Source organism: Mauremys mutica, chromosome 12 (genome assembly GCF_020497125.1).
Source record: "Mauremys mutica isolate MM-2020 ecotype Southern chromosome 12, ASM2049712v1, whole genome shotgun sequence".
NCBI classification, from domain to species: Eukaryota; Metazoa; Chordata; order Testudines; family Geoemydidae; genus Mauremys; species Mauremys mutica.
The window spans coordinates 21,248,004-21,365,483 of NC_059083.1; the positions used below are offsets into that span (position 1 = coordinate 21,248,004).

Consider the following 117,480-nt stretch of genomic DNA (forward strand, 5'->3'; position numbering starts at 1 on the left):
ACGGAGAACGGGATCCCTCAGCCAGGTCCATTCTGGGGCCTAGCAAGCCAGACAACCCCGTCTGCCCTCACTTCAGGTCCCCAGTTCCAAACTGAAACCCCCTCCAGCTCCTCCTTTCTGGCCTTTGTCTCTTTCCCAGGCCAGGAGGTCATCTGATCTCTTTGTTCACCTTTAGCTATCCTTGCAAGGAGGGAAGGGCCCCAGCCATTTGTTGCCAGGATAGAGAGGGTCAGCCATTTATGCACACTGGAGACTTAAAATGCATAGGGGAAACTGAGGCGCCCACACAGTATTCAGAGGAAACATTAAGAACAGACCCACTTCGTCACATAATTCAATGCAACAGCTGGAAAAAGACAGATTCAGCATCCCATGACTGCCCAGCCTTCCCAAGGGAGACAAGGTGGGTGAGGTGATGTCTCTTATTGGACCTGCTTCTGTTGGTGAGAGAAACAAGATTTTGAACTCTTGAATATCCTGGGACCAAGATGGCTACAACAACACTGCAAATGGCCTTCCCAACGCTAGTCACGAGTTTCAGAGCCTCCGATCTAGCCTGCTGTGTACCATTATATAGCTGCTTCTTTCTCATTCTTATTCTCCATTTACTCCTTATGTCTATCTCTGTAAAGTCAATAGCTCAGTCCAGATCTGAGTCATTTTATTCACTGCATTACATAAAAATTATTCACAGTGAGAAAAACTTGATTAAGCTTGGAAGGATTAGATTTTTAATTGGTAAATGTCAGTAAACGTCGAGTTCACCCTATACACACAAACCGATGAAAAAAACAATCGAAATTTACAGATAGGAAAAGTAAGAAAACTGCTGCTGGAGAACATCTTAGCGTTTGATTTAAGGATATTTCCATTGTATAGTTTGATGTGTGATGCTGACAGCTTGTGTTGTAACGGTTATAAAGCTTTAACTTTTTGAATAGCATGTCTGCTGTCATGAAATAATTATTGTCTGACACCCCATAGAATTTTCCACAACTGTGAAAATTTAAAATCAATAAAAATAGAAAAAATGCTTTAAATTAAACATTGATATTATCCATCAAAATTATTTAAAAAAATGAATTTTGCCAAGCTTAATTATTATGGACTGGCAGCAGTTTAATGAGGCTATTCGCAATCTGAAACTTCCTGTTGAGAGAGACTTTGTACAGAGAGGATGAAAATCCTTTCTTCACAATCTTGACATAAGACTTTACAAACCCTAAGGCCCCGTCAGTTGGGCTCACTGTAGTCTGACACCAGTGCACTCACTTCATCTGTCTCAGGTCATCTGTACACAATGGTGACCCCTGAGAGCAATGCAGATGCACAGGGACAGGACATGTGATTAAAGGTGGTATTGTAACACATATGCACAAAGGGGCAGAGTTAAGGTTATACACTGAGCCTTAACACTTTCATTTCCTGAGTTTTGAGCATTTAGCTATGCAATCTTACCGGGATGGAGGGGAAGCATTTCATTACTAAAAATGTCCAGCTTGTTTTTTACTGTAATTGTTATTCACTGTTGCCTTATTAATTATATCCAAGTGTCCCCTACAGTTTTGTTTAATTTGACATGGTTAATAGGACACTAGCTAGTTTACACCGCAGAGTGCCTCTATGACATAGCCTTTTGGATATCTGGAAGTAGTTTGGAATAAGTGTTGCAGATGAGCTAAGCATAAGACTCTAGTTTGAAACTCTATCCGTCAGTAGTGCTGGGTGAATGATTGATTTTTCCATTCGGCCAGCAAATCGAAAAATCAGGGGGAATATTTGGTTTGGTTCAGAAAATCTTTGGAATGTGTACACAAAGTGGAGAAGCTCATTTCAGACCAGCAAACTTCATGGGTGGGTGTGTTAACCTTTAGCTCACTTGTCACTTACATATTCATTGAGCCAGAGAAAGCGAATGATTTAAATGATTAAAGCACTCATGCAGGAGGTAGGAGATATGCCTTGAGATCCCTCCTCGGAATCAGGCAAAGAGCAGATTGAATGCACAGCTCCTACCACCCAGATGAGTGCCAATGATCATCCCATTCCCCAGGCTGTGGAGTCCTTCTCTCTGGCCCAATGAATATGTAAGGGGACTGTTGCCCCCTTACTAACATTCAGTGGGGGTGTTTTGGCTGCTAGCTCCCAGCACTAAAAGGGGAGGGATCGATGGCAAATCAGGACCCTGAGACTGACAGTCCCCAGGAACAATGGCAAGAGGCCAATGCTCCAGGTCAGCCTGATTGACAGGGCAGGCCGGCTAATCAGGGAGACGGAAGGCCAGTGTGGGTCCCGTCCTCCATGTGTGAGCAGGAATGTGCCTGGGTCAGACGGAGTGGGGCCGAGCTAAGGAGGAAGCAGGGGCCCAAGCTGAGCTGGAGAACAGAGCCAGGCCAGATCCAGAGGGGCCAGAGCTGCAGCCAGAGAGCCAGAGGCAAAGCGCAGAGAGAGCAGATCCTGTGCTGGGAGCGGAGCTGCAGCCAGAGAGCCAGAGGCACAGCCCAGGGAGAGCAGATCCTGTGCTGGGAGCGGAGCTGCAGCCAGAGAGCCAGAGGCACAGCCCAGGGAGAGCAGATCCTGTGCTGGGAGCGGAGCTGCAGCCAGAGAGCCAGAGGCCCAGCCCAGAGAGAGCAGATCCTGTGCTGGGAGTGGAGCTGCAGCCAGAGAGCCAGAGGCACATCCCAGGGAGAGCAGATCCTGTGCTGGGAGCGGAGCTGCAGCCAGAGAGCCAGAGGCACAACCCAGGGAGAGCAGATCCTGTGCTGGGAGCGGAGCTGCAGCCAGAGAGCCAGAGGCACAGCGCAGAGAGAGCAGACCCCGTGCTGGGAGTGGAGCTGCAGCCAGAGAGCCAGAGGCAAAGCGCAGAGAGAGCAGATCCTGTGCTGGGAGCAGAGCTGCAGCCAGAGAGCCAGAGGCACATCCCAGGGAGAGCAGATCCTGTGCTGGGAGCAGAGCTGCAGCCACAGAGCCAGAGGCACAGCCCAGGGGAGCAGATCCTGTGCTGGGAGCAGAGCTGCAGCCAGAGAGCCAGAGTGTGGTGAGCAACTGGGGCCAGCCAAGGGGGGAACCTTGGTAAAAGGGCCCAGCGCAGAAAGACGCTCCAGCCAAGGGTCCATGCAGGCCAGGCTGGGAGGGGGATCTTAACCTGCCGGGAGGCTGGCACTGGGAAGAAGGATCCCACCACCCAAAGCCCGGAGGTGTGTGGTCACCACCATTTCAAGTGTCCCACCCACAGCATCCCTGCAGCACAGCCAGGGCCTGAGAAGGAGGCCTGGGGCCTACAAGGAACAGACTGCAAAGTGCCTTGATGTCCAGAGACACTGTTTGTAATGTTCCCTGCCGCAGAGCAGGGTGATGTGTTTCCCTGTAACCGTTCCCATTTATTTTTATTCTTTTCTTTAAATTGATTGTTAAGTAAACAACTTGTATTTGCTTTAAATTGTCTGGAATAATCAGTGGGTCAGGGAGGTGCCCAGTGCAGAGAGGGTACCCCGGAGTGGGGACACCTTAGCCCCTGTCCTAGGTGGCCACAGCAGGGTTGGGGGTTGAGCCCCCCAGGAATCCTGGGCCCAGTCTTGTTGGGGCTACGAGAACTCTGCCAAACAGGAGAGTCCTCAAGGGCAGCGAGGCCTCTGGGTAAAGGAAGTGGGAGCGAGGACTCAGATCCTTTTGCTAGCCCACTTCACCGGGGTAGCACAGAAGCCAGGAAAGTTCCCCACAATAGCGGGACCATTGCCCCGCTTACAAATAGTTAAGTTTTTCTATGACATGGAAGAGCTTCAGCAGGAGAAATCAGGAGTCTGGTGGGGGGAAGATTTGAATTCAAGTCCCTGCTTCAGAGTTGGGATTTAACCATGGTTTCCCCCACCTCACAGCCAAGTGTCCCAACCACAGGGTTAAAGACACAGATATACAGATGCATTCTTGGTGGCGCTGGAAAAAATTTTCCCTGGCTGAACCCAATCAAGTCAAAATCATAAATAGTTTCAGGGTAACAAACTGCACCACTTTTGGCAACTCTCCCGATTTTGTCACGAGTCTCATGATAATAATTGTTTTCCTTCAAGCCCCAGCTCCTGGAGTCAAGTGGGTATGTGATGATTTCAGCCTTCACTCTTAAAGAAAAAATAAGTTTCTAGCTCTTATGGCTGCATAGAAAGCTTCAAAATGTGACCCTGGTGCACCCTAAATGCTCAAAAAGCAGAAGACGAATAAAAAGAACACCAAAGCCATTATTTTTACCTAATCTCATGATTTTAAAGCCAATCTCATGATTTCTGGTGAGTCTGACTCACCATTTTTGAACATTTGGCATTGGCAATACTGCCATGGTTTTCCAGATGACTGTCCCCCTTTCAGGAGTCTGATTTGTCTTACATCCCCCCAAGTTTCACCTCACTTAAAAACTACTGGCTTACAAAATCAGACATAAAAATACAAAAGTGTCACAGCAATACTGTTACAGAAATAAATTGCTTACATTCTCATTTTACCATCTAATTATAGAATAAATCAATTGGGATATAAATATTGTATATACACTTCAGCAGATAGTATAGAGAGCAGTATAAACAAGCCATTATATGAAATTTTAGCTTGTACTGACTTCGCCTGTTGTAAAATGAGCAAAACGCTAGATGAGTTGATGTACCTCCAGAAGACCCCTGTGTTCCCCTAGGGGTACCCCACGTGCCCCTGATGGAGAACCACTGGGTTCGATGCTGGCTGGGTCTCTCGCCTGCTCTCGGAACCAGTGGGCACAGCTGGTTCTGGGAAAGGGGAGTACCAATGAGCCAGCAGGTTGATCATACATTATTTCAGTACTTTATACACCTTCTACTGTCCTTTTCTAGAGCTGTACAGCGCTGCTGCGGGAGTATTCCCGCGGGAGTGCTTTGAAGTGCGAGTGTGGTTGTGGCGCCAGTGCTGGGAGTGAGCTTTCCCAGCGCTGCAGGTACTCCACCTCCCCGAGGGGATTAGCTTACAGCACTGGGAGCCGCGCTATTTACACTGGTGCTTTGCAGCTGTAACTTGCTGCGCTCAGGAGGGTGTTTTTTCACACCCCTGAGCAAGAAAGTTGTGGCGCTGTAAAGCGCCAGTGTAGCCAAACCCCTAGTCTTTTCCTTCCAACCCAGTGCTCAGGCAAAACCCTTGTCACCCAAGTTGAACTCTGCAGGCTGGGGAGTGATCGAGCTATCAGGGATCGATTTATCGCGTCTAGTGTAGACGCGGATAAATCGATCCCCGAACGCTCTGTCGTGGACTGCCCCGGAACTGCCCCCAGCGAGAGGCGGAAGTGGAAGCTGCGTGTCTTAGATTGACACCCGCCCGGCCCCATGTAGCGCAGGGCTGAGAGTGTCAGAAACGTGACCAGGGAGGCGGCGTCTCTCCCGAGAAGCCTAAACCGAAAGCGTCTCGCCCGGCCGGCCCGGCCATGGCATGGCTGCGGCTCAGGACGCCCTGGAAGGTCTCCGGGCTCAATGTATTTGCTCGCTCTGCGGGGATTATTTAAACAACCCGGTGATCATCCACTGCGGGCACAACTTCTGCCGGGGCTGCATCACGCGGTGCTGGGAGCAATTCCGGGACCGCTTCCCCTGCCCGCTGTGCCGGGCGGAGAGTCCCGAGATCCGGCTGCGGCCCAACAGGCAGCTGAGAAACGCGGCGGATTTACTCATCGAGCAGCGGAGTGTCCAGCCGCGGGGAAGCTGGGCAGGTGACAGGCTGTGCGAGCTGCACGGGGAGCGTTTGAACCTGTTTTGTGTAGAGGATCACACGCCGATCTGCGTGATTTGCAGAGCGTCCCGGGCGCACGGGTCTCACCCCGCGGTGCCCATCGAGGAGGCATCGCAGGGTTTCCAGGTAGGAAATTCTGCAAATGTTGGTTTCACATCATGGAAATCAGGGACGGAGAAGATCCCGCTCCCCCGCCCACTCCCACCGTCTCCCCAAGCCAAACAACGGTCATTTAGAGTCACCCCACAGTTCGGGTGACTGTATTTCCCAAAGAGAAAAAGGGGCCCCCCAGCTGGTCCCCCGAACCCGCTCCTTCTCCCGCCCCCCCCCCCCCGCGTGAGGCTGCTGGCCCATGGCTAGACCCCCGCCCCTGTAATCTCTGAAAAACCACGTTTTGTTCTAATTTGCTACTCTAGGGTGGCACTGAGCAATGACGTATGCTCAGTAACATCTGCTGAAGCCCCTGCCCTTAAAAAAGGGGCAAAGCTGGCAATCAGAGCGGGGGATGGGGGGCGGCCAGGGTCTGAGCAGGGGGTGGAAACTGACTGGTGGGGGGAGGGTGTCAAGCAGCTGGAGGCGGGGGCAGGATAGGGGCTGAAGGGCAGAATCAGGAAGGAGCCAGAGTTAAGCCCAGGGGTGAGGCGCTGCCAGAGGGTGACAAAGGGCAAACCCCTGGCACAGGCAGGGGCAGAGGGGGTAACAGTTACCCCAGTGCACTGAGACACCCGTGTTTGCAAAACTAGGGAGGGGGGGCAGAAGGGCTTTTTTATTTCCTCTCTGACAGGACAGTGCCTCTCAGCACGGGCTTCTCTGGGCTGGGTTATTAAAGGCGCAGGCATCCCAATGCCTAGTCACCACAGCTCCTCTCTGTCTGATGTAAGCTACTGAGGTGCTGCAGGAGACTTGATTCAGTGAAACATTTTACATCTTCCCACATCGGAAACAAAGCCTCCCTTGTCACTGTGGCTGCTGCTGGAATTCCCTCTTAGCCCTGCATCCTTTACCTTTGTTATTGTGCAGATGTGTGTCATTGTGCTATTAAATTTATACTGTAATAATAAATACTCACTGGAAATATGTATAAGTAAGTACAGTAATTCCTCCCTTGACTTTGTAGTTACATTCCTGAAAAATACTACTTTAAGTGGAAGGATGTTAAGCAAATCCAATTTCCCCGTAAGAATTAATGTAAATGCAGGGGTTAGGTTCTAGGGAGACAAAAAACTATATGTTATATAGATATACACACACAGTGTACATTTTAAACAAACAATTTAATAGTGTTCACAGCTATGATGATTGTGAAGCTTGGTTGAGGTGAAGTTAAAGGGTGGAAGAGGGTGGGATATTTCCCAGGGAATGCCTTGCTGCTAAATGATGAACTAGCACTCGGCTGAGCCATTGTTGTTAATGTAGCCTCTCACACAAGGCAGCACGAACAGGAGGGAGGTGAGACAGCATAGCAGACAGACACACACCTTGGGTGTGGGGGAGAGAGAGAGAGATACACACTGCCCCTTTAAGTAAGCTGACCCACTCTAAGTGCATTGTCTTTTTAAGGGGTCAGGAAGTTGAGACAGCAGCTGCTGCCCCAAGATCTCTCTGTCTCTCCATCTGTGCCCCCTCCAGGGGCGGCTCTAGGCACCAGCAAAACAAGCTGGTGCCTAGGGCGGCAAAATATAGGGGGCGGCAAAAGGCTGGGGAGCAGCCCGTCCCCTGCAGCCGGGCAGGGCCGCGCTACCGGCTCCGCTTGGGGGGAGAGGGATGGCCCCTTACCGGTAGCGCGGCCCCGCCTGGCTGCAGAAGACGGGCCGCTCCTCCTCCGCTTGTTCCCCAGGGCCTAAACAGCCCGGCAGCAGCTTGGCTGGGGGGGGGGGGGGGGGGGCGGGGCTGAGCCCCGCCCCGCTCAGAGCCACGTGGTCAGGGGGCGGGGCTACAAGCTCCGGGCCGAGGGGAGGCAGCTGAGCTCAGCCTGGAGCTTGCGGCCCCGCCCCCTCCCCACGTGGCTCTGAGCGGGGAAGAGCTCAGCCCCCTCCGGAGCCATGCGGCTGCTGCGCGGTGAGCAGCCGGGGGGTGGCTAAGGGGCAGGGAGTCCCGGGGACACTCAGGGGGCAGGGAGGGGGCACAGGTTCTGTGGGGGGGGGCGGTCAGGGGCCAGGGAAGGGGGGTTGGATTGGGGGGGTCTCAGGGAGGTGTTTGTCAGGCACCCCCTGACCCCATTACCCCCCAGGCCCAGCCCTGACCCCCAGCTCTGAGCCCAGCCCCTCTGATCCAGACACCCCCCCACCCCATTCCCCCCACAGCCCTGACTCCCAGCTCCGAGTCCAGCCCCTCTGATCCAGACACCCCCCTCACCCCATTCCCTTCACAGCCCTGACCCCCAGCTCCAAGCCCAGCCCCGAGCCTAGCCCCTCTGATCCGGACTCCTCCCTGACCCCATTCCCCCCACAGCCCTGACCCCCAGCTCCGAGCCCAGCCCCTCTGAGCTGGGCACCCCCCTCACCCCATTCCCCCCACAGCTCTGACCCCCAGCTCCGAGCCCAGCCCTTCTGATCCGGACTCCTCCCTGACCCCATTCCCCCCACAGCCCTGACCCCCAGCTCTGAGCCCAGCCCCTCTGAGCTGGGCACCCCCGACCCCATCCCCCAGTACCCTGACCCCCAGCTCTGAGCCCAGCCCCTCTGAGCTGGGCACCCCCCTGACCCCATTCCCCCCACAGCCCTGACCCCCAGCTCTGAGCCCAGCCCCTCTGATCCAGACACCCCCCTCACCCCATTCCCCCCACAGCCCTGACCCCCAGCTCCGAGCCCAGCCCCTCTGATCCGGACACCCCCCTCACCCCATTCCCCCCACAGCCCTGACCCCCAGCTCCGAGCCCAGCCCTTCTGATCCGGACACCTCCCTGACCCCATTCCCCCCACAGCCCTGACCCCCAGCTCTGAGCCCAGCCCCTCTGATCCGGGCATCCCCGACCCCATCCCCCACTGCCCTGACCCCCAGCTCTGAGCCCAGCTGCTCTGAGGCGAGCCCCTCTGAGCCAGACAACCTCTGACCCCATCTCCTCACAGTCCTGAGCCCAGCCCCTGTGAGCCGGGCACCCCCCAGAGCCCAGCTCCCCACCCAGCCCTGGGCAACAGCAGCACCACCTCCAGGCAGTGACAGCCCATTGGCACCAACCATCACCCAGCAACAGCCCATTATGTAATTGCAAATGTAGACAGACCAGTAAAGCATTTAATGTTTTTAAATAATGTATTTGGTGTATTTTCAAATTATTACAAATTAATTTTCACTAGTTATTTTTTACATTTCCAAATACATGTTACTATAGTATTGCAGCTTTTTTTTATGAAAGGGGCCCCCAAAATTGCTTTGCCCTGAATCCTCTGGGCGGCCCTACCCAGTGTGTGTGAGGAGCCGGGGAGGGAGGGAAACAGGGTCCCCTGGAGCCGAGCCCGGGCTGCGATGGCGGCGAGGGGCTCCTGGAGTGTGTGAGGAGGTGAGCGGCCGGCTGGGTTCGTCGGTGCTGAGCAGGTAGCCCCGCAGCCGGAGATCCTCGCCTTCCCTCCTGCCGGGGCTGGGCCAGGGCACCGTGAGGCTGAAGAGCAGCAGGTCCAGGGGGCTCTCCAGGTCCTCGGCCGCCAGCATGTTGAGGGTGAGGGCGGTGAGCGCGAACTGATCCACCTTGGCCACCAGCAGTGCTGCGAAGCCCAGGGAGGGGGCCGTGTTCTTTGCGCCACCCCGTAGCCGTGCCGCCACCTGGAAGTACTCCCGCTCCGCACCGCCCAGCAGCTCCACCCGCATGGGGACAGAGTCGCAGCTGGGCCAGGGCTCGGCTGCAGTGTGCTGGTAGCGGATCCCACATTTGGGGGGGAGCCCAGTGCTGGGGCAACAGGGGGTGTGAGTGGGGGGTACTGGTGGGCGGGGGGGGGCTCATGTCTGGGGGTGGGCAGCCAAAATTTTTTTTGCTTGGGGCAGCAAAAAACCTAGAGCCGGCCCTGGCCCCCTCCCTTCTCTATATGGAGAAGGGGTAAGTAGGGTGCAGGAGCAGGGGGGAGGGGGACACCCTGACATTAGCAACCGAAACTAAACCCGTTTTTCTTTTGTTAGGAACAAATTCAGAGACATTTGGAGAGTTTGAAAAAAGAGAGAGACGAGATTCTGTCGTGTAAATCGAGTGGGGAAAATACAAGCCAGGAACTACTGGTAGGTGCTGTTCTTACTCAGAGGCAAATGTGCACTGGGACGTTATTGATACTCTGCTTAGTCTAACGGAAGAAGAACAGTGAGCAACATCTTCCCTTCCATGAAAGATTATTGCTTATTTATTCTCCTTGTAAAGAAAAACTGTTCTGCTATAATTCAATATAAACAGGAAAATGGAGCATTAAGGAAAGAGGTTTAATAATCCAAATATTTCCATTGATAATGTGAATGTAACTTGTCTAGCTAACAGTAGTTTCTCCTTTAGTCTTTCAGCTAGAGCTGGTCGAAATTCAAGCAGAAAAATGTCCTGTAGGAAAATGGGATTTAGTAGAAAAAAACTTTTTTTCCATGGGAAAATGTCTTTTGCAAATAAAGTTTTTTGACAGGAAATTTCAGAATGAACAAAAATGTCTATTTTCATTTCAAACTGAAGGTTTCATTTTGGGTTTTACAAAGCTGAATTTTTTTTGTAAATTTCAAATGTTTTTTATCCCTTTTGCCACTTATACAATAACATGAGTAGTTTCCAGTTTTTTTCTCCCAGATTTTCCTTTTTGCCAATTTTTCTAAAATGGGAGAACTTTTGAAGAGTTCCAGAGAGAATGGAATAAAAGGAACAGTGGGGTGGTGGAGGAAATGAACATTATTTTCCTACATTTAGAAAAAAGGGGAAATCTGAATTTTTTTCAAGTTATTTCATGATATTTTTCAAACAAATTAAAAGTCCCATTTTGAACACTGAAAAATGGAAACAACTTTGAAATTTCAAATTTTTTTGCAAATTCTCCCCCATTCTTTGGCTTTACTTTCAACAGGTATAACTGTTAGCATATAATCCTGTTTGTTAACCTGAGATCAAATTTTGGGTTTGACTTTTGATGCTCTGACATCCTTACTAATATGTGTGAAGAACAAAGACACGGTGTGCTGCTTCTGCCTGGCCAGATGGGTTTGTTAGAAAAAGTAAAGTGACTTTTTAAAACTATATTTGTGGATAATCTAAGCACTATACCCAGATGTACAGACACTCTTTCCCCAACCTATGTATTATATAAGTGTTTTTAACATGACCTTTAATAATTTTTGTATATATGAGGACACACATTGGATGGCTGCCTGGCTCCTCTCTCAAGCCAAGGTCAAGCAACCAGTTAGGAGGAGCAAAGGAGAATGCGGGGAGACATAAGAAACACTAAAAGCCAAAGAAAAGTCTGGCCTTGGCCAGGACACAACCTCACTCCTCACCCCTCCTGTGGGATACAGAGGAGGTGGGATGAGGCCCCCAGACTCCCGACCCTCCAGAACGGAACAGGATCCTAAGTTGTAAGGGGTGTGACTAGGGGTGCGCACTGCAGGTATATTTGGACCTGCTAAGAAGGAGGGAACGGGGACACAGGCAAGGCTCTGTGGTGTCGGAGCTGGGAAGGGGGTGTAACGATGCTGGTTCTGGCGGGACCCAACTGAGAGTGACAATTCAGGACAAATTGTTTAGAGCAGGGCAATTACAGCCCAAGGCTGGGGTTTTTCCACCTCTAAGGCACCAAACCAGCCAGCCAGAGAGGACTTCGGTTTCACCGCACTGGCTAACCACAAATTACACAGGCAATTCCCTTAGACACTCCAGTCTCCCAGTATCACCACCAGTGCCACTCGTCCTGGGGATGAACGGTTATGAAAACCAACACCCCAATAAAAGAAAACGGTTCTCACGATCCTAAAGGACCAAGCCCCAGCCCCAGGTCAATATACAAATCAGACCTTACCCACAAATCACGCTGTTGCCAATCTAAAGGTTTATTCATAAAAGGAAAAAGATAGGAGAGCTAGAATTGATTACATGGAATCAATTACATACAGTGATAGTAAAGTTCTTGGTTCAGGCTTGTAGCAGTGATGGAACAAACTGCAGGTTCAAATCAAGTCTCTGGAACATCCCCAGCTGGGATGGGTCATTTAGTCCTTTGTGAGAGCTTCTGTTTGTAGCAAAGTCCCTCCAGAGGCAAGAAGCAGGACTGAAGACCAGATGGAGGAGCTGCAGCAGCTTTTTGTAGTCTCTCTTGCCATGTGGTCTCTGCTTTCTTTGTCCCAAGGACAAGCTGTCCATCCCATGGCCTGGAAAAACCGCAGAGTTCTGTCCATAGGCAGGTCCCTGCCTGCCTTGCTGAGTCACAAGGCGTGTCTGCCTTCCCTCCATGGGTCAGTTGTACAGCTGATGGTCCTTAAAGGGCCATCAAGCAGGCTAGGCAGAGCTGACACCAAGTTGTCTGGGGTGTCACCCAGAAGCAGAGCATAAGTTTGAAATACAGACAGTACAGATCCAATATTCATAACTTCAACTACAAACCGATACACACATACAGCCAGCATAATCCTAACCAGCAAACCAGAACCGTGTCTTAAACACCTTTGTACAAGATTTGGTGCCACTACAGGACTTTGGTTGCAACAATGATCTATACGGTTATAGATTCTGTCAATAATGTCACAGGGGGCCGCGGGGTGGAGGCTCTGCGGCGTCTGGGCAGGGGGCCGCGGGGTGAAGGCTCTGCTGGCGTGTAGCGCTCTGGATATTCTTGCTTGGAACTAACCCCAGCAAACATCGCATTGCCTGCGCTTTGGACTTTTGGTCTCCTGTTTTCTGTCTGCGTGAGACGAACCAGGGGAGGGTTAACGGAAAGCCCTCGAACAATAACCACAACAGAATAGTGAGGGCAGCCGCTATAGAAATCTGCTGCCCCGGAGAAGGCTGGTCACTTAATACCTCACCAAACCCTACTGAAGTCATTGATTGTTGTCATAAACAGTTAGTTAAGGGTTAAGGTTTTTGTCTACCTGTAAAGGGTTAACAAGCAGTACCTGTAGACACCTGACCAGAGGACCAATGAGGGACAAGATATTTTCAAATCCCTGTGGAGGTTGTTTTTTTCCCCAGTTCTTTGTTTTCTTAGAGAGTCTCTCTTGGGTATTAAGAGAGTCCAGACATCTTAATCAAGTCCTCCCAGGTTTCTGCAACAAATTCTTCTATTCAAGCTAGTGAGTATTAGCAAGGAACTAGTATTCTTATACTTTTATTTCTGTATTTGCAATTCTGTGTTTTGCTATAGAATTTCTTTAAGTCTGTACTGATATTGCTTTTACTGAGAAAGGGGGAGGGAGAATTCTCTCCAGAGATTGATAAGTTTAGACCCTGTATTGTTCCATCTTGGTTACAGAGACAGTGACTTTTCTTTTTTATTCTTTAATAAATTCTTTTCTATTAAGGACTTGGTTGGTCTTTCCTTGGGTGGATTCTCAGGGAAAGAGGAGGGGGAGGTATCCCTCTGTAGTTAGATCCCGGTGTCTCTCCTAGGAAAAGGGATGGGGGAGGAAGCAGGGGGGAATGGTTTATTTCTCCTGGGTATAAGAACTCCATGGATTTGGGGCTCTTGGGATCCCCTAGGATTTTGGGGAAGGATTGTGTCCCAATCCACGTAATTGATTGGGTGGTGGCAGGCTTACTAGATCTAAACTAGGATTTTAGTTTAGAGGGAAACTAGTGCAGGTCCCCACATTGGAACCCAACAGCTCTAAGTGGGGGTGAGACCTATGACATGGTGGCAGCGGTCTTCCGGACCCAGAGAGAGAGGCACGGCTTTTCTACCAAAGGCACTCTGAGGCAGTTTCAGGGTTAGAAGGATTTTCAGTTTTTTGCAGGGCTTTCTGTTACAAAGCCCTCCTGCTGAGAGGTGCTTCCTTCCATTGTGATACGAGGTACCACTCAGGATTCCCTAGGTGGGGGGGAAAGTGCTCGTCAGAGCTGATTCCCGTCCAGCGGGAAAAACAGGTTTGGGGGGGGAAAGAGGAAACCTCAAGCCAGATTTTTTTTTTCCTGGGTCTTTTGAAATGCTCAGGAGGCAGGAGAACACAGATCCCTGAGGGAAATAGACCAGACTTTTCTCGCAGGTATTGTTAGCAGCAGCCTTTCAGCTGGGCTACTGAGTACAGCAGCTCAGGGAGAGGGAGGGACAGAGAATTTTTTTTTTTGCTCCTCTTTCTCAGTACAAAGCAGTACATTCGCAGACCACAATTTGCAATACAAGGGATTGATTTCTCTTTCTTTAGTCAGTGATAGGCAGGGTTAGGGACTGTCAAGCAACATAGACAGTTCACTGACTGCAGAGGGGTGTGGCCAACACCAAAAGGCACACAAACATGAGTCACAGTGAAACAGTTGATAAACTCGACTTGGCCAGGCTGGAGTCTGAAGAAAAAGACAAAGAACATCAAAGAAGGATAGAAATACTTACTGCAGAAATGGCCAGGGACAAAGCTAACCACAAGAGGGAGCTGGAGATACTTCAAGCCAGAGAGGCTGACCACAAGAGACAAATGGAGTTAAAAGACAAAGACCTGGAATTAGCAAAGACTAAGCAGCAGGATCCAACTAATCCAACCCCTCTTCCAACTACTGATCAACCTTCTCGGGAAAAAATGTCCCGCCTACAGGACAGGTGATGACGTTGAGGCCTTCTTAGAAAACTTTGAAAGGGTCTGCATTGGGTACAAGATCCCTGAAGACCAATTCATGGTAGAGCTGAGGTCACAGCTCTGCGGAGAATTATTACTGGTGGCAACTGAAATGCCTAGGGACAAAATGAACGACTATAGACTGTTTCTAACCAAGGCCAGATACAGAATGGGCATAACCCCTGATCACGCCCGTCAGCGTTTCAGAGCCCAGAAATGGAAACCAGAGGTGTCATTTCCAAAACACGCCTCCTACCTTGAAAAGCATTATTTTTCCTGGTTATCAGGAGCCAATGTTAAATCCATAGACGACCTAAACCTCCTGATAATGATGGAGCAGTTCTTGGATGGTGTTCCTGAGGACATTACACGCTACATACAAGATGGAAAACCAAAAAATCTCACCGAGGCAGGGGAGATTGGAGCCAAATGGATGGCAGTTACAGAGAACAAGAAAACTACTGTCAAGGGGAGCGAATCCCACAGGGTACACACCGACACTAAACCCTACCATCGAGGACCAATCAAGCCCACACCTACAACCCAAGGACAGCCACAACCTACTTCTTCTTCTACCTCACCAGTCTCCAGTATTCCTCATCGGCCCAGTGACCCGTCAACTGGGCGATGTTTTAAATGTAATGAACTGGGGCATATCAAAGCCAAATGCCCAAAGAACCTAACCCGAGTGCAACTCCTTGCACCTTCACACCAGAGAAACCCAGACCTAGATGTCTCTCAAATACCCTCCCACCGTAGGGAAACTTTGAGAGTGGACGGAAAGGAGGTTATCGCATGGAGAGACACTGGAGCACGTGTCAGCTATCCACCGAGCCTTCGTGGACCCAAAATTCATCAACCCAGAGGTCAAAATAAAAATTTCTCCATTCCTGTCAGAATCGGTAAGCTTACCTACAGCTGAATTGCCTGTCCAGTACAAGGGCTGGTCAGGAAAGTGGACTTTTGCTGTCTATGACAATTATTCTATCCCCATGCTACTAGGGGAAGACGTGGCCACCCATGTTGAGCACCCCAACACAATGGGTGTGGTTACTCGCAGCCAAGCCAGACGAGCTGCTGGACCCAACCCTGTTCCTGAGCCATCCACCAAGACCCCGTCTGTGTTACCAGAGACCCAGACAGAGGTGGTGGAACCGGATCCCATGCCAACAACTACAACAGCCATAGTACATCCAGTCCCAGGACCGGAACTGGAAGAGTAACCAGCGGCAGAATCAGCGCCAGCGCTTGCAACTCCACCTCCAGAGGACACCAACGAGCCTGAACTGGCAGAAACAGCAGACAACCCTACCCAAGAGGCTCAGCCAGAGCCTGAAATATCACCTTGTGCACCAGCGGAGAGCGGTTCACAGTCAACAGAAACAACCTCTTCACCTACATCGCTTCCTGAGGGATCAAGCCCAAGTCCACAGTCTATGGAGGAACTGGTGTCTCCAGCCTCAAGGGAACAGTTCCAGACTGAACAGGAAGCAGATGACAGCCTTAAGAAAGCTTGGGCGGCGGCACGGAGCAACCCACCGCCTCTCAGCTCTTCTAACCGATCCCGGTTTGTTGTAGAACAAGGACTTTTATATAAAGAACTTCTTTCTGGTGGACACCAGGAAGGCTGGCATCCTCAGAAACGGTTGGTGGTTCCAACTAAGTACCGGGAAAAGCTCTTAAGCTTAGCCCATGATCATCCCAGTGGCCATTCTGGGGTGAACCGAAGCAAAGACAGGTTGGGAAGGTCCTTCGACTGGGAGGGGATGGGCAAGGACGTTGCCAAGTATGTCCGGTCTTGTGAGGTGTGCCAAAAGGTGGGAAAGCCTCAAGACCAGGTCAAGGCCCCTCTCCAGCCACTTCCCATAATTGAGGTCCCATTTCAGCGAGTAGCTGTGGATATTATGGGTCCTTTCCCAAAGAAGACCCCCAGAGGAAAGCAGTACATACTGACTTTCGTGGACTTTGCTACCAGATGGCCGGAAGCAGTAGCTCTAGGCAACACCAGGGCTAAAACTGTGTGCCAGGCCTTAACTGACATTTTTACCAGGGTGGGTTGGCCCTCCGACATTCTTACAGATTCTGGAACAAATTTCCTGTCAGGGACCATGAAAGACCTGTGGGAAGCTCATGGGGTGCATCACTTGGTTGCCACCCCATACCACCACCAAACCAATGGCCTGGTGGAGAGGTTTAATGGGACTTTGGGGGCCATGATCCGTAAATTCGTAAATGAACACTCCAATAATTGGGATCTAGTGTTGCAGCAGTTGCTGTTTGCCTACAGGGCTGTACCACATCCCAGTTTAGGATTCTCACCATTTGAGCTTGTGTATGGCCATGAGGTTAAGGGGCCATTACAGTTGGTGAAGCAACAATGGGAGGGGTTTATGCCTTCTCCAGGAACTAACATTCTGGACTTTGTTAGCAACCTACAAAACACCCTCCGACACTCTTTGACCCTTGCTAAAGAAAACCTAAAGGATGCTCAAGCAGAGCAAAAGGTCTGGTATGATAGACATACCAGAGAGCGGTCCTTCAGGATAGGAGACCAGGTCATGGTCTTGAAGGCGCTACAGGCCCATAAGATGGAAGCGTCATGGGAAGGACCATTCACGGTCCAGGAGCGCCTGGGAGCTGTTAACTACCTCATTGCATTTCCTAATTCCTCCTTAAAACCTAACGTGTACCATGTTAACTCTTTAAAGCCCTTTTACCCCAGAGAATTCCAGGTCTGTCAGTTTACAGCCCAGAGAGGAGATGACGCTGAGTGGCCTGAAGGTGTCTACTACGAAAAAGAAAACGAAATGGTGGTGTGGAAGAGGTGACCCTCTCCACAACCCTGGGACGTCTACAGCGGCAACAGATCAAGGAGCTGTGCACTCTCTTTGGCCCTTTGTTCTCAGCCAACCCAGGACGGACTGAGCAAACGTACCACACCATTGACACAGGTAATGCTCACCCGATTAGAACCCCACCCTACCGGGTGTCACCTCATGCCCAAGTTGCTATAAAACGGGAGATTGACAACATGCTGGAGATGGGTATCATCTGCCCTTCTACCAGTGCATGGGCATCTCCAGTGGTTCTAGTTCCCAAACCAGATGGGGAAATACGCTTTTGCGTGGACTACCGAAAGCTTAATGCGGTAACCCGCCCTGACAACTACCCAATGCCGCGCACCGATGAGCTCTTGGAAAAATTGGGACGTGCCCAGTTCATCTCCACAATAGATTTAACCAAGGGGTACTGGCAAGTACCACTAGATGAACCCGCCAAGGAAAAATCTGCCTTCATCACCCATGCAGGGGTGTATGAATTTAATGTGCTTCCGTTCGGACTGCGGAATGCACCCGCCACCTTCCAAAGGCTGGTAGATGGTCTACTAGCAGGATTGGGAGACTGTGCAGTTGCCGACCTCGATGATGTGGCCATTTTTTCGGATTCATGGCCCGAACACCTGGAACACCTGGAAACGGTCTTTAAGCGCATCAGGCAGGCAGGACTAACTGTTAAGGCCAAAAAGTGTCAAATAGGCCAAAACAGAGTGACCTACCTAGGGTACCAGGTGGGTCGAGGGACCATTAACCCCCTACAGGCCAAGGTGGAGGCTATCCAAAACTGGCCTGTCCCACGGTCAAAGAAACAGGTCCAATCCTTCTTAGGCTTGGCCGGATATTACAGGCGATTTGTACCACACTACAGCCAAATCGCTGCCCCACTAACTGATCTAACCAGAAAAACCCAGCCAAATGCAGTTAAGTGGACTGATGAGTGTCAGAAAGCCTTTACCCAGCTTAAGGCGACACTCATGTCTGACCCTGTGTTAAGGGCCCCGGACTTTGACAAACCCTTCCTAGTAACCACCGATGCATCTGAACGTGGGGTAGGAGCAGTTCTAATGCAGGAAGGACGGGATCACAACTTCCATCCTGTTGTGTTTCTCAGCAAGAAACTGTCTGAGAGGGAAAGCCACTGGTCCATCAGTGAAAAAGAATGTTACGCCATTGTGTATGACCTGGAAAAGCTACGACCATACGTTTGGGGACGGCGGTTCCAGCTACAAACTGACCATGCTGCGCTAAAGTGGCTTCATACTAACAAGGGAAACAACAAGAAACTTCTCCGCTGGAGCTTAGCTCTCCAAGACTTTGACTTTGAAATTCAACACATTTCAGGAGCTTCCAACAAAGTTGCTGATGCACTCTCTCGTGAAAGTTTCCCAGAATCAAGTAGTTAAAAAGTGTTCTTCGCATGTTTACATGCTTAGTAGTATATGTAATACTACCTGTGTTTCAGTAATCTGTTTATTTTACAGTTCTAGGAGGAAATCACCACCAGTGGTTCCCACTGTTGGTGATTTGGGGAGCGTGTCATAAACAGTTAGTTAAGGGTTAAGGTTTTTGTCTACCTGTAAAGGGTTAACAAGCAGTACCTGTGGACACCTGACCAGAGGACCAATCAGGGACAAGATATTTTCAAATCCCTATGGAGGTTTTTTTTTTTTTTCCCAGTTCTTTGTTTTCTTAGAGAGTCTCTCTTGGGTATTAAGAGAGTCCAGACATCTTAATCAAGTCCTCCCAGGTTTCTGCAACAAATTCTTCTATTCAAGCTAGTGAGTATTAGCAAGGAACTAGTATTCTTATACTTTTATTTCTGTATTTGCAATTCTGTGTTTTGCTATAGAATTTCTTTAAGTCTGTACTGTGATTGCTTTTACTGAGAAAGGGGGAGGGAGAATTCTCTCCAGAGATTGATAAGTTTAGACCCTGTATTGTTCCATCTTGGTTACAGAGACAGTGACTTTTCTTTTTTATTCTTTAATAAATTCTTTTCTATTAAGGACTTGGTTGGTCTTTCCTTGGGTGGATTCTCAGGGAAAGAGGAGGGGGAGGTATCCCTCTGTAGTTAGATCCCGGTGTCTCTCCTAGGAAAAGGGAGGGGGGAGGAAGCAGGGGGGAATGGTTTATTTCTCCTGGGTGTAAGAACTCCATGGAGTTTGGGGCTCTTGGGATCCCCTAGGATTTTGGGGAAGGATTGTGTCCCAATCCACGTAATTGATTGGGTGGTGGCAGGCTTACTAGATCTAAACTAGGATTTTAGTTTAGAGGGAAACCAGTGCAGGTCCCCACATTGGAACCCAACAGCTCTAAGTGGGGGTGAGACCTATGACAATTGTGGTGAGCTTTGGAACAGGCCCTAGCGATATCGCTGCTGGACATTGCCGTGAAGAAGATCTGGGTTCTAAATATGATGTAAGTTTCTTGCTCCTGGGGTATCAGGAGCTAGAGAACTCCAGAAAGAGCATGAATTGATGGGCTTCTGTCCAGGTCACACGCACGTTTCTAAGTGCCCTGCAAACTCAGATCTGAACCTGCAAATAGGTGTCCTGCCAGCCACCCAGTTTGTGCTCAGAATCCCTGTGTGGATAAAATTGGAGATTTATGATGTGACCAAATGTTTGTATCCTAAACTGTGCATTCACAACTCCTCAGAGCAATTGGTGGGGCTCTGATTTTTAAAGCCTGTTTTAGAAACACGGCCCTGTTCATCTAGGTGTATTTTGTGGAGAGCCTCTGTTCCCCAGTTCAAGTCGAGCACTTCTGAGTTTGAGTTCTACTGTTTGCTCCCCAGAAGTAATTCTGGCCTGTCCAGTTCTGGATCCCACACCTGCTGTCCTTCCTGTTATTTAAAGGATCTGGTTTTCTAGATGCCATTGATAAACGAATATCCTAATAATAATACAAGATAGGATTCTTGAAAATCATTAGGAAATCATCTGTCTACTGAGAATAGAATTTGTTCTCCATAAAATATCAGGAGTTAAATTCTACGGGGTTGCAATGACATACCCCGCGTGCATACATGAGGCTTTATAAAATGTCCCATAACTCACTCGTGTTCCTGTTCTTGACCTGAGCTTTCTCTGTTTCTATCTCTTCATTTCAGAAACAGCTCGAAACTGGGAGGCAAAAGATTGTGGCTGAATTTCAGCAACTGCGCCAGTTTCTGGAGGAACAAGAGCGACTCCTGCTGACCCAGCTGGAAGAGCTGAATAAGGAAATCGAAAAGATGGGGGCTGAGTATGTTGCCAAACTATCTGAGGAACTGTCCTCTTTCAGTTCCCTGATCAGTGAGATGGAGGAGAAGCGCCAGCAGCCAGCGAGTGAATTCCTGCAGGTGAGACGGTGTTAGAAACACCCCAGAACCTTTCACAGGGCAAGAAAGTCTCCTAGCCCTTCACTTTTGGAGTGTAGGAGTGAAAGGTCAGAACATAATAAAGTACAATATTGCTAAAGTACAATTTTTTTTTCCTTAAGGGCTTAATAAAATGTCCAGTAAAGTCAGTGGAAATATACTTCCTGAGTAGAATGAGCATTGGATCGAGCCTAAATGAAAATAAATTCTTCTTTTGAATTCTAGTTGGAGAAGACTCCTCCAAAAATGGCCAACTCCAAATTCTGTTCTCCCTGTCTCATAATGCGAGAACAAGGGACATTCAATATAATTAGCAGCAAAGAGTCCTGTGGTACCTTATAGACTAACACGCTCATGCTCCACTACGTCTGTTAGTCTATAAGGTGCCACAGGACTCTTTGCTGCTTTTACAGATCCAGACTAACACGGCTACCCCTCTGATACTCAATAAAATTAGAAGGTGACAAATTCAAAACTGATCCAACTAACACTTTTTCACACATCACGTAGTTAGATTGTGGAACTCATTGCCACTGGATGTCATTGAGACTAAGCATTTAGCAAAACTCAAAAAGTGATCAGACATTGATATGGATCCAGAGTGATATTAAACCTCATTCATCACAAGACTGAGCCCTCTGATTCCATGTGCCAGGTGGTTATTCAGATGCCGTTACACAAAGAGCCCGTGTGCCTCCTTATACAAAGTTCCTGGGCCCAGATCCTGCAGTCAGAGCACTTCTTCAAAAGAGCAAAGGCAGCACATTGAATGTTTTTGTTTATGTTAATAAATAAATATTTTTACTTTGAACTTCAAACTGTGAAGACAAAGCGAGTCCCCTCCAGAGCAGGAGGGATCCTTAGTGTGAGAGCTGGGACTGAATTTCCTTTTCTCTCTCCCCTCTAGGACATCAAAGGCACCTTGAGCAGGTAGGTGGCTCCTTCTTCTCACTCTCCCTTTCACTTCCCAGGGCAGGGAAGGGATTTTAAACCTGAGATGCGGCTCCCCATGGTCCAGCAGTGCAGAGTGTGGGGCTGGTTCCCAATCTCCCGCCGTTAAATTTAATCTCAGGGCTGTTGTCATTTTGACTAGACTCCAGAATAGAGCAGCCTGAGAAAAGAGTGATTGACCTACAGACAATGTATTGATTTGTAGTGTAGCTGGTGGATTAGAGACCTCAGGAGATCAGGGATGGAGAACGAGTTTTTCTTTTCTAAGTCATAGCCTCCAAACTCCACCTAGGTTGGTAGGGATGGAAAGTTGGTGCCATCTGATCAGGACTGGCTCTAGGCACCAGCAAAGCAAGCACCTGCTTGGGGTGGCACATTTCCAGGGGCGGCATTGTACTGTTGTACCGCTACGACCCAGGAGGAGCTGGATGGGAGGAGCTGGGCTCAGGCCCAGCAGCAGGAAGTGACTCGCAGCCGCTGCGGTGACTCTGGCTCCCAGGCTCCTGGCAAGATCCCCGGGGGACGGCTGGTGCTGGGAGCCCGGAGCCCTGGCTGCAGCCGGGAGAGGGGAATCTCCAGCAGGGCCCTTCCCGGTGCTCCCCAGGAGCCTCTCCCAGGGCAGAGCCCCCAGCCCGGCCAGGGCCCCTTCCCGGCCAGCCCCTGCCCTGCCCCGGGGGGCCCTGCTGAGAGAGGGGGAGAGACACACACACACACACACACACACACACACACACACACACACACCCCGCCAGGGAACGGTATCCGTCCCCCCTCCAGGCCAGCCCCTGCCCCAGGGGGGCCCTGTTTGGAGGGAGGGAGGGACACACACACACACATGCACACACGCCAGGGAATGGTGTCCATCCCCCCTCCCCCCACTCACCCCCGGGCTGCAGGGGGAGGTTTGGCCCCAGGCTCCTCCCGGCAGAGCTGGCTGCGATTCCCGCCCGGTGCCTGGGAAAGCTTCCGCCAGCTCCGGGTGTGTGCGGGGCAGGGGGAGCCAGCCTGGGCCGTGCAGCCCCAAACACGCAGGAGACAGACCCCCAAATCATGAGTGTGTCTGAAAATAATAAATTGGGGGGGGGGTGTGTGTGTGTGCGCGCGCATGTGTGTGCGTGCTGGATATTTGCCTTGTAGCTTCTGAGCCCTTAGGTGGAAGCCTCCACCTACCTCCAAAGCTTCATTGACTATTTGTGGTTAAAGAATTCCCCTCTGGCTGCTGGGTGGGGCAGCCCCTCGCCCCCTCCTGCCCCATGGACTGGGGGAGCTGCCCTTGTATCTCTCCCTCTCATTCTACTCGATTCCTACTGTTTCTCTCCCTTCCCCAGCCAGTCTGCTCTTGCTCTCAGCCTCCCCTCATCCCCTCCTTTCCTTCGTGGTGCCCCCCCCCCACTCAGTTTCCCTGTTCCCATCCACCCCATAAATTTCCTATCATTTCCCTACATTGCCTCATTCTCCCTTCAGCATCCCCTTCACCCCCTCCTACATTGCTGTCCCCCCCCCCGTATCTTCACCCCCCCCTCCCCCCGCCATGGCTATGGTTATGTTCTGCATAACTTTGCTGGTCAAATTCTGTTTTCATTTTTTATTTTATTTTAAACAGTCAAAAAGCAAAACAAAAAAAACATTGCACAGGGCAAACATATAAAAGCCACAAAAAAAAAGGGGCAGGGGGTTTGCTTGGGGCGGTATCTGATGATTGTTCAATGAGCTGTTTATTAATTGTTTCTGATTATGCAGTGAGCTCTAGCCGTGTGCTGGGCGTGGCAGGAGATATGACGGAAGAGACGTTCCCTGCTCTGAGGAGTTTATAACGTGCTGTTATCAGTAGCGCTATGGCCGTGCCTGGAGGCTTAAGCCAAAACCAGGGCCCAGCGTGCCGGGTGCTGCACAGACAGAGACAGTCCCTGCCCCAGGGAGGTTACAGTCTAAATAGACACAAGAGACACAGGGTGGAGGGAGGGAGGATTAAAATCAATTGAAGGGAACATTCAATGGAGACAAAGTGCTGCGCGTTGGAAGGAAAAATCAAACCTACAACTAGGAAATGGGGAATCCCTGGGGAGGCAGCAGGACTGCGGGAAAAGCTCTGGGGGTGGCAGTGGGTCACACAGTGAAGGAGGCGGCAGGGTGATGCTCTTGTGAAAAAGGGAGATGTCACTGTGGGATGCTGTCCCAGGTGCTGTATTCACTGCAGGTGCTGCCCCCTCCTGGCTGCTCTGGGGATTAGCTCTTCCAGGGCCAACCCCTCCCCTGCTGTCTCTCTCCCCCCCCTTCCCCCTTGTGTCTCTCTCACTCTGCAGCCTCCTCTCTCCCCCCAGGAGCTGCAGCTTCCTCTGCGTGACTCAGCCCCCAGCCAGGTCACTGAACGGTTCCCCTGCTGGGGGGCAGAGTCTCGCTGGCCCCACTGCCCAGGCAATGCCGCTCCAGCCGGGGCTGGGTGGGGAACTCGAGCCGCCCACTGCTCCAGGCTCCAGCCCAGGGACCCTGCCACATGCAGGCACCGTCTGCTCCCTCCCTGGGCTGCTCCCCCGTACCCTCCCACAGGCCTTAGTCTGCCCCCTGCTCTCTGACGGGGGTTAGACCAGGTGACCCTGGCAGCCCCCTCTGGCCCTGTGAGTCTAACACTCCCTCCCCCAGGGCCCGGCTCCCAGCAGGCTGTTCTCTGCCTGGGTCCCTCCTGCCCTTTCGAGTGCACAGGGGGGGCTGCAGACTCCTCACTGCAGCCATTTCTGCTGCCACCTGCCTGGCTTTGCACTAGCCCAGCCCCCCCCTGCTCAGCTGAGCTCCATCGTCCAACCAGGGGTCACTGCTCTGGCCGAAACCCCCCATGTGTGGCCTGTCTCCCAAATCTCCTCGTTCTCTGCTTCCTTCACCCTTTCCGGGGCTGATGTGGGGTGAGCACCCAGCACAGGTGTGTTAACAGGAGTGTCAGTGTCAGACACAGGAGGACGTTGTTCCCCCCTTCTCGCCACGGGGAGGCCTCAGCTGGGATCCTGTGTCCAGTTCTGGGCACCGCCCTGTGAGAAGGACGTGGAGAAACTGGAGAGAGTTCAGAGCAGAGCAACAGAAGTGATCCGAGGTTTAGACTGGACGAGCTGTGAGGAAGGTAGAAATAAATGGGTGTGTTCAGGCTAGAGAAGAGGAGACTGAGGCAGGGCCTGATAACAGTCTCCAGATCTGCCTGAGGCTGCTCTGCAGCGAGCGGTGACCAGTTGTTCTTCACGTCCCCTGAGGGCAGAACAAGGAGGAATCAGTTTAATTTGCCACAAGGGAGATTTACATCAGTGCGACGGGTTCCCGGGGTGCAGCCTGGATTGTGGCACTGCTGAGCCCTCCAGATCCCCAGCCTGGGCTGCCTCTCGCCCCGTGATGCTGATGTCGAGCTACAAGCCTGACAGGCCCTGCGCTGACACAGACACCTGCGGGCAGGGACCCGCCCGGCTGTGTTACATGGCTCATCCCCCAGCCATTGACGAACCAGCAATAGAAGGTGCCAGCCAGTTCCCCCCAGCTCCAGCCCTGCCCCCCAGAACGGCACCGACTCCCACTGCTCCCGACTCCCTGGGCAGGGCCGGTTCATTCAGTCGTTTGCCGTCCCCCAGTGCGGGGGGGACACACACTGGCCTTGTAAGCTGAGAACCCCGGAGCTAGTGGAGTGACCATCGTATGTATCCAAAGAGCTAAATAAGAACATAAATTATCTTTGAAATCGGACAGTGGGTCTCACTCCAGGTCCTGGTACGATGGGCATCTACATCACCACAAGGATTGTCCCTAATTATCTCCCTTCAGTGGTGTACGGGATACGTCAGGGGATCCTGCTCAGCCACACTCACAGTACAAGACCAAGGGGACGTTCAGTGCAGCTGAAAGGCAACTAGTGTAAAGCTGAGAAAAGGAAACGCCTTTTTTTTTAAACACAATTATTAACCCGTGGAACTCACTGCCACATGGTGTTACTGAGTTTCATAAATGCATAAAGTTGAAGGCCAGAAAGGACCGTGAGATCCTCACATTTGACCTCCTGTCTATCACCGCACAGGCACTGACTTTCTCATTCCCCTGGGGGTGTTCGACCCCCGCTCTGCCCTGGGCCCTGCCCCCACTCCACCCCTTCCCCCAAAGCCCCACCCCACCTCTTCCTGTCCTGCCCAGCCTCTTCCCGCCCTTACTTCACCCTCCCCCCCCCTGCACCTCCTGCCCGTTGCTGACCAGCTGATCCCCGGTGGGCGGGAGGCACTGGGGGGTTGGGGGAAGAGCTGATCTGTGGGGCTGCTGGTGGGTGCTGAGCACCCACTTTTTTTTTTCTGGAGTTGGTGCCTCTGTATCACAGGTCCTTAAATTTCACCCAGTTATTCCTGTGTGAATTTGACTAAATCCTAATGTGCGACTGAAGCACCTTCCAGAAAGCCGGTCAGCCTAGATTTAAAGACATCAACAGACAGTAACACCTGAGGCTGCCTAGAAGTGGGGGGGCTACCGGTGCCCAAACCATGGCCCCACCCCTGCTCCGCCTCTTCCCCCGAAACCCCACCCCCTGCTCGCTCCTCTCTGCCCCCTCCCCCATCACTCACTTTTCAGGCAGGTACCCAGGCAGAGAGCAGAGCTCTCCCACTTTTCAAAGGGATGGGGCCACGGCCCCCCTGTTCTGGTGCCCATCCAGAGATGGAGAATCCACCACTTCCCTGGGCAGTTTCTGCCAATGGTTAATGCACCCGCACTGCTAACAATGTCTGTCTGATTCCCATGGGCATTTCTCTGCCTTCAGCTTCCAGCCATTGGTCCTTGTTCTGCCTTTGTTTGCTAAACTGAGGAGCCCTTTGGTGCCAAGTCTGTTCTCCCCATGACGGTGTTTGTACCCCACACTCAAGCGCCAGGGTTCTCTCAGTGTGAGGCATTTTCACCAGCCCTTAAATCAGTTTTGTGGGTCTTCTCTGCACCGGCTCCACTTTTTCAATGTCCATTTTAAAATTTCCTCTCCTGGAATTGACACCTCCTCATCTGTTATTGGGAGTGGAGCACATCCACCCTGATCGAATTGGCCCTGTCAACACTGGTTCTCCACTTGTGAGCAGGGCCGGCTCCAGACCCCAGCGCACCAAGCGCACGCTTGGGGCGGCATTTTGCCGGGAGGGCGGCAGGCGGCTCTGGCGGACCTCGCGCAGGCATGACTGTGGAGGGTCCACTGGTCCCGCAGCTCCGTTGGACCTCCTGCAGAAATGCCTGCGGAGGGTCTGCTGGTCCCGTGGGTCCGGTGGAGCATCCGCAGGCGTGCCTGCGGGAGGTCCCCCAGAACCGCGGGACCAGCGACCGCCAGAGTGCCCCGCACAGTGCGCCGCCCTGCTTGGGGCGATGGAATTCCTTGAGCCGCCCCTGCTTGTGAGGTAACTCCCTTCTCTTCATGTGCCAGTGTATTTATGCCCACAGCAGCTGTAACTTTCACTCCATGCATCTGAAGAAGTGAGGTTTTTACCCACGAAAGCTTATGCTCAAATAAATCTGTTAGTCTTTAAGGTGCCACCGGACTCCTTGTCATTTTAAAATTGGGACACCAGAACTGGGTGCAGTTTTCCCGTATCGGTCTCACCAGAGTGAAGGGGAAGCTTATTGGACCTATTCCTGGGGCAATAGAGAATTTAATCCTCCAGAGTCTGCTGAGCTACAGCCATTCGCTAGAGTAAAATACATGTTAGGAAAACACAAACATGAACGAACTCCACAGCGAGTAACACTGAGTTGTTCTTCAGATGCGAGAGGGAGAAGTTTCAGAACCCAGGGGCCTTTTCTTCTGAACTGAAATGGAGAATCTGGGAATCTTCTCAAAGAAATGCATCTCTGGAGACCATAATGAAGAAATTCAAAGGTAATAAACAGTCACCTGAGGAATTTTCTCACCTATGTTACACTGATAATAGAGCTGGGGCAATCTCTTTGGGACAGTAATTGTGCATGGAGATCTTCAACTAATCATTTGGAAGCTATGAATTCCCTACCCAGCTCTCAGTACAGCCCACGCACACCGGGTTAGGGGTCCTAAATTCAGACTCCTTGGGAGTTTCCTTTCTTAGCAGCTATGAACATTAACCTGAGCTTGAGCTTCCTGCTGAATTCACTGTTTCTGGAGTATGTTTGTTTGGATTGTTTGTCTGCAAGGCCTCCAGTGTCACCACAGTCCCTCTCTTGCTTCAGAGCAGGGCTGGGGAACCTTTTTTCTATCACGGACCATTGACCCACAGAAAAAAATCAATCACAGGCCACTCACCCACGGGGAGGCGGGGGGCATGGAGGCTCTGGGCTTCCCCCCGCAGCAGGCAGACCCGGCACTCACGGCTCCAGTCCCGCAGGTTGTGGCGCTGGAACAATTTTGACAGTAGAGGCGCTGAAAGCCAGTGATCCCCAAAGTTTTTACTGGCACCCCCCTTACCCCTGTCTGTGCCCTGGAAGGGGGGGTGAGATGTTGGGGGAGATGTCTGGAAGGGGGGCAAGATGTCGACAGGGGTAAGGGGGCTGAGGCTGGGACCACAGCTGGGGGCGGGAGCAGAGTCCCTGGTGCAGGGCCAGCTGACGGGACCCCACGTGCGGTGCCAGGGGCAGAGCCCCGGGCAGGGGTCCAGCAGCCAGCTGGGACCCTGGGCGTGGGGCCACGGCTGGGACCCTGCACAAAACCTGGGGGGTGTTGCAGAACCTGCCGCACTCTTAGTTCCTGCAACTCTGCGTGGGGTGGGGGGGGCTGCGGGCCAGATGAAATTTAGCAACAGGCCGGATCTGGCCCACGAGCCGTAGGTTCCCCACCCCTGCTTTAGAGATTCTCCACCTTTTATCCTCCTGAGCTGGAGAGAATGAAATCACCAGTTTTACTAAGTACTAATGGTACAGGGGCAGATTTAAAGCTGATCGAATGCTAATCAGTGACACAGTGTCTGTGTGTTGGTCTGTCTGTGAATGACGTGTTGGTTTCAGAGGAATTAAACACCTGTGACTGGCCCGTGTCCGCTGACTCCGGCTCAGGAGGTTCAGGGTTGGGGTGGAGCCTGGGCTCTGTGACTCTCTCCCGTCACAGGGTCCCACAGCCCAGGCCTCTGCCCAAGCCCCAGCATCTACCCCGCAATGAAACAGCCCCAGTGCCTGAGCCCTGCGAGCCCAAGTCAGCTGTCATGGGCCAGCCACAGGTGTGTAATTGCTGGTAAAACATCTCTGGTCTGTCGTGTAACCTTAGGTTGTGTCCTTAGTTTTTAATGTTTGGGGTTATTTTATAGTGACGTGTGTAACGGTTTGTATTGGTCTGAATTGCACTTAACCTCCTTCACTAGAACTTCATAAAGTTCGTTTTCTTTTCATTTTGCTTTTGTGTTAGAACATTAACAATGTGAATTTATCCCTAAACACGACAACCTGACATTTCGTCTTTCACCCATTTCTTCCTCTAGACTCACTCTCGTCCAGACAGCGGTTGGACAAAGGTAAATTTCTGGGATCAAAGGGGGAGTGAAAACTTTCCTATGAATTATGGTGGCTCATTGGCAGCACCGTAGTTCAGGTTTTGTTTCAATTTTGCATTTGACAGGAGCTGAGCAACATATTCCTGGTGGCTGCCCAGATCTTTCCTAAAAACAGAAAAGTCGATTCTTTTCTCTCTTAGAATGTAGAATTAAGCCTCACTCATGATCTCGCGATAGAACTCTCAGCTGTAGCTCATAAAAAATCCCCATATTTGAGAGCTCTAAAAACGAGGCTGAATTTCACTTAGAAATCCTGTCAGTGCCCTGGGGGGGGGGGGGCGGCTGGGGCTCCCGCTGTCACCACCCCAGTGCGGCTGCTCCCCTGCCAGCCTGGGAAGTGGAAGGGGGGCCCCCACTGTAGCCCCCAGGCCTAGGGAGGGTGAAGAACCCCAGGAGGAGCAGAGGTGGGGCCGTGAGGCTTTATTATGGCCTGGGGGCTGCAGGGAGCCTGAAGTGATTGGGGGGCTGATGGGCTGGGGGGGGCTGTATTGCTGGTGGGGTCTGAGCAGAGGGTGAGTGCTGGGAGGGTGAACTGAGGGTGGTGGGGTAGGGGCACTGAACTGATGGGGGGGATGATGGGGCTGGGGGACTGAATTGAGGGGGTTGGATGGGGACAGAGCTGATGGGGGCTGGGGACAGGATTAATTGCTGGGCAGGAGATGGGCAGATGGGGGGTGAGAGCTCCTGCAGCAGGAGCCAGAATCCCCTTCTCCAGGACAGGCGGGAGAGTGGGCAGCACTGACTGTCACATGCACAACCCTGGGGAGGGGCCAGGGGAGTTCAAAAATCAAGAGACTGAGCTAAAAACCACAACAGAATCCTTTAAAATGTCCTGATTGTTGGGCCAGTCTCATGAGATTTGATCCCTTGAAGTCAGCAATACTGCACTAGCCATTGCGTAGCCGTGGGGCCAGCAGTGAGGGGTTTGGAAAGTTCCCGATAGAGCAGCACAAGCCGAGCAGCCGTTCAGTGAGTGTGCGGTGTCCTCACCCACCCGCAGCTACACACAGTCATGGGGGGCCGGTGGGGTCTCTATGAAAGCAGGTTTCTAGTGCTCAGCTGGCTGATCGCTAGGCGGGAGGGGGCTCTGCAAGGAGACGGGCTGTGACGAGTTGCATCATTGGACAGGGGGACGTTGGATTCCCTGTAGCTGCTGGGAGGCCTCACACTCTGGCTGCTCTCTGCTTCACAGCCCTGAGGCCCCTGGAGCGAGGGGCCAGGCAGACTGAAGGAAGGACAAAGGTGGCTTAAACCAGCTCCCTCTGACCCCCCTCGTCTCCCCCCCAGCACAAGGATGGAATCACTGAGACTCAGACTCGGGGTCTGGGGCCTGGCTCAGCCGAGCTGATCCTTTCGCTCTGTCCCTGAACTGGCTCTGTCAGGGTGTGAATCCCCCCCGCCCAGGGCTGAGATCTCAGCGCTGCTCCCCAGGCAGAGCTGGGTAAATCCGGGACGGGGGAGGTTGCCTGGTTCACTGCCCAGCTGGGGCAGGTTCTGTCACTGACACGATCAGACCCTGCCCCAGGGCTGAGCTCTGCCCCTCACGCTCTGATTCTCTCTCTGCAGCGAACGTGACTCTGGATCCAGACACGGCCCATCCCCAACTCATCCTGTCTGCGGGTCGGAGAAGTGTGAGATGGGGACGCACACGGCAGGATCTGCCTGACAACCCTGAGAGATTTGACACTGAGCCCTGTGTGCTGGGCTGTGAGGGATTCACCTTGGGCTGACACTACTGGGAGGTGGAGGTGGAGGTGGAGGAGGAGGGGGGAGTCTGTGATGTGGGGGTGGCCAGAGAGTCTGTGAGGAGGAAGGGAGGGATCAGCTGTAACCCTGAGCAGGGGGTCTGGGCTGTGGAGAGCTGGGAGGATCAGTACGAGGCTCTCACGTCCCCTGGGCAGATCATCCCCTTCCCCCCGAGCCGGGGACCCCGCAGGATCCGGGTGTATCTGGACTATGAACGGGGGCAGGTGGCGTTTTTCGATGCTGGTACCGGGGACCCGATCTTCACTTTCCCGCCGGCCTCTTTCGCCGGGGAGAGAATCCGCCCGTTCTTCCGGGTTAGCACCACTCGTCACCCGTTGAAGTGGTTTATTGCTGCTCTGCACCCTGGTATTAGTGCGCGGCTCACACTGTGTCCCTGAGGTGCCCTCTCTGTGCCCACGAAACAGGCTCCTCTAGCCCCCCCACTCGATCTCTATGACCCTGGAGGACTCAGCCGCCGCCCCCACCCCCCTGTTGCCGGCCCAGAGGGCCCGAGGAGCGGCAACAGCGGGGTTCGTTGCCCAGTGTGCGTCGCACTAATTAACACACCAGGGTGGAGAAGCAAACTAAGTTTATTTGAGCCTAAATAAGGTGCAAGGGAGAAATAACAATCTCAAATCCTGCACACCCCCCTTGCTATTCCCCCTTCCTCCCTCCCCCTTGCAACAGTTACACTAAACACTATATTGTAGCTTGTTAGAACTGTTCTCATTCGCATGTTTATCTATGGCCTTCACAGCACAGACGCAGGCAGACTTCCCTCCCCCTTCTCCTCCGTCTTACTGCCGCTTTTTGCTGTTTCGAGCTGTACTGCAGCTGCAAGCTGAGACAGCTGACAGTGACACATTTTGCTTGCTGTTTGTTAGTATTTTACGCTGGTTAAAGTTCACAGCATGGAAGAACTTTGGTTCACTCAGGCCCAGAGTCACAACTTTGGTTCACTTAGGCCTACGGACACCAACACCCCCCAGGGCTGAAGGGGGGTGACGCTCTCCCCGTAGCTCTGTGGCTGTGGAGGTCTGTGGGAGGCTCTAGGCTGGGTCTCTATGCTCCTGGGAGGCCAACTCTGTGTGCAGTGGGGGGGGGGTCCCACCAAGGAAGGAGGGAGCCCCCTGTGGGAGGGACCCAGCCAAGTGCCAGGGAGAGACCCCTCAACTGGGGGGGGGAGCCTGGCTGAAGGAGGGGGGAGGGGAGAGCGGGGGGGGCCTGGCGGGAGAGGGTGGGGGGGGAACAGGGGGGCAGGCCTGGCTGAAGGGGCTGGGCAGGGTCTGGAGGGGACAGGCCAGAGGGCAAACCAGGCGCCAGGTGGGAGAGGTTCCCAGGAGACCAGGGGCAGGTGTCGCAGGGGAAGCAGAGCTGGGCAGGGAGGACCCAGCTGCACAGACAACGTCCTGCCCCTTGGCTTGGGGCGCACAGAGGCTGGGGACCCGTCGGGCCCCCCAGGGTTCCCCCAATCAGAGCCCAGGACTGGAGTCCTCTGCTCCCCTCCAGCGGCTCTTCCAGCTGCGTTAGCAGGACACTGGGTGGGGGGTTCGGACTGACGAGCTCCTAAGCGCCCGGGGGGCAGCGTTTGAGTCTCGCCAACTGTTGAGAACAGGCCACTTCCACCTTAATTGAATTGGCTCATTAGCACTGACCCCCCACTCGATCCGGCAGCTCCCCTCTGTTCACGTGCCGTGTGTTTATACCTCCCCCCTGTATGTTCCACTCCCTGCAGCCGATGAAGGGGGTTTAGCCCACGAAAGCTTCTGCCCAATAAACGTGTTGGTCTCTAAGGTGCCACAAGGACTCCGCGCTGTTTTTCCTGGGACACACTAACACGGCGACTGCTCTGAAACCCTCTGAGATCTGTGGTTCCTGACACAAGGGAGGATCGGACACTGATCTGTGGACCAGGGGGTGGGGGTGCAGGTTCTGGGAGGGAGTTCAGGGGTAGGAGGGGGTATGTGGGGTGGGGGTGCAGGCTCTGTGGGGGGGGTTGGGGGCGGGAGGGGTGGGGGTGCAGGCTCTAGGAGGGGGTTGGGAGTGGAAGGGGGTATATGGGGTGGGGGTGCAGCCTCTGGGAGCGGGTCCGGGGGCTTCCGCGCGCTGCTGCCCCCAGGCCCAGCCCCAGCCCTGCAGCTTCCCATTGGCCGCAGGGTCGCTCGGGGTGGGGGCAGCACACGGAGGCCCAGCCCCGCCCCGGAGCCGGCAGAGCCTGTGCGGGGCAGCGCCCGGGGGCAGCAGGTGGGGCCAAGCGAGAGACCCGGCCCCAAAACTGCTGGAGCCCCACGGGCCACATTGGGGAGGCTCGCAGGCCGGGAACTCGAGACCCCTGCAGTAGAACATGATACTGGGGGGAGATGGGGGCGGGACAAATAGGGAATGCAGGGCCTCACACCTAATTAGTGAAGCCCTGCAGGCTGTGTCCCAGTTCGGGGTGTCCCAGCCCCAGGCTAGGCTGGACGAGAGCAGGGAGTGGGGGATGAGGAGCAGGCTTTGCAGGGGGTGCCAAGACTTCTGGCGAGTTGCTGGCATTTTGGGGTATGGGTGGGGGTGGTGGTGGCTACGTGGGAGTGATCTGATGGAGGAAGCTCAGCAAGCCACGGTTAACAGAAATCTGTGATCGTATTTTGCTTGGTGTCACTTTAAGAAGCTGCTTTCACGCTATTGACTCTGTCCTAGATCCTGATCCCGCCAACAGCTCTGCCTGTGCAGGGCTCCCGTGCACTGGCCTTTGCGGGATCAGGGCTTTGGTGAATGAATCCTGGAGCGGAAGCACGTGGCGAGGCCTCGCTCCTGACATTGGCACGGTTACATCTCAAACCCGGTTTCCACAGGACGTGTTCCTGGCTTAAGTAAGAGAGAAAAGGATTCTTTGAACAACAGAAATCTTGTGGAGGTTTGTAGACAGCTGAAAACTGTGATCCTCATGATTTAAAAAAAAAAAATTCCTGTGTTACTAATGAATACATGGGAAATTGTTACAACTGGAGAAACTTTACCGCGGGTGCTCTTTATTTGTTCGGCCTTTCAATTAGAGTTGGGTTCCAGACAGGTGATGGCCACGAAGTTTTAGAATTTGTTTGGGGAGAGGTATTGGAAACCATTAAGGCCACATCTTTGCGATCTGGTGTAGTTCCAGCTCTTCCGAGGGCTCCCATTGACTCCTAGGTACCAAGCACTAGGTGTGGTGCTCAGGTGTTTGGGAGCAGGAAGACCTTATCTGCAAGCTCTTTGAAGCAGGGATCTGTCTGCAAACTCCAAAGCCCAGTGTCAATGTGCTCCAGGGCTTCTACTCTGAGTTTTTGGGTCAGTTGGTCGGTCTCTAGGGCTCTGTTGCATTGCACACCCTGGGTCCTAGACCCTCATTTAAAATACCCATCACCAACCACTTGATGTTTTCCTTCCCTTCGTCTTGTCATGTGTGTTTTGCTGTCCGTGTCGCTTGATTCCTTATGTTTACTGTTCTCTGTGTGCAGTATTCATCAAAGTAAGAGGTGACAACCCAGAGAACTTGCGTAAACCCGAGCGAATGCCTTTTACTCTCCTTTCCAGTATCAGACAATATTCATGAGATTTGTGAGGAGTGCGTGACTATTTCTGGTATCAGAGGGGTAGCCGTGTTAGTCTGGATCCCTGATGATGCCACAGCGCGTCTGGTTGCTGAGCTCTGACTTTATCCTCACACACAATTATTTCAAATTTGGTGACAATATAAACCTCTAGATCAGTGGCACCGCTATGGGCACCGGCATGGCCCCACAATATACCAACATTTTTATGGCTGACCTGGAACAACGCTTCCTCAGCTCCCGTCCACTCACGCCCCTTCTCTACCTACTCTACATCGATGACATCTTCATCATCTGGATCCATGGGAACGAAACCCTGGAAGAATTCCACCACGATTTCAACAGCTTCCACCCCACCATCAGTCTCAGCCTGGACCAATCTACATGGGAGGTCCACTTCCTAGACACCACGGTGCAAATAAGTGATGGTCACATTAACACCACCCTATACCGAAAACCCACCGACCACTATGCCTACCTTCATGCCTCCAGCTTCCATCCCGGGCACACCACACGATCCATTGTCTACAGCCAAGCACTGAGGTACAACCACATCTGCTCCAACCCCTCAGACAGAGACCAACACCTACAAAATCTCCACCAAGCATTCTCAAAACTACGATACCTGCACAAGGAAATAAGGAAACAGATCAACAGAGCCAGACGTGTACCCGGAAGCCTCCTGCTGCAAGAGAAGCGCAAGAAAGAAACCAACAGAACCCCACTGGCCATCACATACAGTCCCCAGCTAAAACTTCTCCAACGCATCATCAGGGATCTACAACCCATCCTGGACAATGATCCCTCACTTTCACAGGCCTTGGGTGGCAGGCTAGTCCTCGCCCACAGACAACCTGCCAACCTGAAGCATATTCTCACCAGTAACTGCACACCGCACCATAATAACTCTAGCTCAGGAACCAATCCATGCAACAAACATCGATGCCAACTCTGCCCACATATCTACACCAGCAACACCATCACAGGACCTAACCAGATCAGCCACAACATCACCGGTTCATTCACCTGCATGTCCACCAATGTAATATATACCATGATATGCCAGCAATGCCCCTCTGCTATGTACATCGGCCAAACTGGACAGTCTCTATGGAAAAGGAAAAATGGACACAAATCGGACATTAGGAATGGCAATATACAAAAACCTGTAGGAGAACACTTCAACCTCCCTGGACACACAATAGTAGATTTAAAGGTGGCCATCCTGCAGCAAAAAAACTTCAGGACCAGACTTCAAAGAGAAACTGCTGAGCTTCAGTTCATCTGCAAATTTGGCACCATCAGCTCAAGATTAAACAAAGACTGTGACTGGCTTGCCAACTACAAAAGCAGTTTCTCCTCCCTTGGTGTTCACACCTCAGCTGCTAGAAGAGGGCCTCATCCTCCCTGATTGAACTAACCTCCTTATCTCTAGCCTGATTATTGCCTGCATATTTATACCTGCCTCTGGACATTTCCACTACATGCATCCCACGAAGTGGGTATTCACCCATGAAAGCTCATGCTGCAAAACGTCTGTTAGTCTATAAGGTGCCACAGGACTCTTTGCTGCTTTGACTATTTCTAGTGGACTCGTAGCTCTGTTTAGCATCTTAAAGCTGAGCGTGTGCGCAGATAATACGCCTGCAAGAGGGATAGTTTTGTGAACTGCAAAAGCCCAGAGCATGCTCGTGTTTTAGCAGATGCTTCATTTTTTCAGAGCCGCTTTCCTTAAAGCTGTAGTGGTCGCTGGTAGGAGTAGGTTGTTAAACTGGGCCTCTGGTGCATCGTTTTTATGCTTTTACTTAATGGCCATGACTTTGTTTTAATTACGTAGCTGTTTTCAGTAGGCCACATTTTGGGGTGTTTACTAGCTTGAGTTATTAGAAAGGATGATAAAATACATGTGAACAGGGCGGGCAGGTGGGCAGGCCTTCAAGGGGCCGCCCTCCCTGTTATCTGGGAGGTGAGAGGGGCTGGGAGCCAGGACTCCTGGGTTCTATCCCTGGCTCTGGGAGGGGACCAGCCAGATGGCCTCATCTCGTCCAGAGCAAGTGGAAAGAGCCATGGGGAGCTGCCACGAGATGACGTCCTGCCTGCAAGAACAAAATAAGTCTGAGCATCACAGACAGATGTTGGGTCCAGCTGTTAGCAGAGGCCAGCTGTTATCCAGTCTGTGCACTGTTACACCTGGGCAAGTACAGAATAACTCCACTGGTGCAGTAGCATCGCTCTGGATTCACACCAGGATCACTGAGACCAGAATCCAGCCCTGACTCCATTGATGGTACCAGGGTCACTGAGATCAGAATTGACTCTGGCTCCATTGATGTCAGTGGGGTCACTCCAGATTCACACCCAGGTTACTGAGATCAGAATCTGGCCCCTTATGTTATTCCTCACAAACGGAAAAGTTCTGTGGCACCGTCAGGTCTGGAGGATCTTCTACTAGACAGACTGATTCCTTCCCTGCATTGCAGTACGGGTCTAACCTTCCCCCTGCTGTTCTGAAACCCAAGGCGCATCAGCTCGAGGAAGCAGCGTCAGGTCTGTAATGTAAACGTTTTCAATAGGAAAGTCCTCATGTAACCACAGGACAAATGAGGGCCCTGATTCCCCGCTGTGTTGCTAATTTAACATGGAGGTGACTCTCCGTGTCACCAGGTCTCGTGGGAGATTTTAGCCTTGACGACTGGAGAATGTGATTTTTTTAGACCCATCCCTCCCTGCCTTCGACTGCCTTCCCCGCTCCACAGGGGTTTGGGGGTACAGGTGGGGCAGGGAGCAGCTCCGTGCCTCAGGTGGGGATGGAAATGGGTGTGGGGCTGAACTGACGTAGGGCAGGGTCAGATGCAAGGGCTGGTGCCGGCAATGAACTGATGTGGCAGCTTAACAAACTCTGCAGTTACCCAGAGGCCAGTGAACCGGCTGATGGAGCCACTGGCATCTTCCAGCGTAACCGCACCCCAGCTCCGCCCTGCCCATCGCCCCAGTGGGAGGGAACGTGCTGACACTCTAATGACGGGTCTTACATCCCAGCAAGAAAGGAATAAAATAGGAATGGTGGGGGGAGAGGGTAAACGGGGTGGGCACACAGAGCCCCTGGCGTGGAGGGCAGAGGGGGCCTACAGACGCCATAGCGAGGGGGGAATGGGGGACTCTGGGAAGGCACACCGAGCCCCTGGCATGGGTACTCCTAGGGGAATTCTGTGCCAAAAGAATAAACATTCTGCGCACAAAATTTTAAAATTCTGCATATTTTCTCTCTCAGCGTAACACAGTATAACCTGCCTGTTTAAATAACTGTGATAATTCACTACAAACGCACCAGTCAGCAAGTCTGTCTGTAACAATCCAGACAGCAGAAAAGATTCCCCCCGGAGTAGAGAGTTCAGGAAACCCCTGCGACAACCCAGTGCCTGTTTCTCTGTTAGGCTTTTGTTGGGCACCTCAGTCTGGGTGCGTCACACGTGCCAGCTGGGCACATCTGGGGGGGAAACGCTGCCCCTCTGGTCTATTAGTCGACTCTCCTTTTTTTGCCTTGACCCTATAGGGTTGCCATATAGAGGTTCCCACATAGATGACACGGCTGGGAGGGGGTTAGTTGGGGGGGGTACAGTTGGGGGATGGTGGAGGGCGGGTTTGTGTACTCGGAAGGGGTGTTTGGGGGGTGCTGGAGGGGATGCAGGGCCCAGGGATCCAGGGGCAGACACAGCCTGATGCTGGTCAGACCAGGCTTGGGCAGAGTTTCCTGTGGTGATTTCAGTGCTGGGCTGTGCAGGGCTGACACTGCACAGGGCTCCATCCCCACCAGGCCAGGTGTTCCACGCACTGCGGGACACGCCGCTCCTTCTTTCAGGGCGTGCCAGGAACCACAGCTGCCAGGAAGCCTCCAGCTCCCCCTCCACTCCCCCTCCTCCCTGCAGTGTCCTCTGCTTGTGAGCTGGGGAGCTGGGCTCTGCTGGGTCCAGGGGCCCCCAGTGCCGGCCAGCAGCTCTGCAGCACCAATTCTGCGGAGAACAATGAAATTCTGTGCAGAACAGTAATTCTGCAAAATTCTGAATTGCGCAGTGGTGCAGAATTCCCTCCAGAGTAAATATGAGAGACAATGGTATGGGGTGGAAGGGAATGTGGGATACACAGATCCCCTGCCACAGCAGGGAAGGGGAGAGATGAGAGGTCACACAGAACCTATGGGGGATGGGAGACCCTAGTGTGACACTCTGTGCCCCAAAGAGACACTCTGCACCCCATGTTCACCATGGGGCCCTGATCTCAGCTGGGGCAGGGCCTGTCTCTCGCTGTGGGTCTGTGCAGCGCCTGGCACAATGGGGCCTGACAAAATGAGATGTGGTGCCCATAGGTGCTCCTGTAATACAAACAATAATAGTGAGGAATTAATATGCTGGATGCAGTAGGCAGAAAGGGCTGCACTGAGGACTTTTTTGACTGGATCAGAACTGGGAATATCATCTGCGTAGCATCCGGTCTCCTCTCTCTGACAGCGGCGACCATCAACTGCTTCAGAGGAAGGTGTAAGAATTAGGCAGTAGGAGATGTTGGAAAATCTCCCTGCATGGAACGTTCCCTCCTGACCTGCAGTAGCTGACAGTTGGTTTTCAGTCTGAAGCAGGAAGGTTAGAGCCTCACCAAATCCTGAGGGTTTGTTTCTTAATCCTCACTATCTAATTCGTGGCTGGACTCATTCTCCATTGCAAGTGTCTGAGCCTTCTTGTTAATCTTCCGGAGCGGTTGGGCGCGAGCTTGTCTTGTGGCAGGGAGTTCCACCGGCCAAGTGTGCCTTGTGTCATCAGTCAATTTGTTGCCTTTCAGTTTCACTGAATGTACGTTTCGTGCATTTACCTTCAAGTACATTGGCCTTCTTTTTTTTCCATTTTTTTAAAACGCTAGAGCTTGGTGCTACAGAATCAGTCTTGACATCCCAGGAGTTGTTTTCTTTAGAGACTGATCCACCCCAAGTTTATGATCGGACCAGGACAGGTCCTTCTCCTCATCACACATCATTTACCCTCCTCCTCACACACACACACAAACCCCTGTGTCCTGAGTGTAACTGGTGCAGCGACACTGCCTGAGTCTGCAGAAAGCCTGAGCCCATTGCTCTGAGAAGGGAGACCTACCCCATGCACGTCAATGGGGCGATAACTTCTATACCCAACATAGAAAACATGATGCATTTCACTGCCCATCAAAGCCCTGAGAAAAGGGGGCGTCGGACTATGACAATCACCACATCTCATTTTGTCAGGCCAAGTGGTGGCGTCTGCGGGATACCACTGCTTACTGGGCTTATCTCAGAGGGCAGAAGAATTGGTCCAGCCACCTAGCACTGTCTACACAGAGACTTAGGTCAGCGTAACTGCACTGGTGGGGAGTGGATTTTTCTGCTGATGGATCTTTTTTAGCCCAGACCAGCCCCGGCTCGGTGGTGCTGGAGTCCCCGAGCTCCCTCCTATTCCCCATTAAGGACCAGTTTGGGCCGGGACGCGGGAGAAGCTGGACTGCGAAGTGCTCAGAGCTGAGCCTGCTGGGATCCGCAGAGAGCGGGTTAGTCACAGCCCCGCCGGCCTCGATCCCTGTCTGATTTGCCGGGTGAGAATTTCACTAGGCCAGGGGCTTTTTTTCGTTTCTTTATAAAAAAACAACAACCCCCCTGCCCTCCTCCCCCTCAACCTGCCCACCAGGGGCAGAGAAAAGCCTGACCACGAACCGCCTGGCTGCGCCCGCTTCCTCCTGCCAGCGATGCTGGAAACCAGAGCCCGGTGCTGAGTGCAGCCAGCAGTGACTGCGCCAGGCGGCTCCCCGGAGGGTCACTCTGCTCCGGGGGACCTGAGGTTTGCGCAGGGTGGGCGAGATGTCGCCTTGTAAGGGGATGGGGAAGTGCAGGGACTGGACCCATTGGCTTTCAGTTTCTCACCCCCTGCCCCAGCTTGGCCTTCTCCTGCCCCCCGTTTCGCTAGCAGGGGGCAGGATGTCGGAGCTGCTGAGCTCACTGCATCCCCCAGGGCTCCTGGACCCCTCCATGGGCCCCACAACCTTCCAGGGAACCCACTCCCCCTGCCAGGGGCTGTGTGCGCCCCCATCCATTCCCCCCCCCCCGCCCGCCCGCCAGAGACTCTAATGTTCTATGTTCTCCTTAGCGTTTACCCAGCCCTCTGCCTGTGAAAGCCCTGCCCAGATACACTAACCCAGTCAGCGTTAGCGCACACCCAGGGCAGGTATGTACGTATTACTACACCACTTACAGATGGGGAAACCGAGGCAGGGAGGTGCAGTAACTTGGTCATGGTCACACAGCGCATCAGTCACACCAGAGCTCACTGCTTCTACTCGAGCCGCCCCTCTTGGGGCCAGTCCTGACGGGGCCTGGGCTGACAGACCTTCTCCCATCTCACTCTGTCGGGATCCGGTCTCTTCCCAGAGGATCAGCTGGGTTAAAGCCGGGTCAGGTTTCCTTCAGCCCAAGCAGGAGAAGTTGGAAAGCACTGACCAGAGAAACGGGCCGGCAGGAGATTAGCTACAGTCAAAGGAGAAGGGAGAGGCCGGCCAGGTAACATTGCTCCGTACTCAGGGTACTCTGGGTGCGGCTACACAGGGGTAAAAGCTCCGTCTGCGCCGCTCGGCTGTGGCTGGCCCGGTCACCTGATTCAGATCCGCGGCGCTCAGGCTGCCGGGCCAAACACGGCCGTGTAGACGTCCGGGCTCGGGCTGGAGCCCAGCTTTTGGGCCCCTCCCCTTGCCCAAGTTCCCAGAGCTCGGGCGCCAGCCGGAGCGTTTCCACAGCAGGTTTTCAGCCCTGGAGGCTGAGCCCCGTGACCCTGAGTCAGCTGAGGGGCTTTTAGTCCTGTCTGGTCGGACCCTGCCCGGACCTGAGCCCCAGGGCCAGGCTCGGGGGTTTCTGACTCACTCGTGCTCAGCAGGAAATTCTGCAGAACAGCTTCCAAGTTTCAGTGCATCAAATATGAAAGTGTCTCAGCTCAGCAGTTCCCTGGTGAGTTATTTCTCTGAACTCCAACTCGTTTCCCTCGGCCCCCAGTCCCATCTTTCGAGGTGTCTGGACTTTTTGAGCTGAGGGCACCGAACTGCATCGTGGGGGACGAACGGAGGCTTTGGCTGGTGGGAAGGGGGCGGCTGGGGCTTGGCTGGGGCAGCAGGGAGGCAGGTTGGGAGTGGGGGAGAAGCGAGTGAACTGGCTGCTGCTGGTAAAACTCCCAGCTGCCAAAAGAGCTAGTGAGGAAATTATTTTAAAGACTCAACATTTGCTAACACCTGACATGAGATAAGTTCTGTGGGGAAGGAGGGACCTGCCTGTCGTGTCACAGCTACCGAACCGGTGAAAACACCAGGACGGGTCAGAACCTCAGCTGGTGTAAACTGGCACCAGCCCCATGACTCCCATGGGACAACACCACCCTGCACCAGCTGCAGATCTGGCCCCGTTGAGCCAATGGAGCAACCCCAATGTAGCCCCGCTGGGAAACTGGCCCTGTCCCCGTGGGAAGGGAACTGCTCTCTGCAGCGCTGCGCGGACGCTGCCTGGGCCGCCCGAGGTGCTATGAGCACGTTTGTTGTTATTCGTAAGCGGATGAATTGTTTTCTTAAAAACATAAGAACGGCCGTACCGGGTCAGACCAAAGCTCCATCTAGCCCAGTATCTGTCTGCCAACAGTGGCCAATGCCAGGTGCCCCAGAGGGAGTGAACCTAACAGGCAATGATCAAGTGATCTCTCTCCTGCCATCCATCTCCATCCTCTGACAAACAGAGGCTAGGGACACCATTCCTTACCCATCCTGGCTAATAGCCATTTATGGACTTAGCCACCATGAATTTATCCAGTTCTCTTTTAAACCCTGTTATAGTCCTAGCCTTCACAACCTCCTCAGGTAAGGAGTTCCACAAGTTGACTGTTCACGGGTTATAACGGGTTGACTGTGAAGAAGAATTTCCTTGTATTTGTTTTAAACTTGCTGCCTATTAATTTCATTTGGTGACCCCTAGTTCTTGTATTATGGGAATAAGTAAATAACTTTTCCTTATCCACTTTCTCCACATCACTCATGATTTTATAGACCTCTATCATATCCCCCCTTAGTCTCCTCTTTTCCAAGCTGAAGAGTCCTAGCCTCTTTAATCTCTCCTCATAATCCCTGTTCCAAACCCCTAATCATGTTAGTTGCCCTTTTCTGAACCTTTTTCTAGTGCTAGAATATCTTTTTTGAGGTGAGGAGACCACATCTGTACACAGTATTCGAGATGTGGGCGTACCATCGATTTATATAAGGGCAATAAGATATTCTCAGTCTTGTTCTCTATCCCCTTTTTAATGATTCCTAACATCCTGTTTGCTTTTTTGACCGCCTCTTGCACACTGCGTGGACATCTTCAGAGAACTATCCACGATAACTCCAAGATCTTTTTCCTGACTTCTTGTAGCTAAATTAGCCCTCATCATACTGTATGTATAGTTGGGGTTATTTTTTCCAATGTGCATTACTTTACATTTATCCACGTTAAATTTCATTTGCCATTTTGTTGCCCAATCACTTAGTTTTGTGAGATCTTTTTGAAGTTCTTCAGAGTCGCTTTGGTCTTAACTATCTTGAGCAGTTTAGTATCATCCACAAACTTTGCCATCTCACTGTTTACCCCTTTCTTCAGATCATTTATGAATATGTTGGTGTCATTAGGCATAACCCTAGGTAACTCGGGAGGGTGGAAGACCACAAGTGTCGATGAAGCCTCCCTGCACTAGGCCTAAATGAACCAAAGCCCGTCCATGTTTGAACTTTAATCGACCTAACAAGCCAGCAACAGAGAATGGAAGGTGTAACAGCCAGTTATCAGTTGCAACACAGCTCAAATCGGTCTCAAGATAACTGCAGAAGGAAAGATCACTAACGAGCTGCAGCTGCCAAGGTTGATGTAACTGCTACAGGGGGAAGGGGGGGGGAGAAGCGGGGGAATCAGCTTGGGTATAAAAAAGGGGAAACTGCTTGTATCAGTGTGCTTGATTTGAGACGTGTCTGTCTCCTGGCATCGCTTTGAGATCTCAAATAAACTTTGTCTGCTTCTCCACCTTGGTGTGTTCATTGGTGCGAAGCACACCGGGCAACGACCCCCCCCCCCCACTGTTGCTGTCCTCGGGCCTCTGTGCCGGCAACAGGGGCAAGGAGAAAGCCATAAGCAAACACAAACACTCAGCGACCAGTGGACTGAAACAAAGGAGCTTAAAGCTCAGGCCCAATATACCCCTCCCTTGGCAGGAAGAACAAAACAGATCAAATCCCCTCTATGGCCTCCTGCTAATCCCATGTCATCTCTGGGCAGGGCACATGGTAGTGAGGGGTGGGTCCAGGGCGTTCTCCCCTCGGCCGAACGCTGCCCTTTGGGGAGAAACGCTGGATCTCGGCCGCGGGATGGTGACAAGCGGCTGGGACCGGAGCTGCGGAGGGACCAAAGGACCCTGGGTGGCAGATAAATTGTTGGGGTCACAGGAGCCTTCCCAGCTCTCGATCCGGAGACCTGGGCAAAAGCCCGACCGCACATGGCTGCCCCCGGACGGGCAGCGCCGTGACGACAGGGCACAGGGCCTTATAAGGCGCGAGTGGCGGGAAAGCGCTGAGGGGACGGCAGTTACAAGCCAGTTCCAACCGGTTTGAACCAGCCCTTTGCACCACAGCTCGGGCGCCTTCATTTTCCTGCCTCTGGGGGAAAAATGGACATTTGACTCCATTTCAAAAAGTCCCAAAGTCCATATTGATGAGGGGGGAAACCACATGAAAAAACCTGATCCTAAACGTTTAAAATCATTTATTATATAAAATCACCAACATGCTGGGCTCGCCAGGCCGGCCTCCCTTTACCGAGCATGGTGGGCTCCCTTCCGCTGAGGGAGCCCTTGTTTGCGAGGGTGGGTTTTACCTCAGGGACTCCCCATACTGCAGAGGGGAGGCTGGTGCAGGGAGGCTGAGCTCGCCAGGCCCATGTTCTCTATGGGGTACCCCGGAGCAAGCGGCCAGCTAGGGGCAGTGGGGCACGAAACGGGGGGGTTGGTCCCAGGAGTGAGGGGCCGGCTGGGGACAACAGGGCCCGGGCTGGGTAGGGTGACGATATGTCCCGTTTTGGCCAGGACAGGGCCCTTTTCCAGCTCTGTCCCGGCCGTCCCTCCTTCTTCACCAAACGGGGCGTTTGTCCCGGCTGCCAGGCAGAGCAGAGCGAGGCGGCTGCAGCCTGGGGTCAGCTGAAGGCAGCGATGCCCCTGCCCGCCAGCAGGAAAGTGGGGAAATTTGCTGCTGGTGGGAGGTGCTGGGTTCAGAGCTGAACCCCTGGGGGGCGCTGAGCTCAGGGTGGGGGCGGGATCAGCCTCACCCGGGGGAGGTGTGGAGCTGGGGGGGGATCAGCCCCTGAGCTCAGGATAGGGGCTCGGGTCAGCCCCGGCTGCAGGCGGCCTGGGGAGGGCGGTTCGGGCGAGCCCTGTAAGCGGGGTGGGGGGGCTGCTCCGGTGAGCCCCCGGCCGTCCTGTTTTTACCCCACTGTCTGTCGCTTCTTCTCTTCCAGCCCCCTGGTGGCAGCTTGTGTAACTGCCCCTGACCAGCCAGGCTTTTTGGAGCAGCTCCTGCTGCCCTCCCGCCCTGAGGGGCCGCAATTAATGCCGGTTAAAAAATGTAACACGTTAATTGTGCTGTGCGTTAATTGCAGGCGTTAATGGCAGTTAATTGACAGCCCTAATAGGAATTAGATACAGGTTCCTGTCAGCTAATTTCTAAGTAATAATCTGCAAAAAACCTCAATTGTTTTCAGGTGCCGAAGGAGCTCCTGAATCACAGTTAAAGTTGCTGAAAAGGCCCCCTGGGCTCTTATCCTGGCCCGCTTCAGGCCTGGCTGGAGGTGGGGCCTCGGGGGGAGAGGAGGAGCCGGGCGCGGGGCCCCGTGGTGAGGGAGGGTAAGGCCCACCTCAGCCCCGCACTGGGAAGACGCTTCCTCTGCCAACCCGTGTCTGCCCCAGGCTGCTGCGCTTGTGAAAATGGCAAACAATGGTTTGCCATGAGAGACCCGACGCAGAGTATTTTAAGAAGGGTGAGTTGTTGAACCCACTTTACCTCCCTCATTCAGGTAAAGCTTTGACACCCCTTTGTGCTGGCGGCACAGGGTGTGGGGTGTGTGAAAGGGGAGGCCATGTGGCCCTATCACAGGAGTGGAGGCCTGAAGCAGTTGGCACCTGTGGGGCTGGTTACAGTATTCAGTGACTCCCCTTAATCCCTCTCCCACCCACACCCCCTTTCGAGTTCCTGGAGACTTGTGGGACCCTCCCCCATGGAGTAAGACACAATCTCACATGAACCTTTCAGAAATGTAGAACAGTGGTCACCAAAAACACTGCGTGGGGTTGCAATGTATGTCACAGCATGATGTCTAATGGCCAGTCAGAACACGGGACTTCCTACTGCTGTTTTGTAATTTCCCATAAATTATAGAGTCATCCGAGAATAGGGATGGGCTGGACTTCAGCCTTCAGATTAGCAGTGATACGGTGAGATGAAATTATTATGCCCATGAACTCTCACCATGCAATACAATGATTACTTATCATATTAGCTCTATCCTTAAATTAAAACCTCCCAACACAAACTGCAAACTTGAATGGCTTGTGTTGTTTTAACAGTTGGAAGAGCAGCTCATGGACCTCTCTCCTTAACTTAAGAATAGAAGCTTGTGGCAGCCTGCATGAAAAAGTCCTCAGGGCAGACCGAAAATTGCAATGCACGACCTATGGGATCCCCCTAGAAAGGACAAAGCCACTCGAGTGTAGCACTATGAGTTACAATTCACCATAGTCAGTATATCAAAGACGTCTGACAGATGTCAAAGAGTCAGCGTGATTGACTTGATCTTCACCCACGATCTGGAGACGGTCTGTTACCAATGTAGTCTGTGCGCTAAACGCTGGCTAACAACCGGACTGACGGGAGTCAAGGAAATCTGGGGTCCCCGCAACTAGCACTAGAGTTGCCTTGACAGAATATTCTGGATGAACTTTCCCTTAAAAAGGAGCTAACAGACAGGGCAATAACTGAGAAGATTTTTACTGTCAGAAAATGTCTTTAGTAAGGGCCAATCAGTCGGTTTCTTGCCCTAAATTTCTTCTGATAATAGTCCCAATGTCTCCCAGCTGGATTTTATTAGAGTCTAACTCACGGGTTATAACCCAAAGAGCAGCAGGAACTTCCACTCCCTTGGCCAGTGACAGTGGCTCATACTCAAGCAGAGATGACAGCGTTGGTCCCCCACAGACAAATCCACTGCTCTGCGATCTGATAATTTGATCTGAATCTTTAGGTTATTTTCTGAGAAATGGGTTAAAACCCCTCACAGTGAAAACTACTTGATTGCATATGTCACTGGAAGCACCACAGATCCACCAGGCCTTTTTGTCACTTGGAACAGCTTTGCCAATCAGGACTTTGCAGAAGTTAGATGGAGGCTAAGAAGCCCAGCGGTACCTCATGCAAAGCCCTTGGCACAAGGTATCAACCTGTTTTCATGCTGCAGTTGGTGAGAATGAGGCAGTGACTCCGGCCCCCATTGTTCCAGCCCCGTTTTCCCTCTTCCTGAGTCGCAGACCATGTGTCTATCCCCTGCTGACCTCTGGGAACCTGCCTAGGAAGACGATATTTAGAAATTATTGTATCAACCACAGATGGCAATCACTGAGCAGAAAAAAAGATGGTCACTGCCCCAGTCATTGGGTTGAGGGGGAGGGGCAGGACTCTAGGATCCTCTCCTTCTAAAGCCTGGAATACCACTGGCAGCCCACAGGACTTTGTAAATATTCCCAGAACCACCTGCTGCAGGGAGCTGTGCCCTGAGCTAGGCTGTAGGTCCCTCTGCAGTCCCACAACAAGCGATGGCGGGAGAAATGCTGTATGGAGCTCGGTGTGGATGTGGCAGGTGCTGTTTTTCAATCCGCTGTTCTGCAGAGTGGCCAGGCTGCACCATTGCAGGGAGCGACAGCGTCAGGTGCTGCCACTCCACAGTCTGTCCTGGTGCCTCCTCCAGGTGCTAACTCAGACCAGAAGCAGTTTCCAGCCTCCCAAGAGTAACATGAGGCAATGTACATGTAGGAAATGCCCATTTGGTGTGCAAAGTTCAGAATCAGCCCATTTCTGAGAACAATAAAAGGAAACTAAATTCCTCTCTTCTCTGAAGAAGCAGCCATGGCTGCTGCGAATCCAGCACAACTGCTCCTAGGTGAACTGACGTGTGTGGTGTGTCTAGATTATTTTAAAGATCCAGTGTCTCTAGATTGTGGGCACCATTTCTGCCAGGCCTGCATCACTCGGTGCTGGGAGGAATTGAGTGCAGACTTCCCCTGTCCTGAGTGCAGAGAAACCTTCTCCCGGAGAAACCTCAAACCAAACAGACAGCTGAGGAATATTGTAGAAGCTTCCAGAAAACTGACACTGGAGTCAGCAAAAGAACCAGAAGTTGGGACAGTGTGTGAAAAACACAACGAGGATTTAAAAGTCTTCTGCCAAGAGGATCAAACACCCATTTGTGTGGTTTGCCACCTGTCCCGAGATCACAGAGATCACACGGTGGTTCCCATAGAGGAGGCTGCTGAGGATTACAAGGTAAGAAATCACGGGACGGTGTAAGGGCTGGAATGGGCAGGAACTGCATTTTAATTAAAAAATGATGGCAAAAACCAGCGGATACCGTTCGACACCCTTACGGACAATCCTTTAGCAATGAGACTTATAACACACTGCTATTAACCTGGTCTTGCTAAAAACCATTTTTAACACCGATAAGGTCCTAGAAAAGTCAGTTCTGAATTGCCCAGGGGCTGAAATTTATACCTATAGCACAGTGCTGTTACAGTGAAACTGCTGCTGACCTGGGTGGGTTTAGTAAAGTGAATTATCCCCCGAAAACCTGGGTTAAAGGTCGGTTCAGATGAGTTTCTCATTAGGCCTGTATCGGTCTCACCTGTATGTGCTGCATGGAAAACTTCGGTCCCCCGAGCCACTTCAGAACCGACTGTTCAGGCTCCTCCTTGGTTTGAAAATGGTTCTGGGCTGGAATGGGTTAATGACACTCAGCTGTTAATCAGTTCTCATGACTACAGTAACGTTCCCAGTGTTGTCTGACTGTTTCCGCTGAGCTGTTTGAAATCAGTTTTATTTGTTAAAATGCCGTTCCAGCCATTGCCCTTTATTTGGGTCCCATGAGCCACTTCAGAGCTGAGTCTGCGGGTGGTTTTGTTAATAAAGCTGTTTGTTGAACAGGTGGTGTGTCGGGGTGTTCTGTAGTGCAGCATTAGTCTCAGTTGTATTGTGAGTATCATTTTTGTCCACTCCCCCCCAGAGCCCAGCTGTGGAGCCCTCCCTGGCCCAGACACTCACACCCCGTCTCCCTCAGAGGCCAGCTGCGAGGTTCCCCCCCGTGCAGACAATTATTTTGTAATTTATTTCAAAATACCTGTCAGCAAGTCTGTCTGTAACAATACAGGGGTAGAGAGTTAAAGAGACCCCGACAACAGCCCAGTTCCTGCTTCTCTGCCTCCTCTCCCAACAGCCCAGCCGGGGGGCCAAACACTCACACCCCCTCTCCCCCCAGAGCCCAGCTGCGAGGTTCCCCCTGGCCCAGACCCTCACAGCCCATCTCCCCCAGAGCCCAGGGATCCAGAAGGAGAAACAGCCTGATGCTGGGTCCCGGCTTGCACAGACTTTCCTGCAGGGTGACCAGATGGCAAGTGAGAAAAATCGGGACAAGGGTTGGGGGGTAATAGGAGCCTATATAAGAAAAAGATCCCAAAATCAGGACTGTCCCGATTGGTCACCCTACTTTCCTGCTTGCTGCTGCCCCCTTCCTGCCCTCGGGTTGGGCTGGCAACCGCAGCAGCTGCTGGGGACACTCCCGTTCCCTCCCCCTGGGATTGTCTCTATTTGCGATCTGGGCTCTGCCAAGTCCAGCAGCCCCTAGTGGCGGCCAACGTCTCTGCAGCCCATTTCTGTGGGGAAAAAGGAAATTTTTGGTGCCCAACATTAATTTCTGCAAAATCCTGCATTGCGCAGCGGCACTGAATTCCCCCAGGAGCACAATGTGTTATGAGTCTGTTCTCATCACTAAAATATTGTTCTTAACTGTCTGTAAAAGCACCTGCTGGTTTTTGCAACAATTTTATTGACTAAAATGTTGGTCTGGGCCTTTCTGGCTCGTTCCAGCTTTTACACCATCCCTATATTTCTAGGCACATGCACACTGCAGTGCTGCCTCCCGCTAGGCATCCAGACGCCTATTTCCCACCTAAGCCCTAGAGCAAGTCACAGTCTGGAGGAAGACAGGCGTTCGGCTGCCTAGGTAGTGGGTTGGGCCCAACCTGGTAGGTGGCCTCTGAACAATCTTGCCACTTCAGGCCCCACAAGCTGGTACACACAGAGGCAGCCTCCCTCCTGACTCTTAGCCCAGGGGTTAGGGTACCCACCTGGGAAGTAGGTTCACTGGTTCAAGTCCCTCCTCCACCCAGTGAGGAGAAGAGATTGGTACAGGGATCTGCCATCTCTCAGGGGAGTGCCCCACCCATGGGCTATTGTAATGTGGGGCTCCCTCCTTCTCCCCTGGAGAAGCTGTTCTACTGGGGATAAAATGTCATTTGAGAGAGACAGACAGACCACAAGCATGAGACTGGCTGTATAGTCATGGGGTTAGAGCACTCACCCATTTTATTATGTATTTGATATTCTTGCAAATATAAATAAATGGGGGGAAAGCCTCCAAAAACAACCAAAACTAAACCAGTTTTTCTTTTGTTAGGAACGAATTCGGAGCCATTTGGAGAGTTTGAAAAAAGAGAGAGAAGCGATTCTGTCATTTAAACTGAGTGGGGAAGATAAAAGCCATGAACTGCTGGTAGGTGCCGTTATTACTCAGATGCAGATGTGCACAGGGACATTATCAATCCACTGCTTAGTCTGAGTATCGTAAGAGAAATAGTGAGTAACACGTACTCACCCATGAAAGATGATCATTTCTTTATTCTCATTGTAAAGAAAACCTGTTCTGCATTAATTGAGAGTCAGCAGGAAAATGCAGCATTAAAGAAAGAGTTTTAATCATCCAAATATTTTCACTGATAATTCGAGTGTAATTTGTTAATTAACAGTAGTTTCTCCTTTCTCCTTTCAACTAAAGCTGGTTGAAAAGTTTCAACCGAAAAAGCTTCCAGCAGATAAAAGGGGTTTAGTCGAAAACAACTTTTTTCATGGGAAAAAGTCACTTGCAACAAAATTTTAATTTTTTGACAGAAAATTTCAAAATAAAACAAACATTTTTGTGTCATTTCAAACTGAAATTTCATTTGGCTTTTAAAAAGCTGAACATTTTTAAAACTTTCAAGTTTGTTTTTTATCTCTCTCTTTCTCTTTTTAGTCCTTTTTTCTCCTGAGTGCACTAAAATGAATAATTTCCAGGTTTTTTTCCCCCTTAGTTTTTCCATTTTCTTTTTGCCACTTTTTCAAAACTGGGAGCTCTTTTGAAGAGGTACAGAGAAGAAATACTAAAAAGAAAAATGGGGGGAAATGAACATTATTTTTTTCCATTTTGGGAAAAGGGAGAAAGAAAAATGTGACATTTTTCAAAAGTTATTTCGACATATTTTCAAACAAATCAAAGGAAGTTCCATTTTCAAAACTGAGACATGGAAATAACTTTGAAATTTCAATTATTTTTGCAAATTCCCCCACCTCCCAATTTTTTGGCCAGCTGCACTTTGAACAGCGATAACTGCAGCTGGCCAATCAGTGCAGCTGCTCTGGGAATCTGTTGCCCCAGAGGAGGAGGTTCACTTAGTGCCTAAAACAAAGCACAAGGACGTCATTGGAGAGACTCCGGGTCAGTTCAGTGAGCTTTGGAACAGACCCGGAATGGCATCGCTGCTAGACATCGCCATGGAGAAGATCTGGGTCCAGATCTGGTCTGATTTCCTGGCTCCCAGGGTATCCGGGGCCAGAGAGTGCTCCAGAAACAACATGAATTGGTGGCCTTCTGTCCAGTTCACATGCACTCATCCCTAAGCAACCTGCAAACTCAGATTTGCATGTGCAAAAAGGGGTCTTCCCGGCAGCTCAATTTGTGCTCAAGGTCCCTGTGTGGCTTAAAATCCAAGATTTATGGTGGGCCAAATGTTATGTATCCAAAACTGTTTTCAGAACTCATCTCAGCAAATGAGGGAGCCCAAATTTTAGTACATTTTTTTAAAATGCCCTTTATGTCTCTATGTATTTTGTGGACAGCTTGTGTTCCCCAGATCAAGTCTAGTGCTTCTTAGTTTGGGTTCTGCTGTTTCCTCTATTAAAATAATCCTTGCCAGTCCAGTTCTGAATCCCACACCTGCTGTGCTTCCTGTTACTAGAAGGATCTGGTTTTCTAGAAGCCACTGATCTCAGATTATCCAAATCATGCAAGAAAAATTCATATTCTAAACACCAGTTAGGATTCTTGAAAATCCATTGGAAAATCATCAGTCCACTGAGCATAGAGTTTGTTCTCCATAAAATATCAGGAGTTAAATTCTACGGGGTTGCAATGACATACCCCGTGTGCATACATGAGGCTTTACAAAATGTCCCATATCTCACTCCGTGTTCCTGTCCTTGACCTGTGCTTTCTCTGTTTGTATCTCTTCATTTCAGAAACAGCTGGAAACTGAGAAGCAGAAGATTGTGGCTGAATTTCAGCAACTGTGCCAGTTTCTGGAGGAACAAGAGCGACTCCTGCTGGCCCAGCTGGAAGAGCTGAATAAGGAAATTGAAAAGATGGGGGCTGAGTATGTTGCCAGACTATCTGAGGAACTCTCCTCTTTCAGTTCCCTGATCAGTAAGATGGAGGAGAAGTGCCAGCAGCCAGCGAGTGAATTCCTGCAGGTGAGACGGTGTTAGAAACACCCCAGAACCTTTCACAGGGTGAGAAAGTCTCCTAAACCTTCACTTTTGGAGTGTAGGAATGAAAGGCCAGATCATACAGTATTGCTACAATATACATTATTGTTCCTTAAGGGCTTGATAAAATGCCCATTAAAGTCAATGGAAATGTACTTCTTGAGTACAATGGGCATTGGATCAAGTCCTAAATGAAAAGAAATTCCTCTTTTGAATTCTAGTGGGAGAAAACGCCTCCAAAAATGGTAAACTCCAAACTCTATTCTTCCTGTCTCCTAATGCAAGAACAAAGGAACATTCAATTAAATTAGAAGGTGACAAATTCAAAACTGATGGAATGAACGCTTTTTCACACATCACGTAATTAGACTGTGGAACTGATTGCCACTGGATATCCTTGAGACCAAGCATTTAGCAAAACTCAAAAAGTGATCAGATATTTCTATGGATGACAAGAATATGCAGAGTGATATTAAACTTCATGCTTCATTGCTTCAGCCAGTCGCTAACTATTAGAGAGAAGGATGAGAATGTGGGGGTCAGATTATCTTACATCTTCCTCTCATCTGGCACTGTCCACCTTTGGAGACAGAATACTGATTAGCTGGACGTCCGGTCTGAGCCAGTCTGGCATTTCCTGTGTTCCAAACACTAACACCAAAAGATTAAAGGTGGAACCAGTCTTTAATTATGGAAATAGCTACGATTGAAGCTACGATTGCATTTAAAGCCAGATTTTGCCACTTTTCCTAGATATCAGAAAAAGGGAAAATATTGGCTTTAAAATTGATACATGAGGTCTGAGGCTGTGATGATTTTCTCTGCCAGAACTGAAGTTAGTTAGGGAAGCTGTTCATTACTTATGGCAGCCTGAATGTGTAAGTAGTCGTTAGAATTCCAAAAGCCTTCTCATGATTTTATTTTTCAAAAAATGCCTCTAACTGGCAAAAAAAAAGAAAAAAAAGTGAGAAATAAAATGTAGTATCCTGGATATCTCTACCTGATATCTAGGGTCAAATTCTCTGTTGCGACCAGTATCTGCTGTGGGCAGCATCTTCACTCCTCGGGTGTCCTGCATTGAACCTGGGGTGTAGGATGGTGATTGGCCCTGTGTTACTCTGTACCCCACACCCACTGTTCTCATCCAGCCCCACCTTCCTGTGCATGTCAAGAAGCCCACAGGACGGGCCTTCGGAGTGTTTGTGGGCGAGTGGGGAGAGAGTTTACAGCACGGGGGCAGCACAGCCTGGGGGCATCCCTCCCTCTGGCCCCACTGGAGTCTGTAGGAGGGGATCTTCCCCACACCTGTGAGCGTTAGGAAGATCTTTGTTCAACACATCGCAAGACTGAGCCCTCGGGTTCCATGTGCCGGGTGGTTATGCAAATGTCATTACACAAAGAGCCCGTGTGCCTCCGTATACAAACTTCCTGGGCCCAGCTCCTGCAGTCAGAGCACTTCTCTGAAAGAGCAAAGGCAACACATTGAATGGTTTTGTTTGTGTTAATAAATAACCAATAATTTTTTTTTGAACCTCAAACTGTGAAGACCAAGTGAGTCCCCTCCAGAGCAGGAGGGATCCTTAGTGTGAGAGCTGGGACTGAATTTCCTGTTCTCTCTCCCCTCTAGGACATCAAAGGCACCTTGAGCAGGTAGGTGGCTCCTTCTCACTCTCCCTTTCACTTCCCAGGGCAGGGAAGGGATTTTGGACATGAGACCTGGCTCCCCACGGCCCAGCAGTGCAGAGCGTGGGGCTGGTTCCCAATCTCCCTCCGTTACATCTCATCTCGGGGCTGTTGTCATTGTGACCAGACTCCAGAATAGAGCAGCCTGAGAAAAGAGTGACTGACCCACAGACAGGGGTGTTATTTGTAGTGTGGCTGGTGGACTGGAGACCTCAGGAGATCGGGGATGGAGAATGAGTTTTTCATTTCTAAGTCATAGACTCCAAACTCCACCCAGGTCGGTAGGGATGGAAAGTCAGGGCCAGCTGATGACTGTTCAATGGGCTGTTTGTTAATTGTTTCTAATTATGCAGTGAGCTCTAGCCGTGTGCTGGGCGTGGCCACAGATATGATGGAAGAGACGTTCCCTGCTCTGAGGAGTTTATAACGTGCTGTTATCAGTAGTGCTATGGCAGCGCCTGGAGACTCAAGGAAAAACCAGCGTGCCGGGTGCTGCACAGACACAGACAGAGACAGTCGCTGCCCCAGGGAGGTTACAGTCTAAATAGACACAAGAGACACAGGGCGGAGGGAGGAAGGATTAAAATCAATTGAAGGGAACATTCAATGGAGACAAAGTGCTGAACGTTGGGAGGAAAAATCAAACCTACAACTAGGAAATGGGGAATCACTGGGGAGGCAGCAGGACTGCGGGAAAAGCTCTGGGGGTGGCAGTGGGTCACACAGTGAAGGAGGCGGCAGGGTGATGCTCTTGTGAAAGGCAGATGTCACTGTGGGATGCTGTCCCAGGTTGCTGTATTCACCGCAGGTGCTGCCCCCTCCTGGCTGCTATGGGGATTAGCTCTTCCAGGGCCAACCCCTCCCCTGGCGTCTCCCCCCCACCCCCTCTCTCTCACTCTGCAGCCTCATCTCTCCCCCCAGGAGCTGCAGCTTCCTCTGCGTGACTGAGCCCCCAGCCAGGTCACTGAATGGTTTCCCTGCTGGGGGGCAGCGTCTCGCTGGCCCCACTGCCCAGGCAATGCCGCTCCAGCCGGGGCTGGGTGGGGAACTCGAGCCGCCCACTGCTCCAGGCTCCAGCCCAGGGACCCTGCCACATGCAGGCAGCGTCTGCTCCCTCCCTGGGCTGCTCCCCACTCCCCTCCCACAGGCCTTCGTCTCCCCCCTGCTCTCTGACGGGGGTTAGACCAGGTGACCCTGGCAGCCCCCTCTGGCCCTGTGAGTCTAACACTCCCTCCCCCAGGCCCGGCTCCCAGCAGGCTGTTCTCTGCCTGGGTCCCTCCTGCCCTGTCGAGTGCACAGGGGGGCTGCAGACTCCTCACTGCAGCCATTTCTGCTGCCACCTTCCTGGCTTTGCACGAGCCCAGCCCCCACCTGCTCAGCTGAGCTTCATCGTCCAGCCAGGGGTCACTGCTCTGGCCTGAACCCCCCGTGTGTGGCCTGTCTCCCCAATCTCCTCGTTCTCTGCTTCCTTCCCCCTTTCCGGGGGCTGATGTGGGGTGAGCACCCAGCACAGGTGTGTTAACAGGAGTGTCAGGGTCAGACACAGGAGGACGTTGTTCCCCCCTTCTCGCCACGGGGAGGCCCCAGCTGGGATCCTGTGTCCAGTTCTGGGCACCGCACTGTGAGAAGGACGTGGAGAAATTGGGGAGAGTTGAGAGCAGAGCAACAGAAGTGACCCGAGGTTTAGACTGGACGAGCTGTGAGGAAGGTTGCAATAAATGGGTGTGTTCAGGCTAGAGAAGAGGAGACTGAGGCAGGGCCTGATAACAGTCTCCAGATCTGCCTGAGGCTGCTCTGCAGCGAGCGGTGACCAGTTGTTCTTCACGTCCCCTGAGGGCAGAACAAGGAGGAATCAGTTTAATTGGCCACAAGGGAGATTTACATCAGTGTGACGGGGTCCCGGGGTGCAGCCTGGACTGTGGCACTGCTGAGCCCTCCAGATCCCCAGCCTGGGCTGCCTCTCGCCCCGTGATGCTGATGTCGAGCTACAAGCCTGACAGGCCCTGCGCTGACACAGACACCTGCGGGCAGGGACCCGCCCGGCCGTGTTACATGGCTCATCCCCCAGCCATTGACGAACCAGCAATAGAAGGCGCCAGCCAGTTCCCCCCAGCTCCAGCCCTGCCCCCAGAACTGCACCGACTCCCACTGCTCCCGGCTCCCTGGGCAGTGCCGGTTCATTCAGTCGTTTGCCGTCCCCCAGTGCGGGGTGGACACACACTGGCCTTTGTAAGCTGAGAACCCCGGAGCTAGTGGACTGACCATCGTATGTATCCAAAGAGCTAAATAAGAACATAAATTATCTTTGAAGTGGGTCTCATACCAGGTCCTGGTACGATGGGCATCTACATCACCACAAGGATTGTCCCTAATTATCTCCCTTCAGTGGGGTACGGGATACGTCAGGGGATCCTGCTTCCCACACTCTCAGTACAAGACTGAGGGGACGGGGTGGGTGGGGAGCGGTGGAAGCTGATCTGTGGGGCTGCTGCTGGGTGCTGAGCACCAGGGGCGGCTCTAGGCACCAGCAAAACAAGCTGGTGCCTAGGGCGGCAAAATGTAGGGGGCGTCCCCTGCCGCCGGGGAGGGCGGGAGGCTGGGCCGGCGGACTTGCCGCCGTCATGGCTGCGGCAGGTCGACCGGAGCCCGGGACGAGTGGACCTGCCGCAGGCATGACTGCGGCGGGTGCCGTGGTCCCGCGGCTCCGGTTAACCTTCCGCAGTCATGCCTGCGGCAGGTCCACTCGTCCCGGGCTCCGGTCGACCTGCCGCAGCGGGAGCTCAACCGGAGCCGCGGGAAGAGGGGACCCGCCGCAGGACCGGGGAAGGGCAGCGCAGCGCTCCGCGCTGCTTGGGGCAGCGTGATTTCTAGAGCCGCCCCTGCTGAGCACCCACTATTTTTGTTCCACGGGTGCTCCAGCCCCGGAGCCCCCACAGAGTCGGTGCTGACGTGTGTCAGGTCCTTAAACTTCACCCAGTTATTCCTGTGCTCAGCCCAGTAACTTGTATTTGACTAAATCCTGACGTGTGTTGACTAAAGCACCTTCCAGAAAGCCAGTCAGTCCTGATTTACCGACATCAACAGACAGTAACGCCTGAGGCTGCCTAGCAGTGGGGGGGGGGGTCAGCGGTGCCCAAACCCTGGCCCCACCCCTGCTCCGCCTCTTCCCCTGAGACCCCACCCCCTCCTCGCTCCTCTCCGCCCCTCCCCCATCACTCACCTTTCAGGCAGGTACCAGGGCAGAGAGCAGAGCTCGCCCACCTTTAAAAGTGATGGGGCCACGGCCCCCCTGGTCTGGTGCCCTGTCAGGAGATGGAGATTCCACCACTTCCCTGGGCAGTTTCTGCCACTGGTTAATGCACCCGCACTGCTAACAATGTCTGTCTGATTCCCATGGGCATTTCTCTGCCTTCAGCTTCCAGCCATTGGTCCTTGTTCTGCCTTTGTTTGCTAACCTGAGGAGCCCTTTAGTGCCAAGTCTGTTCTCCCCATGACGGTTGTCACAGAGTGAGGGGGAGTCAGGGCCCTGCACCCACCACTTCCTGCGATTCCCCGTGACTCTCACCCAGCCAGTAGAACAGAAGGTTTATTGGACGACAGGAACACGGCCCAAAACAGAGCTTGAAGGTACAACCAGGACCCCTCAGTCAAGTCCTTCTGTGGGGCAGGGAGCTTAGACCCCAATCCTGGGGCTCCCTCCGTTTCCCCAGCCAGCTCTAAACTGAACCCCGCTCCTGCCGTCTCCCCCAGCCTCCCCCCAGCTCCTCCTCCAGCCTTTGGCCCGTTTCCCAGGCAGAAGGTGTCTCCTGGCCCCAACCCCTCTCCTGGGCTCTCATGTTACGTGCTCAGGTATCTTCCCTCAAGGAACGTCTCCCATCCCCAGTGCAGACAGTCCCCGTAAAACTCCCCTGCAACATTCCCAGGTCAATTCCCAGTCCCTGCTGCGTCACATGGGCATTTATACCCCACACTCAAGTGGCAGGGATCTCTCAGGACAAGGCATTTTCACCAGCCCTCACATCAGATTTGTGGGTCTTCTCTGCACCGGCTCCACTTTTTCAACATCCATTTTAAAGTGGGGACCCCAGAACTGGATGCAGTTTTCCAGTATCGGTCTCACCAGAATGAAGGGGAAGCTTGTAGTGTCCAAGCTGGGATTGGACCTGTTCCTGGGGCAACAGAGAATTTAACCTCCAGGGTCTGCTGAGCTACAGCCATTCACTAGAGTAAAATACATGTTAGTAAAACACAAACATGACCGAACTCCACATGGAGTGACTCTGGGTTGTTCTTCAGATGCGAGAGGGAGAAGTTTCAGAACTCAGGGGCCTTTTCTTCTGAACTGAAATGGAGACTCTGGGAATCTTCTCAAAGAAACACATCTCTGGAGACCATAGTGAAGAAATTCAAAGGTAATAACCAGAAGTGGCGGGACCTCTTGCCACCTGTGGAGGGTGTGGAGCCCCGGTGGGCCAGCCTGTACTCCACCCTGGTCCCGAGGCCCGCCGGGGATATCAGCTGGCGGCTCCTTCACGGGGCCGTGAGCACGGGCGTGTACTTGGTGCGGTTCACCCCTGTCCCGGACACCTGCCCCTTCTGCGGCGTGAGGGAGACCCTGGCGCATGTTTACCTAGAGTGCGCCAGGTTGCAGCCCCTATACCGGCTCCTCACCGACATTCTGTTACGTTTCTGGCTGCACTTTTCCCCTCACCTCCTTATCCATGCACTCCCTATCCGTGGCCCCACAAAGTCGCGGGACCTCCTGGTCAACCTCCTCCTCGCCCTGGCTAAAAAGGCCATCCACGCGACCAGGGAGAGGAGGTTGGCCGACGGAGACTCCTGCGACTGTGGGGCTTGTTTCCGAACCCTCGTCTGCTCACGTCTCCGGGTGGAGTTCCTCTGGGAGGCGTCCGCTGGCTCCCTTGACGCCTTCGAGGAGCAGTGGGCGCTGTCCGGGGTTCTCTGCTCGGTGTCCCCATCAGGCTCCTTCTTATGACCCTTTGACCTCACTCCTGTCCCTGTTCTTTTATTAGTTGTCCCCCGCACTTAGTGGGTTTCCGTGGCCCTGTGGATCCTCCCCTTAGGCTGGGGGGGGATCCGTTAGCATGGGGCGGGCTTCCGCCCGCCCCCTCTCCCGGATAACCCAATAGTACCTGGGGAATTTCCTCACCTATGTTACACTGATAACAGACAGAGCTGGGGAAATCTCTTAGGGACAATGATTGTGGATGGAGATCGTCAGCTAATCATTTGGAAGCTATGAATCCCCTACCCAGCTCTCAGTACGGCCCACACACACTGGGTTAGGGGGCTGCATTCGGACCCCCTGGGGGTTTCCTTTCCTAGCAGCTGTGAACATTAACCTGAGCTTGAGCTTCCTGCTGAATTCACTGTTTCTGGAGTATGTTTGTTTGGATTGTTTGCCTGCAAGGCCTCCGGTGTCACCACAGTCCCTCTCTTGCTTCAGAGCAGGGCTGGGGAACCTTTTTTCTATCACGGGCCATTGACCCACATTAAAAATCAGTCGCTGACCACTCACCCGCAGGGGGACACAGAGGGGGTGTGGAGGCTCGGGGCTCCCCCCGCAGCAGGCCGAGCTGGCGTGCGCGGCTCCAGCCCCGTGGGGGGTGCAGAGGCAGTGGCACTGGAAGAATTTTTACAGTGGGGGAGCTGAAAGCCAGTGGTCCCCAAACATTTTACCTGGCACCCCCCTTAGCCCTGTCTGTGCCCCCTCTCCCCAGAGCAGGGGCCAAGACTGGGCCATGGCTCCAGGAGGGGAGGGGCAGGATGGGGTAAGGGGGCTGAGGCTGGGACCACACCTGGGGGCTGGGGCAGAGTCCTGGGTGCGGGGCCAGCAAATGGGAACCCCCCGCGTTCCTAGTTCCCGCAGCTCTTCGCAGAGGTAGGTTCCCCACCCCTGCTTTAGAGATTCTCCACCTTTTACCCTCCTGAGCTGGAGAGAATGAGACCCCCAGGGCTGCCAGGAAGGATGAGCCAGATTTACTGAGTACTAATGATCGAATGCTAATCAGTGACACAGTGTCTGTGTGTTGGTCTGGCTGTGAATGATGTGTTGGTATCAGAGGGTTTCTCTACACAGCAATTAAACACCTGTGACTGGCCCATGTCCGCTGACTCCCGCTCAGGAGGTTCGGGCTCGGGCTGGAGCCTGGGCTCTGCGACCCTCTCCCGTCACAGGGTCCCACAGCCCAGGCCTCTGCCCAAGCCCCAGCATCTACCCCACAATGAAACAGCCCCAGTGCCTGAGCCCTGCGACCCCACGTCAGCTGCCATGGGCCAGCCACAGGTGTGTAATTGCTGGTAAAACATCTCTGGGTCTGTCATGTCACCTTAGGTCGTGTCCTTAGTTTTAATGTTTGGGGTTATTTAGTGAGGTGTGGAATGGTTTGTATTGGTCTGAATTGCACTTAACCTCCTTCACTAGAACTTCATAAAATTTCTTTTCTTTTCATTTTGCTTTTGTGTTAGAACATTAACAATGTGAATATATCCCTAAACACGACAACCTGACATTTCGTCTTTTTCACCCATTTCTTCCTCTAGACTCACTCTCGTCCAGACAGCGGTTGGACAAAGGTAAATTTCTCGGATCAAAGGGGGAGTGAAAACTTTCCTATGAATTATGGGGGTTCATTGGCAGCACCATAGTTCAGGTTTTGTTTCAATTTTGCATTTGACAGGAGCTGAGCAACATATTCCTGGTGCCTGCCCAGATCTTTCCTAAAAAGAGAAAAGTCGATTCTTTTCTCTGTTTGAATTTAGAATTTGTAACTAGCGGTTGGGTTACCCAGGTGGGCTGGGGTACGGGAGAGGGGGCGAGCAGTGGGTCTCCATAGAGAGCTAAGAGTTTAAAAATGAGCCTTTTGGCAAATCAGAGAGGAACATCTCACCTCATTCTCAGAACTCTTTATGCGCATACATCACATCCCCTGGCCATATTATTATTATTAGCAAATGCACAAGTGGTACAGTGAAGAATGGGAAAATCCAACATACAAAAATAGACATTTATGTTTTCTCTCTACTTTATAGGTCAAAAGAAAAAATGTTAAAAATGTCCAAAGGGGTTCGGTAGACATCACCTTTTTCGCAGACAGGCCAACTTTCATGAATGAATCGTGAGAGATGCGATTTCTCAGTAAAATTAAGCCTCGCTCATGATCTCACCATAGAGCCGCGGCTTAAAAAAAAAATCCCGACATTTGAGAGCTCTAAAAACGAGGTTGAATTTTACTTAGAAATCCTGTCAGTGTCCTGGGTGCGGCTGGGGCTCCCGCTGTCCCCACCCCAGTGCGGCTGCTCCCCTGCCAGCCTGGGAAGTGGGAGGGGGGCCCCCACTGTAGCCCCCAGGCCTAGGCAGGGTGAAGAGCCCCAGGAGGAGCAGAGGTGGGGCTGGGAGGTTTTATTATGGCCTGGGGGCTGCAGGGTTCTGAACAGAGCAGGGGGCTGATGGGCTGGGGGGGGCTGTATTGCTGGTGGGGTCTGAGCAGAGGCTGAGTGCTGGGAGGGTGAACTGAGGGCGGTGGGGGAGGGGTGCTGCACTGATGGGGGTGATGATGGGGCTGGGGGACTGAATTGAGGGGGTTGGATGGGGACAGAACTGATGGGGGATGGGGGACAGGATTAATTGCTGGGCAGGAGATGGGCAGATGGGGGGTGAGAGCTCCTGCAGCAGGAGCCAAAATCCCCTTCTCCAGGACAGGTGGGAGAGTGGGCAGCACTGACTGTCACATGCGCAGCCCTGGGGAGGGGCCAGGGGGGTTCAAACATCAAGAGACTGAGCTAAAACCCACAACAGAATCCTTTAAAATGTCCTGATTGTTGGGCCCTGTGATCTGCTGGGAGCCTCCTGTGCTGCCAGGGTCTCTGGTCACGTCTGTGGGGAGAGGTGGGGGCAGGTGGGGAAAGGTTCCAGGGCCTGACTGTCAGGCCCGTTCGTGCTGCTCTGTCAGAGCAAAGGGGCCTTGATGTGCCTGGAAACAGTCCCCAGAAAATAGCTCCGGTGCCAGGGAGCCCCCCCCCCCCCCCCCCGTCCGTGTGAAGTTGGCACAGGGGCTCCACAGCAACTCTGCCCCCAGCCGTTATTGTAGCAGGGGGCTGGGGCCATGCTGGGGGCCAGGGCCGGCCCTAGGGGGGTCCGGGGTGGAAGTGACGGATTCGTCTCTTCTGGGACTGACTGCACCAGCCAATAGCACCAGCCTGCGGGCCCCCCAAAGCGCAGGGCCCGGCGCGGTCGCCCCGATTCGCCCTCCCCAGGGGCGGCTCTGCTGGGGGCACAGACAGGAGGCATCACACTCTGGCTGCTCTCTGCTTCGCAGCCCTGAGGCCCCTGGAGCGAGGGGCCAGGCAGACTAAAGGAAGGACAAAGGTGGCTTAAAACCAGCTCCCTCTGACCCCCCTCGTCTTCCCCCCCCCCCCCCCCCCCCCCGCACAAGGCTGGAATCACTGAGACTCAGACTTGGGGTCTGGGGCCTGGCTCAGCGGAGCTGATCCTTTCGCTCTGTTCCTGAACTGGCTCTGTCAGGTGTGAATCCCCCCGGCCCAGGGCTGAGATCTCAGCGCTGCTCCCCGTGCAGAGCTGGGTAAATCCGGGAGGGGGGAGGTTGCCTGGTTCCCTCCCCAGCTGGGGCAGGTTCTGTCACTGACACGATCAGACCCTGCCCCAGGGCTGAGCTCTGCCCCTCACGCTCTGATTCTCTCTCTGCAGCGAACGTGACTCTGGATCCAAACACGGCCCATCCCCGACTCATCCTGTCGGCGGATCGGAGAAGTGTGAGAAGGGGAGTCACGCGGCAGGACCTGCCCGACAACCCTGAGAGATTTTGTCGGGGACTCGAACCCCAACAGCGAAGTTCGTTGTCTGACCGCAGAGAGACCAGGCAACACCAGCAAGGTCCGATCAAAAGTTCTTTATTGATAAGTGCACGTATCAGTAAAGAACAGCTCGTATCCGAAAAGAACCAGCCCCCTCTTTACAGCTTAGTATTAGCTTATATAGACAGTTTTATTACGTCATAGATCATTCACTAGAGCAATCCACCCCCTTTGTCTAACAACTAGAAATTAGACACCTTTTAATATATACGCATGCCTAGTCTCTACAATATTGAATTGTTAATATCTCAACAAGCGCCAAAGGTTAGGAATGTGAGGGAGTTAAAAACACACCGAACACTAAACCAGGGAGTTAGTCAGAACTGTGAGATGCTTGTGTTTCTTATCGGTCCTTCAAACACTGTGTCTTAACACAACACAGCTGGCATCAGCCCCCTCACTTATCTTGCTCTTTCCCAGGGCTTTGTGAGACAATTCTGCCTGTCAGTATTTCACTCTGGGTTTTCCCAGAAACCTCTGCTAGCCTGATTTTAGTCAGGTTGGCACAACTGGTTTTGTGCTACATCTTTATTCAGGCCTAACAATCCCCCCTTTGTCCCTAGAGGACCAACGGGACTCTTGGGACAACAAATTACTGCTTGGCAGGGCACAACCGGGTTACGGTTTCTTCAGTTGCAGACGAAGCTACAAATCGCCTTCAGAGGTAACAGTTCATTGGTCTGGGGCACTGACTATAAATCAGGTAGGTATACCAAGGGGTCTAATGTCCCAGATGTCTCGGTAAACAATTCAGTCCCACATGCATCCTCCCCATGGACCCAGCAGGATTCGGTATGTGAAAGCTACACCCACCCTAACTGGTCCATATGCTTGGAAGTAGCACTATGAATATCCACACTTTCATCCAGAAAGTGTCCAAGTATGTTTGCATGACCACAGATCAGATGGTACTCCTGACGTGTCTGTAAGGGCAGTGGGCCTAGTCCAGTGGTCAGGATCAATTTAAACATACTAGATCCCACTGCAATGCCTTCCCAGCCTCAGTGATATTCAATACCATCTCTGTCAGTAACTTCTGGGTCATAGAACTAAGGGTGGAAATGACATGTCACTCAACAACTCCAGCCTGTACTGAAGATAGCTGAGCTGCAAAAATAAGGCTATTGGCCTTTTTAGTTGGCCCAATTTCTCATCATTTTCTTGGCTTTTAGGTCCCTCTTTGTTCCAGAGGAAATAGCCCAGGCTTTCTGGTAGACTAATCTAATGGCAGCCCCTTGTGAGCAATCTGGGTATGTGAAAGCGATCTGAAAACTGGATAAGGACAATGTTATTCAAAATGCAACGAGGGAGGGCAATACATGCTGAAGGATTTATCCAAAACACAGGGCGCAGCCTGTAGAATAAACCCCAAAATCCAATTAATACCACAGTTCCAAATATAAGTCCCACAAATTTCTTCCTGCCAGTGTGTAATTGTTTGTTTCTTCACCAGGGTCAGTTCTTAATGTTCTTTTTAGTCAGGAATTCCTGGACTTTGGCAATGTCAGTGGAGTGAGTGTTTCTTCTTCTTTCCCAAAACAATTGTGGTTTAGCATCCTACAGGGGAGAGGTTTCCAGCACATATCACCCTGTAATAGCTGTGCTTTTTCTATAAAAGTCTAAAGGCACAGTTGGTCTGTCAGTGGACAAGGGAAAGGTTACCAGTACGTTACCTTGTCCTTCTTCCCTGCTGTCCAGAAGCACAGTAGAACTAGAAGAAAGAATAGGCGAATCATCAATAGGAAAATTCTTCTGATGTGGAGGGGTCTTTTTTTGCAGTGAGAATCCTGGGTCCAAGCAGTTAGTCTTTGGCACTTCACAGCAGTGTTGGTAGACAGCAGGACTCAATACGGGCCTTTCCAGCATGGAGCCAAGGCAGTCTTTCGTTGATGGATCTTTATGTAGACCCAGTCTCCTGGTTCCAAGGAGGGGCAGGCTGCTAGGATCTTTGGGTTGTTTCTTCTTTACCTGTGAGAAAAGAAACCTAACACATTGCATTAGTGTCTTTGCAGATTTTACAAATTTTATAGCTGCATGGGCAAATTTAAGTCCCCCCCTTGTTCCTTTTGAGGGTTAGCCAAGTCTTAGCTGTGAGGAGTGTCCTTGAACAAAGTCAGTGTCTCAGCTTTAAACTGAGCATGTTATCTATTTTTTTTTTCAGTCAACTTGTTTTTTTTTTTCCGCTTCCCTTCTCAGCTTGTTTTTTTTTTTAACCTACAAAAAAAACTTTCATGTTTTACATATACACCTGGTGTTAACAATGAACACATACACATTGCTGTTATACAGTACATTAGTCTTATCTAATATATGCCACATATACCATTTCACTAAAATAATGTTATTACAGAACTTGAGAACAACAAACCAAGACAAGCACACCCACTTCGATGAGTTCATTTAATACAAACTGTAGTCCAATAGCTGTCCACCATCCCCAGCCCTCTGGCTAGAAGTCTGAGGTAGCCAGAAGGATCCCATGTACAATATGGGGAGTGGGTTAACTTTCCATGTCCTTGCTTTCAAAGACTGTTAATATGCAAATTTCAATAACAATTGTCAATTAAAAGTTTTGGCCAATGTAGTATCTTTCTCTTACTTAAGAAAATGTATAAGACTTTAGTATATCACATTTTGCTGATGTATCCAAACACTTTGTATTCTAAGTTGAACAAAACAAATATCTGCATTTTAATCCAACACTGCTGCTTGATTTTAAATCAGACCATCCCATAAAAATATTAAACACATCAATTTTGGCCACAAGACAACACCACAAGACAGAACATAGAACACAAAACACAATTTTTACTGTGCCAGCAAATCATGGTACGTTGAATGCTGTTCAGCCGGCATCAGTGTTCTCTGATTATCTGAAAGACAAAACAGAAGTCTACCTCTTCTGGGCAGGCAATCATTACTAAAAATATACAAATACTCTTGTTGATTTTAGGCAAAACAAGGGAATTACCCCATATTTTCTTGTATGTGTTTTATAGGCAGCCCCTGTTTTAGTGGCTCCTATCTTATTAGTTAGATAATTTGCATTAATACAGATGCTTGCTGGCTCACTTTTTACTTGTAACTCCTGCTTGTAAACACTGAAAGAAAACATCAGCACTCACAGTGCTCTTAGAGCCTAATACAATTTTAATTACATAGCACGGTATACATTCTTCAGCTAATTTAACAAAATTGTTCATAGCCAAATGATTGCAATCTAATAATTTCTTTGCCTGAATTTATTTACAAACATTTCAAAGACACCAAGAACTTTTTACTTTAGTACGTTTACAAAGTTCAACTGCTGTTCCCTCCAGCAACTATAGAGTTAACTTTTCACTGTGCCTTAAATCACTTGCTTGTCCTTTCAACAACCACTTACCAACTCAGATCACCATGCCAAATATTCTTCTAAGTATTTGAACCCCTATGTGTATACTTACTTACTCCGTTCTTGTTTTTTTTTTTCACTACACCCTAAAAGTTTCCAACCTGTTCTCCAAGCTCTCTGTCTGTTGCCTGGCCGCCTGGGCCCGATCCTTTTTTTTTTTTTTTTTTTTTCTGAACCGTTTCTTTCCATGGGTACCAACGTATTGCACTACCAGTTAGCTAGGAGGGTGGGCTTTTTAAGTAGCCCCCACCCTTCTGGTCCTTTCCCTAAAACATTTCTACTCACAAAACTACTCGAGTCCTCCCCTGTGAGACTTGCCACCTGGGCAAAACACATGGCCCACTGGCGTTGAACTATTCAATTTCCTCTTGTAGCAAACACACTGCTGTTACAACATATGCTGAGCACAAATGGTTAAATTTTAACAAGTCCCTGAAGGACTGGTACTTGCTTAGCCAGGGCTTCCTTTTCTAACTGGAAATCCTGTCTCAAGGCCTGCAACTTGCCCTGGCGCAGGTTTGAGTTGCCGCCTGGTTCATGATCCATGCTCTTAATTGCTCAATTCTAGTTATCAAGTACACATCTCGTCCCTTTTCTCCAACTACTCTATTGCCCAGTCCTGCTACGACTGGGGGCAGATCCACCTGCCACCCTTCCGGTCAACCAGGGTGGAGAGAAAAATGCTAAACCCCTCTCCAGTTCTCAGACTTACTGCAGCTGAGAGTAGGCTCACCTTTAATCATGCAATCCTCAACATATAACACCAAAAGTACCAAACAAAAGAAACACAAAACAAGGGTAAAACAGATAGATGGTGTAAATTCTATAGGGCTCCCCTATTCTCAATTGCTCACCAAACTGTGACAAATTTGTTACCAATTCATCTACTGCAGGACGTTGGGGGAACACACCATATAATCAAATTTTAAAGCTTAATTAAAAATAATAAAACAACAATGAAGAGTGTTGGGAACGCTCCCACATTACTCAGGAAGAACATGAATACTTTAACCCTTAAGCCACTTTAATACTCACACATGTCCAAACTGACCACGTCTGTATAACGTTCAGAGAAGGGGAATAGGCAGACGGGAGATTATCCTGTATACAGCTTGTCCAGAATTTCCAACATGCTTCTGCTCTTGGGAGAGCTGTTTTTTACACCCTGGAATCTCCTGCAGTGTCTCTTTTAGAGAGTTCAGTTCAGATTCCAGCCCGTGGCTTCTCCAGTTTCACCAAGGCAAGCTGAATTTCAAATTAACCCGTTCCTAGACAAATTGCTCACACTGTGTCAGAGGCTTTACTTTGGTGATTAAAAGCTCCTTTGAGATATATGATCTTATCTAGATTGAAGGTACCTTCTAATGGGCATTGTTTAGATAGGTTTTCACGCGTGTAAAGATTCCAATTCTTTAAATACCTGCAGGTTTTAAGACCATAATGTACGTACATGTAACATGCTGGGGTACCCTTAGGGGGTGAGGTGGAATATTTAGACTGTCCCTCCCCCATTTTCCACACACACACACACACACACACCAAGGCCATTATTTCCTATTACCACGATGCATCATATCTTGCTGCACAGTCAATAAATTCAGATGGCGTGAGCCCAAGAGAGACAGACGTCCCCACGGACAGTCTTCCTCCCAGTGTGGCTCTGGGGCATATGCTGGGGGATTTTTACAAGAGCTCTCCATACAGCTTTAAACATACAGCTCCAAAAGCTACCTGGTTCCAGAAATCTTCTTTCAATCTTTAAGTATTAGAGACAATGGGGCGTCCCCCAGGCACTTACTGCCAACTTGTTCCATTTTGTAAGGGGACTCTAACCCCTCTTCCCCGCGTCAAGGTAAAGGGACTCTAACCCCCACCTCCCGCGTCGAGCGCTCACTTACCTCTCCAGGGGACTCGAACACCTGGACTGGGACTCAAACCCAGGCTGGGACTCTAACCCAGACTACTTGGATCCTGTGCAAACCTGGACTGGGACTCTAACCCAGACCTGGACTGGGACTCTAACCCAGACCTAAGTTGTCAGGGACTCTAACCCCGACAATCTGCACTGGGACTCTAACCCAGGCAACCTTAACCCTACTCAACGGGTAGGTGGATGTTGCTGGATTTCTACGAGCTTCAGCTGGTTCACAGAACTCGCCTTATCGCCGACGCAGAGATCAGATTACCAGGCAAGGCTCCTCTAAATCAGAGGATGCGCGCTGCGTTGCCTCAAAGTCTGATCCCCCGCCGGAGAGTCAGACAAAGTCCCGGCGGAGTCGCCAAAGATGTCGGGGACTCGAACCCCAACAGCGAAGTTCGTTGTCTGACCGCAGAGAGACCAGGCAACACCAGCAAGGTCCGATCAAAAGTTCTTTATTGATAAGTGCACGTATCAGTAAAGAACAGCTCGTATCCGAAAAGAACCAGCCCCCTCTTTACAGCTTAGTATTAGCTTATATAGACAGTTTTATTACGTCATAGATCATTCACTAGAGCAATCCACCCCCTTTGTCTAACAACTAGAAATTAGACACCTTTTAATATATACGCATGCCTAGTCTCTACAATATTGAATTGTTAATATCTCAACAAGCGCCAAAGGTTAGGAATGTGAGGGAGTTAAAAACACACCGAACACTAAACCAGGGAGTTAGTCAGAACTGTGAGATGCTTGTGTTTCTTATCGGTCCTTCAAACACTGTGTCTTAACACAACACAGCTGGCATCAGCCCCCTCACTTATCTTGCTCTTTCCCAGGGCTTTGTGAGACAATTCTGCCTGTCAGTATTTCACTCTGGGTTTTCCCAGAAACCTCTGCTAGCCTGATTTTAGTCAGGTTGGCACAACTGGTTTTGTGCTACATCTTTATTCAGGCCTAACAATTTGACACTGAGAGATTTTACAGAATGTCCTGTGTGCTGGGCTGTGAGGGATTCACCTCGGGCCGACACTACTGGGAGGTGGAGGCGGAGGTGGGGAGGGGATTCTGTGATGTGGGGGTGGCCAGGGAGTCTGTGAGCAGGAAGGGACGGATCAGCCTTAGCCCTGAGCGGGGGGTCTGGGCTGTGCGGTGCTGGGCGGATCAGTACTGGGCTCGCACGTCCCCTGGGCAGAGCATCCCCTTCCCCCCGAGCCGGGCGCCCCGCAGGATCCGGGTGTATCTGGACTATGAACGGGGGCAGGTGGCGTTTTTCGATGCTGGTACCGGGGACCCGATCGTCACTTTCCCGCCGGCCTCTTTCGCCGGGGAGAGAATCCGCCCGTTCTTCTGGCTTAGTGCCGGTGTGCGGCTCCTCTAGCCCCCACCCCCTGATCTCTATGGCCTGGAGGACTCAGCCCCCTCCCCCCGAGCTGAAGGGGGGTGACGCTCTACCCGTAGCACTCTGGCTGTGGAGGTCTGTGTGTGGCGCTCTAGGATCAGTGTCTATGCTCCTAGGAGGCCAACTCTGGCGGGGGGGGGGGTCCCACCACGGAAGGAGGGAGCCCCCCTGTGGGAGGGACCCAGCCGAGTGCCAGGGAGAGACCCCTCAACTGGGGGAGGGGAGAGCGGGGGGGGGCCTGGCTGAAGGGGCTGGTGGGAAGGGAGGGGGGAGCAGGGGGGAGCCTGGCTGAAGGGGCTGTGGGGGGGGAGGGGAGAGCAGGGGGGGAGCCTGGCGGGAGAGGGGGCTGGAGGGAGGGGAAAGACCAGGGGGCAAACCAGGCGCCAGGCGGGGGAGGTTCCCAGGAGACCAGGGGCAGGTGTCGCAGGGGAAGCAGAGCTGGGCAGGGAGGACCCAGCTGCACAGACAACGTCCTGCCCCTTGGCTTGGGGCGCACAGAGGCTGGGGACCCGTCGGGCCCCCCAGGGTTCCCCCAATCAGAGCCCAGGACTGGAGTCCTCTGCTCCCCTTCAGCGGCTCTTCCAGCTGCGTTAGCAGGACACTGGGTGGCGGGTTCGGACTGACGAGCTCCTAAGCGCCCGGGGGGCAGCGTTTGAGTCTCGTCGACTGTTGAGAACAGGCCACTTCCACCTTAATTGAATTGGCTCGTTAGCACTGAGCCCCCACTCGGTCCGGCAGCTCCCCTCTGTTCACGTGCCGTGTGTTTATACCTCCCCCCTGTATGTTCCACTCCCTGCAGCCGATGAAGGGGGTTTAGCCCACGAAAGCTTCTGCCCAATAAACGTGTTGGTCTCTGAGGTGCCACAAGGACTCCGCGCTGTTTTTCCTGGTACAGACTAACACGGCAACTGCTCTGAAACCCTCTGAGAGCTGTGGTTCCTGACACAGACCCAAAGGAGTATAAGACACTGATCTGTGGGCCGGGGTGGGGGTGCAGGCTCTGGGGGGGAGTTTGGGGGTGGGAGGGGGTATGTGGGGTGGGGGTGCAGGCTCTGGAGGGAGTTTGGGGGTGGGAGGGGGTATGTGGGGTGGGGGTGCAGGCTCTGGGAGGGGTGTGGGGTGGGAGGGGGTATGTGGGGTGGGGGTGCAGGCTCTGGGAAGGAGTTTGGGGGTGGGAGGGGGTATGTGGGGTGGGGGTGCAGGCTCTGGGAAGGAGTTTGGGGGTGGGAGGGGGTATGTGGGGTGGGGGTGCAGGCTCTGGGAAGGAGTTTGGGGGTGGGAGGGGGTATGTGGGGTGGGGGTGCAGGCTCTGGGAGGGAGTTTGGGGGTGGAAGGGGTGGGGGTGCAGGCTCTGGGAGGGGGGTTGGGGGTGGAAGGGGTATATGGGGTGGGGTGCGGGCTCTGGGAGGGAGTTTGGGGGCAGGAGGGGGTGGGGGTGCAGGCTCTGGGAGAGGGTTGGGGAGTTGAAGGGGATATATGGGGTGGGGTGCGGGCTCTGGGAGGGAGTTTGGGGGCGGGAGGGGGTGGGAGTGCAGGCTATAGGAGGGGGGTTGGGGGCGGGAGGGGTGGGGGTGCAGGCTCTGGGAGGGGGCCGGGGGGTGCGGCGTTTACCTGGGGCTCCAAGGGGGAGCGGGTCTGGGGGCCTCCGCGCGCTCCGCGCCCCAGACCCAGCCCTGCAGCTTCCCATTGGCCACAGGGTCGCTCGGAGTGGGGGCAGCACACGGAGGCCCAGCCCCGCCCCAGAGCCGGCAGACCCATGGAGCGAGCCGGCAGAGCCTGTGCGGGGCAGCAGCCGGGGGCAGCAGGTGGGGCCAAGCGAGAGACCCGGCCCCAAAACTGCTGGCGCCCCACAAGCCACATTGGGGAGGCTCGCGGGCCTGGAACTCGAGACCCCTGCAGTAGAACATGATACTGGGCGGGAGGGGACGGGAAAAAGAGGTGACCTGGAGCAGAGGTGGAAGAAATGATGGGAGAAATAGGGAGAAGGTAAGGGTCAGTGGGGTGAGGGGTCTTGGGGAGTTCGGGCTGTCCCAGGCCCAGGCTAGGCCGGACGAGAGCGGGGGTGGGGGTAGGGGGGAGCAGGCTTTGCAGGGGATGCCAAGACTTCTGGCGAGTTGCTGGCGTTTTGGGGTATGGGCGGGGGTGGTGGTGGCTACGTGGTAGTGATCTGATGGATAAAGCTCAGCAAGCCACAGTTAACAGAAATCTGTGATCGTATTTTGCTTGGTGTCACTTTAAGAAGCTGCTTTCACGCTATTGACTCTGTGCTAGATCCTGATCCCGCCAACAGCTCTGCCTGTGCAGGGCTCCCATGCACTGGCCTTTGCGGGATCGGGGCTTTGGTGAATGAATCCTGGAGCGGAAGCACGTGGCGAGGCCTCGCTCCTGACATTGGCACGGTTACATCTCAAACCCGGTTTCCACAGGACGTGTTCCAGGCTTAAGTAAGAGAGAAAAGGAGTGTTTGAACAACAGAAATCTTGTAGAGGTTTGTAGACAGCTGAAAACTGTGATCCTCGTGATTTAAAAAAAAAAATTCCCATGTTACTAATGAATACATGGGAAATTCTTAAAACTGGAGAAACTTTACCGCGGGTGCTGTTTATTTGTTCGGCCTTTCCATTAGAGTTGGGTTCCAGACAGGTGATGGCCACAAAGTTTTAGAATTTGTTTGGGGAGAGGTATTGGAAACCATTACGGCCACATCTTTGCGATCTGGTGTAGTTCCGGCTCTTCCGAGGGCTCCCATTGACTCGTACGTAGCAAGCACTAGGTGTGGTGCTTAGGTGTTTTGGAGCAGGAAGACCTTATCTGCAAGCTCTGTGAAGCAGGGATCTGTCTGCAAACTCCAAAGCCCAGTGTCAATGTGCTCCAGGGCTTCTACTCTGAGTTTTTGGGTCAGTTGGTCGGTCTCTAGGGCTCTGTTGCATTGCACAGCCTGGGTCCCAGACCATCATTTAAAATACCCATCACCAACCACTTGATGTTCTACTTCCCTTCGTGTTTTCAGTGTCGTCACGTGTTTGTTTGTGGGTTGCTTTGCTGTCTGTGTTGCTTGATTCCTTATTTTTTACTGATCTCCGTGTGCAGTATTCATCAAACTACGAGCTGACAGCCCAGAGAAATTGTGTAAGCCTGAGCGAATGCCTTTTACTCTCCTTTCCAGTATCAGACAATATTCATGATATTTGTGAGGAGTGTGTGACTATTTCTAGTATCAGAGGGGTAGCCGTGTTAGTCTAGATCCCTGATGATGCCACAGCGCGTCTGGTTGCTGAGCTCTGACTTTATCCTCACACACAATTATTTCAAATTTGGTGACAATATAAACCTCCAGATCAGTGGCACCACTATGGGCACCTGCATGGCCCCACAATATACCAACATTTTTATGGCTGACCTGGAACAACGCTTCCTCAGCTCCCGTCCACTCACGCCCCTTCTCTACCTACGCTACATCGATGACATCTTCATCATCTGGACCCATGGGAAGGAAACCCTGGAAGAATTCCACCACGATTTCAACAGCTTCCACCCCACCACTCAGCTTGGACCAATCTACATGGGAGGTCCACTTCCTAGACACCACGGTGCAAATAAGTGATGGTCACGTTAACACCACCCTATACCGAAAACCCACCGACCGCTATGCCTACCTTCATGCCTCCAGCTTCCATCCCGGGCACACCACACAATCCATTGTCTACAGCCAAGCACTGAGGTACAACCGCATCTGCTCCAACCCCTCAGACAGAGATCAACACCTACAAGATCTTTACCAATCATTCTCAAAACTACGATACCCGCACGAGGAAATAAGGAAACAGATCAGCAGAGCCAGACGTGTACCCAGAAGCCTGCTACTGCAAGAGAAGCCCAAGAAAGAAACCAACAGGATTCCACTGGCCATCACATACAGTCCCCAGCTAAAACCCCTCCAATGCATCATCAGGGATCTACAACCCATCCTGGACAATGATCCCTCACTTTCACAGGCCTTGGGTGGCAGACCAGTCCTCGCCCACAGACAACCTTCCAACCTGAAGCATATTCTCACCAGCAACCGCACACCACACCATATTAACTCTCCCTCAGGAACCAATCCATGCAACAAACCTCGACGCCAACTCTGACCACATATCTACACCAGCGATACCATCACAGGACCTAACCCGATAAGCCACAACATCACCGGTTCATTCACCTGCATGTACACCAATGTAATATACACCATCATATGCCAGCAATGCCCCTCTGCTATGTGCATCGGCCAAACTGGAGAGTCACTACGTAAAAGGATAAATGGACACAAATCAGATATTAGGAATGGCAATATACAAAAACCTGTAGGTGAACACTTCAATCTCCCTGGACACACAATAGCAGATTTAAAGGTGGCCATCCTGCAGCAAAAACACTTCAGGACCAGACTTCAAAGAGAAACTGCTGAGCTTCAGTTCATCTGCAAATTTGACACCATCAGCTCAGGATTGAACAGACTGTGACTGGCTTGCCAACTACAGAACCAGTTTCTCCTCTCTTGGTGTTCACACCTCAACTGCTAGAACAGGGCCTCATCCTCCCTGATTGAACTAACCTCCTTATCTCTAGCTTGCTTCTTGCCTGCACATTTATATCTGCCTCTGGACATTTCCACTACTTGCATCTGACGAAGTGGGTATTCACCCACGAAAGCTCATGCTCCCAAACGTCTGTTAGTCTATAAGGTGCCACAGGACTCTTTGCCGCTTTGACTATTTCTAGTGTTCTCGGAGCTCTGTTTAGCATCTTAAAGCTGAGCGTGTGCGCAGATAATACTTCTGCAAGAGGGATAGTTTTGTGAACTGCAAAAGCCCAGAGCATGCTCGTGTTTTGGCAGTTGCTTCATTTTTTCAGAGCCGCTTTCCTTAAAGCTGTAGTGGTCTCTGGTAGGAGTAGGTTGTTAAACTGGGCCTCTGGTGCATCGTTTTTATGCTTTTACTTAATGGCCATGACTTTGTTTTAATTACGTAGCTGTTTTCAGTAGGCCACATTTTGGGGTGTTTACTAGCTTGAGTTATTAGAAAGGATGATAAAATACATGTGAACAGGGCGGGCAGGTGGGCAGGCTTTCAAGGGGCAGCCCTCCCTGTTATCTGGGAGGGTGAGAGGGGCTGGGAGCCAGGACTCCTAGGTTCTATCCCTGGCTCTGGGAGGGGACCAGCCAGATGGCCTCATCTCGTCCAGAGCAAGTGGAAAGAGCCATGGGGAGCTGCCACGAGATGATGTCCTGCCTGCAAGAACAAAATAAGTCTGAGCATCACAGACAGATGTTGGGTCCAGCTGTTAGCAGAGGCCAGCTGTTATCCAGTCTGTGCGCTGTTACACCTGGGCAAGTACAGAGTAACTCCACTGGTGCAGCAGCATCGCTCCGGATTCACACCAGGATCACTGAGACCAGAATCCAGCCCTGACTCCACTGATGTCAGTGGGGTCACTCCAGATTCACACCCAGGTTACTGAGATCAGAATCTGGCCCTTTGTTATTCCTCACAAACGGAAAAGTTCTGTGGCACCGTCAGGTCTGCAGGATCTTCTACTAGACAGACTGATTCCTTCCCTGCATTGCAAGTACGGGTCTAACCTTCCCCCTGCCGTTCTGAAATCCAAGGCGCATCAGCTCCAATAAGCAGCGTCAGGTCTGTAATGTAAACGTTTTCAATAGGAAAGTCCTCATGTAACCACAGAACAAATGAGGGCCCTGATTCCCCGCTGTGTTGCTAATTTAACATGGAAGTGACTCTCCGTGTCACCAGGTCTCGTGGGAGATTTTAGCCTTGACGACTGGAGAATGTGATTTTTTTAGACCCATCCCTCCCTGCCTTGCACTGCCTTCCCCGCTCCACAGGGGTTTGGGGGTACAGGTGGGGCAGGGAGCAGCTCCGTGCCTGAGGTGGGGGTGGAAATGGGTGTGGGGCTGAACTGACGTAGGGCAGGGTCAGATGCAAGGGCTGGTGCCAGCAATGAATTGATGTGGCAGCTTAACAAACTCTGCAGTTACCCATAGGCCAATGAACCGGCTGATGGAGCCACTGGCATCTTCCAGCGTAACCGCAGCCCAGCTCCACCCTGCCCATCGCCCCAGGGGGAGGGAACGTGCTGACACTCTACTGACGGGTCTTACATCCCAGCAAGAAAGGAATAAAATAGGAATGGTGGGGGGGAAGAGGGTAAACGGGGTGGGCACACAGAGCCCCTGGCGTGGATGGCAGAGGGGGCATACAGACGCCATACTGAGCGGGGAATGGGGGACTCTGGGATTGGCACACCGAGCCCCTGGCATGGGTACTCCTAGGGGAATCCTGTGCCAAAAAAATAAACATTCTGTGCACAATATTTTACAATTCTGCATATTTTCTCTCTCAGCGTAACACAGTATAACCTGCCCGTTCAAATAACTTTGATCATTCATTACAAACGCACCAGTCAGCAAGTCTGTCTGTAACAATCCAGACAACAACAAAGATTCCCCCCGGAGTAGAGAGTTCAGGAAACCCCTGCGACAACCAGTGCCTGTTTCTCTGTTAGGCTTTTGTTGGGCACCTCAGTCTGGGTGCGTCACACGTGCCAGTTGGGCACATCTGGGGGGAAAACGCTGCCCCTCCGGTCTATTAGTCGACTATCCTTTGTTTGCCTTGACCCTGTAGGGTTGCCATATAGAGGTTCCCAGATAGATGACACTGCTGGGAGGGGGGTAGTTGGGGGGTACAGTTGAGGGATGGTGGAGGGCGGGTTCGTGTACTCGGAAGGGGTGTTTGGGGGCTGCTGGAGGGGACGCAGGGCCCAGGGCTCCAGGGGCAGACACAGCCTGATGCTGGTCAGACCAGGCTTGGACAGAGTTTCCTGTGGTGATTTCAGTGCTGGGCTGTGCAGGGCTGACACCGCACAGGGCTCCATCCCCGCCAGGCCAGGTGCTCCACACACTGCGGGACACGCCGCTCCTTCTTTCAGGGCATGCCAGGAACCACAGCTGCCAGGAAGCCTCCAGCTCTCCCTCCACACCCCGTCCTCCCTGCAGTGTCCTCTGCTTGTGAGCTGGGGAGCTGGGCTCTGTTGGGTCCAGGGGCCCCTAGCGGCGGCCAGCAGCTCTGCAGCACCAATTCTGCCGAGAACAATGAAATTCTGTGCAGAACAATAATTCTGCAAAAAATCTGAATTGCGCAGTGGTGCAGAATCCCCTCCCCTCCCCCCCCCCGGAGTAATCATGAGAGACAATGGTTTGGGGTGGGAGGGAATGTGGGATACACAGATCCCCTGCCACAGCAGGGAAGAGGAGAGATGACAGGTCACACAGAACCTATAGCAAGGTGGATGGGAGACCCTAGTGTGACACTCTGTGCCCCAAAGAGACACTCTGCACCCCATATTCACCATGGGGCCCTGATCCCCGTTGGGGCCCATAGGTGCTCCTGTAATACAAACAATAATAGTGAGGAATTAATGCGCTGGATGCAGTAGGCAGAAAGGGCTGCACTGAGGACTTTTCTGACTGGATCAGCTCTGGGAATATCGTCTGCGTAGCGTCCGGTCTCCTCTCTCTGACAGTAGCCACAGTTAACTGCCTCAGAGGAAGGTGTAAGAACTAGGCAGTAGGAGATGTTGGAAAATCTCCCCGCAGGGAACGTTCTCTCCTGACCTGCGGTAGCTGACAGTTGGTTTTCACTCTGAAGCGGGAAGGTTAGAGCCTCACCAGATCCTGAGGGTTTGTTTCTTAATCCTCACTATCTAATTTGTGGCTGGACTCATTCTCCATTGCAAGTGTCGGAGCCTTCTTTTTAATCTTCCGGAGCGGTTGGGTGCGAGCTTGTCTTGTGGCAGGGAGTTCCACCGGCCAAGTGTGCCTTGTGTGATCAGTCAGTTTGTTGCCTTTCAGTTTCACTGAATGTACGTTTCGTGCATTTACCTTCAAGTACATTGGCCTTCTTTTTTTCCATTTTTTTAAAACGCTAGAGCTTGGTGCTACAGAATCAGTCTTGACATCCCAGGAGTTGTTTTCTTTAGAGACTGATCCACCCCAATTTTATGATCGAACCAGGACAGGTCCTTCTCCTCACCACACGTCATTTACCCTCCTCCTCACACACACACAAACCCCTGTGTCCTGAGTGTAATTGGTGCAGTGACGCTGCCTGAGTCTGCAGAAAGCCTGAGCCCATTGCTCTGAGAAGGGAGACCTACCCTATGCACGTCAATGGGGCGATAACTCCTATGCCCAATGTAGAAATCGTGATATATTTCACTGCCCATTAAAGCCCTGAGAAAAGGGGGCGTCGGACTATGACAATGACCACATCTCATTTTGTCAGGCCAAGTGGTGGCGTCTGGGGGATACCACTGCTTACTGGTCTGATCTCAGAGGGCAGAAGAATTGGTCCAGCCACCAAGCACTGTCTACACAGAGACTTAGGTCAGCGTAACTGCACCGGTGGGGAGTGGATTTTTCTGCTGATGGATGTTTTTAGCCCAGACCAGCCCCGGCTCGGTGGTGCTGGAGTCCCCGAGCTCCCTGCTACTCCCCATTAAGGAGCAGTTTGGGCCGGGACGCGGGAGAAGCTGGACTGCGAAGTGCTCAGAGCTGAGCCTGCTGGGATCCGGAGAGAGCGGGTTAGTCACAGCCCCGCCGGCCCCGATCCCGGTCTGATTTGCCGGGTCAGAATTTCACTAGGCCAGGGGCTTTTTTTTTTTGTTTCTTTATTCAAAAAACAACCCCCCTGCCCTCCTCCCCCTCAGCCTGCCCACAGGGGCAGAGAAAAGCCTGACCACGAACCGCCTGGCTGCGCCCGCTGCCTCCTGCCAGCGATGCTGGAAACCAGAGCCCGGTGCTGAGTGCAGCCAGCAGTGACTGCGCCAGGCGGCTCCTCGGAGGGTCACTCAGGCAGCTCCGGGGGACCTGAGGTTTGTGCAGGGTGGGCGAGATGTCGCCTTGTAAGGGGCTGGGGAAGTGCAGGGACTGGACCCATTGGCTTTCAGATTCTCACCCCCTTCCCCAGCTTAGCCTCCTCCTGCCCCCCGTTTCACTAGCAGGGGCAGGACATCAGAGCTGCTGAGCTCACTGCATCCGCCAGGGCTCCTGGACCCCTCCATGGCCCCACAACCTTCCAGGGAACCCACTCCCCCCTGCCAGGGGCTGTGTGCGCCCATCCATTCGCCTCCAGGCCAGAGACTCTAATGTTCTATGTTCTCCTTAGCGTTTACCTGGCCCTCTGCCTGTGAAAGCCCTGCCCAGATACACTAACCCAGTCAGCGTTAGCGCACACCCAGGGTAGGTGTGTAAGTATTACTACACCACTTACAGATGGGGAAACCGAGGCAGGGAGGTGCAGTGACTTGGTCATGGTCACACAGCGCATCAGTCACACCAGAGCTCACTGCTTCTACTCGAGCCTCCCCTCTTGGGGCCAGGCCTGACGGGGCCTGGGCTTACAGACCTTCTCCCATCTCACTCTGTCGGGATCCGGTCTCTTCCCAGAGGATCAGCTGGGTTAAAGCCGGGTCAGGTTTCCTTCAGCCCAAGCAGGAGAAGCTGCAAAGCACTGAACAGAGAAACGGGCCGGCAGGAGATGAGCTACAGTCAAAGGAGAAGGGAGAGGCCGGCCAGGTAACATTGCTCCGTACTCAGGGTACTCTGGGCACGGCTACACAGGGGTAAAAGCTCCGTCGGCTCGGCTGTGGCTGGCCCAGTCACCTGATTCAGAGCCGCGGCGCTCAGGCTGCCGGGCCAAACACGGTCGTGTAGACGTCCGAGCTCGGGCTGGAGCCCAGCTTCTGGGCCCCTCCCCTTCCCCAAGTTCCCAGAGCTCGGGCGCCAGCCGGAGCGTTTCCACAGCAGTTTTTCAGCCCTGGAGGCTGAGCCCCGTGACCCTGAGTCAGCTGAGGGGCTTTTAGTCCTGTCTGGTCGGACCCTGCCCGGACCTGAGCCCCAAGGCCAGGCTCGGGGGTTTCTGACTCACTCGTGCTCAGCGGGAAATTCTGCAGAACAGCTTCAGAGTTTCAGTGCATCAAATATGAAAGTGTCTCAGCCCAGCAGTTCCCTGGTGAGTTATTTCTCTGAACTCCAACTCGTTTCCCTCGGCCCCCATTCCCATCTTTCGAGGTGTCTGGACTTTTTGAACTGAGGGCACCGAGCTGCATCGTGGGGGAAGAATGGAGGCTTTGGCTGGTGGGGAGGGGGCGGCTGGGGCTTGGCTGGGGCTGCAGGGAGGCAGGTTGGGAGTGGGGGAGAAGCGAGTGAACTGGCTGTTGCTGGTAAAACTCCCAGCTGTCAAAAAAGCTAGTGAGGAAATTATTTTAAAGACTCAACATTTGTTGACACCTGACATGAGAGAAGCTCTATGGGGAAGGAGGGACCTGCCTGTCGTGTCACAGCTACCGAACCGGTGAAAACACCAGGACGGGTCAGAACCTCGGCTGGTGTAAACTGGCATCAGCCCCATGACTCCCATGGGGCAACACCACCCTGCACCAGCTGCAGATCTGGCCCCGTTGAGCCAATGGAGCAACCCCAATGTAGCCCCCCTGGGAAACTGGCCCTGTCCCCGTGGGAAGGGAACTGCTCTCTGCCGCGCTGCGCGGACGCTGCCTGGGCCGCCCGAGGTGCTATGAGCACGTTTGTTATTTGTAAGGGGATGAATTGTTTTCTTAAGAACATAAGAACGGCCGTACCGGGTCAGACCAAAGGTCCATCTAGCCCAGTATCTGTCTGTCGACAGTGGCCAATGCCAGGTGCCCCAGAGGGAGTGAACCTAACAGGTAATGATCAAGTGATCTCTCTCCTGCCATCCATCTCCACCCTCTGACAAACAGAGGCTAGGGACACCATTCCTTACCCATCCTAGCTAATAGCCATTTATGGACTTAACCACCATGAATTTATCCAGTTCTCTTTTAAACCCTGTTATAGTCCTAGCCTTCACAACCTCCTCAGGTAAGGAGTTCCACAAGTTGACTGTTCACTGCATGAAGAAGATTTTCCTTTTATTTGTTTTAAACCTGCTGCCTATTAATTTCATTTGGTGATCCCTAGTTCTTGTATTATGGGAATAAGTAAATAACTTGTCCTTATCCACTTTCTCCACATCACTCATGATTTTATAGACCTCTATCATTTCCCCCCTTAGTCTTCTCTTTTCCAAGCTGAAGAGTCCTAGCCCCTTTAATCTCTCCTCATAATCCTCGTTCCAACCCCCTAATCATTTTAGTTGCCCTTTTCTGAACCTTTTCTAGTGCTAGAATATCTTTTTTGAGGTGAGGAGACCACATCTGTACACAGTATTCGAGATGTGGGCGTACCATCGATTTATATAAGGGCAATAATATATTCTCAGTCTTATTCTTTATCCCCTTTTAAATGATTCCTAACATCCTGTTTGCTTTTTTGACCGCCTCTGCACACTGCGTGGACATCTTCAGAGAACTATCCACGATGACTCCAAGATCTTTTTCCTGACTTGTTGTAACTAAATTAGCCCCCATCATACTGTCTGTATAGTTGGGGTTATTTTTTCCAATGTGCATTACTTTACATTTATCCACATTAAATTTCATTTGCCATTTTGTTGCCCAATCACTTAGTTTTGTGAGATCTTTTTGAAGTTCTTCACAGTTGCTTTGGTCTTAACTATCTTGAGCAGTTTAGTATCATCCACAAACTTTGCCACCTCACTTTTTACCCCTTTCTTCAGATCATTTATGAATATGTTGGTGTCATTAGGCATAACCCTAGGTAACTCGGGAGGGTGGAAGACCACAAGTGTCGATGAAGCCTCCCTGCACTAGGCCTAAATGAACCAAAGCCCTTCCATGTTTGAACTTTAATCGACCTAACAAGCCAGCAACAGAGAATGGAAGGTGTAACAGCCAGTTATCAGTTGCAACACAGCTCAAATCGGTCTCAAGATAACTGCAGAAGGAAAGATCACTAACGAGCTGCAGCTGCCAAGGTTGATGTAACTGCTACAGGGGGAAGGGGGGGAGGAGAAAGGGGGGAATCTGCTTGGGTATAAAAAAAGGGAAACTGCTTGTATCTGGGTGCTTGATTTGAGACGTGTCTGTCTCCTGGCATCGCTTTGAGATCTCAAATAAACTTTGTCTGCTTCTCCACCTTGGTGTGTTCATTGGTGCGAAGCACACCGGGCAACGACCCCCCCACTGTTGCTGTCCTCGGGCACTCTGTGCCGGCAACAGGGGCAAGGAGAAAGCCATAAGCAAACACAAACACTCAGCGACCAGTGGACTGAAACAAAGGAGCTTAGAGCTCAAGCCCAATATACCCCTCCCTTGGCAGAAAGAACAAAACAGATCCAATCCCCTCTATGGCCTCCTGCTAATCCCACGTCATCTCTGGGCAGGGCACATGGTAGCGAGTGGTGGGTCCAGGACGTTCTCCCCTCGGCCGAACGCTGCCCTTTGGGGAGAAACGCTGGATCTCGGCCGCGGGATGGTGACAAGCGGCTGGGACCGGAGCTGCGGAGGGACCAAAGGACCCTGGGTGGCAGGTAAATTGTTGGGGTCACAGGAGCCTTCCCAGCTCTCGATCCGGAGACTGAGGCAAAAGCCCGACCGGACATGGCTGCCCCCGGACGGGCAGCGCTGTGACGACAGGGCACAGGTCCTTATAAGGTGCGAGTGGCGGGAAAGCGCTGAGGGGACGGCAGTTACAAGCCAGTTCCAACCGGTTTGAACCAGCCGTTTGCGCCACAGCTCGGGCGCCTTCATTTTCCCGCCTCTGGGGGAAAAATGGAGATTTGACTCCATTTCAAAAAGTCCCAAAGTCCATATTGATGAGGGGGGAAACCACATGAAAAAACCTGGTCCTAAACATTTAAAATAATTTATTATATAAAATCACCAACATGCTGGGCTCGCCAGGCCGGCCTCCTTTTACTGAGCATGGTGGGCTCCCTTCCGCTGAGGGAGCCCTTGTTTGCGAGGGTGGGTTTTACCTCAAGGACTCCCCATACTGCAGAGGAGAGGCTGGTGCAGGGAGGCTGAGCTCACCAGGCCCATGTTCTCTATGGGGTACCCTGGAGCAAGCGGCCGGCTAGGGACAGTGGGGCACGAAACAGGGGGGTTGGACCCAGGAGTGAGGGGCCGGCTGGGGACAACAGGGCCTGGGCTGGGTAGGGTGATGTGGAAGCCAGTAAATAATTAACAAGGTTTTGAAGAGATCTTAATGAATGTTAGTTAGCATGAGTTAGGTTAACTGTGACCCTGGTGACGTGAGGAAGCAAGATAATGTAAGACAGAGTGAATTGTGTGAAAGTTATTACGACCTTGCAATATGCAGTCTTGCAGTCTTGTTTTTCTAGTGAGATAGCAGAAAAGCTTATGTATAAACAAAATGTATTTGTTGCTTTTTACTGTCTGTATTATTGCTAGAAATTGTCTGAAACAACGGTATAAAGGCTTGATGTAATTGTTTACCAGTTGAGAGACCTGTCCAGGACCCTGTGTCCTATGGCACTCTCTCCCTCCATGGTAATTACTGGAGAAATAATAAAGAATTTGATTTTGCTGCACCCAAACAAAAAGTGAGAACTGAGTTTTTCTTCGACAATTTGGGGGCTCGTCCGGGATGGCAACGCCCACGGACCCACAGACAACTACTACGGATCATTCCCCTTCGAACCCCATGGCGCCACATGAGAGGTATGAGACCTTTTGAAATCTCTATTGGGGTATCGGAGGAGGACTTTCCGTGAGGACGTCTGTCTCTCTGTTGGGCTCACGCCATCTGAACTTATTGACTGTGCAGCAGGATCAGATGCAAAGTGGTATTGGGGAGAGGCCCCAATAAGGTTAGTTTATTGCAGTACTGGGAACTGCTGAGTTGGCCAAGGAAATGCATAAGGTAATGCATAAGGTAATGCATAGGTAAATGCATTAGAATGCACCGGTGCTGAGGGGTTTTTACCGCCTCAAGAGGGGTTGTCATACCGCCTCATGGTATTGGTCCGGACCAGGTAAAGATGCATCATGGTTAAAAAAAAAAAAAAAAGAGATAAAAAGGGTTCAAAAAAAAAAAGAAAAAGGAAGAAAAAGAGGCCTTGGGGTGTGTGTGTGTACACCAGTGTGAGTGGCTGTTACCGGGCTAGCCCGGTAACTAGTGGATCTTTAGGAGATCCGACCCACGGTGGGCTGACTCAGCCTGGCATAGTCTGGCGAGGAAGCTGCCTGGGTCTAGGAGTGTGTGAACCCATCTTCCCTCCCCTTTCCTTGTGAGTTTCTCCTGTGTGAGTGGAAAATGGGTAAGGGACTGTCTAAATATTCCACCTCACCCCCTAAGGGTGCCCCAGCATATTACATGTACGTACATTATGGTCCTAAAACCTGCAGGTATTTAAATGATTGGAATCTGTACACGCGTGAAAATTCATTTAAACAATGCCCATTAGAAGGTACCTTCAATCTAGATAAGATCATATATCTCAGTGGAGCTTTAATCACAAAGAAAAACCTCTGTCACAGTGTGAGCAATTTGTCTAGGAACGGGTTAATTTGATATTCGGCTTAGCCCTGAGATAAAGGAGAAGTTGTTTTGTCTTCAAGGTCATGAATTAGTGCGGACTATGCTAAGTGCAAAGAAAAACTGCTTTCAGCCCCAGCTGCTTGTGGAAAATAGAAACTGAGGCAAACAACAGCAGGAGTTACAGAATTGGAATTATATTTGCAAAGCTTAACTTCCCAGTGAGACATGTGTGAGTATTAAAGTGGTTTAAGGCTTGGGGCATTCATATTTTTCCTGAGTGATGTGGGAGTGTTCCCAATACTCTCCGTTGTTGTTTTATTATTTTTAATGAAGCTTTAAAATTTGATTATATGCTCTGTCAGTTTGATCACCTGACACGAGGGAAAAATTGGTAACAGAAATTTGTCACAGTTTGGTGAGCAATTATGAATGGGGGAACCCTGCAGAATTTACACCATCTATCTGTTTTACCCTTGTTATTTTGTGTTTGCTTTGTTTGGTATTGTTGGTGTTATATGATAAGGATTGCATGATTAAAGGTGGGCTCTAATAGAATAAGGAAACACTATTTGGTTTTGGTGCACTATTTAGCTTTGGCTCTGTTTTGTTTAACTGGTTACTGATGTTTTTCTGCTCTGTTCATTTGGGTGTTAGGTGTGTGAGCGGAACTGAACTTCTCGTTCGTAATTCCTCAGGGTGGAAGCCATGTATGCGATGAAGCTCTGAGGTTGTCCTGAGATTTTTACAGTCCCGCCCCCCCCCGTGGCGGACAATATAATAGAAGTAGAAAAATTTGGCTTAGACTGTAATTTTCTTTGCTTTTTGTGTAATTTTCTTTTCTGTTTAAGTGTCAGCAGACAAATGGGTGGGTCTCTGGGTAGACCCCCAAAGGGGTTTGGATTATGTGTTAAGTGAATGGCCATGTATTTTTGCCCAGGTGGCAAACCTTACTAGGGAGGACTCAGGTAGTCTTGTGAGTAGAAATGTTTTGGGGACAAGACCAGAAGGGTGGGGGCTAGTTGTGAAGCCCACCCTCCTAGCTAAGAACTGGTTGTGGAACAAGCTAGTGTCCATGGACGGGACGATTCAGTGAGGAAAAAAGGATCGGGCCCAAGCGGGAGGGCAACAGACAGAGTGATTGGAAAACAGGTTGGAAACTTTTGAGGGTGTAGTGGAAAGAAGGAGTAAGTGGATATAAGCCTGAGGATTTCAAATACTCAGAAGGATATTTGGAATGGTGATTTGCATTGGTAAAGTGGCTGTTGGAAGGAAAAAGCAATTGATTTTTAAGGGAAAATGAAAAATTGACTCTGTGTTTGCTGGGGGGAACAGCACTTGAACTTTGTGAAAAAGCTAAAGAGAACAGTTTTTTGGTGTCTTTGACATGTTTGTGAATGAATTCAGGCAAAGAAATTATTAGATTGCACTCATTTGGCTATGAACGATTTTGTTAAATCAGTTGAAGAATGTATACAGTGCTATGTAATGAAATTTTATTAGGCCCTACAGGCACTATACGTGGGGATGTTTTCTGTCAGTGTTTAAAAGCAGGAGTTAACAGTAAAAAAAAAAGCAAGCCAGAAATAATTTGTTATTGCAAATTAACTAACTGATAACGTAAAGGCCGCTGAAACCAAGGCTGTCTGAGAAGCACATATGAGAAAATATGGGGTAATTCCTCTGTTTTGCCTAGAATCAACAAGAGTATTTGTATATTTTAAGTATTTAACTGCCCCGAAGGGGTGGACCTCTGTTTTTGTCTTTCAGATAATCAAAGAACATTAATGCCAGCTGCACAGCATTCAACGTACCTTGATTTACTGGCACAGTAAAAAATTATGTTGTGTGTTCTATGTTCTGTCTTGTTGTGTTTTTTTTCCGTGGCCAGAATTGTTGTGTTTAATATTTTCATGAGATGGTCTGATTTGATATCAAGCGGAAATGTTGGATTGAGATGCAGATACTTGTTTTGTTCAATTTAGAATACAAAGTGTTTGGTTACATCAGAAAATGTGATATACTAAAGTCTAATACATTTTCTTAAGTAAGGGAAAGAAACTACATTGGCCAAATCTTTTAATTGAGAATTGTTGTTAAAATTTGCATACTGACAGTCTTTGGAAGCAAGGACATGAAAAGTTAACCCACTCCCCATATTGTACGAGGGATCCTTCTGGCTACCTCAGACTTTTAGCCAGAGGGCTGGGGATGGTGGATAGCTATTGGACTAGAAGTTATATTAAGTGAACTTCTCAAAGTGGGTGTGCTTGTCCTGGCTTGTTCTTCCAAAGTTCTGTAATAAGGTTATTTTAGTGAAAGGGTATATGTGGCATACATTGAATGATAATACTTCTGTACTGTATAACAGTACTGTTTATGTGTTCATGGTATGAAAAAGGTGTATAATTGAAGAGTAAAAGTTTCCTTTGTAGGTTAAATGGAACAAACAACCAGAGAATGGCTAACATGCGCTGGCCCCAGTCAAGGACACCGCTTGGCTGCTTACCAAGGGAAGGGGGGGGGAATGGTTACTGCAGTTACACGAGATTGGTGTGCAGCGGCCAGCCCCCTCTCCTCCTTGGGGACCTTTTGTAAATATTCAGATTGATTTTATTTAAATGTCTACATGTTGTGGTTATGGATATGTATTAGTTTTAGTTGATGTATTTACCACTTGGGTTGAAGCTTTTCCCTGCAGGACAGTAGATGTCTTTGCTTACAGATTTTGTACCACGTTTTGGCATCCCTGTGACTATCAACAGTGGTCGTGGAACTCACTTTACTGGACAGGTTGTAAAGGAGTTATGTGCAACTCACTGCCCTCACCACCCAGAATCTGCTGGGACAGTGGAACGCCAGAACGGGACTTAAAAAAATAAACTGGCCAGGATTTGTGCTGAGACACACTTAAAGTGGCCAGATGCCCTTCCTTTGACACTGATGTGTATGAGAACCATTCCCAATCGAACGACTGGACTCAGCCCTCATGAAATTTGACAGAACACCCAATGCTGACTACCAACTGCACCCCCACTAACCCCAGCTCAGATGGACATTCATTTGCTGGATAACATAATGCTTAAATATTGTCAGGCACTAATGAAATGTGTTAAGTCTTTTTATACACAGATGATGGAAGCACTACCAAAGGATCCTGTGCAACCTTGCCACTCGTTGGAACCAGGAGCCTGGGTCTACATAAAGATCCATCAGCGAAAGACTGCCTTGGCTCCATGCTGGAAAGGCCCTTTCCAAGTCCTGCTGACTACCGACACCGCTGTGAAGTGCCACAGACTGACTGCTTGGACCCAGGATTCTCATTGCAAAAAGACCCCTCCACATCAGAAGAATTTTCCTATTGATGATTAGCCTATTCTTTCTTCTAGTTCTACTGTGCTTCTGGACAGCAGGGAAAAAGCTCCCTTGTCCACTGACAGACCAACTGTGCCTTTAGACTTTTCTAGAAAAAAGCACAGCTATTACAGGGTGATATGTGCTGGAAACCTCTCCCCTGTAGGATGCTAAACCTCGATTGTTTTGGGAAAGAAGATGACACACTCACTCCACTGACATTGCCAAAGTCCAGGAATTCCTGACTGAAAAGGACATTGAGAACTGACCCTGGTGAAGAAACAAAGAATTGTACACTGGCAGGAGGAAATTTGTGGGACCCATGCTTGGGGCTGTGGTATTAATTGGATTTTGGGGTTTATTCTAAAGGCTGTGCCCTGTGTTTTGGATAAATCCTTCAGTATGTATTGCCCTCCCTAATTGGATTTTAACTGACATTGCCCTTATCCAGTTTTCTACATACCCAGATTGCTCACAAGGGGCTGCCATTAGATTAGCACAACAAAAGGCATGGGTTATTTCCTCTGGACAAAAAGGGAATTGACCAGATCCCTGTGGGCTGGAGCCAATAGTGTAGTAGCCATTTGGACTACTCTTCCAGGCCAAGAACATGATAAGAAATTGGGGCAACTAGAAAAGGCCACTAGTCTTATTTTTGAAGCTCAGCTATCTTCAGTACAGGCTGGAGTTGGTGAGTTACATGTCATTTCCACCCTTAGTTCTATGACCCAGAAGTTACTGACAGAGATGGTATTGAATATCACTGAGGCTGGGAAGGCATTGCAGTGGGATCTGGACTAGACTTGGCCCACTGCCCTTCCAGACACGTCAGGAGTACCATCTGATCTGTGGTCATGAAGACATACTTGGACACTTTCTGGATGGAAGTGTGGACATTCACAGTGCTCCTTCCAAGCATATGGACCGGTTAGGGTGGGTGTGGGCTCCCACATACCGAATCCTGTTGGGTCCATGGGGAGGACTGTAGGGACTGTAGTCCTGTGGGACTGTAATTGTTTACCGAGACATCTGGGGAAATTAGACCACCTGGTATCTCCAACTGATTTCTAGACAGTACCCCTAGAATGACACCTGACATTTTGGATAAGAATAGAGAATCAATGGACATTTTGGCCGTTAGAACCACCACAGCTCAGTGTATCTATAAACTGAAGCTAGGGGAAGTTGTCACTGTTTATGACAATATTTGTTGAGAGGGTGGAGGTCAAGGAACTACCCTGACGGGACACCCATTTTTTTTCAACCTAATGATAGCTGTGTGTGCGTTAATGCCACCACTTTACAAGATATACATATTGATCTTACCACTGCTGCAGGCAATTATATCATTTACTGGCCTGCAGATAGAATGCAGATAGAATATTGCAAGTAGCTCTTAGATTTTAGGTATATTTTGATTGGACTAGAATCGTGCCTGATTAGTTTCAAAATTTGCTTTCATTGTTACCAAAGGTTCAAAGAATCTCTGAATTGCAAGGGCAAATTCCCATGCTTTAGAATATATATCAAGCTGGAAGGCATGCCTTTCATACAGCTTATAGAGTGTTTACTTTATGTACTAGGTATGATGTTTTGTGCTTTGTGTTCACGATTGTACAACAGCCCCATTATATTATTCCTATAGGATTGTTATTATTTGTAGTGTTGTTAGTTAATTTAGGATTATATTATTGTTGTTGTTGTTGTACATAACGTAAGAATAGCAATACCTTTCATGTTCATGCTAATTATGCATTGTCATTACGTCCCCTGACGGTTGACATGTTTGCTGTAGAATCTGAAGTCCATGGTTTCATGCGAATTGAGATTTAAAATTGTTTGTTGTACTAGAAGTACAAAAGGGGGGAGTGTGGAAGCCAGTAAATAATTAACAAGGTTTTGAAGAGATCTTAATGAATGTTAGTTAGCATGAGTTAGGTTAACTGTGACCCTGGTGACGTGAGGAAGCAAGATAATGTAAGACAGAGTGAATTGTGTGAAAGTTATTACGACCTTGCAATATGCAGTCTTGCAGTCTTGTTTTTCTAGTGAGATAGCAGAAAAGCTTATGTATAAACAAAATGTATTTGTTGCTTTTTACTGTCTGTATTATTGCTAGAAATTGTCTGAAACAATGGTATAAAGGCTTGATGTAATTGTTTACCAGTTGAGAGACCTGTCCAGGACCCTGTGTCCTATGGCACTCTCTCCCTCCATGGTAATTACTGGAGAAATAATAAAGAATTTGATTTTGCTGCACCCAAACAAAAAGTGAGAACTGAGTTTTTCTTCGACAGTGACAATATGTCCCGTTTTGGCCAGGACAGGGCCCTTTTCCAGCTCTGTCCCGGCCGTCCCTCCTTCTTCGCCAAACTGGGCATTTGTCCCGGCTGCCAGGCAGAGCAGAGCGAGGCGGCCGCAGCCTGGAGTCAGCTGAAGGCAGCGATGCCCCTGCCCGCCAGCAGGAAAGTGGGGAAATTTGCTGCAGGCGGGAGGTGCTGGGTTCAGAGCTGAACCCCTGGGGGGCGCCGAGCTCAGGGTGGGGGCAGGATCAGCTTCAGCCGGGGGAGGTGTGGAGCTGGGGGGGGACCAGCCCCTGAGCTCAGGACAGGGGCTCAGGGTCAGCCCCAGCTGCAGGCGGCCTGGGGAGGGCGGTTCGGGCGAGCCCTGCAAGCGGGGTGGGGGGGCTGCTCCGGTGAGCCCCCGGCCGTCCTGTTTTTACCCCACTGTCTGTCGCCTCTTCTCTTCCAGCCCCCTGCTGGTGGCTTGTGTTACTGCCCCTGACCAGCCAGGCTTTTTGGAGCGGCTCCTGCTGCCCTCCCGCCCTGAGGGTCTGCAATTAATGCGGGTTAAAAAATGTAACACGTTAATTGTGCTGTGCGTTAATTGCAGGCGTTAATGGCAGTTAATTGACAGCCCTAATAGGAATTAGATACAGGTTCCTGTCAGCTAATTTCTAAGTAATAATTTGCAAAAAACCTCAATTGTTTTCAGGTGCCGAAGGAGCTCCTGAATCACAGTTAAAGTTGCTGAAATGGCCCCCCTGGGCTCTTATCTTGGCTCGCTTCAGGCCTGGCTGGAGGTGGGAGCTTGGGGGGAGAGGAGGAGCTGGGTGCGGGGCCCAGTGGTGAGGGAGGGTAAGGCCCATCTCAGCCCCGCACTGGGAAGACGCTTCCTCTGCCAATCCGTGTCTGCCCCAGGCTACTGCGCTTGTGAAAATGGCAAACAATGGTTTGCCGTGAGGGACCCGACGCAGAGTATTTTAAGAAGGTTGAGTTGTTGAACCCACTTTACCTCCCTCATTCAGGTAAAGCTTTGACACCCCTTTGTGCTGGCGGCACAGGGTGTGGGGTGTGTGAAAGGGGAGGCCATGTGGCCCTATCACAGGAGTGAAGGCCTGAAGCAGTTGGCACCTGTGGGGCTGGTTACAGTATTCAGTGACTCCCCTTAATCCCTCTCCCACCCACACCCCCTTTCGAGTTCCTGGAGACTTGTGGGACCCTCCCCAATGGAGTAAGACACAATCACACATGAACCTTTCAGAAATGTAGAACAGTGGTCACCAAAAACACTGCGTGGGGTTGCAATGTGTGTCACAACATGACGTCTAATGGCCAGTCAGAACACGGGACTTCCTACTGCTGTTTTGTAATTTCCCATAAATTATAGAGTCATCCGAGAATAGGGATGGGCTGGACTTCAGCCTTCAGATTAGCAGTGATACGGTGAGATGAAATTATTATGCCCATGAACTCTCACCATGCAATACAATGATTACTTATCATATTAGCTCTATCCTTAAATTAAAACCTCCCAACACAAAGTGCAAACTTGAATGGTTTGTGTTGTTTTAACAGTTGGAAGAGCAGCTCATGGACCTCTCTCCTTAACTTAAGAATAGAAGCTTGTGGCAGCCTGCATGAAAAAGTCCTCAGGGCAGACCGAAAATTGCAACGCACGACCTATGGGATCGCCCTAGAAAGGACAAAGCCACTCGAGTGTAGCGCTATGAGTTACAATTCACCATAGTCAGTGTATCAAAGACGTCTGACAGATGTACAAGAGTCAGCGTGATTGACTTGATCTTCACCCACGATCTGGAGAAGGTCCGTTACCAATGTAGTCTGTGCGCTAAACGCTGGCTAACAACCGGACTGACAGGAGTCAAGGAAATCTGGGGTCCCCACAACTAGCACTAGTGTCGCCTTGACAGAATATTCTGGATGAACTTTCCCTTAAAAAGGAGCTAACAGACAGGGCAATAACAGAAGATATTTACTGTCAGAAAATGATGTCTGTAGTAAGGGCCAATCGGTCGCTTTCCTGCCCTAACTCTCTTCTGATAATAGTCCCAATGTCTCCCAGCTGGATTTTATTAGAGTCCAGCTCACGGGTTATAACCCAAAGAGCAGTAGGAACTTCCACTCCCTTGGCCAGTGACAGTGGCTCATACTCAAGCAGAGATGACAGCGTTGGTCCCCCACAGACAAATCCACTGCTCTGGGATCTGATAATTTGATCTGAATCTTTAGGTTATTTTCTGAGAATGGGTTAAAACCCCTCACAGTGAAAACTACTTGATTGCATATGTCACTGGAAGCAACACAGATCCACCAGGCCTTTTGTCACTGGGAACAGCTTTGCCGATCAGGACTTTGCAGAAGTTAGATGGAGGCTAAGAAGCCCAGCGGTGCCTCATGCAAAGCCCTTGGCACAAGATATCAACATGTTTTCATGCTGCAGTTGGTGAGAATGAGGCAGTGACTCCGGCCCCCATTGTTCCAGCCCCGTTTTCCCTCTTCCTGAGTCGCAGACCATGTGTCTATCCCCTGCTGACCTCTGGGAACCTGCCTAGGAAGACGATATTGAGAGATTATTGTATCAACCACAGAGGGCGAACACTGAGCAGAAAAACAGATGGTCACTGCCCCAGTCACTGGGTTGAGGGGGAGGGGCAGGACTCTAGGATTCCCCTTCCAAAGGCTGGATACCACTGGCAGCCCACAGCACTTTGTAAATGTTCCCAGCACCACCTGCTGCAGAGAGCTGTGCCCTGAGCTAGGCTGTAGGTCCCTCTGCAGTCCCACAACAAGTGATGGCGGGAGAAATGCTGTATGGAGCTGGGTGTGGATGTGGCAGGGGCTGTTTTTCAATCCGCTGTTCTGCAGAGGGGCCAGGCTGCACCATTGCAGGGACCAACAGCGTCAGGTGCTGCCACTCCACAGTCTGTCCTGGTGCCTCCTCCAGGAGCTAACTCAGACCAGAAGCAGTTTCCAACCTCCCAAGAGTAACATGAGGCAATGTACACGTAGGAAAGGCCCGTTTGGTGTGCAAAGTTCAGAATCAGCCCATTTCTGAGAACAATAAAAGGAAACTAAATTCCTCTCTTCTCTGCAGAAGCAGCCATGGCTGCTGCGAATCCAGCACAACTGCTCCTAGGTGAACTGACGTGTGTGGTGTGTCTAGATTATTTTAAAGATCCAGTGTCTCTAGATTGTGGGCACCATTTCTGCCAGGCCTGCATCACTCGGTGCTGGGAGGAATTGAGTGCAGACTTCCCCTGTCCTGAGTGCAGAGAAACCTTCTCCCGGAGAAACCTCAAACCAAACAGACAGCTGAGGAATATTGTAGAAGCTTCCAGAACACTTACACTGAAGTCAGCAAAAGAACCAGAAGTTGGGACAGTGTGTGAAAAACACAACGAGGATTTAAAAGTCTTCTGCCAAGAGGATCAAACACCCATTTGTGTGGTTTGCCACCTGTCCCGAGATCACAGAGATCACACGGTGGTTCCCATAGAGGAGGCTGCTGAGGATTACAAGGTAAGAAATCACGGGACGGTGTAAGGGCTGGAATGGGCAGGAACTGCATTTTAATTAAAAAATGATGGCAAAAACCAGCGGATACCGTTCGACACCCTTACGGACAATCCTTTAGCAATGAGACTTATAACACACTGCTATTAACCTGGTCTTGCTAAAAACCATTTTTAACACCGATAAGGTCCTAGAAAAGTCAGTTCTGAATTGCCCAGGGGCTGAAATTTATACCTATAGCACAGTGCTGTTACAGTGAAACTGCTGCTGACCTGGGTGGGTTTAGTAAAGTGAATTATCCCCCGAAAACCTGGGTTAAAGGTCGGTTCAGATGAGTTTCTCATTAGGCCTGTATCGGTCTCACCTGTATGTGCTGCATGGAAAACTTCGGTCCCCCGAGCCACTTCAGAACCAACTGTTCAGGCTCCTCCTTGGTTTGAAAATGGTTCTGGGCTGGAATGGGTTAATGACACTCAGCTGTTAATCAGTTCTCATGACTACAGTAACGTTCCCAGTGTTGTCTGACTGTTTCCGCTGAGCTGTTTAAAATCAGTTTTATTTATTAAAATGCCGTTCCAGCCATTGCCCTTTATTCGGGTCCCATGAACCACTTCAGAGCTGAGTCTGCGGGTGGTTTTGTTAATAAAGCTGTTTGTTGAACAGGTGGTTTGTCGGGGTGTTCTGTAGTGCAGCATTATTCTCAGTTGTATTGTGAGCAGGGGCGGCTCTAGAAAGTAGGCTGCCCCAAGCAGCGCGGAGCGCTGCGCCGCCCTTCCCCGGTCCCGCGGCGGGTCCCCTCTTCCCGCGGCTCCGGTTGAGCTCCTGCCGGCATGCAGGTCCACCGGAGCCCGGGACCAGCGGACCTGCCGCAGTCATGCCTGCGGGAGCTCAACCGGAGCCGCGGGAAGACGGGACCCGCCGCAGTCATGCCTGCGGCAGGTCCGCTGGTTCCGGGCTCCGGTGGACCTGCCGCAGGCATGCCGGCGGGAGCTCAACCGGAGCCAAATGCCGCCCCCCGGGGAAACGGCCGCCCCAAGCGCCTGCTTGGCGCGCTGGGGTCTAGAGCCGCCCCTGATTGTGAGTATCATTTTTGTCCACTCCCCCCCCAGAGCCCAGCTGTGGAGCCCTCCCTGGCCCAGACACTCACACCCCGCCTCCCTCAGAGGCCAGCTGCGAGGTTCCCCCCCGTGCAGACAATTATTTTTGTAATTTATTTCAAAATACCTGTCAGCAAGTCTGTCTGTAACAATACAGGGGTAGAGAGTTAAAGAGACCCCGACAACAGCCCAGTTCCTGCTTCTCTGCCTCCTCTCCCAACAGCCCAGCCGGGGGGCCAAACACTCACACCCCCTCTCCCCCCAGAGCCCAGCTGCGAGGTTCCCCCTGGCCCAGACACTCACAGCCCGTCTCCCCCAGAGCCCAGGGATCCAGAAGGAGAAACAGCCTCATGCTGGGTCCCGGCTTGCACAGACTTTCCTGCAGGGTGACCAGATAGCAAGTGAGAAAAATCGGGACAAGGGTTGGGGGGTAATAGGAGCCTATATAAGAAAAAGATCCCAAAATCGGGACTGTCCCGATTGGTCACCCTACTTTCCTGCTTGCTGCTGCCCCCTTCTGCCCTCGGGGCGGGCTGGCAACCGCAGCAGCTGCTGGGAACACTCCCGTTCCCTCCCCCTGGGATTGTCTCTGTTTGAGATCTGGGCTCTGCCAAGTCCAGCAGCCCCTAGTGGCGGCCAACATCTCGGCAGCCCATTTCTGTGGGGGGGAAAGGAAATTTTCGGTGCCCAACATTAATTTCTGCAAAATCCTGCATGGTGCAGTGGCACTGAATTCCCCCAGGAGCACAATGTGTTACGAGTCTGTTCTCATCACTAAAATATTGTTCTTAACTGTCTGTAAAAGCACCTGATGGTTTTTGCAACAATTTTATTGACTAAAATGTTGGTCTGGGCCTTTCTGGCTCATTCCAGCTTTTACACCATCCCTATATTTCTAGACACGCACCCTGCAGTGCTGCCTCCCGCTAGGCATCCAGTCGCCTATTTCCCACCTAAGCCCTAGAGCGATTCACAGTCTGGAGGAAGACAGGCGTTGGGCTGCCTAGGTAGAGTGTGAGGCCCAACCTGGTAGGTGGCCTCTGAACACACCTGCCACTTCAGGCCCCACAAGCTGGTACACACAGAGGCAGCCTCCTTCCTAACTTTTAGCCCAGGGGTTAGGGTACCCACCTGGGAAGTAGGTTCACTGGTTCAAGTCCCTCCTCCACCCAGTGAGAAGAGATTCAAACAGGGATCTGCCATCTCTCAGGGGAGTGCCCTACCCATGGGCTATTGTAATGTGGGGCTCCCTCCCTCTCCCCTGGAGAAGATATTGCACTGGGGATAAAGAGTCATTTGGGGCTGAGAGAGAGAGACCACAAGCGTGAGACTGACTGTACAGTCATGGGGTTAGAGCACTCACCCATTTTATTATGTATTTGATATTCTTGCAAATATAAATAAATGGGGGGAAAATCCTCCAAAAACAACCAAAACTAAACCAGTTTTTCTTTTGTTAGGACCAAATTTGGAGCCGTTTGGAGAGTTTGAAGAAAGAGAGAGAGGAGATTCTGTCATTTAAACTGAGTGGGGAAGATAAAAGCCCTGAACTGCTGGTAGGTGCCGTTATGCAGATGTGCACAGGGACATTATCAATCCACAGCTTAGTCTGAGTGTCATCAGAGGAATAGTGAGTAACACGTTCTCACCCGTGAAAGATGATCACTTCTTCCTTCTCATTGTAAAGAAAAACTGTTCTGCTTTAATTGAGAGTCAGCAGGAAAATGCAGCATTAAAGAAAGAGCTTTAATCATCCAAATATTTTCACTGCTAATTCGAGTGTAATTTGTTTACTTAACAGTAGTTTCTCCTTTAGTCTTTCAACTAAAGCTGGTTGAAAAGTTTCAACCGAAAAAGCTTCCAGCAGAGAAAAGGGGTTTAGTAGAAAACAACTTTTTTCATGGGAAAAAGTCACTTGCAACAAAATTTTAATTTTTTGACAGAAAATTTCAAAATAAAACAAACATTTTTGTGTCATTTCAAACTGAAATTTCATTTGGCTTTTAAAAAGCTGAACATTTTTTAAACTTTCATGTTTGTTTTTTATCTCTCTCTTTTTTAGTCCTTTTTTCTCCTGAGTGCACTAAAATGAATAATTTCCAGGTTTTTTTTCCCCCTTAATTTTTCCATTTTCTTTTTGCCACTTTTTCAAAACTGGGAGCTCTTTTGAAGAGGTACAGAGAGGACGTACTAAAAAGAAAAACAGGGGGAAATGAACATTATTTTTTTCCATTTTGGGAAAAGGGAGAAAGAAAAATGTGACATTTTTCAAAAGTTATTTCGACATATTTACAAACAAATCAAAAGAAGTTCCATTTTCAAAACTGAGACATGGAAACAACTTTGAAATTTCAATTATTTTTGCAAATTCCCCCCACCCCCCAGTTTTTTGGCAAGCTGCACTTTGAACAGAGAGAACCGCAGCTGGCCAATCAGTGCAGCTGCTCTGGGAATCTGCTGCCCCAGAGGAGGAGGGTCACTTAGTGCCTAAGACAAAGCACAAGGACGTCATTGGAAAGACTCCGGGTCAGTTCAGTGAGCTTTGGAACAGGCCCGGAATGGTATTGCTGCTAGACATTGCCATGGAGACGATCTGGGTCCAGATCTGGTCTGATTTCCTGGCTCCTCGGGTATCCGGGGCCAGAGAGTGCTCCAGAAACAACATGAATTGGTGGGCTTCTGTCCAGTTCACACGCACTCAGTCCTAAGGAACCTGCAAACTCAGATTTGCATGTGTAAAAAGGGGTCTTCCCGGCAGCCCAATTTGTGCTCAAGGTCCCTGTGTGGCTTAAAATCCAAGATTTATGGTGGGCCAAATGTTATGTATCCAAAACTGTTTTCAGAACTCATGGCAGCAAATGATGGAGCTCAAATTTTAGTACTTTTTTTTTAAATGCCCTTTATGTCTCTATGTATTTTGTGGACAGCTTGTGTTCCCCAGTTCAAGTCTAGTGCTTCTTAGTTTGGGTTCTGCTGTTTCCTCTACTAAAATAATCCTTGCCAGTCCAGTTCTGAATCCCACACCTGCTGTGCTTCCTGTTACTAGAAGGATCTGGTTTTCTAGAAGCCACTGATCTCAGATTATCCAAATCATGCAAGAAAAATTCATATTCTAAACACCAGTTAGGACTCTTGAAAATCTATTGGAAAATCTTCTGTCTACTGAGCATAGAGTATGTTCTTCATAAAATGTCAGAAGTTAGATTCTGTGGGGTTGCAATGACATGCTGCCACGTGCATAAAATGTCCCATGGCTCACTCCGTAGTCTTGTCCTTGAGCTGTGCTTTTCCTGTTCATATCTTGTCATTTCAGAAACAACTAGAAACTGAGAAGCAGAAGATTGTGGCTGAATTTCAGCAACTGCGCCAGTTTCTGGAGGGACAAGAGCGACTCCGGCTGGCCCAGCTGGAATTGCTGAAGAAGGAAATTGAAAAGGGGAGGGCTGAGTATGTTGCCAAACTATCTTTCAGTTCCCTGATCAGTGAGATGGAGCAGAAGTGCCAGCTGCCAGCGAGTGAATTCCTGCAGGTGAGACGGTGTTAGAAACACCCCAGAACCTTTCTCAGGGCGAGAAAGTCTCCTAACCCTTCACTTTTGGAGTGTAGGAGTGGAAGGTCAGAACATACAGTATTGCTACAATATACATTATTGTTCCTTAAGGGCTTGATAAAATGCCCATTAAAGTCAATGGAAATGTACTTCCTGAGTACAACGAGCATTGGATCAAGTCCTACATGAAAAGAAATTCCTCTTTTGAATTCTACTGGGAGAAAACTCCTCCAAATATAGGCAACTCCAGACTCTGTTCTCCCTGTCTCCTAATGCAGGAACAAAGGGACATTCAATAAAATTAGAAGGTGAAGAAATCAAAACTGATGCAAAGAACGCTTTTTCACACATCACGTAATTAGACCGGATCTCATTGAGACCAAGCATTTAGCAAAACTCAAAAAGTGATCAGATATTTATATGGATAACAAGAATACGCAGAGTGATCTTAAACCTCATGCTTCATTGCTTCAGCCAGTCGCTAACTGTTAGAGAGAAAGGATGAGAATGTGGGAGGCAGATTATCTGGCACCTTCCTCTGAAGCATCTGGCACTGTCCACCTTTGGAGACAGAATAGTGATTAGATGGACGTCCGGTCTGAGCCAGTCTGGCATTGCCTGTGTTCCAAAATATTAAAGATGGAACCTGTCTTTAATTATGGAAATAGCTACGATTGAAGCTACGATTCCATTTAAAGCCTGATTTTGCCACTTTTCCTACATATCACAAAAAGGGAAAATATTGGCCTTCAAACTGATACATGGGGTCTGAGGCTGTGGTGATTTTCTCTGCCAGAACTGAAGTTAGTTAGGGAAGCTGTTCATTACTTATGGTAGGCTGAACGTGTAAGTAGTCGTTAGAATTCCAAAAGCCTTCTGATGATTTTATTTTTCAAAAAATGCCTCTAACTAGCAAAAAAAAAAAAAAAGAAAAAAAAGCCAAGAAATAGAATGTAGCATCCTGGGCGTCTCTACCTGATATCTAGGGTCAGGTTCTCTGTTGCGACCAGTATCTGCTGTGGGCAGCATTCTTCACTCCTCAGGTGTCCTGCATTGAACCTGGGATGTAGGATAGTGATTGGCCCTGTGTTACTCTGTACCCCACACCCACTGCTCTCACCCAGCCCCACCTTCCTGTGGATGTCAAGAAGCCCACAGGACCGGCCTTCAGAGTGTTTGTGCGCGAGTGGGGAGAGAGTTTACAGCACGGGGGCAGCACAGCCTGGGGGCATCCCTCCCTCTGGCCCCCTGGAGTCTGCAGGAGGGGATCTTCCCCACACCTGTGAGTTTTAGGCAGATCCTTGTTCAACACATTGCAAGAATGAGCCTTTGATTCCATGTGCCAGGTGGGTATGCAAATGTCACTACACAGAGAGCCTGTGTGCCTCCGTATAGAAACTTCCTGGGCCCAGCTCCTGAAGTCAGAGCACTTCTCTGAAAGACCAAAGGCAGCACATTGAATGTTTTTGTTTGCATTAATAAATAACCAATAATTTTTCTTTGAACCTCAAACTGTGAAGACCAAGTGAGTCCCCTCCAGAGCTGGAGGGATCCTTAGTGTGAGAGCTGGGACTGAATTTCCTTTTCTCTCTCCCCTCTAGGACATCAAAGGCACCTTGAGCAAGTAGGTGGCTCCTTCTCACTCTCCCTTTCACTTCCCAGGGCAGGGAAGGGATTTTGGACATGACACCTGGCTCCCCACGGCCCAGCAGTGCAGAGTGTGGGGCTGGTTCCCAATCTCCCCCCGTTACATCTAATCTCGGGGCTGTTGTCATTGTGACTAGACTCCAGAATAGAGCAGCCTGAGAAAAGAGTGATTGACCCACAGACAGGGGTGTTATTTGTAGTGGCTGGTGGAACGAAGACCTCAGGGGACTGGGGATGGAGAACGGGTCTCTCATTTCTAGGTCATAGACTCCAAACCCCACCTAGGTTGGGAGGCAGGGGCGGCTCTAGGAATTTGGCCGCCCCAAGCACGGTGGCATGCCGCAGGGGGCGCGCTGCCGGTCGCTATCCTGCGGCTCCGGTGGACCTCCCGCCTGCCGCCCTCCCGTCAAAATGCTGCCCCAAGCGCGCGCTTGTCGCGCTGGGGTCTGGAGCCGGCCCTGTTGATAGGGATGGAAAGTCAGGGCCATCTGATGACTGTTCAATGAGCTGTTTGTTAATTGTTTCTAACTGTGCAGTGAGCTCTAGCCGTGTGCTGGGCGTGGCAGGAGATACGATGGAAGAGACGTTCCCTGCTCTGAGGAGTTTATAACGTGCTGTTATCAGTAGCGCTATGGCAGTGCCTGGAGGCTCAAGGCAAAACCAGGGCCCAACGTGCCGGGTGCTGCACAGACACAGACAGAGACAGTCCCTGCCCCAGGGAGGTTACAGTCTAAATAGACACAAGAGACACAGGGCGGAGGGAGGAAGGATTAAAATCAATTGAAGGGAACATTCAGTGGAGACAAAGTGCTGCACGTTGGGAGGAAAAATCAAACCTACAACTAGGAACTGGGGAATCACTGGGGAGGCAGCAGGACTGCGGGAAAAGCTCTGGGGGTTGCAGTGGGTCACACAGTGAAGGAGGCGGCAGGGTGATGCTCTTGTGAAAAAGGCAGATGTCACTGTGGGATGCTGTCCCAGGTTGCTGTATTCACCGCAGGTGCTGCCCCCTCCTGGCTGCTCTGGGGATTAGCTCTTCCAGGGCCAACCCCTCCCCTGGCATCTCTCCCCCGTTGTCTCTCTATCACTCTGCAGCCTCATCTCTCCCCCCAGGAGCTGCAGCTTCCTCTGCGTGACTCAGCCCCCAGCCAGGTCACTGAATGGTTCCCCTGCTGGGGGGCAGAGTCTCGCTGGCCCCACTGCCCAGGCAATGCCGCTCCAGCCGGGGCTGGGTGGGGAACTCGAGCCGCCCACTGCTCCAGGGTCCAGCCCAGGGACCCTGCCACATGCAGGCACCATCTGCTCCCTCCCTGGGCTGCTCCCCACTCCCCTCCCACAGGCCTTCGTCTCCCCCCTGCTCTCTGACGGGGGTTACACCAGGTGACCCTGGCAGCCCCCTCTGGCCCTGTGAGTCTAACACTCCCTCCCCCAGGGCCCGGCTCCCAGCAGCCTGTTCTCTGCCTGGGTCCCTCCTGCCCTGTCGAGTGCACAGGGGGGCTGCAGACTCCTCACTGCAGCCATTTCTGCTGCCACCTTCCTGGCTTTGCACGAGCCCAGCCCCCACCTGCTCAGCTGAGCTTCATCGTCCAGCCAGGGGTCACTGCTCTGGCCTGAACCCCCCCGTGTGTGGCCTGTCTCCCCAATCTCCTCGTTCTCTGCTTCCGTCACCCTTTCCGGGGGCTGATGTGGGGTGAGCACCCAGCACAGGTGTGTTAACAGGAGTGTCAGGGTCAGACACAGGAGGACGTTGTTCCCCCCTTCTTGCCACGGGGAGGCCTCAGCTGGAATCCTGTGTCCAGTTCTGGGCACCGCACTGTGAGAAGGACGTGGAGAAATTGGAGAGAGTTCAGAGCAGAGCAACAGAAGTGATCCGAGGTTTAGACTGGACGAGCTGTGAGGAAGGTTGCAATAAATGGGTATGTTCAGTCTAGAGACGAGAAGACTGAGGCAGGGCCTGATAACAGTCTCCAGATCTGCCTGAGGCTGTTCTGCAGAGAGCGGTGACCAGTTGTTCTTCACGTCCCCTGAGGGCAGAACAAGAAGGAATCGGTTTAATTGGCCACAAGGGAGATTTACATCAGTGTGACGGGGTCCCGGGGTGCAGCCTGGACTGTGGCACTGCTGAGCCCTCCAGATCCCCAGCCTGGGCTGCCTCTCGCCCCGTGATGCTGATGTCGAGCTACAAGCCTGACAGGCCCTGCGCTGACACAGACACCTGCGGGCAGGGACCCGCCCGGCCGTGTTACATGGCTCATCCCCCAGCCATTGACGAACCAGCAATACAAGCACCAGCCAGTTCCCCCCAGCTCCAGCCCTGCCCCCCAGAACTGCACCGACTCCCACTGCTCCCGGCTCCCTGGGCAGTGCCGGTTCATTCAGTCGTTTGCTGTCCCCCAGTGCGGGGTAGACACACACTGGCCTTGTAAGCTGAGAACCCCGGAGCTAGTGGACTGACCATCGTATGTATCCAAAGAGCTAAATAAGAACATAAATTATCTTTGAAATGGGATAGTGGGTCTCAGTCCAGGTCCTGGTACGATGGGCATCTACATCACCACAAGGATTGTCCCTAATTATCTCCCTTCAGTGGGGTACGGGATACGTCAGGGGATCCTGCTCAGCCACACTCACAGTACAAGACCGAGGGGACGTTCAGTGCAGCTGAAAGGCAACTAGTGTAAAGCTGAGAAAAGGAAACGCCTTTTTTTTTTAACAGTTATTAACCCGTGGAACTCACTGCCACATGGTGTTACTGAGTTTCATAAATGCATAAAGTTGAAGGCCAGAAAGGACCATAAGATCCTCACATTTGACCTCCTGTCTATCACCGCACAGGCACTGACCTTCTCATTGCCCCGGGGGTGTTCGACCCCCGCTCTGCCCCGGGCCCTGCCCCCGCTCCGCCCCTCCCCCAAGACCCCACCCCGCCTCTTCCTGTCCTGCCCAGCCTCTTCCCGCCCTTACTTCACCCTCCCCCCCAGCGCCTCCTGCCCGTTGCTGACCAGCTGATCCCCGGTGGGCGGGAGGCACTGGGGGGTTGGGGGAAGAGCTGATCTGTGGGGCTGCTGGTGGGTGCTGAGCACCCACTTCTTTTTCTGGAGTCGGTGCCTCTGTATCACAGGTCCTTAAATTTCACCCAGTTATTCCTGTGTGAATTTGACTAAATCCTAAAGTGCGACTGAAGCACCTTCCAGAAACCCGATCAGCCTAGATTTACCGACATCAACAGATGTGGGGGGGCCAGCGGTGCCCAAACCATGGCCCCACCCCTGCTCCACCTCTTCCCCCGAGACCCCGCCCCCTCCTCACTCCTCTCTGCCCCCTCCCCCCATCACTCACCTTTAAGGCAGGTACCAAGGCAGAGAGCAGAGCTCGCCCACTTTTAGAAGTGATGGGGCCACGGCCCCCCTGTTCTGGCACACGTCCAGAGATGGAAAATCCACCATTTCCCTGGGCAGGGAATGGTTAATGCACCCAATGGTTAATGCACCCGCACTGCTAACAATGTCTGTCTGATTCCCATGGGCATTTCTCTGGCTTCAGCTTCCAGCCATTGGCCCTTGTTCTGCCTTTGTTTACTAAACTGAGGAGCCCTTTAGTGCCAAGTCTGTTCTCCCCATGACGGTGTTTGTACCCCACACTCAAGTGCCAGGGATCTCTCAGGACAAGGCATTTTCACCAGCCCTCAAATCAGATTTGTGGGTCTTCTCTGCACCGGCTCCACTTTTTCAATGTCCATTTTAAAATTTCCTCTTCTGGAATTGACACCTCCTCATCTATGATTGGGAGTGGAGCACATCCCCCCTGATCGAATTGGCCCTGTCACCACTGGTTCTCCACTTGTGAGGTAACTCCCTTCTCTTCATGTGCCAGTATATTTATGCCCACAGCAGCTGTAACTTTCACTCCGTGCATCTGAAGAAGTGGGGTTTTTACCCACGAAAGCTTATGCTCAAATAGATCTGTTAGTCTTTAAGGTGCCATCGGACTCCTTGTCATTTTCAAATTGAGACACCAGAACTGGATGCAGTTTTCCAGTATCCGTCGCACCAGAATGAAGGAGAAGCTTGTAGTGTCCAGGGTCTGCTGAGCTACAGCCATTCACTAGAGTAAAATACATGTTAGTAAAACACAAACATGACCGAACTCCACAGCGAGTAACACTGGGTTGTTCTTCAGATGCGAGAGGGAGAAGTTTCAGAACCCAGTGGCCTTTTCTTCTGAACTGAAATGGAGAATCTGGGAATCTTCTCAAAGAAATGCATCTCTGGGGACCAGAATGAAGGAATTCAAAGGTAATGACCAGTCACCTGGGGAATTTTCTCACCTATGTTACACTGATAACTGACAGAGCTGGGGAAATCTCTTCAGGACAATGATTGTGGATGGAGATCGTCAACTAATCATTTGGAAGCTATGAATTCCCTACCCAGCTCTCAGTACGGCCCACACACACTGGGTTCGGGGGCTGCATTCGGACTCCCTGGGGTTTTTCCTTTCTTAGCAGCTGTGAATGTTAACCTGAGCTTGAGCTTCCTGCTGAATTCACTGTTTCTGGAGTATGTTTGTTTGGATTGTTTGTCTGCAAGGCCTCCGGTGTCACCACAGTCCCTCTCTTGCTTCAGAGCAGGGCTGGGGAACCTATTTTCTATCACGGGCCATTGACCCACAGAAAAAAAATCAATCACAGGCCACTCACCCACGGGGAGGCGGGGGGCGTGGAGGCTCTGGGCTCCCCCCCCTGCAGCAGGCCGACCTGGCACTCACAGCTCCAGCCCTGCAGGTTGTGGCGCTGGAACAATTTTGACAGTAGAGGAGCTGAAAGCCAGTGGGCCCCAAACTTTTTACTGGCACCCCCCTTACCCCTGTCTGTGCCCCCTCTCCCCAGAGCTGGGGCCAAGACTGGGCCGTGGCTCCGGGAGTGGGCGCGAGATGACGACAGGGGTAAGGGGGCTGAGGCTGGGACCACAGCTGGGGGCGGGAGCAGAGTCCCTGGTGCAGGGCCAGCTGACGGGACCCCGCGTGCGGTGCCGGGGCAGAGCCCTGGGCGGGGGTCCAGCAGCCAGCTGGGACCCTGGGCGTGGGGCCAGTGCCTGGGACCCCGCACAAAACCTGGGGGTGCTGCAGAATCCGCCGCACTGCTACTTCTCACGGCTCTGCGCAGAGTCTCAGGGCTTCAGTATTCGCGGCTCCAACTCTGCGGTGGGGGGGGAGGCTGCAGGCCGGATGAAATTTAGCAACAGGCCGGATCTGGCCCACGAGCCGTAGGTTCCCCACCCCTGCTTTAGAGATTCTCCACCTTTTATCCTCCTCAGCTGGAGAGAATGAGACCCCCAGTTTTACTAAGTACTAATGGTTCAGGGGCAGATTTAAAGTTGATCGAATGCTAATCAGTGACAAAGTGTCTGTGTGTTGGTCTGTCTGTGAATGATGTGTTGGTTTCAGAGGAATTAAACACCTGTGACTGGCCCGTGTCCGCTGACTCCGGCTCACGAGGTTCGGGCTCGGGCTGGAGCCTGGGCTCTGCGACCCTCTCCCGTCACAGGGTCCCACAGCCCAGGCTTCTGCCCAAGCCCCAGCATCTACCCCGCAATGAAACAGCCCCAGTGCCCCAGCCCTGCGACCCCACGTCAGCTGCCATGGGCCAGCCACAGGTGTGTAATTGCTGGTAAAACATCTCTGGGTCTGTCATGTCACCTTATGTCGTGTCCTTAGTTTTTAATGTTTGGGGTTATTTTTAGTGACATGTGGAATGGTTTGTACTGGTCTGAATTGCACTTAACCTCCTTCACTAGAACTTCATAAAGTTTGTTTTCTTTTCATTTTGCTTTTGTGTTAGAACATTAACAATGTGAATATATCCCTAAACACGACAACCTGACATGTCATCTTTCACCCATTTCTTCCTCTAGACTCACTCTCGTCCAGACAGCGGTTGGACAAAGGTAAATTTCTGGGATCAACGGGGGAGTGAAAACTTTCCTATGAATTATGGTGGCTCCTTGGCAGCACCATAGTTCAGGTTTTGTTTCAATTTTGCATTTGACAGGAGCTGAGCAACATATTCCTGGTGGCTGCCCAGATCTTTCCTAAAAACAGAAAAGTTGATTTTTTTCTCTGTTAGAATTTAGAATTAAGCCTCACTCGTGATCTCGCGCTAGAACTCTCAGCTGTAGCTCATAAAAAATCCTCATATTTGAGAGCTCTAAAAATGAGGCTGAATTTCACTTAGAAATCCTGTCAGCTGCCCTGGGTGTGGCTGGGGCTCCCGCTGTCACCACCCCAGTGCGGCTGCTCCCCTGCCAGCCTGGGAAATGGGAGAGGGGCCCCCACTGTATCCCCCAGGCCTAGGCAGGGTGAAGAGCCCTAGGAGGAGCAGAGGTGGGGCTGGGAGGCTTTATTATGGCCTGGGGGGCTGAAGTGATTGAGGGGCTGATGGGCTGGGGGGGCTGTATTGCTGGTGGGTTCTGAGCAGAGAGGGTGAGTGCTGGGCAGGTGAACTGAGGGCGGTGGGGTCGGGGTGCTGAACTGATGGGGACAGAACTGACGGGGTCTGGTGGGCAGGATTAATTGCTGGGCTGGAGATGGGCAGATGGGGGGTGAGAGCTCCTGCAGTAGGAGCCAGAATCACCTTCTCCTGCCCTGCAAGGAGACGGGATGTGACGAGTTGCCTCATTGGACAGGGGAACTTTGGATTCCCTGTGATCTGCTGGGAGCCTCCTGTGCTGCCAGGGTCTCTGATCATGTCTGTGGGGAGAGGTGGGGGCAGGTGGGGAAGGTTCCAGGGCCTGACTGTCAGGCCCGTTCGTGCTGCTCTGTCAGAGCAAAGGGGCCTTAATGTGCCTGGAAACAGTCCCCAGAAAATAGCTCCGGTGCCAGGGTGCCCCCCCCCCCCCCCCCGTCCGTGTGAAGTTGGCACAGGGGCTCCACAGCAACTCTGCCCCCAGCCGTTATTGTAGAAGTGGGCTGGGGCCAGGCTGGGGCCAGGGCCGGCCCTAGGGGGGTGCGGAGTCCGGGGAGGAAGTGACGGATTCGTCTCTTCTGGGACCAACCGCACCAGCCAATAGCACCGGCCTGTGGGGCCCCCCAAAGCGCAGGGCCCGGCGCGGTCGCCCCGATTCGCCCTCCCCAGGGGCGGCTCTGCTGGGGGCACAGACAGGAGGCATCACACTCTGGCTGCTCTCTGCTTCGCAGCCCTGAGGCCCCTGGAGCGAGGGGCCAGGCAGACTGAAGGAAGGACAAAGGTGGTTTAAAACCAGCTCCCTCTGACCCCCCTCGTCTCCCCCCCAGCACAAGGATGGAATCACTGAGACTCAGACTCGGGGTCTGGGGCCTGGCTCAGCCGAGCTGATCCTTTTGCTCTGTCCCTGAACTGGCTCTGTCAGGGTGTGAATCCCCCCGGCCCATGGCTGAGATCTCAGCGCTGCTCCCCGTGCAGAGCTGGGTAAATCCGGGACGGGGGAGGTTGCCTGGTTCACTCCCCAGCTGGGGCAGGTTCTGTCACCGACACGATCAGACCCTGCCCCAGGGCTGAGCTCTGCCCCTCACGCTCTGATTCTCTCTCTGCAGCGAACGTGACTCTGGATCCAGATACGGCCCATGCCCAACTCATCCTGTCTGCGGATCGGGAAAGTGTGAGATGGGAACACACACGGCAGGACCTGCCCGACAACCCTGAGAGATTTGACACTACGTGCTGTGTGCTGGGCTGTGAGGGATTCACCTCGGGCCGACACTACTGGGAGGTGGAGGTGGAGGTGAAGGGGAGGAGGGGACACTGTGCTGTGGGGGTGGCCAGAGAGTCTATGAGCAGGAAGGGAGAGATCAGCCCTAACCCTGAGCAGGGGATCTGGGCTGTGCGGTGCAGGGAGGATCACTACCGGGCTGACACATCCCCTGAGCAGCGCATCCCCTTCCCCCCGAGCCGGGCGCCCCGCAGGATCCGGGTGTATCTGGACTATGAAGGGGGGCAGGTGGCGTTTTTCGATGCTGGTACCTGGGACCCGATCTTCACTTTCCCGCCAGCCTCTTTCGCCGGGGAGAGAATCCGCCCGTTCTTCCGGGTTAGGGCTCGTGTCCCGGTCTTCTGGCCTGGTTCTAGTCTGCGGCTCACCCTGTGTCCCTGAGGTGCCCTGTCTGTTCCCACGAAACAGGCTGTGACGTTATTGATATAAATTGGGACCATATAGAACATGGGTTGCAACCAAGGTCCTGTAGTGGCACCAAATCTTAGGTAAAGGGGGTCATACAAGGTGTCTAAGACCAGGTTCTGGGTTGCTGGTTATGATTATGCTGTCTGTGTGCATGTATCATTTTTAGTTGAAGTTATATATATTGGCTCTATACTGTCTGTATTTCAAGTTGGTGATGTGCTTCTGGGTGATATCCCAGACAAATTGGTGTTAGCTCTCCTTAGCCTGCTTGATGGCCCATTAAGGACCATCAGCTACACAATTGACCCAAGGAGAGAAGGCGGACACGCCTTATGACTCAGCGAAGTATGCAGGGACTGGCCCATGTGACTCCAGACTCCATTTTGCTGTAATTTTCCACAGTAAGGACAAAGAGGTTCTTACACCTGGAAAAGCCTATATAAGGCTGATGCATCATCTCCATCTGGTCTTCAATCCTGCTTCATACCTCTGGAGGGACTTTGATACAAGCTGAAGCTCTGCACAAAGGACTGAATGACCCATCCCAGCGGGGGATGTTCCAGAGACTTGATTTGAACCTGCAGTTTATGCCATCACTGCTGCAAGCCTGAACTAAGAACTTTGCCATTACTGTATGTAATTGATTCCATTTAACCAATTCTAGCTCTCATCTCTACCTTTTTCCCTTTGTAAATAAACCTTTAGATTTTAGATTCTAAAGGATTGGCAACAGCGTGATTTGTGGGTAAGATCTGATGTGTATATTGACCTGGGTCTGGGGCTTGGTCCTTTGGGATCAAGAGAACTTTTTTCTTTTATTGGGGTGTTGGTTTTCATAACCATTTATCCCCAGGACGAGTGCACTGGTGGTGATACTGGGAGACTGGAGTGTCTAAGGAAATTGCTTGTGTGACTTGTGGTTAGCCAGTGGGGTAAGACCAAAGTCCTCTTTGGCTGGCTGGTTTGGTTTGCCTTAGAGGTGGAAAAACCCCAGCCTAGGGCTGTGACTGCCCTGTTTGAGCAATTGGTCCTGATTTGGCACTCTCAGTTGGGTCCCGCCAGAACCGCACCGTCACACAGGCTCCTTGAGCCCCCACCCCCTGATCTCTATGGCCTGGAGGACTTGCCCCCGCCCCCGGCCAGAAGGGGGGTGACGCTCTCCCCGTAGCTCTATGGCTGTGGAGGTCTGTGTGTGGCTCTAGGATCGGTCTCTGTGCTCCTGGGAGGCCAACTCTGTGTGCAGTGGGGGGGTGTCCTACTGTTAGGCCTAAATAAAAATATAGCAAACAAAACAGGTATACCAACCTGACTAAAGTAAGGCTAACAAAGGTTTCTGGGTAATCCCAAAGTAAAAAAATACTAAAAAGCAGCATTGTCTCACAAAGCCCTAAAAAAAGTAAAATAAACCAGGGGTTGCATTCCTGGCATAGTACCAGCTGTGCGGTGTTAAAAGCAGTGTTTAAAAAACTAATAAAAAACCCTAGCATCCCACAGTTCAAATTCTAACTCCTGGTTAAGTTATAGGCTTGTTTAAAACTCCCCTGTATTCCTAACATTTGGTGCTTGTTAAAATATTATTAAATAATCTGTAGTTGTAAACCTAAAGTCTAGGCATGTGTGTATATTAAAAGTGTCTAGTTTCAAGTTGTTAAACAAAGGGGGGGTGGGTTGCTCAAGTGAATGATGTATGACGTAATAAAACTGTCTATATAGGCTAATACTAAGCTGTAAAAAGGGGCTGGTTCTCGTGAACACAAGCTGCTCTCTATTGATGCGTGCACTTGTCAATAAACAGCTTTTTAATCAAACCTTGCTGGTGTTGCCTGTCTCTCTGTAATCAAACAACTAACTTCGCTGTCGGGGTTAAAGTCCCTGACACTGCCAAGGAAGGAGGGAGCCCCCCTGTGAGAGGGACCCAGCCGAGGGCCAGGGAGAGACCCCTCAACTGGGGGAGGGGAGAGCAGGGGTGGTCCTGGCTGAAGAGGGGGCTGGAGGGGACAGCCCAGAGGGCAAACCAGGCGCCAGGCGGGAGAGGTTCCCAGGAGACCAGGGGCAGGTGTCGCAGGGGAAGCAGAGCTGGGCAGGGAGGACCCAGCTGCACAGACAACGTCCTGCCCCTTGGCTTGGGGCGCACAGAGGCTGGGGACCCGTCGGGCCCCCCAGGGTTCCACCAATCAGAGCCCAGGACTGGAGTCCTCTGCTCCCCTCCAGCGGCTCTTCCAGCGGCGTTAGCAGGACACTGGGTGGCGGGTTCGGACTGACGAGCTCCTAAGCGCCCGGGGGGCAGCGTTTGAGTCTCGCCAACTGTTGAGAACAGGCCACTTCCACCTTAATTGAATTGGCTCGTTAGCACTGACCCCCCACTCGATCCGGCAGCTCCCCTCTGTTCACGTGCCGTGTGTTTATACCTCCCCCCTGTATGTTCCACTCCCTGCAGCCGATGAAGGGGGTTTAGCCCACGAAAGCTTCTGCCCAATAAACGTGTTGGTCTCTAAGGTGCCACAAGGACTCCGCGCTGTTTTTCCTGGGACACACTAACACGGCGACCGCTCTGAACCCCTCTGAGATCTGTGGTTCCTGACACAGGCCCAAGGGAGGATCAGACACTGATCTGTGGGCCAGGGGGTGGGGGTGCAGGCTCTGGGTGGGGGTTGGGGAGTGGAAGGGGGTATATGGGGGGGGATGCGGGCTCTGGGAGGGAGTTTGGGGGCGGGAGGGTGTGGGGGTGCAGGCTCTGGGAGGGGGTTGGGGGGTGCAGGCTCTGGGAGGGAGTTTGGGGGTGGGAGGGGGTGGGGGTGCAGGCTCTGGGAGGGGGGTGGGGGCGGGAGGGGGTGGGGGTGCAGGCTCTGGGAGGGGGCCGGGGGTGCGGCGCTTACCTGGGGCTCCAAGGCGGAGCGGGTCTGGGGGCCTCCACACGCTGCTGCCCCCAGGCCCAGCCCCAGCCCTGCAGCTTCCCATTGGCCGCAGGGGCTCTCGGGGTGGGGGCAGCACACGGAGGCCCAGCCCCGCCCCGGAGCCAGCAGACACATGGAGCGAGCCGGTAGAGCCTGTGTGGGGCAGCGCCCGGGGGCAGCAGGTGGGGCCAGGCGAGAGACCCGGCCCCAAAACTGCTGGAGCCCCACGGGCCACATTGGGGAGGCTCATGGGCCGGGAACTTGAGACCCCTGCAGTAGAACATGATACTGGGGGGAGATGGGGGGGGGGACAAAGAGGGAATTCAGGGCCTCACACCTAATTAGTGGAGCCCTGCAGGCTGTATCCCAGTTCGGGGTGTCCCAGCCCCAGGCTAGGCTGCATGAGAGCAGAGAGTGGTGGGGTGGGGGGGAGCAGGCTTTGCCAGGGGTGCCAAAACTTCTGGCGAGTTGCTGGCGTTTTGGGGTATGGGCGAGGTGTGTGTGGCTACATGGGAGTGATCTGATGGATAAAGCTCAGCAAGCCACGGTTAACAGAAATCTGTGATCGTATTTTGCTTGGTGTCACTTGAAGAAGCTGCTTTCACGCTATTGACTCTGCCCTAGATCCTGATCCCGCCAACAGCTCTGCCTGTGCAGGGCTCCCGTGCACTGGCCTTTGCGGGATCGGGGCTTTGGTGAATGAATCCTGGAGCAGAAGCACGTGGCTCGGCCTCGCTCCTGACATTGACACGGTTACATCTCAAACCCGGTTTCCACAGGACGTGTTCCTGGCTTAAGGTAAGAGAGAAAAGGATTCTTTGAACAACAGAAATCTTGTGGAGTGTTGCAGACGCTGAAAACTGTGATCCTCATGATTTTTTTTTAAAAATCCCGTGTTACTAATGAATACATGGGAAATTGTTAAAACTGGAGGAACTTTACCGCGGGTGCTGTTTATTTGTTTGGCCTTTCAATTAGAGTTGGGTTCCAGACAGGTGATGGCCACGAAGTTTTAGAATTTGTTTGGGGAGAGGTACTGGAAGCCATTATGTCCACATCTTTGTGATCTGGTGTAGTTCCAGCTCTTCCGAGGGCTCCCATTGACTCGTAGGTACCAAGCACTAGGTGTGGTGCTTAGGTGTTTGGGAGCAGGAAGACCTTATCTGCAAGCTCTTTGAAGCAGGGATCTGTCTGCAAACTCCGAAGCCCAGTGTCAATGTGCTCCAGGGCTTCTACTCTTGAGTGTTTTAGTCAGTTGGTCGGTCTCTCTCTCACACACACACACACACACCACCTCCCTCTGTTTCTACAGGGCTCTGTTGCATTGCACAGCCTGGGTCCTAGACCCTCATGTAAAATACCCATCACCAACCACTTGATGTTTTCCTTCCCTTCGTATTTTCAGTGTTGTCACGTGTTTGTTTGTGGGTTGGTTTGCTGTCTGTGTTGCTTGATTCCTTATGTTTACTGTTCTCTGTGTGCAGTATTCATCAAAGTAAGAGCTGACAACCCAGAGAAATTGTGTAAGCCCGAGCGAATGCCTTTTACTCTCCTTTCCAGTATCAGACAATATTCATGATATTTGCGATGAGAGCATGACTATTTCTAGTATCAGAGGGTAGGGTATCTCGATCATCCAGGGGCCCCACTGGTTGTTTAGCAGGCTTCCTGCTTCTGATGTACTTAAAAAACATTTTGTTATTACCTTTGGAGTTTTTGGCTAGCTGTTCTTCAAACTCCTCTTTGGCTTTTCTTATTACACCCTTGCACTTAGTTTGGCAGTGATTGTGCTCCTTTCTATTTGCCTCACTAGGATTTGACTTCCATTTTTTAAAGGAAGTCTTTTTATCTCTCTCTCCTTCTTTTACATGGTTGTTAAGCCACGGGGGCTCTTTTTTAGTTCTTTTACCGTGTTTCTTAATAAGGGGTATACATTGAAGTTGGGCCTCTATTATGGTGTCTTTAAAAAGCGCCCATGGAGCTTGCAGGGATTTCACTTTAGTCACTGTACCTTTTAACTTCTGTTTAACTAACCCCCTCATTTTTTGAATAGTTCCCCCTTTTGAAATTAAATGCCACAGTGTTGGGCTGTTGAGCTGTTCTTCCCACCACAGGGATGTTGAATGCTATTGTATTATGGTCACTATTTCCAAGTGGTTCTGTTCTAGTTACCTCTTGGACCAGCTCCTGCGCTGCACTCAGGACTGAATCTAGAGTTGCCTCTCCCCTTGTGGGTTCCCGTACCAGCTGCTCCATGGAGCAGTCATTTAAAGTATCGAGAACTCTCACTCACCTTGTCACTCTAAGATCCTTGGACGGACCCAGCTACAACAGTGCAAACACCAAACTAAGTGCAATGCAGGAGGGAGTGTTGAGTTGAATGTTAGACTTGTTTCACTCGGCCAGTAAATCAGCCTTCCCCTGGTTGCAACTCAAAAGCTTGAATACTGAGAATCAGAAAATGAAAGTCTGTGTCACAGACTTGCCAACTCTTATGATTGATTTGTGAGTGTTGTGAAATTTTGGGCTTTTAACAAATGTTTCCCATCAGCTCACAATAGCTGGCATCAACCTTGAAAATTGCCCTTTATCAATATGGCCAGCATCTCCCATTGCTTTCAACTAGGCTCAAGTGCCCTCAGTCAAGATGTCAGCCATTTCCCTACAGTCTTTGCATGTGGAAGTGCTGATGCCTGTCACCCAATATACTGGAAATAAAATGAACGGCTCATATGGAATGTCCTGCATCTGTCACGGGGCAGGTCAAACCCAGGTGGGCAGGTCAAACCCCGGTGGGGCAGGTCAAACCCAGGTGGGCAGATTGTGGGGTCGGCGATGAGGGACTGGTTGGGGATTATAACAGATATCTGTACCTCTCGCCAGAGTGTTTCCACCCTAACATCCTGCCGTGGCGGATGGGACCATAATGGGCAACGTGACGGTTTATAAAGGTCATTGTACAGTGGCAGGCTTGGGTTGGCACGTACTTTCTCCAGTAACTTACCAGTGGCGACCTCTCCTCTGATATGGGGAGGAGCGATATTGCTCAGAACTGGGAGCCATGGGAGTGGAGTCGGACGCAGGGGGCTGGAGATGATACATATGGCGGCAGGTAACTGCGCATCTGGATCAGCGTCCTCGTCGCATCACCCGCCGGTACCTGACAGCAGTCAGGGAAGCTAATGATCCAACCAGTGAGCCGAATTCCACGAGCACCAGCTCAAGGAATCCCGGCCTTGTCACCGACAACCCCAATGTGCAGCCCAGTGACTTCCATGTCCAGCTCTCACACCCAAGTGAATAGGCCTGATTACAATGGCAGTGTCTCTTGTTAAGCCTCTAAGGATCATACACATTTTAGCTGGTGTGTCAGCACCACAGTTGGTATTGGCGCTGACTCCCTGGCTGCTCCGGGGCTGGAGCACCCACAGAAAAAATATTAGTGGGTGCTCTGCACCCACCGGGGAGATCAGCTGTTGGCAACCTCCAATCAGCTATTTAGCATGCGCAGCAGCCCTCAGCAGCTCTTTGGCCGGCTGCAGCCAATCAGCTGTTTGGCAGGAAGCCCCCACCTATCAGCTGTTTCCCCTGCAGCTGCTGAAGCTCCCAGTGTGCTCCCACAGCAGGCAGGTGTGAGTCAGGGCAGAGGGAGCTGGGCTAGGGGGTGCCAGCAGCCAGGGCACCGCAGCTTCTGGGCTGGCTGCGGAGGGGTGGGCAGCCTCGGCAGGGGGCTGGGGGGAGATGGGCAGGCAGCTTCTCGGCTGGTCCCAGGGGGCTGCTGGGGGGAGTTTGGGCTGGGGGGTTTCTCAAAGACTGAGCCAGCCATTCTCAGCCCACCCTGGTGTCTCCCCCAGGACCTGTGCTCCCCCTCCAGCCAGGAGAAACCAGCTGTGGGCCCCCTTAGTGCTGGGCAGGGGCACAAACCAAAGGACATGGCTCCTTTAAGAAACGTTTTCCCATGTGTCTGATGGGTGAAATTGGGCTGGGGCAGCAGCTTGTCCCCTCCCCGTGCTCCGTCCAGCCGGTCGGGGGTGCCTGGACGTGGCCAAAGGTGCGAGGGGCTTCACTGCAACCCCGGGTGCAAATGAGCCGCCTCCCCCAGCCCGGACCCCTCCCACTCGGGCTCTGGGAGCTCCCAACCCCTACGGTTCTGAGCCCAGTCCCGGGGCTCCGCATCCCTTCCCCCGTGCGTGGGGGGGCAGGAGGGGGCAACACTCCACCAGTGCTTCTAGCCGCATCCTCCCTGGCCGGCTCTCATGCCTGGGAACGTGAGGCTGGCCCAGCTCAAAGCTGCCCCACCCCACCTCGCGGATCAAGCCGGCCTGAGGGGCTTTTCCCCCCAGAGAGGAAGTTCATCCCGCCCCCTCCTTCCCCCCCTCCCCAGGAAGGATTGATTTCCGTCCCCCGCAGCTCCCCGGGAATTCCTTCCATTGCATCCACCCCCTGGATCAGCTTCAAGTCAGGAGACGCGGCCTTGCTTCACCTTGGGGTTCTGAGTCCTGTAGAGCCTCCCCTCAGGCTGTGGGGGGGGGGGATCCTTTAGCATTGGGCCCGCCCAGGTCCCAGAAACCCAATAGACACAGATGGTCTCCAAAAATATACCAGGGACCAAAGTAACCTGCACTTTCCTGGTTCACGTCCCTTCTCTCCTGTCTAACATGGGGTTACAACTGTCATTCTCTGGTCCTCCTCGACTGCCATTTTGATCAGCCCCAGGGACTATGTGAATACAGAGCATTGGACAAGGGGGTTGCTCGGGCCCCCGAGAGCTTCATTCAGACTCTGGTGCGTAAATATCAGGCCTAATGACACCTGAGCTGTTGTGTTTCACAAGCGCAGCACCAGCGGTTATTCTGTTCTTCAGCTTGGGCCACCTGAGCTCCTCTTGCTTCAGGCTGCTGCAGTCTGGTGGAGGAAGCAACCCCCCCGCCCCCACCTTTGGCCACGGTCCCCCCAGGGCTCCCCTCCCAGAAAAGTTGCAGAGCCTGTGAGGGAGTCAGTGAGGGAGCTTCAGAGCGGGGCTGGGCCGCAGGCCTGGGGCCTGGGAGGAGCTGGAGCGACACAGCAGCCACGGCAGGATGAACGAAGGGGCCCCTAGGCCGGGCTGTTGGATTTAATTTCTCTCTCTGTCTCAGGGTGGCAGTTTCTGGGCTGGCCGCAGCAGGGGTGCGGCTGGGGGGCGATGGACCTGCTTTCAGTGCATGGGTGGGAGCAGGCACTAAACAGAGCCACCAGGAGGTCGGGGGGAGCAGAGCGCGATGGGAAAAGGGACACAGGTGGAGACCAGAGCTGGGAAACATCGGGAAGGGGAGATACCAGTGACAGACACACTGTCAGTAACTAGAAGGAAAGTGTATAAAGATGCTGAAAATCGCCTCTGCTCAGAGCTGGCAGAGCCCCCCTCCAGCACCCACCCCTCGCCCTTGGCAGGAGGCGGCAGACAGGAGCGAGCAGCAGGTGGGAGGCATTTAGGGCAGGGGGTCGGCAAGAAGGAGGCATTCAGGGGTGTCTAGGGGGAGGGGGCAGGAAGAGGTGGGAACTCAAACCCGCTAAGGTGAGGAAGTTGGAAAGTTGAAGCTGGTAGGAGGGGAGGGGGCTTTTCCTAAGGGTGTTTTCTTCCCTTGATACTAAACGTCCTGCCGTGCACCCCACCCACGTCTGTTACGCGTCCTCCAGCGCTTCAGAGCATTTTACTGGTGTGCTGTGGGTTTGCTTCCCACGATGCACGGGACAAGGCCGTTAATGAGTTTAAACTCCTCTTACTGCAAAGCAAAGACTGTTTTAATGGCAATAACGGAGCCCCCTGACCTTCGGGCACTTTGGTCTATCAATGGGGAGCTCTATTTTCTCTTATTCCCGTGATCAGGCTCTGGGATCCCTGCTGTGATGCACTACGAGCCCTGTTCAGCACAGCCCTTGGGGGGGAGAGGGATCTGCCCAGGAAATGAGACCACCGCCATATTGTTTTGTAATGAGATGTTGCACCAAGAATAGCGGACACGCAATAGACGGTAATTCAGACTTTCAGGCAGCAGAGGGGGCGATTGTGCTTGATTTGTAAGTTTAAAGCAGTGACAAGAATCAAGACCATGAACACAGCTAGGTTTGAAGATGCGAGTCCAGCCTGGGGGTCCCAGCTAGTCCTTGGGATGCCAGTGAGCCTGGTTAGGGGCTGGGGTAGGGCAGAGAGGCTGGCTGGATGGAAAGGGGCTGCGGACCTACTCCAGGGCTGAGTGAGGGTCTCCCCAGAGCCAGCTAGAGAGGGGTGAGGACCAGGGACAGAGAGTGAGGTCCCAGGTGAGGTTCCCTATAGGACAAGGCCTGGAGGCCCAAAAAGGGTTTTGGTGGGTGCACTGGGGCACTTTAACTGGGCCATGGTATCTGGTGTGTGTGTTTGTGTAACACTCCCATGCGCCCCAGAGCTGTGGTTGTAACATGTACATAATAATAACTACTGCTACTAATAGTGACTCTGAAACATCCCTACCTGCTGCGGGAGGGGACGCTCAGAGGAAGGCGCCAGGAACTGCATCGGCCTTTTCAGCTGCTACCATAACGCCAGGCCGGGCTTTGTGATTTCCTGCTGCATGGTGTAAACTCCGTCACCTCCGAGTCCTGAGGCCAATCCCCACACATACCCCCCGGCCCCATCCACTGCCCCAGCGCTGCTAGAACCTTCCTACCCCTCCCCGGCCATTGCCCAGTCACCAAATGGCTCATCCTAGTCCAGAACCTTCCCCATCCAGACACCCCCAGTGCCAACCTGTGCCCCCCTCAGCCCAATGGCTCTGACCGA

General features: G+C 51.8%; 2 protein-coding genes and 1 pseudogene across 2 annotated transcripts; all 3 read left to right on the forward strand.

The window, feature by feature from the left end:
* Positions 1–5,386: 5,386 nt before the first annotated feature.
* LOC123344843 lies at positions 5,387–31,440 on the forward strand (annotated as a pseudogene).
* Positions 31,441–47,653: 16,213 nt separating this feature from the next.
* LOC123344876 (zinc finger protein RFP-like) lies at positions 47,654–69,896 on the forward strand. Its single transcript, XM_044981367.1, has 8 exons — positions 47,654–48,070; positions 50,256–50,351; positions 52,133–52,363; positions 54,006–54,028; positions 58,358–58,473; positions 60,626–60,658; positions 62,790–62,937; positions 69,256–69,896. Exons 1-8 carry the CDS (start codon positions 47,654–47,656, stop codon positions 69,647–69,649), a joined length of 1,458 nt encoding a protein of 485 aa, XP_044837302.1. The 3' UTR covers positions 69,650–69,896.
* A 23,036-nt stretch (positions 69,897–92,932) lies between these two features.
* On the forward strand, positions 92,933–107,848 carry LOC123344942 (E3 ubiquitin-protein ligase TRIM7-like). Its single transcript, XM_044981450.1, has 7 exons — positions 92,933–93,349; positions 95,901–95,996; positions 97,754–97,969; positions 99,592–99,614; positions 103,817–103,932; positions 105,550–105,582; positions 107,207–107,848. The coding sequence occupies exons 1-7, from the start codon at positions 92,933–92,935 to the stop codon at positions 107,761–107,763; spliced, it is 1,458 nt and encodes a 485-aa protein (XP_044837385.1). The 3' UTR covers positions 107,764–107,848.
* Positions 107,849–117,480: the final 9,632 nt, after the last annotated feature.

Coding starts and splice junctions, on each gene's coding strand:
- LOC123344942 (XM_044981450.1), top strand. CDS start 92,933: ATGGCTGCTGCGAATCCAGCACAACTGCTCCTAGGTGAACTGACGTGT. Junction 97,970..99,591: donor CAGCGAGTGAATTCCTGCAG/GTGAGACGGTGT, acceptor TCTCCCCTCTAG/GACATCAAAGGCACCTTGAG. Junction 99,615..103,816: donor ATCAAAGGCACCTTGAGCAA/GTAGGTGGCTCC, acceptor GTTGTTCTTCAG/ATGCGAGAGGGAGAAGTTTC.
- LOC123344876 (XM_044981367.1), top strand. CDS start 47,654: ATGGCTGCTGCGAATCCAGCACAACTGCTCCTAGGTGAACTGACGTGT. Junction 50,352..52,132: donor ATAAAAGCCATGAACTGCTG/GTAGGTGCCGTT, acceptor TCTTCATTTCAG/AAACAGCTGGAAACTGAGAA. Junction 58,474..60,625: donor CATAGTGAAGAAATTCAAAG/GTAATAACCAGA, acceptor TTCTTCCTCTAG/ACTCACTCTCGTCCAGACAG.